Source organism: Scomber scombrus, chromosome 4, assembly GCF_963691925.1.
Source record: "Scomber scombrus chromosome 4, fScoSco1.1, whole genome shotgun sequence".
Classification (NCBI taxonomy): domain Eukaryota; kingdom Metazoa; phylum Chordata; class Actinopteri; order Scombriformes; family Scombridae; genus Scomber; species Scomber scombrus.
Window position 1 is genome coordinate 32035795 of NC_084973.1, and position 144179 is coordinate 32179973.

A 144179-nucleotide genomic window follows, 5' to 3' on the forward strand; every position below is an offset into this window, starting at 1 on the left:
AAAAAAGAAAAGAAAAGAAAAACTCCTGAACTCATTACAGAGTTAAAGTTTAGATATAAATAGGGATGTCCGATATTATCGGCCCTCCGATATTATCGGCCGATATTCACTTAAAGATGTAATATCGGGAAGTATCGGTATCAGGTTTTTATAACCGATATTTGTTCTGTAGGCTTCAGCATTTCTGAGCCTGCATGAACGCAGCATGGGACGTTTACCGGCGGTTGATGACGTTTAACAACAACACGCTAGACTCGTGGGTCTCTAACCGTGTCTAACCGTGGCTAACCGTAGCTAACCGTGGCTAACCGTGGCTAACAAGTTCATATCGTCCACCGCCATGTACACGAACACACAAACAGAAGGTTTACCTCCTTGTTTTCATTTTCTCTGTTATGCTTTCGGTGAGTCGCCTCTGTGACGTCACCGTCAGAGTCCAATGTGTCCTATCTGGGTCCTATCTGGGACCTATCTGGGTCCTATCTGGGTCCTATCTGGGACCTATCTGGGTCCTATCTGGGTCCTATCTGGGTCCTATCTGGATCCTATCTGGGTCCTATCTGGGTCCTACTCTGCAGAGTCCTGTGGGTCCTATCTGGGTCCTACTCTGCTGGAGACACAACAGCTAAGAGGAGCGAGTGAGAGGACGTTCCTATAAAAGGTCCCGCCTCCAGAAACGGGGCTTATGTCTGTGGTTTGGAACTATTTCCAAGTGTTCCCTACGGATAGTAAATGACTGCAAAGCAGCATAATAAATATGGCAGTGATATATTGGCACTTTGCTTCCATAACTTAAATTGAAGTTGTTCTCTTATTTTGCACAGACAGTGTTTACATTTAGAAAGCCATGTTGCATTTATGTTTGCATCCAGTGGGGCATCACAATAAAATTAGGCATAATGTGTTAATTCCACAGTAGGAGATATGTTATATTGTTACCTGATAGTTTTGGTGTAAAAAGCCTGCAGATATCGGTATCGGAAATTAAGAGTTGGGGAATATCGGAATATCGGATATCGGCAGAAAAGTCAATATCGAGCATCCCTAGATATAAATGTTAAATCAGGAGCAGCTGGATGATTTTAAACTATCTATAATAATAATGTCTGGACCAGAGAGAGGAAAGAAGGACCGCGTCTCTGTTTCCAGAGAACAAAGTGAAACCTGCGACTGCTGCTGTTAATCAAACATTTATAGTCAGCGATCTGTTTGGAGAAGAAGGACGAACGTCATCAGTAAGAAGAGCTCTCCTCCGTCAGTCAGCGCTCCGTCTATCTGTCCGTTTATCTATCTGTCCATCCGTTCATCTGTTCATCTATCTGTCTGAGCAGCGTTAACATTTCAGGTCAACTCTCTTTCTGTCTCTTTATGAGCAAACAGCAGCAGCTCATAGCTAAGTTTAACCAGTAAATGTGTATTAAAAGAAATTATTAAATATCCTCAAAAAATATCAGAAAAGATCAATTAATAAAACAACTTAAACAAAACATAAAAATAAATGATTTAATCCTCCTTCCCTTCTTTCTTTTCTTCCTGTTTCCTTCCTTCCTTCTTTCCTTCATTCTTTCCTTCCTTCCTTCTTTCATTCTTTCCAACCTTCCTTTCTTCTTTCCTTCCTTCATTCTTTCCCACCTTCCTTCCTTCTTTCCTTCATCCTTCCCACCTTCCTTCTTTCCAACCTTCCTTTCTTCTTTCTTTCCCACCTTCCTTTCTTCTTTCCTTCCTTCCTTCCTTTCTTCATTCTTTCCAACCTTCCTTCCTTCTTTCCTTCCTTCCAACCTTCCTTTCTTCTTTCCTTCCTTCCTTCCTCCATTCTTTCCAACCTTCCTTTCTTCTTTCCTTCCTTCCTTCTAACTTTCCTTTCTTCTTCCTTCCTTCATTCTTTCCTTCCTTCCTTCTTTCCAACCTTCCTTTCTTCTTTCCTTCCTTCCTTCCTCCATTCTTTCCAACCTTCCTTTCTTCTTTCCTTCCTTCCTTCCTTCCTTCCTTCTTTCCAACTTTCCTTTCTTCTTTCTTTCCTTCCTTCATTCTTTCCTTCCTTCCTTCTTTCCAACCTTCCTTTTCTTCTTTCCTTCCTTCTTTCTTTCCGACCTTCCTTTCTTCTTTCCTTCCTTCCTTCCTTTCTTCTCTCTTTCCCACCTTCCTTTCTTCTTTCTTTCCCACCTTCCTTTCTTCTTTCTTTCCTTCTCTCCCTCCCTACTTTCTTCCCTCCCTCCAGACTAACTCATGAGGTCTGTGACGGAGCCGAGTGTCGTCAGTCTCTGTTCCATCGAGACGATATTAAAAAGTATTAAAAAGATTATCAAATTCTGATTTTATGCCTGATCTCAGAGGAAATGTTTATTTCTTTATGTAAACTTATAAATAAAGTTTTATTTTAAAGACCAAATTACTCCCAAATATGATGATTCCTTGCAAGTGACCAGAGACAGGGTCATTTTTATGTATTTTAAAGCTACTGTGATCTTTAATCAGCATCATAAACTACTGATATTTGACTAAATTGTCCTCCAACATAAAGGCTTTTAATAGGACTCAAATGGTGTAAGCGGTGGTAAGATTATTACAGCAGCAAAGTGGACAGTAAAATAGAAAAGCATCAATAAGAAAAAGAATAAAGAACAATAAATAATAAGAACAACAAGAGTAAAAAATATATAATTATGACATTATTTACGAGCGTAATATTGGTACTGAGTGGTAATATACCGGAGATGATATTGTTATTGCACCGATTAAAGTGAAAGAAAATATATATGTGTGTTATATGTATATTGCACAGTTGAATTGAAATTAGTAGTATATTACATGTGACCAGCAGGAACATCCACTTTAACCTGAACAGTTCAGTTCAGTCATTAAACATTAACACGGTAATAGAGATAACAGCTCTGAAGTGTAAACAGTGAGCTGGGAGGAAATCTTAGGGGAGGAGGGGCGTAGATTTAACACATCCTCCTCTAGTGAGACTGTTTTTGCTTCAGAGGGGTTTAGCGACTACTCTCCAAAATAAAAGGCTGCTGAGAGAGTTGTGTGTGTTATATACAACAAGCTTTAGCTCAACACTCTCAAATGTTTTGTTTCTTGTACAAAAAGTTGTGCACATGACATTCAAATAGGTATTAAACCGTGTAAGAGTAGCTTATAGCAAGCTTTAGTTTGGGTTAATAACTCAACAGTGAAATACAAAATAAAACAGCCTCTTCTCTTTAGTGCAGGGGGGGTCAAAGTGGGCCTGGTAAGAGATACTGTTAAAAAATTGACTTGCATATTATTGAAAAACTGGAATTACTTTTCTGCCGTTTTCACACTTTCTAAAGTTATCCATTGGGCCAGATTGGACCCAGTAGTGGGCCGGTTCTGGCCCATGTGCCGTATGTTTGACACCCCTGATTTACAGGCTTTCTGGGTAACATTAACGCAGTAATATGTTGCTGTTATATCGAAACAAACTGGGTAAAAACCTCTTAAACCAGTGATTTTTTAGAGTGTGTCATGGCTTAAAAATGGTTAATGTAGCAGCTGTTATCTCTAAATAATCTGTGTGTGCATATTGTAATAACTAAAGTTTACACATCATGCACCAATTAAATTCAAATTAATCCAATTATTTTGAACTATTGCACAGCCCTACTCTGTTAATCTATCATGTGACAGCTTTACTAGCAGAAGAAGTCAGAAGCACTGACCAATGACAGGACATCAGACTGCAGCTCGATTAGAAATCTATTGGTTATTAATCAGTTGTTCTTTACTTGCATTTCCTGTCATCAGATATTTCAGAAACAACATTCAACACTCACTGTTATAAATAAACATAAATATATGAATATAATAAAACACAATATCTGTTCTTCCAGGTGCAGAAGAACCTGCAGAGGCTGCTGGAAGAAGCTACCTGACGATACTGGAAACCAGTATAGGAACTAAAAACCACTGTGTATATATATATATAAATATATACTGTACATAGATTATATAGTTTATTATGCTAGATGTTACAAACTGTTGAGTACTGTATTGAAAATACTTCACACAGCTCAGATACTGTTTAACAGTAGCTGCGACCAACACGTCCAACCTGTGATTAATGAGTTATTGGCAGATTTTGGTGCAGTTTTAAACACATTTGTATTAGTAGAGTATTATATGTGTAACGTACTGTACATTTTAGTATTTTCAGGGCTACAGCATGTAGTTGGGAGGCATTAACAGTACTTTTTCCTCTCTGTGAAACATTGTAACTTCCTGTTTACAGTATCTGAAGAGATCAGTGTTGTGTTCTCAGTCTTGGATTTTTTTCCTGATCACTGAGTTTTGATTGATCACATTGATCGGCTGAAACCATAGACAAGTATATAAAATGGACGTAACATCAGTGACGTCACCCATTGGTTTGTGGACTGCTGCTCGGAAGCCAATAGTATCGGATCTGAGCAGCGCCATCTTGAAAATTTCCAGTGCATGCCGGGTAAAACCCCCCCACAAATTCTACTTATATGGGCATCAGGAGGAGCATGAGTCGCCCTCCTGAACCTGTGAACCAATCAACCTGTCAATCACGACGTAGCCACGCCCTAATGCATACCCTGCTTTATCGTCAAATATAAAATCAGGGAGGCCAAAATGTCCCAAATGAACATCATACTGCATTGAAGAAGGCTTTAAACTAGCGATTGAGACCATAAACACATTTTGAAAACGTTTACTGAGGTTAGAAATCAAGTGAGAAGTTGGTGAATTCTCCATTGACTTGTATAGAGACGGAAGTCCTTTTGACACCAAAACGGTCGCCCCCTGGTGGCCTTTTGATAGAATGCAGTTTTAAGTTACTTCCGCGTTGGCCTCATTTCAGAGGACCGGAACTCCCCGCCTGGCTGAAACAGGAAACACTTTCCTGTCTACGTGATGACATTAAGCCTCAAACAACCAGCTCTGGACTTGATCCTGTTTTTGTAAATACTCCACAAACCCTGACAGACGTTTCCTCATGTTTACATACTGCTGAGTTTGATGAAGACTCAGCAGCATTGAAACATTGCTCCGTTCGCATTATTAAAGACGAAAGAAGAAGAAGAAGAAGAAGAAGAAGAAGAAGAAGAAGAAGAAGAAGAAGAAGAAGAAGAAGAAGAAGAAGAAGAAGAAGAAGAAGAAGAAGAAGAAGAAGAAGAAGAAGTTTAGCACTTTTCAAAACAATGTTAAAAAGGATCAAAAACATAAAAAGGATGAGGAATACAGTCAGTAAAACAAAATAAGTGAAAAGACGACACTGATGTTCATCGAACCCCAAAACCTAATTTCTCTTCATTGATATCTGCAGATAGTTTCATGTGTTTCAGTTGATTTACGTCTTTACTGCTGATTATTTCCCAGGATACAGATACTGTACAGCAGGTGTGACGTCGTGTTTACCAGGTTAGATTAAAATCAGATTAATTAATGAGGATTAAAACTGAAGTGTCAGCAGAATAAATTCCAGCTGAGATTCAAACCATCGACTGTTACAGACAAAAATTAATCACTGTGATTCTGTAAATATTAAAATGACGAACACAGATTTAAAAGATGTTTTAATGATTAAAAAGATCTATTTTGGAAATAAAGTTTTATTTTTGCTGTAATATTTCTGCGTTCTTGTCTCTTTTTTAATACTGTAGATGTGTTGATGTTCCTTGGATTAACTTTACTTATTTAGGGACCGTTCATTATTTATGGAATGGGCCACCGGAGGAAAATGTCATGTCATAATATTCTTTGTTGAGGGGGGGGGGGGGGTCACCCAAAAAGAAATTGTCAGAGAGGGGGGGTCATTCAACTTTTGAAGCTACGTCTGACCACCCCCCCACCACCACCAGCAGTCCAGACGTAAAGAAAATCGCCACACCTCCCTCCCCCCTCGATCCCTTAATCACAGGTGTATGATGTATGTACCTGCTTACCTGACCCAACTGTGTCTCTTGCTGATGTTGGACTGGTGGGCATCCACAATAGCCGCAGGCATTCCCCTGTGGAGGCAGGTCGTAGTCCTCGCACTCATGGCACTTCAGGCACCTACCCCTCTGCACGCCACGTTTATCCTTCATGTTTATCCGTTTAAATTGCAAGGATAAAATCTCAAAATTGACGCTCGTAGAACGAGAACGTTCAGCTTCGGCGATGAATGAGTAGCCTAGTTGACGTCTGCTAAAACAGTGATGATTTAAATGTATTACCCAGTGTGCTTTGTAAAATATTGTACTTTAACTTTAAAGTAGGCCTAATACAGGAAGTATGCATTTTAGAGTTTCCCCCAAAGATTTCCACAGAGATGTCCACTGTAGACGGGCTCTGGTTATGCTTATTGTGTCTCCATAATACATCTCCTGAAATGGCACCGTCTTGGTGGAGTGTGGTGTGTAAGGTCAAAATGCAGATGTTCTGGGGATCGTGGTATGGTTGTCGAAATAAATGTATTGTTGGGCTTCGCGGAACGTGATGAAAAAATCCTGTGATGATGCGGGGGGGGGGTCATGCAATTTTTGCGAAAGCAAAAGCTAGGTTATGTCAACATATATTTATTCCGGCAGGGGGTAATGTCAAAAATAATCAGAGTCCCTGAAATCCCTCCGGTGGCATAACGAACGGTCCTTTAGTGTTTAGTTTATGCTGCATTCAAATCACATGAGCTACCAGCTACCGTTACCATATTTTACAGTTTCTTACTTATAATTATTCGTGGTAACATCCAAGTACGGAGTCCAGGAGAGGTCAAAGGTTAAGCCTAAAGTTTCAAGACAGTGACAAAGAAGCCTTTTCCCTTTAGGGTGAGTTACTGATCCAGTTTCCACCAAATGAGACAATGGTGAGATCTGTGAAATCCCTTAAATCAGAGAGCACCTCTATAGCCCCTCCACAGCTCTTTCTTTCTCTGTAATCCTACCCCAACCCCCCCCCATCCCCTACCCATGATGCATTGGGAGGTTTCTAAGGCGACCCTTACAGTCAACAAACATGGCCGATGCTGCAGGGAGCTCTGACCAACATGAGTGAGTACTGCTGCAGGTTATTTCACTGAGGAATAAACTGTTATAATAAAAAAAATACTGTAAAATATGATCCATATGTGATTTATATTATATTTTATATGAAAAATACAAGAAAAACTAATTTAAATGGGTCAAAAGTGAGACATAAAAGGTACAAAATTATGATTGATTGTTTATTTTCTAAAGAACTTTTTCAGCTCATCAGATACCTTTTATTTTAGTAATAATTTATCAGTTCTTGGTTATTAATATGATGAACCAAACAGAGTCGCATATAACTCAACCCTTTAACTCAACCCACCAAACTCTGACTCACTCATTTATCTTTTGGGTGTTTCCAGATTTTATCTGTGAAAAAAAGTCATATAAAGTTTTCTGTGACTCCAGAAGCAGTGAGGGAAGAAGTCACAATACCCCAATGTAAAAATACTCTAGCAAAAGTACTGCATTTAAAATCTTACATGATTAAAAGTATGTATCATTAGGAACATTTAATTATCAAACGTAAAAGTACTCCTTAAACAGTAAAAGTATTATGAGTGATGTAGTATGCAGTATTACAGTAAAAGTACTGCAGTATTATGAGCGATGTAGTATGCAGTATTACAGTAAAAGTACTACAGTATTATGAGCGATGTAGTATGCAGTATTACAGTAAAAGTACTGCAGTATTATGAGCGATGTAGTATGCAGTATTACAGTAAAAGTACTACAGTATTATGAGCGATGTAGTATGCAGTATTACAGTAAAAGTACTGCAGTATTATGAGCGATGTAGTATGCAGTATTACAGTAAAAGTACTACAGTATTATGAGTGATGTAGTATGCAGTATTACAGTAAAAGTACTGCAGTATTATGAGCGATGTAGTATGCAGTATTACAGTAAAAGTACTGCAGTATTATGAGCGATGTAGTATGCAGTATTACAGTAAAAGTACTGCAGTATTATGAGCGATGTAGTATGCAGTATTACAGTAAAAGTACTGCAGTATTATAGTGATGTAGTATGCAGTATTACAGTAAAAGTACTGCAGTATTATGAGCGATGTAGTATGCAGTGTTACAGTAAAAGTAGTGGTTTGGTCCCTCTGACTGATATATTATTATATATGACTTTGATTTGATATTTTTTCATCAAATCGTTGCTTCTTAGTGAAATATTGGATCATTTTTATGTTGTTTAATCAAGTTTTTAGCTTGTTTTCTTTATTATTCATGCATGTCTGTGTTGATATTCTAGTTTTTCCCCTCGATTCTTAACTTATATGTTTTTATTTGAAGGACTTTAAATTAGTTCCACTGTATAAATTGTTCTATATGAATTCATTATGATTGATTTTTTCCCCAGGCGATCCCACTCCCACATCCCAACGTTCTCAGCCCGACATGCTATGATCCCCAAACTCTATGTGATGCCCTGGAAGCAGGACATGAAGAACCAGAAGCTCCTGATGAAGGTACAGAACCAAACAAACACACCTCATCTAAAACTGTTCCGTCTGTTCTGTCGTCCTCCATCCTGTTTGTGTGTCTTTGTTACAGAACGCAGCTCTGGCAAACATCCCTGTGGTTCCTCATGAGGAGTCTTTGTGTTTTTGTGGTCGGGAGCGTCTCTGCCACAGTCAGGACTCCAAACACAGCTCCTCCTCCTCCTCTTCCTCCTCCTCTTCCTCAGCCTTCACTCCTCTCAGCCAGACAGGACTGACAGCTCATCACTCCTCACACTTCTCCAGGTATCAGAGACCGATGCTGCGTTCAGGTTGAGGCAGAAAAAACAAGGTCTGCTTTCAGTAACCATTTCTGATGATTTGTTGACTCTTCTGAGACATTAAAACCAACCTTAAACAAAATAAAAGATTGATTTCTTACCAGAGAAGATGTTTAATGTGAAAACCATTTTCTTGTGTTTTCCTGCAGGTATAACAGCTCTGTGGTGACGACCAGGCGGCTTTACCAAACCTAAAGACTTCATTAAACTGAGCCTGCTTAAGCTCTACAAAATGACCCATAGTTTTTAACACAGCTGAGTGTTCAATTTTTTGTTTATTTACTTAAGCAGGTTTGTTTTCAGTTTTGGTTTTAAATCCACGTGGAGAGCTTCAAGGTGTAATACTTGGTCCACTCATTTTTTACTCATACATGCTCAAAACAACCAAATAATATAACAACAGTGTATATGTTTTAAACATTGGTGCTGTACAAATAAAGTCTACTACTATAATTACTACTATAGTTAATCATTATTTGGTTTATTTGGTTTATATTAGTTGATATTGACATGATCCAATATATGTCACTTTCACTTTTAAACATTTGCTCACCTGTATAAAAATCAATAACATAGATTTGATCAGTATATCACAGCTCAGTAAGGTGCTGTAGTTCTCATTTTCACCAAAAGGTGTCAGTGTTTACAGCTGTAACTGCTTACAGAGGTCTTCATCACTGGAGCTTCAGCATCTGTTTAAATATGTTACTGCAGATTCTGTTTTAACACAACATTTCTCCTTTATCGTCAAATATAAAATCAGGGAGGCCAAAATTTCACAAATGAACATCAGACTGCATTGAAGAAGGCTTTAAACTAGCGATTGAGACCATAAACACATTTTGAAAACGTTTACTGGGGTTAGAAATCAAGTGAGAAGTTGGTGAATTCTCCATTGACTTGTATAGAGAGGGAAGTCCTTTAGACACCAAAACGGTCGCCCCCTGGTGGCCTTTTGATAGAATGCAGTTTTAAATTACTTCCGCGTTGGCATCATTTCAGAGGACCGGAGCTCCCCGCCTGGTTTCATCTGCGTAGTATGCGATTTATGTTAGTATGTGAGAACTTCCCGGATGGTTTACTAGATTTGCCAGAAATGCAGAGTATGCATCAAGAGCTGACCACTCACACTCAAATTACCCAAGATGCAACGTCACTTCTGAAAAAAACCCAAAATACAAACGTCACAGATCACCACAGCGAGGGTATGTTCGCTTCCCGATTTCAAAATAAAAGCACCAATTCTATCGTTATGGTTTTCTTAATAATAAAAAGGTAACAGCTGTTTTATTTTGTGAAAATGACAGGAAGTGCGTTACACGCTACGGCTAACTTGAGTGGCTCCGAATTCGCAGGAACAAAACTTTAAACAGGTGTTATTTGGACAAATTAGCGTAACATTGTGTATCTAAAGGGCTACTTTCTCGCCTAAAAGGGTTAGAAATGTCAACAAAGTGGTATATTTATAAAGTTAAAGCTAAACTTAAATCAGCTTCAGCCTGCTGATTTCAGCTCAGGTGGAAACGAAATGCATTGTGGGTTATCGTGTAGTTTACTGTAAACGGTCTGCTTACTATCTGGTCGTTTACTGTGTAATGTGTAGGATGGAAGTATGTAATATGCGGTTTCAAAGCATTACCGCCACCTACCGGACTGAAATGTGGCTTATATGTTCAAAAACAGAAGATAAAAAAAATGCCCATGAAATAAAACTAAAATTCACAAGATTTCTGCTAGCAACATATAATGCTGAAACATAGTCACAAAATCAAGTACTTGGAAGACACGGGGCTATTAGAGAGAATTTGAGAACTCAGGTGGGTTTTTGCCTGCTAATCTGCTGTTGCACATTTCAGTCCGGTGGGTGGCGGTAATGCTCCTTTAATCTAGTTTACCAACCGATAAACAAACCAGAGGAAGAAGAAGACAAAGAAGAAGAAGGCTGTGTTTGAAACCGCATACTAAATGTAACAGGTTTGAATCAGGTGTGAATAATGATGAGTCAGGGGTTGTTTTCCTGCATTTATTTGCTCCTGCAGAAGACATAAAAAGACATGTACCAGTCTTCTGGGCTCTTTCTGTACTTTCTGCTCCCTCATCAATGCAAAACAGCACTGTCTGATTTAATTTATTTTCTTTATCAATGCATAAAAATGCATTCTTACACTTTACTAAATACAAGCTATTAAAACAGACAGGAAAACACTTTGTTTTTAACTAATACATTTCAAACCATAATAACCAATATGGGAACAGTGATACCTATTGGTCAAAACAAAACACTGTATATGTGGGGTAAACAGCGAAAATAATTACATTTAACAAAGGAAACATACCTGCAGAAGACATAAAAAGACATGTACCAGTTTTCTGGGCTCTTTCTGTACTTTCTGCTCCTGAATAAGTGAAACAACAATGAGAAAATGCATGCCAGAAGGCTCTGCAGCGCTGCCTGGTCCACACTGCGCAGCTGCCCGGCAGCACAAAAGGCGCGAAACCAAAAACATCCACAAAAAGTATACCAATGGCCAAAACAACACAAAACAGCTACCCGATGTTAGCGGCATTTACATCATACAATATGCGCCAAAAATGTAAACACAAAGAGATCGTTCTTCAAAGAAAACTGCCAAAAATCACAGCAGCAATTCCTACCTCAACTTAACCTCATCAATGCAAAACAGCACTGTGAGGAGCTGACGTGTGTCCTACGGAAACCCAGGAGGTACAGAAAGAGGTGACAGCCAAAAAGGTAGTTTCCTCAGGAAACGCAAATAACAATAAAATAAAACAACTAATTGAGATAAAAATCACAAATATTCAACAAAATGAATAAATGATAAATAAAATCCCCAAATATAATTTGAAAACAAAAAATAATAAAGTGCATTTTCCAACTCTGTTACATAAATACTTTTATACTACATACTTCCATCCTACACATTACACAGTAAACGACCAGATAGTAAGCAGACCGTTTACAGTAAACTGGCCAACCTGCTCAGTGAGGCGTCTATTTATATATGTCTATGGTCCCAGCCCCCTCCCACGACTGACAGATATAGATAGCAGCACATAGCGGCTCCTCACTTTCCGTAGTCAGTAGACAAGCACAAGTTCCCTTCCCTGACCTGTCTCTAACCCTCCCGCACAAAACAGGAAGTATCACAAACAATAATGTAAAAATACGAAAACACGTTGCATGATTCAAGACATCTGAATTACATTATAATCCTTACTTTTATAACATTTAGGCTATTTGTTGTTAGGTTGTATTTATTTCATTTCGCTCTCCTTAAACTGACAGCTGCGGCCAACACGCTTCAAAACGCCCAACTTTTACTTTGAAGGCTGTTTCCGGCACTCGACTTCCTTTTTCAATTTTCATTGTACAACTTGGATAGAGGAACAGGCGGACGCTTTGTGAGTTTTTCACAGAGCAGAACTACTACAAGAGCAGCATGGAGGAGAACCAGAACCCGGACTCACCCTCTGCTACCACCGATAAACAGGTCAGTTTCTCAGCCGTAAAAACTACTAAAAGGTTTCAGTGTTTCCTTCTATTTCGTACAAGCTTCGCTCTGTAGTGAAACTAGTGATACCAAACAAAGTTCAACGTTATCCCCCATAAAAACCATCTCCCTCCCGATTTACTATTCTTTCATTATTCATTATCCTGCAGTAAACCGACGATAATAAGACTGCTTTAAGTAAATATATTTAAACAGAAGCGGAGATGGCGAGTAGCTTTTGTAGCCTGAAGTCACGATTTCTGTGGGGGGTCGGAAAAGTCTACAAGTAACTCATTATTGAGCACCGCCTCCATTGTAATTAGCATGTGTTAGTGCCAGGAGAAAAAACCTTTAACTAGACCAGTTGAAACTTACGGTTCTCCACAACATGTATTTTCAATTAATAAAGAAAGAACAATGAGTCAAGCAGAGTTCAGTGGACTGTGCATCAAAAATGTGGTTCAAGCAAACAGAGAGCTGTTCATGCAACAAACACACTGAATGGCTGTTGGTGAATCTCATTGTTATAGTACATCTGTTTGAGCTTTACCTGGGGAGGAGCTCAGTTTTCTTTGTATCCTTCTCTTTCATGTGTTTGAGGATTTTACACAGTTATTTCCAAGCTTTCCTCTGTAACTTCAGGGACTTTTACTCCATTATCTCAAACTATTACTAAAGTTACAGTATATTGGCTTTGTTCCAGTGAGTAATGGTTTATTTTTATTTATACTAAAATAACAATGTGTCTCAAAGCCTTTATCAGCTTTAATGCATAATAAGTTTATATTCCAAGCTTTTCTTAAAATACATCTCTTCTTTCTTCTTACAAGTGTCCATTTCTTCATCACAGGTTTTTAAGCTTTTTATTAGATTAAATTAACTGGGTAATCATAAAGTCATGCAGTCTTTCTTTCCAGTTCATCAACATTTTCTAGCTCAATATCTGGATTTGCGTCAGTATCAGGCCATTACAGGATATTGTCCTGTAGCTGTGGCTAGCACACGTGACCAACATTAAGATTAACAGTATGGCTCCTATTGTCAGGCTTACTTTAGTTAAAATATATGTCAAAGACGTATAGGATTTTCCACAGGTCTGTAGAAGCCAATAACATAATAACCGCAGATAACGTAGTAAATTTGCCCATTTTTAATGTAATGAGATAATAATACAATAAAAGTCCTGAACCAATAATGTAATAACTTATGGCCAGTAATGTAATAAGTTATTACGTTACTGGCCTCTCTGTCTCTCTCACTCTCTCTTTGCAAATGTAATAACTGGTGCCGATAACATAATAATATACTAATATCACCTTGTTGAAGTTTCATTTATTGGATATAACTGTAATAATGAATACACTCTCTCTGTGTCTCTTTCTGTCTGACTGTCTGACTGTCTCTCACAGACAGACTCAAAGAGAGTGTGCATGCATTTTCACAGTTATATCCAGTAAATGAAACCTAAATACTAGGGATGTCCCGATCCGATATTTGGATCGGATCGGCCGCCGATATTAGCAAAAAATGCATATCAATATCGGATCGGCCTGCATGGGAAAATCCCGATCCGGACTCCCGATCCAGTTTGTTTTCAAAACTCCGGTCCGTGTTTTCCGGTCCAGCGCACCGCAGTAGGTAATCCATTCCAGTTTTTTCAGCTTTCCCCCCCAAATCCGGTCCGCGTTTTTCAGCACACCTAGCGACCTGTCCAGCATCCCACTATTTATTTTCTACTCAGCTTTTTTGTGTGTTTTGCTTTTTTAATACAGTTTACAATATTGTTTGCACTGATGGCTTTTTAAGCCTTGGTTTACACTCTTGTTGTTCAAGAGCAGAGCATTGATGCCAATTCAGTTTGTGTGGTTAATTGACTATTTATTATTTTGTCTATTTTGTGTTTATTTAACCCTGTTAAGAATAAACAGGTCAGCTTCTCATTACCAACCATTGTGGATTATTCAAATTAACCTAATTAAGTTGGCTAGTTGTTCTTAAGAGTAAAACCCTTTTCAACATGATTATAACAACAAAATAAGTAAATATCTTTAATCTTTAATACATGCCTGGATCGGCCGGTATCGGTATCGGCCTATGCTAAAAGCTACAATATCGGTATCGGATCGGAAGTGCAAAAAGCTGGATCGGGACATCCCTACTAAATACTGTGATATTAGTATATTATTACATTATTGGCTTCAGTTATTACATTAATAACATTACATTATTGGTTCAGGACTCTTTTTTTTAACGTTATTGGCTTATTACATTAAAAAATGAGTAAATGTATTATGTTATCTGTTGTTAAGTTATTGGCTTCTATAAGGTCAATGTTAAGATAATAAAAATAGTAATATCTATTGCAGTAGTTCAAACATTAAGACTGTTGTGTCCACAAACATTCATAACAACATTTTAAATGAGGTGATTTTTGTGGCACTGTCCTTAAAACTGTGGTGTGACCGTGATTTATCTTGAAATAAATACATTTCCTTATCATATTTAACATTTGTTGTACAAGTTTTCAGTAAAATAATCGTGATTATGATTTTTGCCATAATCGTCCAGCCCTTATTGAACATCGTCGATCGTCCATTTCCTGGACATCGGCCAACCCTAGTGAACATAGTTCAGTTAAAAACAAAACAATAATTTTTTTATTTTAACATTTAACATGTTGAATTTCACTTGACTTAAATAGTTAAATAATTCCTCTCTGATGATTTATTTAACAACTAGGGATGCACCGAAATGAAAATTCTTGGCCAAAACCGAAAATGAGGAAACCAAGGCCGAAAACCGAAACACAGAAAGATTATTAGTACCATTGCATTTATGGCTATGACTGTGTACTAACCTCACTAAAATCAAGGCTTTGAATTCAAAGAATAAATCAATTACAAAAGTATGAAAATATTTATTTAGCAATGACATTACAACAATGCACAATATAAAATTAAATTATGTTAAAAATAACACTTAATGTTACAATTGGTGGAGGGTTGCGATCGGTATCGGTCTAATAAGCAGCAACACAGAGCTATACGGACGCTTTACTCTCACACGCGCTGCATTTATAGTCACACAAACACACACACCTTCTACTGTGCTGTGCGCTTCTCCGTCTCTAAGCGGGTTCTCTGCATCCATCACGGCCCGGATCATTTCTCGTGCACGCTGCTTTAATCCCACCTGATCGAAGTAATGATCTTTATAACGCGGATCGAGTACAGTCGCAATGAAGTGCGGAGGATCCAAATAGATCTCAGTGAAACGTGTGCTGGCAGACTCTAAGAGTGTACTACACTTTAGTGCTGCAATTAAAGGAATAACGTCTGCTACAGATGCATCAGAGGAGCTGATCTCTTTAGTTAGCTGTTTCGGCCGTGTTGTTTCGGTGATAAAAGTATTTCAGCCGAAAACTGAAAATGCGCTTTTGGGCCATTTTCGGCCGAATATTTTGGGTGGCCGAATTTTCGGTGCATCCCTATTAACAACACATAACCGTCATGTCAACACAATACATCAGTGTTCTTCATTTCTGCTTTACCTAGTTTATCTTTACATAGATCTCTTTCTAAATCCCTCTTAAAATTACATTTTCTTTTTTACAGTATAAAACTGGTTCAAGACCAACTATTTATGTCTAGTGAAACTCTGCATGTTAAATGTTAAAATAAAAAATGATTGGTTTTCCAGTAATGCTGTTTTGTTTTTAACTGAACTATGTTCACTAATACATGAAAGTGAGATCTTTCCAGTAACATTTTGTCATTAACATACTGCTCAATCTATTATTAATAATCTAATGATGTCACTTATAATAATGTAGCAGTGAAAGGAAGCAAAAACCATTTTGTTAACACTGCACTTTCTACATGAACTTTTAATACTTATGATTTTTTTTGTACAGGAATTTTACTTTCAGTGTACTGCACATGAGTGGGAGGATGGAAAATTCTTCAAACTAAAAGTAAACATTTTCTAGCGTTGTTTGCAACAAAGTGAAACCTTGGTTATATACTGTTACCCCACCAAACACACAAACAAACTAACCACTAAATGTGAGTATCCTATTTTAGGTGTGCCACTTGACATTATCATTTACCGTGATATTTTTAACCAATCATAGTGGCACATCTCTGATTAGGACCTTAATCATCTTCAGATGTCTGGTTTTGTCTGAACAGTCCATATCAATTTCTCTACAGTTTTTTGATTGTCTTGTTTGTTGCTTTGGGTTTTTTTTATAAATGGTCTCATTTTATTTTATTAAATGGGGAAAAACTAATAATGGGTTCACACAAAGGTCAGAAGAGGTCTAGATGTCCTGAATTAGTCTGGTCAGGGTCAAGTTTAAGAAACCCTGGATCCTTGCAATGACCCCTTTAATTTGCTCCTCTTACTACTGCTGTGTTTTATCTGCAGAGGAAGGTTCCTGATTAGCAGACACACTGATCAGTAGGATGTGACACACCTTGGCCTTCTGAGCCCCATTTATGAAGCCAGAAAAGCTGCTGGTCCAGCTTCTGTCCTCTCCCCAACATTCTCCTACTTTGTTTTCTTGGTTCTTTTACTTTGTTTCACCATCCAACGCCACACACCACACATTCACCCAACCACTCCTTACATGACCGATTTTAAAGACTAACCCTACTTTTTCTTTTCTGTGTTTATTTTGACTATTTTATTTTAAATAAGATTCTTTTGCACTATATTGAATACCCATGTTACTCCCCTTTTCTGTCACAGTCTAGAGCCAGGCTGTGACAAATGGGCCTCAGGAGCCATTTTGACATTTCCCATACTGTAACTCTATGGTCTTAGATAATTTCCTCTTTTGTGTCACCTAACTTAATATCTCTTTCTTTCTTTCTTTGTATGTTTGTCTGTTTTCATAGAAACAAAGAAGAATAAAGATACTCAAAATGCACTGCTGTCAGCGCTGTGACAAAGCCTTCACAACATCCAGGTATTTACAGAGTCACCAGAAAACTCATACCGGAGAGAAGCTATACAGCTGTGAGCAATGTGGGAAAACTTTCAGTGTAGGCACAGATCTAAAAATCCACCAACGCATTCACACTGGAGAGAAGTCGTACAGCTGTGAGCAATGTGGGAAAACATTCAATCGAGTGGGTAATCTAAAAATCCACCAACGCATTCACACTGGAGAGAGGCCGTACAGCTGTGAGCAATGTGGGAAAACTTTTACTCAAGACAGTAATCTAAAAATCCACCAACGCATTCACACTGGAGAGAGGCCGTACAGCTGTGAGCAATGTGGGAAAACTTTCAGTCATGACAGTAGTCTAAAAATCCACCAACGCATTCACACTGGAGAGAAGCCATACAGCTGTGAGCAATGTGGGAAAACTTTCACTCGAGACAGTCATCTAAAAAGCCACCAACGCATTCACACTGGAGAAAAGCCATACAGCTGTGAGCAGTGTGGGAGAACTTTTACTCAAGACAGTCATCTAAAAAGCCACCAACGCATTCACACTGGAGAGAAGCCATACAGCTGTGAGCAATGTGGGAAAACTTTCACTCGAGACAGTCATCTAAAAAGCCACCAACGCATTCACACCGGAAAAAAGCCATACAGCTGTGAGCAGTGTGGGAAAACTTTTACTCAAGACAGTAGTCTAAAAATCCACCAAAGCATTCACACTGGAGAGAAACCGTACAGCTGTGAGCAATGTGGGAAAACTTTTAGTCAGGACAGTAATCTAAAAATCCACCAACGCATTCACACTGGAGAGAAGCCGTACAGCTGTGAGCAATGTGGGAAAACTTTTAGTCAGGACAGTAATCTAAAAATCCACCAACGCATTCACACTGGAGAGAAGCCGTACAGCTGTGAGCAATGTGGGAAAACTTTCAGTCGTGACAGTAGTCTAAAAAGCCACCAACGCATTCACACTGGAGAGAAGCCGTACAGCTGTGAGCAATGTGGGAAAACTTTCAGTGAAGGCAGTCATCTAAAAAGCCACCAACGCATTCACACTGGAGAGAAGTCGTACAGCTGTGAGCAATGTGGGAAAACTTTCAATCGAGTAGGTAGTCTAAAAATCCACCAACGCATTCACACTGGAGAGAGGCCGTACAGCTGTGAGCAATGTGGGAAAACTTTCACTCACGACTGTAATCTAAAAATCCACCAACGCATTCACAATGGAGAGAAGCCATACAGCTGTGAGCAATGTGTGAAAACTTTTAGTAGAGACAGTCATCTAAAAAATCACCAACGCATTCACACTGGAGAGAGGCCGTACAGCTGTGAGCAATGTGGGAAAACTTTTACTCAAGACAGTAGTTTAAAAACCCACCAACGCATTCACACTGGAGAGAAGCCGTACAGCTGTGAGCAATGTGGGAAAACTTTTAGTCAAGACAGTAATCTAAAAATCCACCAACGCATTCACACTGGAGAGAAGCCGTACAGCTGTGAGCAATGTGGGAAAACTTTCAGTCAAGACAGTAGTCTAAAAAGCCACCAACGCATTCACACTGGAGAGAAGCCATACAGCTGTGAGCAATGTGGGGAAACTTTTAGTCAAGACAGTCATCTAAAACAACATCAACGCATTCACACTTGAGAGAAGCCATACAGCTGTTAGCAATGTGGGGAAACTTTTAGTCAAGACAGTCATCTAAAAAAACATCAACGCATTCACCAGTTTTTCAGCAAACCTCTGTTTTAGCACTACATGCTTGCTCATGTAGGAATGTTGGGTCACTTTTAGCCGAATTTAAAGAGTATGGTCTAGACCTTCTCTATGTGTACAGTGTTTTGAGATGACTTTTGTTGTCATTTGGTACAATATAAATAAAGATTGATTGATTGATTCTGTTTTACTACTTTCTTGTCTAGAGGAAGTATTTGTTTGTAGAGAGTGCTGTTTATGTACAAATATGTGTCAGACTTTATTTCAGTCTTGTTTCATTTGGTATTTTTTAAGTTTATTGTATCTTGTGTTGTGCATTTAATTAGGTTGCATGTTTTAATGTTCTTGTTGGTTGTAATACAACGGTGAATGACTGCAAAGACCAGCAGATGGTCACTTGTCATTTGTAAATTATCTACTCACGACTTTCCCATCAGTAATGTAGGTAAATATATGCGTACAATACAAGAGGAACTTGTGAACTGCTAGTTTGAATGTACGTTATATGCAAACTGCAGTTTGTGTTTCAATTGTATTCAAACTATCTTAATATGCATAATTATAAAGAAGGTTGAATAAAGACATAAACCTGGGCTGTGTGTTTTATTTGAGCACCAAATGACACGTTACACTTAAAATTATAAAAAGATTCCAGTACCAGAGTGGCTTTAGAAAAAAATCCACAGCATGTTTATATCAAAGTAAGTAAAAAGCTTATGATTCCATACGGAGATGATCTTTTGATGAAAAATGAATAAGCTAGGCATAAGTGTAAGGATGTGTAACTGGATGAAAGATTTCCTTTGGAATACAACATTTGAAGTTAAAGTTGGATCAGAAATCTCAGGAAGCTTTGACATTATATATGGGATACCTCAAGGTAGCGCCATCAGCGTTATTCTATTTAATATCATGATTAATGACATCTTTGAAAGGACAGGAGCAGGTATGCAGTCATCATTGTAGCAAGAGCCATCTGGGAAAGGGGAAACATTACTCATGTTTTGAAATGTGTACAATGCATAAACCATCAGTGATAGTTTGATGATGAATATAGAAGTATATTAATGGCGCTTTTCCTCTACACAGTTCCAGCACGACTCGAGTTGACTCAGGTTATTTTGCGTTTCCATCAGGGATAGTACCTGGTACCTGGTACTTTTTTAGTACCTGCTCTGGTGAGGTTCCAAGCAGGCCGAGCCGATACTAAATCTGACGTCAACAGACTGCCGGCCACTGATTGGTCAGAAGAGTTGTCGCTGGAAGAGTCATGAGCCGTCCCACACAAGAATCAAACACGGCATTTTTAAATTCCGGCAACAGCGTTACAGCGATTCGTTTCTCTTCTCTTGCTTTGTGTGTGACAGAAAACCACATACAGCAGAGCAAGTACACTATCACCTCCATGTCCTCCATTGTTGATGTGTTTGTGTCGCGTATAAAACAAAGTCACAGCAGTTTCGCGGAGCCATGCTATGACGACCGCGCCCACGTTGAGTAGGTACTATAGTAATGGAAAAGGTTGTTCAAGGTACCAAACCGAGTCGAGTCGAGCCGAGTAGTGCTAGAACTGTATAGTGGAAAAGCGCCATTGAGCATTCACAAGGACAGCTATACTTTCTCTCAGTGAGTGGAACATCTGCATTTGCCATGACAGAGGCCCAACACTTACAAACAAAAGTGACCCGTTGACAGGAAAACCAGTTGATTTCTAACACCAGGTTTTCAGTGTTGTCACAGTGCTAGATAAAGCAGCCATTTATGTTACATTGCATCCTCCTTACTGTGGTTAATACATCAAGTTATAAGTAGTAAGCCTGCATCATTCATCAGAGCACCAACACTTACCTTTTAGTTTGTTTGAGTTAAAGAGGGCCATCACCAGGAAAAGATGGCATTTGTGTTGTATATTAGCTCATATGGAGGACAGTGCTTTCCTAGCAATGTTAAAATTGTTTAACAAAGTTTTGAGAACAGGTAAAAATTCCAGAAGCTGAAAACGATCAATTATTGTACCAATTTTGAAACTGGAGAATCTATCTAATTACAGAGCAATAGTACTTGCATCACAACTTGGTAAAACTATGAAGCAAATGGTAATGGAGATATTAACTTATTTTAATAGAAAGTAGATCAACCACTACTTGTAATGAAATAGGCAAATAAATAGTTACACAAATATCTTATACGTATAGGCCCTTTTCAAGAGGATGATAAGCAAGACAGGTTTGACTCAGTGAAAATACAAAGAATACATTTATTCTCCACAAGAAAAAAAACAACACAATTTACTTAACTTAAATTTGGCCCATAATAATAATAAAAATATACCAATCTGAATGTATCCCTTCTTCAGAGCTCTTTCAATATTTAAGAAATAAACAGATTGATAGATTAAATTAAATTGTCCAACCTTCAGATCTTTTATTAAAACCAGGGAAGTATCACATTCAGTTCAATACAACTATTTAGTCCTTCATTATTTCCCCCTCAGATGCAAATTGTTTATTTTCCTTGAAAGTTAAGTTGAGTTCAGTCAAGTCAGTGAGTTTATTTTTCCAATTCAACTATGTAGTTTCAGTTCAGTTAGTGGCTGCCTTTTTTCCTCTCATTTTGCTTAACTGTAATCCAAATGGAGATCCGGACGGACAGACGGTCCAGGTCTACGTCCAAGTCTTGGCTCTGATTCTCCCACACATGAAAGCAGTGGTCGCTGATATACGTCCTGCTTGCTTATTATTATAGAAAAACACAAAGACTCCTCATGAGGAACCACAGGGATGTTTGTCAGGGCAGCGTTCTGTAACAAAGACACACAAACAGGATGGAGGACGACAGAACAGACGGAAAAGTTTTAGATGAGGTGTGTTTGTTTGGTTCTGTACCTTCATCAGGAGCTTCTGGTTCTTCATATCCTGCTTCCAGGGCATCACATAGAGTTTGGGGATCATAGCATGTCGGGCTGAGAACGTTGGGATGTGCATGAATAATAAAGAAAACTGCAGTACTTTTACTGTAATACGACATCACTCATAATACTGCAGTACTTTTTCTGTAATCAAATGATAATTTGTAAATACAGAACATGAGTGATTTTGAAAAAACAAGAAAAGGAAAAAAGGTATCTTAGCTTTGTAGTGAATATTATTATTATTTTTTGGCTTCATGGGTACAAGGCCAGGTCCTCATCCTCATCCACATCCTCATCTTCATTCTCGTCCTTGTCCTCATCCCCCTCATCACCCTCCTCATCATCCTCCTCGCCCTCATCATCCTTGTCATCCCCTCCATCCTCATCATCCTTGTCATCCCCTTGATCCTCATCATCCTCGTCATCCCCTGCATCTTCGTAATCATCATCTGCACCACAGATTCTTCAGCTCGGCTGGTTCCAGTAGGGACATTACAGTAGGGCTGAAGTGGCGATCCAACCCTGAACCACTAGAAACGTTTGTTTTGTTTTGTTTCTTTTAATGATACTTGAGGGTTTTTTTACATTGCTATTGTTGTTATTATTTTGTTAGCATTTTATTTTGTTGAATTAGAAAGGGAAAATGGGGTTGAACGAACCACCTGTTAGGTAGAGACCAAAATAGAAATGAATAGTTTAATTATAGCTTAATTAGTAAAAAAGACTAAACAAAGACATTTTAATCATTTAAATTTAGCACTTAATCCTAAATTTTATTAATAATTAACAATAATTAGATAATCACCCGACAGGTGGATTCCAGATTTTATGTAAAGAAAAGAGGGAAAAGTCTGTTTATTTTTGTATTTATTTATTTTTATACATGTGGTAGAGTCATTGTTATGTCTGGTAAATGTTGTTATTTTGAGAAAAGAGAAAGAACTGATTATTGAAATTAAATAAATTGTATAATTACCTTTTAATCATAACAGTTTGTGTTTGGTGTCCAGTTGCTTTTCGATGCCCATTTCTCCTGAGCGAATTTAGACTTCTGAGACGCTGGTCCAAATTGTATGCGAGTCCTCTCTTGTGTTATAGAGAGGCTATCTAATTTTAAAGAAAGTCTACTTCTGGTTGTTACAAAAGCACTTTGTAACATTGTTTTGAAAAGTGCTATATAATAAACTTCTTCTTCTTCTTCTTCTTCTTATCATTATTATTATTATTATTATTATTATTATTATTATTATTATTGTTATTATTATTATTATTATTAATATTATTATTATTATTATTATTATTATTATTATTATTGTAGTTTCAGTTCAGTTAGTGGCTGCCTTTTTTTTCTCTCATTTTGCTTAACTGTAATTCAAGTGGAGATCCGGACGGACGGACGGTCCAGGTCTACGTCCAAGTCTTGGCTCTGACTCTCCCACACGTGAAAGCAGTGGTCGCTGATATACGTCCTGCTTGCTAAAGATCCTCTGTCTCCTCTCTCAGAAATCGACCATAATAAAATAACCTGCATATTGTACAAGTTATATACACCTATTGTCAAACGATTGTTTTAATTATGCAGATTGATATCAAGATATTACGATTATTCCCCTAAACCTTTATCAGTTTATTACTGGCTTAAATTTTCAAAAACAGAAGATAAAAAAACATGCCCATGAAATAAAACTAAAATTCACAAGATTTCTGCTAGCAACATATAATGCTGAAATATATTCACAAAATCAAGTACTTGGAAGAAACGGGGCTATTAGAGAGAATTTGAAAACTCAGGTGGGTTTTTGCCTGATAATCTGCTGTTCCACATTTCAGTCCGGTAGGTGGCAGTATTGCGCCTTTAATCTAGTTTGCCAACCGATAAACAAACCAGAGGAAGAAGAAGACAAAGAAGAAGAAGGCTGTGTTCGAAATCGCATACTAAATACTTTTACACTACATACTTCCATCCTACACACTACACACTAAACGACCAGATAGTAAGCAGACCGTTTACAGTAAACTACACGATAACCCACAATGCATTTCGTTCCCACCTGAGCTGAAATCAGCAGGCTGAAGCTGATTTAATTTTAGCTTTAACTCTGTAAATATACCACTTTGTTGACATTTCTAACCTTTTTATGTGAGAAAGTAGCCTTTTGTATACATAATATGCCGCTAATTTGTCCAAATAACACCTGTTTAAAGTTTTGTTCCTGCGAATTCGGAGCCACTCAAGTTAGCCGTAGCGTGTAACACACTTCCTGTCATTTTCACAAAATAAAACACCCGTTACCTTTTTATTATTAAGAAAACAATAACAATAGAATTGGTACTTTTATTTTGAAATCGGGAAGCGAACATACCCTCGCTGTGGTGATCTGTGACGTTTGTATTTTGGGGTTTTTTCAGAAGTGACGTTGCATCTTGGGTAATGTGAGTGTAAGCGGTCAGCTCTTGATGCATACTCTGCATTTCTGGCAAATCTAGTAAACCATCCGGAAACTTCTCGCATACTCTAAATCGCATACTACGCAGATGAAACCAGGCGGGGCGCTCCGGTCCTCTGAAATGATGCCAACGCGGAAGTAACTTAAAACTGCATTCTATCAAAAGGCCACCAGGGGGCGACCGTTTTGGTGTCAAAAGGACTTCCCTCTCTATACAAGTCAATGGAGAATTCACCAACTTCTCACTTGATTTCTAACCCCAGTAAACGTTTTCAAAATGTGTTTATGGTCTCAATCGCTAATTTAAAGCCTTCTTCAATGCAGTATGATGTTCATTTGGGACATTTTGCTCTCCCTGATTTCATATTTGACGATAAAGCAGAAATGTTGTGTTAAAACAGAATCTGCAGTAACATATTTAAACAGATGCTGAAGCTCCAGTGATGAAGACCTCTGTAAGCAGTTACAGCTGTAAACACTGACACCTTGTGGTGAACATGAGAACTACAGCACCTTACTGAGCTGTGATATACTGATCAAATCTATGTTATTGATTTTTATACAGGTGGGCAAATGTATAAAAGTGAAAGTGACATATATTGGCTCATGTCAATATCAACTAATATAAACCAAATAAACCAAATAATGATTAACTATAGTAGTAAGTATAGTAGTAAACTTTATTTGTACAGCACCAATGTTTAAAACATATACACTGTTGTTATCTATGTGCTTCTCTCTCTCTCCTATTCTTGCTCTCTCTCCCCCCTACCCCAACCGGTCGAGGCAGATGTTCTCCCACTTTGAGCCTGGTTCTGCCTGAGGTTTTTTTCCTTTTAAAAGGGAGTTTTTTCTTGCCATTGTCGCTAAGTGCTTGCTCATGTGGGAATGTTGGGTCTGTTTAAAATTAAAACCTGAAGAGTACGGTTTAGAACCTGCTCTATGTGTAAAATGCCTTGAGATAACTTTGTTGTGATTTGGCGCTATACAAATAAACATTGATTGATTGATTGATTGATTATATTATTTGGTTGTTTTGAGCATGTATGAGTAAAAAATGAGTGGACCAAGTATTAAACCTTGAAGCTTTCCACGTGGATTTAAAACCAAAACTTATAAATAAAAAAGAAGAAAAACCTGCTTGAATAAAAAAACAAAAAATTGAACACTCAGCTGTGTTAAAAACTACGGGTCATTTTGTAGAGCTTAAGCAGGCTCAGTTTAATGAAGTCTTTAGGTTTGGTAAAGCCGCCTGGTCGTCACCACAGAGTCCTGACTGTGGCAGAGACGCTCCCGACCACAAAAACACAAAGACTCCTCATGAGGAACCACAGGGATGTTTGCCAGGGCAGCGTTCTGTAACAAAGACACACAAACAGGATGGAGGACGACAGAACAGACGGAACAGTTTTAGATGAGGTGTGTTTGTTTGGTTCTGTACCTTCATCAGGAGCTTCTGGTTCTTCATATCCTGCTTCCAGGGCATCACATAGAGTTTGGGGATCATAGCATGTCAGGCTGAGAACGTTGGGATGTGGGAGTGGGATCGCCTGGGGAAAAAATCAATCATAATGAATTCATATAGAACAATTTATACAGTGGAACTAATTTAAAGTCCTTCAAATAAAAACATATAAGTTAAGAATCGAGGGGAAAAACTAGAATATCAACACAGACATGCATGAATGATAAAGAAAACAAGCTAAAAACTTGATTAAACAACTGAAAATTATCCAATATTTCACTAAGAAGCAACGATTTGAGGAAAATGAATCAAATTTGTGTATCAGAACTTAGTTTTTTATTCTTTCCTCTCCCATTAATCATCTCACCACCCCTCACATTTATCTGCTGACCCTTTGGAGGGGCCCCACCCCTAGGTTGGGAACCACTGGACTAAACTAGCTAACTGTATATAAAGTAGTGTAAACTAGCTCCACCTCCAGCAGCTACAACAGTAACATGCTGCTCTAACACTGATGCTTCACTATTAATAATATAATGATGTCATATATAATAATATATCAGTCAGAGGGACCAAACCACTACTTTATTGTAATACTGCATACTACATCACTATAATACTGCAGTACTTTTACTGTAATACTGCATACTACATCACTCATAATACTGCAGTACTTTTACTGTAATACTGCATACTACATCACTCATAATACTGCAGTACTTTTACTGTAATACTGCATACTACATCGCTCATAATACTGCAGTACTTTTACTGTAATACTGCATATTACATCACTCATAATACTGCAGTACTACAGAGAGAATTTGAGAACTTTGCATGCTAATCTGCTGTTCCACATTTCAGTCCGGTAGGTGGCGGTAATGCACCTTTAAACTAGTTTGCCAACAGATAAATAACCAGTGGAAGAAGAAGACAAAGAAGAAGAAGAAGAAAAGCGGACAACAAAGAGAAGTGACCTGCTAGTTTTTGACAAAGCAGAACTACTACTAGAGCAGCATGGAGGAGAACCAGAACCCGGACTCACCCTCTGCTACCACCGATAAACAGGTCAGTTTCTCAGCCGTAAAAACTACTAAAAGGTTTCAGTGTTTTCTTCTATTTCGTACAAGCTTCGCTCTGTAGTGAAACTAGTGATACCAAACAAAGTTCAACGTTATCCCCCATAAAAACAATCTCCCTCCCGATTTACTATTCTTTCATTATTCATTATCCAGCAGTAAACCGACGATAATAAGACTGCTTTAAGTAAATATATTTAAACAGAAGCGGAGATGGCGAGTAGCTTTTGTAGCCTGAAGTCACGATTTCTGTGGGGGGTCGGGAGAGTCTACAAGTAACTCATTATTGAGCACCGCCTCCATTGTAATTAGCATGTGTTAGTGCCAGGAGAAAAAACCTTTAACTAGACCAGTTGAAACTTACGGTTCTCCACAACATGTATTTTCAATTAATAAAGAAAGAACAATGAGTCAAGCAGAGTTCAGTTGACTGTGCATCAAAAATGTGATTCAACAAACAGAGAGCTGTTCATGCAACAAACACACTGAATGGCTGTTGGTGAATCTCATTGTTATAGTACATCTGTTTGAGCTTTACCTGGGGAGGAGCTCAGTTTTCTTTGTATCCTTCTCTTTCATGTGTTTGAGGATTTTACACAGTTATTTCCAAGCTTTCCTCTGTAAATTCAGGGACTTTTACTCCATTATCTCTAAGACTATTACTAAAGTTACAGTATATTGGCTTTGTTCCAGTGAGTATTGGTTTATTTTTATTTAAACTAAAATAACAATGTGTCTCAAAGCCTTTATCAGCTTTAATGCATAATAAGTTTATATTCCAAGCTTTTCTTAAAGTACATCTCTTCTTTCTTCTTACAAGTGTCCATTTCTTCATCACAGGTTTTTAAGCTTTTTATTAGATTATAATTGGTCTGTATTGTCTGTTTCATTTTGATAGTTAACTGGGTAATCATAAAGTCATGCAGTCTTTCTTTCCAGTTCATCAACATTTTCTAGCTCAATATCTGGATTTGCGTCAGTATCAGGCCATTACAGGATATTGTCCTGTAGCTGTGGCTAGCACACGCGACTAACATTAAGATTAACAGTATGGCTCCTATTGTCAGCCTTACTTTAGTTAAAATATGGGTCAAAGACGTATAGGATTTTCCACAGGTCTGTAGAAGCCAATAACATAATAACCGCAGATAACGTAGTAAATTTGCCCATTTTTAATGTAATGAGATAATAATACAATAAAAGTCCTGAACCAATAATGTAATAACTTATGGCCAGTAATGTAATAAGTTATTACGTTATTGGCCTCTCTGTCTCTTTCACTCTCTCTTTGCAAATGTAATGACTGGTGCCGATAACATAATAATATACTAATATCACCTTGTTGAAGTTTCATTTATTGAATATAACTGTGAAAATGCATTCTCTCTCTCTGTCTCTCTGTCTGTCTGACTGTCTGACTGTCTCTCACAGACAGACTCAAAGAGAGTGTGCATGCATTTTCACAGATATATCCAGTAAATGAAACCTAAATACTGTGATATTAGTATATTATTACATTATTGGCTTCAGTTATTATATTAATAACATTACATTATTGGTTCAGGACTCTTTTTACGTTATTGGCTTATTACATTAAAAAACGGGTAAATGTATTATGTTATCTTTATGTTATAAGACTGTTGTGTCCACAAACATTCATAACAACATTTTAAATGAGGTGATTTTTGTGGCACCGTCCTTAAAACTGTGGTGTGGCCGTGATTTATCTTGAAATAAATACATTTCCTTATCATATTTAACATTTGTTGTACAAGTTTTCAGTAAAATAATCGTGATTATGATTTTTGCCATAATCGTCCAGCCCTTATTGAACATCGTCGATCGTCCATTTCCTGGACATCGCCCAACCCTAGTGAACATAGTTCAGTCAAAAACAAAACAATAATTTTTTTTATTTTAACATTTAACATGTTGAGTTTCACTTGACTTAAATATTTAAATAATTCCTCTCTGATGATTTATTTAACAACTAAGGATGCACCGAAATGAAAATTCTTGGCCAAAACCGAAAATGAGGAAACCAAGGCCGAAAACCGAAACACAGAAAGATTATTAGTACCATTGCATTTATGGCTATGACTGTGTACTAACCTCACTAAAATCAATGCATTGAATTCAAAGAATAAATCAATTACAAAAGTATGAAAATATTTATTTAGCAATGACATTACAACAATGCACAATATAAAATTAAATTATGTTAAAAATAACACTTAATGTTACAATTGGTGGAGGGTTGCGATCGGTATCGATCCGGGGGGGGGGGGGGGGGGGTTGCGATAGGTATCGGTCTAATAAGCAGCAACACAGAGCTATACGGACGCTTTACTCTCACACGCGCTGCATTTATAGTCACACAAACACACACACCTTCTACTGTGCTGTGCGCTTCTCTGTCTCTAAGCGGGTTCTCTGCATCCATCACGGCCCGGATCATTTCTCGTGCACGCTGCTTTAATCCCACCTGATCGAAGTAATGATCTTTATAACGCGGATCAAGTACAGTCGCAATGAAGTGCAGAGGATCCAAATAGATCTCAGTGAAACGTGTGCTGGCAGACTCTAAGAGTGTACTACACTTTAGTGCTGCAATTAAAGGAATAACGTCTGCTACAGATGTATCAGAGGAGCTGATCTCTTTAGTTAGCTGTTTCGGCCGTGTTGTTTCGGTGATAAAAGTATTTCAGCCGAAAACCGAAAATGCGCTTTTGGCCCATTTGCGGCCGAATATTTTGGTTGGCCGAATTTTCGGTGCATCCCTATTAACAACACATAACCGTCATGTCAACACAATACATCAGTGTTCTTCATTTCTGCTTTACCTAGTTTATCTTTACATAGTTCTCTTTCTAAATCCCTCATAAAATTACATTTTCTTTTTCTACAGTATAAAACTGGTTCAAGACCAACTATTTATGTCCAGTAAAACTCACCATGTTAAATTTTAAAATAAAAAATGATTGGTTGTCCAGTAATGCTGTTTTGTTTTTGACTGAACTATGTTCACTAATACAAGAAAGTGAGATCTTTCCAGTAACATTTTGTCATTAACATACTGCTCAATCTATTATTAATAATCTAATGATGTCACTTATAATAATGTAGCAGTGAAAGGAAGCAAAAACCATTTTGTTAACACTGCACTTTCTCCATGAACTTTTAATACTTATGATTTTTTTTGTACAGGAATTTTACTTTCAGTGTACTGCACATGAGTGGGAGGATGGAAAATTCTTCAAACTAAAAGTAAACATTTTCTAGCTTTGTTTGCAACAAAGTGAAACCTTGTTTATATACTGTTACCCCACCAAACACACAAAAAAACTAACCACTAAATGTGAGTATCCTATTTTAGGTGTGCCACTTGACAGTATCATTTACCGTGATATTTTTAACCAATGATAATCATAGTGGCACATCTCTGATTAGGACCTTAATCATCTTCAGATGTCTGGTTTTGTCTGAACAGTCCATATCAATCTCTCTACAGTTTTTTGATTGTCTTGTTTGTTGCTTTGGTTTTTTTTGTAAATGGTCTCATTTTATTTTATTAAATGGGGAAAAACTAATAATGGGTTCACACAAAGGTCAGAAGAGGTCTAGATGTCCTGAATTAGTCTGGTCAGGGTCAAGTTTAAGAAACCCTGGATCCTTGCAATGACCCCTTTAATTTGCTCCTCTTGTTACTGCTGTGTTTTGTCTGCAGAGTCAGGTTCCTGATTAGCAGACACACTGATCAGTAGGATGTGACACACCTTGGCCTTCTGAGCCCAATTTATGAAGCCAGAAAAGCTGCTGGTCCAGTCTCTGTCCTCTCCCCAACATTCTCCTACGTTGTTTTCTTGGTTCTTTTACTTTGTTTCACCATCCAACGCCACACACCACACATTCACCCAACCACTCCTTACATGACCGATTTTAAAGACTAACCCTACTTTTTCTTTTCTGTGTTTATTTTGACTATTTTATTTTAAATAAGATTCTTTTGCACTATATTGAATACCCATGATACTCCCCTTTTCTGTCACAGTCTAGAGCCAGGCTGTGACAAATGGGCCTCAGGAGCCATTTTGACATTTCCCATACTGTAACTCTATGGTCTTAGATAATTTCCTCTTTTGTGTCACCTAACTTAATATCTCTCTCTTTCTTTCTTTCTTTCTTTCTTCCTCTGTATGTTTGTCTGTTATCATAGAAACAAAGAAGAAGAAAGATACTCAAAATGCACTGCTGTCAGCGCTGTGACAAAGCCTTCACAACATCCAGGTATTTACAGAGTCACCAGAAAACTCATACCGGAGAGAAGCTATACAGCTGTGAGCAATGTGGGAAAACTTTCAGTGTAGGCAGAGATCTAAAAATCCACCAACGCATTCACACTGGAGAGAAGTCGTACAGCTGTGAGCAATGTGGGAAAACATTCAATCGAGGGGGTAGTCTAAAAATCCACCAACGCATTCACACTGGAGAGAAGCCATACAGCTGTGAGCAATGTGGGAAAACTTTTAGTAGAGACAGTCATCTAAAAATCCACCAGCGCATTCACACTGGAGAGAGGCCGTACAGCTGTGAGCAATGTGGGAAAACTTTTACTCAAGACAATAGTCTAAAAATCCACCAACGCATTCACACTGGAGAGAAGCCGTACAGCTGTGAGCAATGTGGGAAAACTTTCAGTGGAAGCAGTAGTCTAAAAAGCCACCAACGCATTCACACTGGAGAGAAGTCGTACAGCTGTGAGCAATGTGGGAAAACATTCAATCGAGGGGGTAGTCTAAAAATCCACCAACGCATTCACACTGGAGAAAAGCCGTACAGCTGTGAGCAATGTGGGAAAACTTTTAGTAGAGAAAGTCTTCTAAAAATCCACCAGCGCATTCACACTGGAGAGAGGCCGTACAGCTGTGAGCAATGTGGGAAAACTTTTACTCAAGACAATAGTCTAAAAATCCACCAACGCATTCACACTGGAGAGAAGTCGTACAGCTGTGAGCAATGTGGGAAAACATTCAATCGAGGGGGTAGTCTAAAAATCCACCAACGCATTCACACTGGAGAGAAGCCATACAGCTGTGAGCAATGTGGGAAAACTTTTAGTAGAGACAGTCATCTAAAAATCCACCAGCGCACTCACACTGGAGAGAGGCCGTACAGCTGTGAGCAATGTGGGAAAACTTTTACTCAAGACAATAGTCTAAAAATCCACCAACGCATTCACACTGGAGAGAAGCCGTACAGCTGTGAGCAATGTGGGAAAACTTTCAGTCTAGACAGTAGTCTAAAAAGCCACCAACGCATTCACACTGGAGAGAAGCCGTACAGCTGTGAGCAATGTGGGAAAACTTTCAGTCAAGACAGTAGTCTAAAAAGCCACCAACGCATTCACACTGGAGAGAAGCCATACAGCTGTGAGCAATGTGGCAAAACTTTTAGACAAGACAGTCATCTAAAAACACATCAATGCATTCACCAGTTTTTCAGCAAACCTCTGTTTTAGCACTACATGCTTGCTCATGTAGGAATGTTGGGTCACTTTTAGCTGAATTTAAAGAGTATGGTCTAGACCTTCTCTATGTGTACAGTGTTTTGAGATTACTTTTGTTGTCATTTGGTACAATATAAATAAAGATTGATTGATTGATTGATTGATCCTGTTTTACTACTTTCTTGTCTAGAGGAAGTCTTTGTTTGTAGAGAGTGCTGTTCATGTACAAATATGTCTCAGACTTTATTTAAGTCTTGTTGCATTTGGTATTTGTTTAAAGTTTATTGTATCTTGTGTTTTGCATCTAATTATGTTGCATGTTTTAATGTTCTTGTTGGTTGTAATACAACGGTGAATGACTGCAAAGACCAGCAGATGGTCACTTGTCATTTGTAAATTATCTACACACGACTTTCCCATCAGTAATGTAGGTAAATATATGCGTAAAATACAAGAGGAACTTGTGAACTGCCCGTTTGAATGTACGTTATATGCAAACTGCAGTTTGTGTTTCAATTGTATTCAAACTATCTTAAGTTAAAGTTGGATCAGAAATCTCAGGAAGCTTTGACATTATATATGGGATACCTCAAGGTTGCGCCATCAGCGTTATTCTATTTAATATCATGATTAATGACATCTTTGAAAGGACAGGAGCAGGTATGCAGTCATCATTGTAGCAAGAGCCATCTGGGAAAGGGGAAACATTACTCATGTTTTGAAATGTGTACAATGCATAAACCATCAGTGATAGTTTGATGATGAATATAGAAGTATATTAATGGCGCTTTTCCTCTACACAGTTCCAGCACGACTCGAGTTGACTCAGGTTATTTTGCGTTTCCATCAGGGATAGTACCTGGTACCTGGTACTTTTTTAGTACCTGCTCTGGTGAGGTTCCAAGCAGGCCGAGCCGATACTAAATCTGACGTCAACAGACTGCCGGCCACTGATTGGTCAGAAGAGTTGTTGCTGGAAGAGTCATGAGCCGTCCCACACAAGAATCAAACACGGCATTTTTAAATTCCGGCAACAGCGTTACAGCGATTTGTTTCTCTTCTCTTGCTTTGTGTGTGACAGAAAACCACATACAGCAGAGCAAGTACACTATCACCTCCATGTCCTCCATTGTTGATGTGTTTGTGTCGCGTATAAAACAAAGTCACAGCAGTTTCGCGGAGCCATGCTATGACGACCGCGCCCACGTTGAGTAGGTACTATAGTAATGGAAAAGGTTGTTCAAGGTACCAAACCGAGTCGAGTCGAGCCGAGTAGTGCTAGAACTGTATAGTGGAAAAGCGCCATTGAGCATTCACAAGGACAGCTATACTTTCTCTCAGTGAGTGGAACATCTGCATTTGCCATGACAGAGGCCCAACACTTACAAACAAAAGTGACCCGTTGACAGGAAAACCAGTTGATTTCTAACACCAGGTTTTCAGTGTTTTCACTGTGCTAGATAAAGCTATGTTACATTGCATCCTCCTTACTGTGGTTAATACATCAAGTTATAAGTAGTAAGCCTGCATCATTCATCAGAGCACCAACACTTACCTTTTAGTTTGTTTGAGTTAAAGAGGGCCATCACCAGGAAAAGATGGCATTTGTGTTGTATATTAGCTCATATGGAGGACAGTGCTTTCCTAGCAATGTTAAAATTGTTTAACAAAGTTTTGAGAACAGGTAAAAATTCCAGAAGCTGAAAACGATCAATTATTGTACCAAATTTGAAACTGGAGAATCTATCTATCTAATTACAGAGCAACAGTACTTGCATCACAACTTGGTAAAACTATGAAGCAAATGGTAATGGAGATATTAACTTATTTTAATAAAAAGTAGATCAACCACTACTTGTAATGAAATAGGCAAATAAATAGTTACACAAATATATTATACGTATAGGCCCTTTTCAAGAGGATGATAAGCTAGACAGGTTTGACTCAGTGAAAATACAAAGAATACATTTATTCTCCACAAGAAAAAAAACAACACAATTTACTTAACTTAAATTTGGCCCATAATAATAATAAAAATATACCAATCTGAATGTATCCCTTCTTCAGAGCTCTTTCAATATTTAAGAAATAAACAGATTGATAGATTAAATTAAATTGTCCAACCTTCAGATCTTTTATTAAAACCAGGGAAGTATCACATTCAGTTCAATACAACTATTTAGTCCTTCATTATTTCCCCCTCAGATGCAAATTGTTTATTTTCCTTGAAAGTTTAGTTGAGTTCAGTCAAGTCAGTGAGTTTATTTTTCCAATTCAACTATGTAGTTTCAGTTCAGTTAGTGGCTGCCTTTTTTTTCTCTCATTTTGCTTAACTGTAATCCAAGTGGAGATCCGGATGGACGGATGGTCCAGGTCTACGTCCAAGTCTTGGCTCTGACTCTCCCACACATGAAAGCAGTGGTCGCTGATATACGTCCTGATTGCTGAAGATCCTCTGTCTCCTCTCTCAGAAATCGACCATAAAAAAATTACCTGCAAATTGTACAAGTTAAATACACCTAATGTCAAACGATTGTTTTAATTATGCAGATTGATATCAAGATATTACGATTATTCCCCTAAACCTTTATCAGTTTATTACTGGCTTATATATTCAAAAACAGAAGATTAAAAAAACATGCCCATGAAAGAAAACTAAAATTCACAAGATTTCTGCTAGCAACTTATAATGCTGAAATATAGTCACAAAATCAAGTACTTGGAAGAAACGGGGCTATTAGAGAGAATTTGAGAACTCAGGTGGGTTATTGCCTGCTAATATGCTGTTTCACATTTCAGTCCGGTAGGTGGCGGTAATGCGCCTTTAAACTAGTTTACCAACCGATAAACAAACCAGAGGAAGAAGAAGACAAAGAAGAAGAAGGCTGTGTTCGAAACCACATATTACATACTTTTATACTACATACTTCCATCCTACACACTACACACTAAACGACCAGATAGTAAGCAGACCGTTTACAGTAAACTACACGATAACCCACAATGCATTTCGTTTCCACCCGAGCTGAAATCAGCAGGCTGAAGCTGATTTCATTTTAGCTTTAACTTTATAAATATACCACTTTGTCGACATTTCTAACCTTTTTAGGCGAGAAAGTAGTCCTTTAGATACACAATATGACGCTAATTTGTCCAAATAACACCTGTTTAAAGTTTAATTCCTGCGAATTCGGAGCCACTCAAGTTAGCCGTAGCGTGTAACGCACTTCCTGTCATTTTCACAAAATAAAACACCCGTTACCTTTTTATTATTAAGAAAACCATAACTAAAGAATTGGTGATTTTATTTTGAAAACAGGAAGAGAACATACCCTCGCTGTAGCTAATTTGAAACCACCGAGGTGGTGATCTGTGACGTTTGTAATTTGGGTTTTTTTCAGAAATGACGTTGCATCTTGGGTAATTTGACTGTGAGTGGTCAGCTCTTGATGCATACTCTGCATTTCTGGCAAATCTAGTAAACCATCCGGAAACTTCTCGCTTACTCTAAATCGCATACTACGCAGATGAAACCAGGCGTGGAGCTCCGGTCCTCTGAAATGATGCCAACGCGGAAGTAACTTAAAACTGCATTCTATCAAAAGGCCACCAGGGGGCGACCGTTTTGGTGTCAAAAGGACTTCCCTCTCTATACAAGTCAATGGAGAATTCACCAACTTCTCACTTGATTTCTAACCCCAGTAAACGTTTTCAAAATGTGTTTATGGTCTCAATCGCTAGTTTAAAGCCTTCTTCAATGCAGTATGATGTTCATTTGGGACATTTTGGCCTCCCTGATTTCATATTTGACGATAAAGCAGAAATGTTGTGTTAAAACAGAATCTGCATTAACATATTTAAACAGATGCTGAAGTTCCAGTGATGAAGACCTCTGTAAGCAGTTACAGCTGTAAACACTGACACCTTGTGGTGAACATGAGAACTACAGCACCTTACTGAGCTGTGATATACTGATCAAATCTATGTTATTGATTTTTATACAGGTGGGCAAATGTATAAAAGTGAAAGTGACATTTATTGGCTCATGTCAATATCAACTAAAATAAACCAAATAAACCAAATAATGATGAACTATAGTAGTAAGTATAGTAGTAAACTTTATTTGTACAGCACCAATGTTTAAAACATATACACTGTTGTTATCTATGTGCTTCTCTCTCTCTCCTATTCTTGCTCTCTCTCCCCCCTACCCCAACCGGTCGAGGCAGATGGCCGCCCACTTTGAGCCTGGTTCTGCCTGAGGTTTTTTTCCTTTTAAAAGGGAGTTTTTTCTTGCCATTGTCGCTAAGTGCTTGCTCATGTGGGAATGTTGGGTCTGTTTAAAATTAAAACCTGAAGAGTACGGTTTAGAACCTGCTCTATGTGTAAAATGCCTTGAGATAACTTTGTTGTGATTTGGCGCTATACAAATAAAGATTGATTGATTGATTGATTGATTATATTATTTGGTTGTTTTGAGCATGTATGAGTAAAAAATTAGTGGACCAAGTATTAAACCTTGAAGCTTTCCACGTGGATTTAAAACCAAAACTTATAAAGAAAAAAAAAGAAAAACCCGCTTGAATAAAAAAACAAAAAATTGAACACTCAGCTGTGTTAAAAACTACGGGTCATTTTGTAGAGCTTAAGCTGGCTCAGTTTAATGAAGTCTTTAGGTTTGGTAAAGCCGCCTGGTCGTCACCACAGAGCTGTTATACCTGCAGGAAAACACAAGGAAATGGTTTTATTCACATTAAACATCTTCTCTGGTAAGAAATCAGTCTTTTATTTTGTTTAAGGTTGCTTTTAATGTCTCAGAAGAGTCAACAAATCATCAGAAATGGTTACTGAAAGCAGACCTTGTTTTTTCTGCCTCAACCTGAAACGCAGCATCGGTCTCTGATACCTGGAGAAGTGTGAGGAGTGATGAGCTGTCAGTCCTGTCTGGCTGAGAGGAGTGAAGGCTGAGGAAGAGGAGGAGGAAGAGGAGGAGGAGGAGCTGTGTTTGGAGTCCTGACTGTGGCAGAGACGCTCCCGACCACAAAAACACAAAGACTCCTCATGAGGAACCACGGGGATGTTTGCCAGAGCTGCGTTCTGTAACAAAGACACACAAACAGGATGGAGGACGACAGAACAGACGGAACAGTTTTAGATGAGGTGTGTTTGTTTGGTTCTGTACCTTCATCAGGAGCTTCTGGTTCTTCATATCCTGCTTCCAGGGCATCACATAGAGTTTGGGGATCATAGCATGTCGGGCTGAGAACGTTGGGATGTGGGAGTGGGATCGCCTGGGGAAAAAATCAATCATAATGAATTCATATAGAACAATTTATACAGTGGAACTAATTTAAAGTCCTTCAAATAAAAACATATAAGTTAAGAATCGAGGGGAAAAACTAGAATATCAACACAGACATGCATGAATAATAAAGAAAACAAGCTAAAAACTTGATTAAACAACTGAAAATTATCCAATATTTCACTAAGAAGCAACGATTTGAGGAAAATGAATCAAATTTGTGTATCAGAACTTAGTTTTTTATTCTTTCCTCTCCCATTAATCATCTCACCACCCCTCACATTTATCTGCTGACCCTTTGGAGGGGCCCCACCCCTAGGTTGGGAACCACTGGACTAAACTAGCTAACTGTATATAAAGTAGTGTAAACTAGCTCCACCTCCAGCAGCTACAACAGTAACATGCTGCTCTAACACTGATGCTTCACTATTAATAATCTAATGATGTCATAATAATAATATATCAGTCAGAGGACCAAACCACTACTTTACTGTAATACTGCATACTACATCACTATAATACTGCAGTACTTTTACTGTAATACTGCATACTACATCACTCATAATACTGCAGTACTTTTACTGTAATACTGCATACTACATCGCTCATAATACTGCAGTACTTTTACTGTAATACTGCATATTACATCACTCATAATACTGCAGTACTTTTACTGTACTACTGCATACTACATCGCTCATAATACTGCAGTACTACAGAGAGAATTTGAGAACTTTGCATGCTAATCTGCTGTTCCACATTTTAGTCCGGTAGGTGGCGGTAATGCGCCTTTAAACTAGTTTGCCAACAGATAAATAACCAGTGGAAGAAGAAGACAAAGAAGAAGAAGAAGAAGAAAAGCGGACAACAAAGAGAAGTGACCTGCTAGTTTTTGACAAAGCAGAACTACTACTAGAGCAGCATGGAGGAGAACCAGAACCCGGACTCACCCTCTGCTACCACCGATAAACAGGTCAGTTTCTCAGCCGTAAAAACTACTAAAAGGTTTCAGTGTTTCCTTCTATTTCGTACAAGCTTCGCTCTGTAGTGAAACTAGTGATACCAAACAAAGTTCAACGTTATCCCCCATAAAAACAATCTCCCTCCCGATTTACTATTTTTCATTATTCATTATCCTGCAGTAAACCGACGATAATAAGACTGCTTTAAGTAAATATATGTAAACAGAAGCGGAGATGGCGAGTAGCTTTTGTAGCCTGAAGTCACGATTTCTGTGGGGGGTCGGAAAAGTCTACAAGTAACTCATTATTGAGCACCGCCTCCATTTTAGTTAGCATTTGTTAGTGCCAGGAGAAAAAACCTTTAACTAGACCAGTTGAAACTTACGGTTCTCCACAACATGTATTTTCAGTTAATAAAGAAAGAACAATGAGTCAAGCAGAGTTCAGTTGACTGTGCATCAAAAATGTGATTCAACAAACAGAGAGCTGTTCATGCAACAAACACACTGAATGGCTGTTGGTGAATCTCATTGTTATAGTACATCTGTTTGAGCTTTACCTGGGGAGGAGCTCAGTTTTCTTTGTATCCTTCTCTTTCATGTGTTTGAGGATTTTACACAGTTATTTCCAAGCTTTCCTCTGTAACTTCAGGGACTTTTACTCCATTATCTCTAAAACTATTACTAATGTTACAGTATATTGGCTATGTTCCAGTGAGTATTGGTTTATTTTTATTTATACTAAAATAACAATGTGTCTCAAAGCCTTTATCAGCTTTAATGCATAATAAGTTTATATTCCAAGCTTTTCTTAAAGTACAGCTCTTCTTTCTTCTTACAAGTGTCCATTTCTTCATCCCAGGTTTTTAAGCTTTTTATTAGATTATAATTGGTCTGTATTGTCTGTTTCATTGTGATAATTAACTGGGTAATCATAAAGTCATGCAGTCTTTCTTTCCAGTTCATCAACATTTTCTAGCTCAATATCTGGATTTGCGTCAGTATCAGGCCATTACAGGATATTGTCCTGTAGCTGTGGCTAGCACACGTGACTAACATTAAGATTAACAGTATGGCTCCTATTGTCAGGCTTACTTTAGTTAAAATATGGGTCAAAGACGTATAGGATTTCCCACAGGTCTGTAGAAGCCAATAACATAATAACCGCAGATAACGTAGTAAATTTGCCCATTTTTAATGTAATGAGATAATAATACAATAAAAGTCCTGAACCAATAATGTAATAACTTATGGCCAGTAATGTAATAAGTTATTACGTTACTGGCCTCTCTGTCTCTCTCTCTCTCTCTCTTTGCAAATGTAATAACTGGTGCCGATAACATAATAATATACTAATATCACCTTGTCGAAGTTTCATTTATTGGATATAACTGTGAAAATGCATTCTCTCTCTCTGTCTGTCTCTCTCTCTGTCTCTCTGTCTGTCTGACTGTCTGACTGTCTCTCACAGACAGACTCAAAGAGAGTGTGCATGCATTTTCACAGTTATATCCAGTAAATGAAACCTAAATACTGTGATATTAGTATATTATTACATTATTGGCTTCAGTTATTACATTAATAACATTACATTATTTGTTCAGGACTTTTTTTACGTTATTGGCTTATTACATTAAAAAACGGGTAAATGTATTATGTTATCTGTTGTTAAGTTATTGGCTTCTATAAGGTCAATTTTAAGATAATAACAATAGTAATATCTATTTCAGTAGTTCAAACATTAAGACTGTTGTGTCCACAAACATTCATAACAACATTTTAAATGAGGTGATTTTTGTGGCACTGTCCTTAAAACTGTGGTGTGGCCGTGATTTATCTTGAAATGAATACATTTCCTTATCATATTTAACATTTGTTGTACAAGTTTTCAGTAAAATAATCGTGATTTTGATTTTTGCCATAATCGTCCAGCCCTTATTGAACATCGTCGATCGTCCATTTCCTGGACATCGCCCAACCCTAGTGAACATAGTTCAGTCAAAAACAAAACAATAATTTTTTTATTTTAACATTTAACATGTTGAGTTTCACTTGACTTAAATAGTTAAATAATTCCTCTCTGATGATTTATTTAACAACACATAACCGTCATGTCAACACAATACATCAGTGTTCTTCATTTCTGCTTTACCTAGTTTATCTTTACATAGTTCTCTTTCTAAATCCTTTTTCTACAGTATAAAACGGGTTCAAGACCAACCATTTATGTCTAGTGAAACTCACCATGTTAAATTTTAAAATAAAAAATGATGGTTGTCCAGTAATGCTGTTTAGTTTTTGACTGAACTATGTTCACTAATACATGAAAGAGAGATCTTTCCAGTAACATTTTGTCCTTAACATACTGCTCAATCTATTATTAATAATCTAATGATGTCACTTATAATAATGTAGCAGTGAAAGGAAGCAAAAACCATTTTGTTAACACTGCACTTTCTACATGAACTTTTAATACTTATGATTTTTTTTGTACAGGAATTTTACTTTCAGTGTACTGCACATGAGTGGGAGGATGGAAAATTCTTCAAACTAAAAGTAAACATTTTCTAGCTTTGTCTGCAACAAAGTGAAACCTTGGTTATATACTGTTACCCCACCAAACACACAAACAAACTAACCACTAAATGTGAGTATCCTATTTTAGGTGTGCCACTTGACAGTATCATTTACCGTGATATTTTTAACCAATCATAGTGGCACATCTCTGATTAGGACCTTAATCATCTTCAGATGTCTGGTTTTGTCTGAACAGTCCATATCAATCTCTCTACAGTTTTTTGATTGTCTTGTTTGTTGCTTTGGGTTTTTTTTTTAAATGGTCTCATTTTATTTTATTAAATGGGGAAAAACTAATAATGGGTTCACACAAAGGTCAGGAGAGGTCTAGATGTCCTGAATTAGTCTGGTCAGGGTCAAGTTTAAGAAACCCTGGATCCTTGCAATGACCCCTTTAATTTGCTCCTCTTACTACTGCTGTGTTTTGTCTGCAGAGGAAGGTTCCTGATTAGCAGACACATTGATCAGTAGGATGTGACACACCTTGGCCTTCTGAGCCCCATTTATGAAGCCAGAAAAGCTGCTGGTCCAGCCTCTGTCCTCTCCCCAACATGCTCCTAAGTTGTTTTCTTGGTTCTTTTACTTTATTTCACCATCCAACGCCACACACCACACATTCACCCAACCACTCCTTACATGACTGATTTTAAAGACTAACCCTACTTTTTCTTTTTTGTGTTCATTTTGACTATTTTATTTTAAATAAGATTCTTTTGCACTATATTGAATACCCATGTTACTCCCCTTTTCTGTCACAGTCTAGAGCCAGGCTGTGACAAATGGGCCTCAGGAGCCATTTTGACATTTCCCATACTGTAACTCTATGGTCTTAGATAATTTCCTCTTTTGTGTCACCTAACTTAATATCTCTCTCTTTCTTTCTCTGTATGTTTGTCTGTTCTCATAGAAACAAAGAAGAAGAAAGATACTCAAAATGCACTGCTGTCAGCGCTGTGACAAAGCCTTCACAACATCCAGGTATTTACAGAGTCACCAGAAAACTCATACCGGAGAGAAGCTATACAGCTGTGAGCAATGTGGGAAAACTTTCAGTGTAGGCACAGATCTAAAAATCCACCAACGCATTCACACTGGAGAGAAGTCGTACAGCTGTGAGCAATGTGGGAAAACATTCAATCGAGTGGATGGTCTAAAAATCCACCAACGCATTCACACTGGAGAGAGGCCGTACAGCTGTGAGCAATGTGGGAAAACTTTTACTCAAGACAGTAATCTAAAAATCCACCAACGCATTCACACTGGAGAGAGGCCGTACAGCTGTGAGCAATGTGGGAAAACTTTTACTCAAGACAATAGTCTAAAAATCCACCAACGCATTCACACTGGAGAGAAGCCGTACAGCTGTGAGCAATGTGGGAAAACTTTTAGTCAGGAAAGTAATCTAAAAATCCACCAACGCATTCACACCGGAGAGAAGCCGTACAGCTGTGAGCAATGTGGGAAAACTTTCAGTCATGACAGTAGTCTAAAAAGCCACCAACGCATTCACACTGGAGAGAAGCCGTACAGCTGTGAGCAATGTGGGAAAACTTTCAGTGAAGGCAGTCATCTAAAAAGCCACCAACGCATTCACACCGGAGAGAAGCCGTACAGCTGTGAGCAATGTGGGAAAACTTTCAGTCAATACAGTAGTCTAAAAATCCACCAACGCATTCACACTGGAGAGAGGCCGTACAGCTGTGAGCAATGTGGGAAAACTTTCACTCACGACTGTAATCTAAAAATCCACCAACGCATTCACAATGGAGAGAAGCCATACAGCTGTGAGCAATGTGTGAAAACTTTTATTAGAGACAGTCATCTAAAAAATCACCAACGCATTCACACTGGAGAGAGGCCGTACAGCTGTGAGCAATGTGGGAAAACTTTTACTCAAGACAGTAGTCTAAAAATCCACCAACGCATTCACACTGGAGAGAAGCCGTACAGCTGTGAGCAATGTGGGAAAACTTTTAGTCAAGACAGTAATCTAAAAATCCACCAACGCATTCACACTGGAGAGAAGCCGTACAGCTGTGAGCAATGTGGGAAAACTTTCAGTCAAGACAGTAGTCTAAAAAGCCACCAACGCATTCACCAGTTTTTCAGCAAACCTCTGTTTTAGCACTACATGCTTGCTCATGTAGGAATGTTGGGTCACTTTTAGCCGAATTTAAAGAGTATGGTCTAGACCTTCTCTATGTGTACAGTGTTTTGAGATGACTTTTGTTGTCATTTGGTACAATATAAATAAAGATTGATTGATCCTGTTTTACTACTTTCTTGTCTAGAGGAAGTCTTTGTTTGTAGAGAGTGCTGTTTATGTACAAATATGTCTCAGACTTTATTTCAGTCTTGTTGCATTTGGTATTTGTTTAAAGTTTATTGTATCTTGTGTTTTCAACGGTGAATGACTGCAAAGACCAGCAGATGGTCACTTGTCATTTGTAAATTATCTACTCACGACTTTCCCATCAGTAATGTAGGTAAATATATGCGTAAAATACAAGAGGAACTTGTGAACTGCCCGTTTGAATGTACGTCATATGCAAACTGCAGTTTGTGTTTCAATTGTATTCAAACTATCTTAATATGCATAATTATAAAGAAGGTTGAATAAAGACATAAACCTGGGCTGTGTGTTTTATTTGAGCACCAAATGACAAGTTACACTTAAAATTATAAAAAGATTCCAGTACCAGAGTGGCTTTAGAAAAAAATCCACAGCATGTTTATATCAAAGTAAGTAAAAAGCTTATGATTCCATATGGAGATGATCTTTTGATGAAAAATTAATAAGCTAGGCATAAGTGTAAGGATGTGTAACTGGATGAAAGATTTCCTTTGGAATACAACATTTGAAGTTAAAGTTGGATCAGAAATCTCAGGAAGCTTTGACATTATATATGGGATACCTCAAGGTAGCGCCATCAGCGTTATTCTATTTAATATCATGATTAATGACATCTTTGAAAGGACAGGAACAGGTATGCAGTCATCACTGTAGACCGAGCCATCTGGAAAAGGGGAAACATTACTCATGTTTTGAAATGTATACAAGAAGCAATGCACAAACCATCAGTGATAGTTTGATGATGAATATAGAAGTATATTAATGGCCCTTTTCCACTACACAGTTCCAGCACGACTCGACTCGGGTTTTTTTGCGTTTCCATCAGGGATAGTACCTGGTACATGGTACTTTTTTAGTACCTGCTCTGGTGAGGTTCCAAGCAGGCCAAGCCGATACTAAATCTGACGTCAACAGACTGCCGGCCACTGATTGGTCAGAAGAGTTGTCGCTGGAAGAGTCATGAGCCGTCCCACACAAGAATCAAACCCGGCTTTTTAAAATTCCGGCAACAGCATTACAGCGATTCGTTTCTCTTCTCTTGCTTTGTGTGTGACAGAAAACCACATACAACAGAGCAAGTACACCATCACCTCCATGTCCTCCATTGTTTATGTGTTTGTGTAGCGTATAAAAAGAAGTCACAGCAGTTTCGCGGAACCATGCTATGACGACCGTGCCCACGTTGAGGAGGAACTATAGTAATGGAAAAGGTTGTTCAAGGTACCAAACCGAGTCGAGTCGAACCGAGTAGTGCTAGAACTGTATAGTGGAAAAGCGCCATTAGGCATTCACAAGGACAACTATATTTTCTCTCAATGAGTGGAACACCTGCAGTTGCCATGACAGAAGCCCAACACTTACAAACAAAAGTGACCCGTTGACAGGAAAACCAGTTGATTTCTAACACCAGGTTTTCAGTGTTGTCACAGTGCTAGATAAAGCAGCCATTTATGTTACATTGCATCCTCCTTACTGTGGTTAATACATCAAGTTATAAGTAGTAAGCCTGCATCATTCATCAGAGCACCAACACTTACCTTTTAGTTTGTTTGAGTTAAAGAGGGCCATCACCAGAAAGAGATGGCATTTTTGTTGTATATTAGCTCATATGGAGGACAGTGCTTTCCTAGCAATGTTAAAATTGTTTAACAAAGTTTGGAGAACAGGGAAAAATTCCAGAAGTTGAAAACGATCAATTATTGTACCAATTTTGAAACTGGAGAATCTATCTATCTAATTACAGAGCAATAGTACTTACATCACAACTTGGTAAAACTATGAAGCAAATGGTAATGGAGATATTAACTTATTTTAATAGAAAGTAGATCAACCACTACTTGTAATGAAATAGGCAAATAAATAGTTACACAAATATCTTATACGTATAGGCCCTTTTCAAGAGGATGATAAGCAAGACAAGTTTGACTCAGTGAAAATACAAAGAATACATTTATTCTCCACAAGAAAAAAACAACACAATTTACTTAACTTAAATTTGGCCCATAATAATAATACAAATAGACCAATCTGAATGTATCCCTTCTTCAGAGCTCTTTCAATATTTAAAAAATAAACATTAAATTAAATTAAATTGTCCAACCTTCAGATCTTTTATTAAAACCAGGGAAGTATCACATTCAGTTCAATACAACTATTTAGTCCTACATTATTTCCCCCTCAGATGCAAATTGTTTATTTTCCTTGAAAGTTAAGTTGAGTTCAGTCAAGTCAGTGAGTTTCTTTTTCCAATTCAACTATGTAGTTTCAGTTCAGTTAGTGGCTGCCTTTTTTTCTCTCATTTTGCTTAACTGTAATCCAAGTGGAGATCCGGACGGACGGTCCAGGTCCACATCCAAGTCTTGGCTCTGACTCTCCCACACATGAAAGCAGTGGTCGCTGATATACGTCCTGCTTGCTGAAGATCCTCTGTCTCCTCTTTCAGAAATCGACCATAATAAAATAACCTGCATATTGTACAAGTTAAATACACCTAATGTCAAACGATTGTTTTAATTATGCAGATTGATATCAAGATATTATGATTATTCCCCTAAACCTTTATCAGTTTATTACTGGCTTATATATTCAAAAACAGAAGATTAAAAAAACATGCCCATGAAAGAAAACTAAAATTCACAAGATTTCTGCTAGCAACATATAAAGCTGAAATATAGTCACAAAATCAAGTACTTGGAAGAAACGGGGCTATTAGAGAGAATTTGAGAACTTTGCATGCTAATCTGCTGTTCCACATTTCAGTCCAGTAGGTGGCGGTAATACGCCTTTAAACTAGTTTGCCAACAGATGAACAAACCAGTGGAAGAAGAAGAAGAAAAGCGGACAACAAAGAGAAGAGACCTGCTAGTTTTTGACAAAGCAGAACTACTACAAGAGCAGCATGGAGGAGAACCAGAACCCGGACTCACCCTCTGCTACCACCGATAAACAGGTCAGTTTCTCAGCCGTAAAAAATACTAAACGGTTTCAGTGTTTTCTTCTATTTCGTACAAGCTTCGCTCTGTAGTGAAACTAGTGACACCAAACAAAGTTCAACGAAATCCCCCATAAAAACCATCTCCCTCCCGATTTACTATTCTTTCATTATTCATTATCCTGCAGTAAACCAACGATAATAAGACTGCTTTAAGTAAATATATTTAAACAGAAGCGGAGATGGCGAGTAGCTTTTGTAGCCTGAAGTCACGATTTCTGACTGCGGTCAAGTGAGCAGGTGTCATGCCAAGAAGTGATCGTCTGCCAGAATCTGATTTGTGGCCGCGGGAGCGCGCACAGCAGCCCGTTGAGCGGTAGCGCTATAAAACGTCTAATTTTCTTTTGATTAAACGGTCATAATATACATATACAAACAATTATCACACATTATCACAACTGTGGCCAAAAGAAGTGTAGTTTGTAGCGAAATAAGGCATGGCAATTACATGATAGACATGTCTCTACAGTATGTTTGATTTATGGGTGTGTTTTCAATAAAGAAATGATCACTTTTGCAATGATCCTCGTGACTTTGCATTGTTTTTTTATCTGATCTGGGCCCTACGTAGTATTTGCTTCCCATGTTTGGATGTGTTTTGTATATCTAATATTATTGTTTATGCCTACTATTAAAATAATAAACAGTTTTCACCTGCCAAAAATTGATTGGAGGCCAAATGCAGTTACTGAATGGTTATTTCTGCCTAAATATGACTTGATCTCATTCTTGAGCTTCATAATATAAACTCTAGAGCTCACAGGACAGTTTGGAACTCTTTTTAACTCAAACAAAATAAAAGGTAAGTGTTGGTGCTCTGATGAATGATGCAGGCTTACTACTTATAACTTGATGTATTAACCACAGTAAGGAGGATGCAATGTAACATAAATGGCTGCTTTATCTAGCACTGTGACAACACTGAAAACCTGGTGTTAGAAATCAACTGGTTTTCCTGTCAACGGGTCACTTTTGTTTGTAAGTGTTGGGCTTCTGTCATGGCAAATGCAGATGTTCCACTCACTAAGAGAAAATATAGTTGTCCTTGTGAATGCTCAATGGCGCTTTTCCACTATACAGTTTTAGCACTACTCGGCTCGACTGGACTTGGTTTGGTACCTTGAACAACCTTTTCCATTACTATAGTTCCTCCTCAATGTGGGCGGGGTCGTCATAGCACGGCTCCGCGAAACTGCCGTGACTTCTTTTTATATGCGACACAAACACATAAACAATGGAGGACATGGAGGTGATGGTGTACTTGCTGCTGTATGAGGTTTTCTGTGACACACAGAGCAAGAGAAGAGAAACGAATCGCTGTAACGCTGTTGCCGGAATTTAAAAATGCCGGGTTTGATTCTTGTGTGGGACGGCTCATGACTCTTCCAGCAACAACTCTTCTGACCAATCAGTGGCCGGCAGTCTGTTGACGTCACATTTAGTATCGGCTCGGCTCGCTTGGAACCTCACCAGAGCAGGTACTAAAAAAGTACCAGGTACCAGGTACTATCCCTGATGGAAACGCAAAATAACCTGAGTCAAGTCGAGTCGTGCTGGAACTGTGTAGAGGAAAAGCGCCATTAATATACTTCTATATTCATCATCAAACTATCACTGATGGTTTATGCATTGTACACATTTCAAAACATGAGTAATGTTTCCCCTTTCCCAGATGGCTCTTGCTACAATGATGACTGCATACCTGATCCTGTCCTTTCAAAGATGTCATTAATCATGATATTAAATAGAATAACGCTGATGGCGCTACCTTGAAGTATCCCATATATAATGTCAAAGCTTCCTGAGATTTCTGATCCAAATTTAACTTCAAATGTTGTATTCCAAAGGAAATCTTTCATTCAGTTACACATCCTTACACGTATGCCTAGCTTATTCATTTTTCATCAAAAGATAATCTCCATATGGAATCATAAGCATTTAACTTACTTTGATATAAACATGCTGTGGATTTTTTTCTAAAGCCACTCTGGTACTCATTCATCAAACTTATTTTCTCTAAAGAAATATGACAATTTGTAGTATGACAGTATCAAATTAAATTGGCTAACTTAGAATATTGGAAATCCTCAAAACGATCCCATATGAATCTTTTTATAATTTTAAGTGTAACGTGTCATCTGGTGCTCAAATAAAACACACAGCCCAGGTTTGTCTTTATTCAACCTTTTTATAATCCTGCATATTAAGATAGTTTGAATACAATTGACACATAAACTGCAGTTTGCATATAACGTACATTCAAACTAGCAGTTCACAAGTTCCTCTTGTATTTTACGCATATATTTACCTACATTACTGATGGGAAAGTCGTGAGTAGATAATTTAAGAATGACAAGTGACCATCTGCTGGTCTTTGCAGTCATTCACAGCTGTATTACAACCAACAAGGACATTAAAACATGCAACATAATTAGATGCAAAACACAAGATACAATAAACTTTAAACAAATACCAAATGCAACACGACTGAAATAAAGTCTGACACATATTTGTACATAAACAGCACTCTCTACAAACAAAGACTTTCTCTAGACAAGAAAGTAGTAAAACAGGATCAATCAATCAATCAATCTTTATTTATATTGTACCAAATGACAACAAAAGTCATCTCAAACACTGTACACATAGAGAGGGTCTAGACCATACTCTTTAAATTCAGCTAAAAGTGACCTAACATTCCTACATGAGCAAGCATGTAGTGCTAAAACAGAGGTTTGCTGAAAAACTGGTGAATGCGTTGATGTGTTTTTAAACTACTGTCTTGTCTAAAAGTTCACATCTGTACGGCTTCTCTCCAGTGTGAATACGTTGGTGCCTTTTTAGACTACTGCCTTCACTGAAAGTTTTCCCACATTGCTCACAGCTGTACGGCTTCTCTCCAGTGTGAATGCGTTGGTGGATTGCGTTGGTGGCTTTTTAGACTACTGTCTTGACTGAAAGTTTTCCCACATTGCTCACAGCTGTACGGATTATCTCCAGTGTGAATGCGTTGGTGGATTTTTAGACAATCATCTCGACGAAACCTTTTCCCACATTGCTCACAGCTGTACGGCTTCTCTCCAGTGTGAATGTGTTGGTGGATTTTTAGACTATTGGCTTGAGTAAAAGCTTTCCCACATTGCTCACAGCTGTAAGGCTTATCTCCAGTGTGAATGCGTTGATGTATTTTTAGACTACTGTCGTGAGTGAAAGTTTTCCCACATTGCTCACAGCTGTAAGGCTTCTCTCCAGTGTGAATGCGTTGATGTATTTTTAGACTACTGTCTTGAGTGAAAGTTTTCCCACATTGCTCACACCAATATGGCTTCTCTCCAGTGTGAATGCGTTGGTGGCTTTTTAGATGACTATTGTGAGTGAAAGTTTTCCCACATTGCTCACAGCTGTACGGCTTCTCTCTAGTGTGAATGTGTTGGTGGCTTTTTAGATGACTGTTTTGAGTGAAAGTTTTCCCACATTGCTCACAGCTGTACGGCTTCTCTCCAGTGTGAATACGTTGGTGGATTATTAGATTACTGCCTTGACTGAAAGTTTTCCCACATTGCAAACACCAATATGGCTTCACTCCAGTGTGAATGCGTTGGTGGCTTTTTAGACTACTGCCTTCACTGAAAGTTTTCCCACATTGCTCACAGCGGTACGGCTTCTCTGCAGTGTGAATGCGTTGGTGGCTTTTTAGATGACTATTGTGAGTGAAAGTTTTCCCACATTGCTCACAGCTGTACGGCTTCTCTCCAGTGTGAATGCGTTGGTGGCTTTTTAGATGACTATTGTGAGTGAAAGTTTTCCCACATTGCTCACAGCTGTACGGCTTCTCTCCAGTGTGAATACGTTGGTGGATTATTAGATTACTGCCTTGACTGAAAGTTTTCCCACATTGCTCACAGCTGTACGGGTTCTCTCCAGTGTGAATGCGTTGGTGGCTTTTTAGAGAACTGTCTCGAGTGAAAGTTTTCCCACATTGCTCACAGCTGTACGGCTTCTCTCCAGTGTGAATGCGTTGGTGGCTTTTTAGATCACTGTCTCGAGTGAAATTTTTCCCACATTGCTCACAGCTGTAGGGCTTCTCTCCAGTGTGAATGCGTTGGTGGATTTTTAGATTACTGCCTTCACTGAAAGTTTTCCCACATTGCTCACAGCTGTACGGCTTATCTCCAGTGTGAATGCGTTGGTGCCTTTTTAGACTACTGTCTTGACTGAAAGTTTTCCCACATTGCTCACAGCTGTACGGCTTCTCTCCAGTGTGAATGCGTTGGTGGCTTTTTAGATGACTGTCTAGACTGAAAGTTTTCCTACATTGCTCACAGCTGTACGGCTTCTCTCCAGTGTGAATGCGTTGGTGGATTTTTAGACTACTGCCTTCACTGAAAGTTTTCCCACATTGCTCACAGCTGTACGGCTTATCTCCAGTGTGAATGCGTTGGTGTTTTTTTAGACTACTGTCTTGACTGAAAGTTTTCCCACATTGCTCACAGCTGTACGGCTTCTCTCCAGTGTGAATGCGTTGGTGGCTTTTTAGATGACTGTCTAGACTGAAAGTTTTCCTACATTGCTCACAGCTGTACAGCTTCTCTCCAGTGTGAATGCGTTGGTGTCTTTTTAGAAGACTGTTTTGACTGAAAGTTTTCCCACATTGCTCACAGCTGTACGGCTTCTCTCCAGTGTGAATGCGTTGGTGGCTTTTTAGATGACTGTCTTGACTGAAAGTTTTCCTACATTGCTCACAGCGGTACGGCTTCTCTCCAGTGTGAATGCGTTGGTGTCTTTTTAGAAGACTGTTTTGACTGAACGTTTTCCCACATTGCTCACAGCTGTACGGCTTCTCTCCAGTGTGAATGCGTTGGTGGCTTTTTAGATGACTGTCTAGACTGAAAGTTTTCCTACATTGCTCACAGCTGTACGGCTTCTCTCCAGTGTGAATGTGTTGGTGGATTTTTAGACTATTGGCTTGAGTAAAAGTTTTCCCACATTGCTCACAGCTGTATGGCTTCTCTCCAGTGTGAATGCGTTGGTGGATTTTTAGACTATTGGCTTGAGTAAACGTTTTCTCACATTGCTCACAGCTGTATGGCTTCTCTCCAGTGTGAATGCGTTGGTGGATTTTTAGATTACCACCTTCACTGAACGTTTTCCCACATTGCTCACAGCTGTATGGCTTCTCTCCAGTGTGAATGCGTTGATGGATTTTTAGACTATTGGCTTGAGTAAACGTGTTCCCACATTGCTCACAGCTGTATGGCTTCTCTCCAGTGTGAATGTGTTGGTGGATTTTTAGACTATTGGCTTGAGTAAAAGTTTTCCCACATTGCTCACAGCTGTATGGCTTCTCTCCGGTATGAGTTTTCTGGTGACTCTGTAAATACCTGGATGTTGTGAAGGCTTTGTCACATCGCTGACAGCAGTGCGTTTTGAGTATCTTTCTTCTTCTTTGTTTCTATGAGAACAGACAAACATAAAGAGAAAGAAAGAAAGAAAGAAAGAGAGAGATATTAAGTTAGGTGACACAAAAGAGGAAATTATCTAAAACCATAGAGTTACAGTATGGGAAATGTCAAAATGGCTCCTGAGGCCCATTTGTCACAGCCTGGCTCTAGACTGTGACAGAAAAGAGGAGTAACATGGGTATTCAATATAGTGCAAAATAATCTTATTTAAAATAAAATAGTCAAAATAAACACAGAAAAGAAAAAGTAGGGTTAGTCTTTAAAATCAGTCATGTAAGGAGTGGTTGGGTGAATGTGTGGTGGGTGGCGTTGGATGGTGAAATAAAGTAAAAGAACCAAGAAAACAACGTAGGAGCATGTTGGGGAGAGGACAGAGGCTGGACCAGCAGCTTTTCTGGCTTCATAAATGGGGCTCAGAAGGCCAAGGTGTGTCACATCCTACTGATCAATGTGCCTGCTAATCAGGAACCTGACTCTGCAGACAAAACACAGCAGTAACAAGAGGAGCAAATTAAAGGGGTCATTGCAAGGATCCAGGGTTTCTTAAACTTGACCCTGACCAGACTAATTCAGGACATCTAGACCTCTTCTGACCTTTGTGTGAACCCATTATTAGTTTTTCCCCATTTAATAAAATAAAATGAGACCATTTACAAAAAACCCCAAAGCAACAAACAAGACAATCAAAAAACTGTAGAGAAATTGATATGGACTGTTCAGACAAAACCAGACATCTGAAGATGATTAAGGTCCTCATCAAAGATGTGCCACTATGATTATCATAGTTAAAAATATCACGGTATATGATACTGTGAAATGGCACACCTAAATTAGGACACTGATATTTAGTGGTTAGTTTTTTTGTGTGTTTGGTGGGGTAACAGTATATAAACAAGGTTTCACTTTGTTGCAAACAAAGTTAGAAAATGTTTACTTTTAATTTGAAGAATTTTCCATCCTCCCACTCAAAATCATAAGTATTAAAAGTTAATGTAGAAAGTGCAGTGTTAACAAAATGTAATCAAAGTATTAAGTGAAAGTAGTGTTTTTTGCGCAGTATGTTAATGACAAAATGTTACTGGAAAGATCTCACTTTCTTGTATTAGTGAACATAGTTCAGTCAAAAACTAAACAGCATTACTGGACAATCAATCATTTTTTATTTAAAAATGTAACATGTTGAGTTTCACTAGACATAAATAGTTGGTTTTGAACCAGTTTTATACTGTTGAAAAGTAACACAAATGCAGAAATGAAGAAGACAGAGGATCAATCAGAGAGGCAATCTGGAAGGAAACGAGATGCACCGTGTCGTAATTGGTTCTGTTTTACAGGTCACATATTTGTTACTGAGGTCCCCCATCCCTGGGACCCGTAAACATCACAGTAATCAATAAAGTTTCCTGAACCCCTTTTATTAGTGAAAATATATAGTTTAAACGATTGAAATTGCCAGTAACAATAATGTACAAATCATTAATATTAGAGAAAGTATTAGTGGAAATAAATGGGAGGTTGTCCTTAAGTATTGCTACTAGCCTTGTGTAACAACAAGAAGTACATTTGGACCAGCGTCTCAGAAGTCTAAATTCGCTCAGGAGAAATGGGCATCGAAAAGCAACTGGACACCAAACACAAACTGTTATGATTAAAAGGTAATTATACAATTTATTTAATTTCATAATTTCAGTTCTTTTTTCTCTTTCTCTTTTCTCAAAATAACAACATTTACCAGACATAACAATGGCTCTACCACATGTATAAAAATAAATAAATACAAAAATAAACAGACTTTTCCCTCTTTTCTTTACATACAATCTGGAATCCACCTGTCGGGTGAGTATCTAATTATTGTTAATTATTAATTTAATTAAGTATTAAGTGCTAAATTTAAATGATTAAAAAAATCTCTTTGTTTTGTTTTTTACTAATTAAGCTATAATTGAACTATTTATTTCTATTTTGGTCTCTACCAAACAGGTGGTTCGTTCAACCCTATTTTTCCCTTTCTAATTCAACAAAATAAAATGCTAACAAAATAATAACAACAATAACAATATCAAAAAAACTTAAGTATCAATAAAAGAAACAAAACAAAAACAAACGTTTCTACTGGTTCAGGGTTGGCTCGCCACTTAAACCCTACTGTAATGTCCCTAGTGGAACCAGCAGAGCTGAAGAATCTGTGGTGCAGATGATGATTACGAAGATGCAGGGGATGACAAGGATGATGAGGAGGATGATGACAAGGACCTGGCCTTGTACCCACAAAGCCAAAAAATAATAATAATCACTACACAGCTCAGATACTTCTTTTCTTTTCTTTTTTCCAAAATCACTCTTGTTCTATATTTACAAATTATCATTTGATTGAAATTTTAATAAACTAAACAAAATAAAACTTGCTTTCTTCCTCATCTTATCAAACAGGTTATATCAATTTAGCTTAAGATATATACAATTATAATAACAGTACAACTAATAAAACTTTAACATTGACTTATATACAAATGGATTTCTATAGACACACAACTCAAAATAGCTACTAATCAGTTATTAATTCACAATTGCTAACGTTAGCGTTGTTAGCACCAACGGCTATAAACGGCTACCAATGCTAGCAGTTGCTAACGCTAGGACCGTTAGCTATCAACAGCCACCAACTGTTATCAACATCAGTGGTGGCTAACCGCTGCTAACTGTTGCTAATGCTAGCGCGGCTAGCGCTAACGTTTTTTTTTGTTTCTTTTTCTTTTTAGTGAATATTGCTATATTTACAACGAATTGGTTCATATTAAAACTCACCGGGAATTTACTACGGCAGATGAGCAGCAGTAGGGTGACTGCTCCAGGTTTATCTCTCTTTGATCAATCACTCTGGGTTCTGCTGTATTTGTCTGGGTATCTGGATCAGCTGCTGCCTTGACAGCTGGGTGACACAGGCTTATATAGTCTCTGGTATAGCCGTTATTTATAACGGTTGTCTATTTAATACATTTAAACATTTATTTTTTTATTAATTAATATTATTATTAAAATCAATCCCACATAAATACACTTTTCTTCAATACATTTTCTAAGTTAAGTATGCATTCTCACAGTTATATCCAATATTTATAAAACTTCATAAATATAGAATTTATAGCAGAGCTGTTGTATTGGATTGCATTAGATTGCACAGGTGTACCTAATAAAGAGGCTAGTGAGTGTGTATACACACACACAGACACACACACACGCTGAGTATGGTCAGATAAATTCATACTAACAGAGGCTGAGGGAGGGACTTTCCAAAGAGAGAACAGCATAAAACCTCTCTGACAACGCTCCATGAGGAGCCTTTTCTATTGTAACTCTGTCGGTTTCATTGGTAAACGCTCCGCTTGTACAAGCTAAATAAATTAAACTTAAACTTTGCTATTTCGAATCCGGTCTTCTTTATTAAGGGTAAACCATTCAATTCTTATAACACTGGTAAACCAGCTAAACCAGTCTAAGACCAGCTAAGACCAGCTAAAACCAGCTACCATATGTCCAGCTTTATGGGGGTTTACAATATCATATGTACGCCACTTCCTCTTTAATTAGCCCACAGGAACCCTAAATCCTCCAGTGGAACAGCTTAGATGCATAAATTGTCCTGCTACCTGTCTCGTATTTTTTGTCTTTCTTCCACCTTGATATCAGCTGTCATGGCATTTAGTGCTTACTGAGAAGGGAACATATACTCTCACTCATGTCTTTTAGGGTTGAATTAAAGGTCTAAGACCTCACTTTGTAGTATATAGTGCCGCGCACTTATACTGTCATGATGATGTTAGTGATGTGCAGGCGGAGTAATACAATGTTTAATGTGTCTAGTTCCCGGTCTACCGGAGTGCATGTAATGCAGGCTACAAGTGTGTGTAATAAAGTAACACTCTTGGAGTTAAAGACAAGCCTATGGATGTCCGTTATGTCGAGTCACCCGGTCATGAAAAACTATAACACACTTCAAACCACAATAACCACTGTTGATGCTTTCAATGATTTTTATTGAAATTGAGCATCACAGAGAACTGTCTGCAGTACAGTCCAGAATTTCCCTGTCAAATTGAAGACCTCAGCTCATGCAGATGTAACAGATGGAATATCATCTTTGTAATTTGTTCACAGTTATGTATTTTGTTGTAATGTGTAATGATTTCACCAAAAATCCCCCATTTTTCTGTTCTTGGTATTGGGAGTATTGTATTAAGTTGTATTGTAGCGCCCTCTGCTGGCCATTAGCAGACATACATCAAGGCAGCGCGATCGTAAAGTGTGAATTTTAAGTTTTAATGTTGTTTAAGTGCACACAGCAGTGTATTCATGCTTAATATTGTTATTATAGATGAGCTGTGTAATTTTCTGTCGTTCTTTTTACCTGTAGAGATGAGTTTTTAAGGCTTAAAAAACTAGCTTAAACGCGTTTCGCCTGTAACGTTGTGTGGCTGGTTTTCATCATTTTGGCTTTTATGGGACACACACTTAAGCTTGGTTTTTTATGTTAGGTGTGTTGCAGTGATAAAAGAGCCTAAGAAATGACGTTTTGCTGTCTTTTGGACTCATTTTAACAGATATGTGTATGTTGAGATGTACTCCCATTATCAGTTCAGTTAAAGTATTTTTTCATTTTCAGTTTATTGTGTTAAGTGTGATTAGAGGATAGCTTTCAAGTGTTTCATTGTATGATATATATATGTGTGTTTAAATTGTTTTACATTCACATTATTATTATTTCACATTTTATGCTGTCAATATTTAAGCTAAATATGTTAATAATGTCATTTTGTCACATAATTCGTGGCATTTTGTTCACATTTTATTGTATTTTATGTCATTCACATGGTGAGTCTGCATTTATCCTGACTGAGCCTAAGAAATGACGAATTGCTGTCTTTTGGACTCATTTTAACAGCTGAACAGAACACAACGCAGACCGATCCAGTTACACAGAGAGAACCCTAAGATGAATGAGGCCAGGAAAATCCCCCACCTGTCATGCAGACTTCAGCTGTTGACATGACCATATAACCCTTAAAAGGAGTCATCATATACATTCTTCCAACGAAGGAAAAAAAACACTGATGCAGAGAGAGTAGTATCACATTACCATTTAAGGAGAGAAATACACTACACCACTCTGTCTGACTCTAAATGTTTTGATGAGATAAGCAAAAACGTATTGGTGTTACATTATGTCTGATTAAAATTGATTAACAAAAGGATACAAAACCTCACACATCTTAAGCTGGTTTAAGCTGTTTTTTTCAGCACGGTAGTTGTAGACTTTTCCGACCCCCCACAGAAATCGGGACTTCACCTCTCCACAATCTCCGCTTCTGTTTAAATATATTTACTTAAAGCAGTCTTATTATCGTCGGTTTACTGCAGGATAATGAATAATGAAAGAATAGTAAATCGGGAGGGAGATGGTTTTCTATGGGGGAATTCGTTGAACTTCACTGTCACTAGTTTCACTACAGGGCGAAGCTTGTACGAAATAGAAGGAAACACTGAAACCTTTTAGTAGTTTTTACGGCTGAGAAACTGACCTGTTTATCGGTGGTAGCAGAGGGTGAGTCCGGGTTCTGGTTCTCCTCCATGCTGCTCTTGTAGTAGTACTGCTCTGTGAAAAACTCACAAAGCGTCCGCCTGTTCCTCTATCCAAGTTGTACAATGCAAATTGAAAAAGGAAGTCGTGTGCCAGAAACAGCCTTCAAAGTAAAAGTTGGGCGTTTTGAAGCATGTTGGCCGCAGCTGTCAGTTTAAGGAGAACAAAATGAAATAAATACAACCTAACAACAAATAGCCTAAATAATTTAGATCATTCATAACTGTTATAAAGTGATATTTCCGCCAATTTCCCACAACTGAGAGAGATAATCACCGGGATTTTCAAAGTAAACACACCGTGTTTGAGACAGAGACTGAGCTGCTGCTGCTTATATAACTTATTGTTATACATTTAAATTACTATAGATCATACTTCTTGCACTTAAATTGAATTGTTTTTATAAACGTCTGATAACAACCTAAACGACGTGACACAAGGAATTCTTAAACAGGCCAACAGCCTCAATGACTACTGAAAATTAAAGACCTAGCCATGTTTTGTGTGCTGTGTTCAGAAGTCTTCCCTCAAACGGACACATTACAATTTAAATTGATGACCTATTCAGTTCCTTACAGGACAATTTCAAAAAGGTGACTGGGTTAATTCTGTGAAAATGTAAAATTCCAATAAAATATTCACCCATAATTCATAACACATACACATCCTACAACACACCATTTCCTTTAGTGGTATTTTATAACTCCCTCCACTTCTTTAAGACATTTTGCATTTTAATGGGCTTTTAACTATGGCAAGAGAGGATACAATACACCAGTAATAATAACTTTATTTCATGAATTATATTACTGACATAATTAGACCATGTGTATACCTTCATTGATGAATACAAAACCACAGTGATTTATAATGACTTCATTTTCTGGGACCAGTATGAGTTACTACATGTTTCATGTGGGTACTGTACAAAGATTAACCATCTCTTCTAATTAAAAGACAGTGTTTAAATACAACCCCAATTCCAAAAAAAAGTTGGGACACTGTGTTAAATGTAAATAAAAACAGAATGCAATGATTTGCAAATCTCATAAACCCCATATTATATTCACAATAGAACATAGAAAACATATCAAATGTTGAAAGTGAGAAATTGTACCATTTAAGAAAAAAATACGGCAATTTTGAATTTGATGGCAGCAACACGTCTCAAAAGAGTTGGGACAGGGCCATGTTTCCCACTGTGTAGCATCCCCTCTTCTTTTAACAACAGTCTGTGAACATCTGAGTGGGAACTGAGCAGACCAGCTGGAGTTTTTGGAGTGGAATGTAGTCCCATTCTTATCTGATATAGGATTCAAGCTGCTCAACAGTCCCCGGTCTCCTTTTGTTGTATTTTTCGTTTCATGATGCACCAAATGTTTTCAATTGGTGAAAGGTCTGGACTGCAGGCAGGTCAGCACCTGGTCTTTTCTTCCACAAAGCCATGCTGATGTAATAGATGCAGTATTCAGTTTAGCATTGTCTTGCTGCAATAAACAAGGCCTTCCCTGAAAAAGATGTCACCTGGATGGGAGCATATGTTGCTCTAAAATCTGTGTATACCTTTCAGCATTGATGGTGCCTTTCCAGATGTGCAAGCGGCCCATGCCATAGGCCAGGGGTGGCGAACCATGTGCCACGGAGAGCCGTGTGTATGCAGGTTTTCCTTCCAACCAAACACTTCAACAGGTGATTTCACTGATTAACACAGCTTCAGCCACAGAGGTGTGTTAATCAGTTAAATCACCTGTTGAAGTGTTTTCAACATCACAGGTATAGAAGATGGTCACACTCACCAGGACTCCTTTGACACATCCAAATTTGACACGTCCCCGTTTCACCTCACTCGCTGATGTTAGAGCTCCACCTGCTGGACACAACAGTGTAAAACACACAGAGAGGTTCAGTGGATCATAAAGGATCCCTTGTGACAGCCCTAGACCTTATCAGTAACTGTGTTGGTCTTCCTCTGCTTCACATTTTCCTGCCTTTGCTTCCCTCTTTCCAGACTTCCTGGATGGTCTGGCTCCTCCCACATCATTATGGGATTGCTGTCACCTGTTTGGAGCCTTTATAAACTGGGTGACTCCAGGATGGCTTCCTCTCTCTCCTTACTGGAAGGCTCTAATTTTGGGTTTGTTTGGGTTTCTGATTGTTTGGTGTAACCTTTGTTCTTGTTCTTTTTGACTTTTCACCTCCTTTGCTTAAGTTGTTTATCTTTAATAAATGATTTCCTTTATTCAAGCTGTTACTGTGTGGACCTTCCTTCTTTGTTTTGCTCTTAAACAAGCCGAGCATAACATCTTCCTACATTAAACCATCCATGGCCTGAAATGTGGTGTCTGATTATACAGCAAGTGGATGAAATAACATTAAAATGGATTCATATTTTGTAAAAAAATTGAATCATAAATTGGCAAATGTAATGATTTATTTTCTTTATGTTTTACTTTGAATTTATCATTTAAATGCAAATCAAAATCATTAAAACAAAAGTTGTATAAGTCTAATGGTATCAGAACTCAATATTTTAGGATTTCAGTATTAACTCAGAACTATGTCAGTCAAATCAGTGTAAACCAGTGACAACATGATGGTGATTTAACATAAATGAAGTTAAACTGGTTAAACTGGTTCCTGTCATTCTGCCCTTGTATTGTTTTATATGTATTGTCCAGTGTTTGGCTCGAGCATCAAGCACTCTGACAGAGAAAGTGGCCCGTTGTTCCCTATGCTAATGCTACTGCACACACACACACACACTCACACACACACACACACACACACACACACACACACACACACACACACACACACACACACACACACACACACACACACACACACACAAACACGCTCCTCCTTGCGTGTCCAGGCTTCTGTGTGAGTGTCTCAGTGTGTCACCAGCAGTGATGACAAATGTCTTTGTTTTAATGCTACCACACACACACACACACACACACACACACACACACACACACACACACACACACACACACACACACACACAATGTTAATTTTTTACTATAGATCTAAACTTCATGATGTAAAATCTTAGTTTCTATCTCATCTCAAATTTTCCTCTCTCGGCTGGACACGCGTGCCAAAGTTTGGTGCGTAGTGGACATCGATCCATCCTCTCCTCTTCTTCTTCTTCTTCTTCTTTTCCCTCTTCCTCTCTTCCTCCTCTCCTCCTCTCCTCCTCTCCTCCGCCGTGTTCCCGACATGCTGGGATGTCTCGAGGGTCCAGATAGAGGGGGAGAGAAAGAGAGAGGGCGATGACAATAACCCGTTTGACTTACCACGCTCGCCAACTCGTGGATGGATGGATGGAGTGACAGGAGGAGGATGGAGGGGGGGGGGGGGGGTTTGAGAGAGAAAGAGAGAGAGTGAGAGAGAGTGAATGAGAGAGAGAGAGAGAGAGAGAGAGAGAGAGAGAGAGAAAGCGAGAGAGAGAGAGACACACATACACACAGAGAGAGAGTGAGAGAGAGAGAGAGAGAGAGAGAGAGAGAAAGAGAGAGAGAGAGAGAGAGTGAATGAGAGAGAGAGAGAGAGAGAGAGAGAGAGAGAGAGAGAGAGAGAGAGAGAGAGAGAAAGAGAGAGAGAGAGAGAGAGAGAGTTGGTGTCCTTTAGATCTTAGCGTGCGTCCTGGCTCATGTATCAGAGGACAGCAGGAGGAGTAAATGACTGAGTGTAACTTTCACTTCAGATCGTTTTGATTTGGACTCTGTTTTTTTATATATTTTTTAATTCATCCCTCTGTTAGTTAGTGTGGTTGTTTGGTTCTGTGAGTCCTCTCTGACTGCTCGGTACTAAATGCTGGTCGTGGTTATCTCCCGGTAGCCGTTCATCTGTCGGTGCTTCCACTCTCAATCTCCTCGCTCTCTCTCTCTCCACCGGGCGGACAATGTCGGGACAGAAACCCTCCCTGAAGACCGGCGGCTCCGCTGAAAGCCGCTTCCAGGTGGATGTTGTGACAGAAGCATCATCCTCATCATCTTCACCTGCTTCAGCTGATGGATCCAAGCCGCCTGAAGACTCCAAAAGCCGGTTGAAGGTGGTCGGCTTCCTTGATCCAGGCGCACTGGGCAGCGCAATGGACATCGGACTCCCGCCGGACGTCTCCAAAGAGCCGGACACCACAAAAAGCGACTCCGTTAGTCTCCATTCAACAGGCACGGGACACACGCACATCTCAGACTCCCACTCCAACACCTACTACATGAGGACCTTTGGACACAACACCATAGACGCGGTGCCCAACATCGACTTCTACCGGCAGACCGCTGCGCCTTTTGGGGAGAAAATGACCAGACCGTCGCTGTCGGAGCTTCACGATGAGCTGGATAAAGTAAAAAAAATGTTAAATATAGTGTCAAATCAAACACTGAGAATAGTTTGAGTCTGAATAATGTAATAAAGAAACACATTCTAATGGGAATTAGATCTGGGCGATATAGATTAAAAACAAATATCGCGATATATTTGACGAAAGAATATCAATATCAATGACACAAAATATTTACACAATGACATTTTGATACATACTCGTCAGTAATTTGGATATAATGACAAAGTAGGTAACAGGCAAATAATACAACAGCTAGAACAGTCTGGTAAGATCAAGCATTACATCATTTAATTGTAATGCAGCGTTTAAAACCAGAAAAAGTCATATCGCGATATTACAATATCCAAATTATAAGACGATATCTAGTCTCATATCACGATATCGATATAATATATTGCCCAGCTCTAATGGGAATAATGTTGGATGTTATAGGAAGATTTAGAAAGTCATTAAAAACTCAACACAGGTTATCCATTAGTCAGTGCAATGAACAAATAGTTAAATAATTAGACTATTATTGATCTGTATACATGTAATAATGACATGTTTACACAGTTATGCAGCACAAACACAATATAAATATTTGTATTCTGGAGATATTAAAGTACCTTTTTATTATTATTCTCTGAGATAAAATAGATGATTTAATCCCCCAAATTCAAACATAAATCATTGATCAATAAATAAAACTTTTGTATGTTAAGTTAATGCATTTTAAGCTGATAATAAGACGGATCAAATGTTAAAAAGTTAAGAGATTTGAGATTAAAGCACAGAAGAAATAAAACAAGATGAAAATGTAATAATGAACTAATAAAAATAGATTAAAACCAGTAAAATAAACCAATAAAACATGAATATAAATGATTATATAAGGTAAAAAAACAAACAAACATAGCCATAACAACCAAAATTACTATCTCCTGTCTGCCTGAGTTCAGTGTTTAATTTTCTTCTTGAATGAATTTATTAGTATTTATTGGCTTATTTTAAATGTTTATTATTATAGGGACAAGTATTATAAAACTCAACCAGAAAACCACCCAAAACACGTGAGTTTATTTCACTAAAACAGACTTAAACAGAAGACATTCCCTTCACTCCCACCTGAGAGGCTGCAAGTGGGCTCAATGACATCACTGGAGGCATGACCCGAACACACACACACACACTCACACACACACACACACACACACACACACACACACACACACACACACACACACACTACAATGCTGTCTGTCATGACTCTGCAGGCAACCCCCAGCCGTGCTCCCCCACACTGTGGATACAATCAGGTGGCTTTATTGTACATTAACATGGATCGCTGACAGTATCCTGACAGCAGGAGGTTGCAGCCGTCTATTCTGATACTGATGAAGCACATAAAGAAAACATACAAGTGCTACATTAATACAAACGTGCTATATAAATAAAGTTTATAGGTAAAGTGCAGACGGTTCAAATCTGCAGGAATCTTAAGATGTTAGATACAGACTGGTGACAAATTCAAGTGTTTTTCCATCATGAGCAGCTTTAATGTTTCTTTGGCATCGTTTCCAAATATTCCTCTAAAATATATTTCCTTTTTTCGGTGTTTTGATGATGAGTTCTATCTAAAAACCTCACTCCAAAAACCTCACATTGGTGTTCATTTATTCAGGTTTTTCCTTTAATTTGTCTCCAATCTGTAGTTTCAAAGAGAAGTATAGTAACATGCATTTTACATCTTTTAAAATCGTCATAGTTACCATTTTAAGTTATTAGCGTATTATTACTTTGCATTAAATAGAAGCAGCTTAAATCTTTCTTGGGCATCAATTTTCAAAGTTCCCAAGCATTTCTTCTAAAATATATTTCCTTTTTTGGTATTTTGATGATGATTTCTTTCTAAAAATGTCGCTACAAAATCTCATAATGGTGTTTTGCGTTGGCTTGATCTGCATTTGTTATGTTTACTGCTCATTTATTCAGGTTTTTCCTTTAATATGTCACCACTCTGTAAGAAAAACATTATTTTACATTTTAAAAAATCATCATAGTCCCCATTTTTACGACATAATTCAAAAACAAAATATACTTCTAACATAATTACAAAACATAGGCTCAACTTGAATTTATTGAAGTAGTATTAGAGTATTATTACTAGTATTTTTGCATGAAAACTTCAAGACAATATAAGATTAGATATTCCTTTATTTGACCCACAGTGGGGAAATGTACATTATTGCAGCAGCAAAGTGGATAGTCAAAATAGAAAGAGCATCAATAGAAGAGAATAAAGAACAATAATAATAAGGTATCACACAAGCAATAAAAAGACAATAGTAGTAAAAAAAAATATAGTAAGAAAATAGTTACATTATGTACAAGAGTAATATTGGTATTGAACAAATATCTCCTGTTTATGAAGACCCAAACTGCTGAAAATTAGTGAGTTATGATGTAAGAGTGAATAAACCTCTTCTCACAATGTACTTGCATACATACAGAGGGGTGAGTAGACTGGACCATCAATACAATGACTAGAAGCACCCAATCTGGCATCTATGTGTTTGTATCTATGCCTGAAAACGATGGCTGGCCAATCAGAGCTCCAATATTTAAATCAACTAATTAACTATTTAAAAAAGTAAATGTTATTTGATGATTAACCTTCTTATCGTCCTCCTGGGTCAAATTGACCCTGTCTGTTTTGACTGTTCCTTCCTTCCTTCCTTCCTTCCTTCCTTCCTTCCTTCCTTCCTTCCTTCCTTCCTTCCTTCCTTCCTTCCTTCCTTCCTTCCTTCTTTCCTTCCTTTCCTTCCTCCCTTCCTGCTTTCCTCCCTCTCTCCTACCTTCCTTCATCCCTTCCTTCCTCTGTCTTTCCTTCCTTCCTTTCCTTCCTCCCTTCCTCCTTTCCTTCCTCTCTTCCTTCCTCCCTCCTTTGCTTCCTTCCTTCCTCCCTCCTTTCCTTCTTTCTTCCCTCCTCCCTTCCTTCCTTCCTTCTTCCTCCCTTACTTCCTTCCTCCCTCCTTTTCTTCCTTCCTTCCCTCCTTCCTTCCCTCCTTCCTTCCTCCTTCCTTTCCTTCCTCCTTTCCTTCCTTCTTTCTTCCTCCCTTCCTTTCTCCATTCCTCCCTCCTTTCCTTCCTTCTTCCTCCCTACCTCCCTCGACTCGAGGACAACAGGAGGGTTAAACTGAGATTATTTTTTTGTTTCCATCTTGGCTGTGATTGGTCATCAGGAGCCGTTTGAGGATGGTCTGGCCAATGGAGAGGAGCCCTCTGCGGCCGAGGAGGCGGCAGCGCTGGCGGCAAAGGAGGCGAAACGGGGAAGTGTCAAATTTGGATGGGTCAAAGGAGTCCTGGTTAGTGTGAACATCTTCTATTCCTGTGATGTTAAATTTCGCACTTCACAGCTTCTGATTATGATGCCATGACTAAAATAATCTCGTGATAATTAAATAATCTCATAAATGTGGTGAATTAAAGGAGAGAGGACTGCTTTTCCACTCTGGTTTTATATTGAGAATGAATCTAGAACTGAACTGTGTGTGTACCTGTTTTAGTGACATTTTGGGGACTTGAGATTCACGGTGACATCTGGGGACAAGAAGCGGGTCCCCATAATGTTAACTGTGTGTGTGTGTGTGTGTGTGTGTGTGTGTGTTGCAGGTCCGCTGTATGCTCAATATTTGGGGTGTGATGCTGTTCATCAGAATGTCTTGGATTGTTGGACAGGCAGGCATTGGTAGGTTCAAACAAACAGACAGATGGATCTTGTAAGTCTGATTTTGTGTGAACTTGGTCTCCATTAGAGGACTCAGGGGACTTCCTTTACTCCAGACCTCACACCTCTTTCAAGTTTTATATTTAGCCATATTAAGCCATTTAATTAAATTTAGCTGTTAAAACATTAAATAGTTGCCATAAGATTAGATAAAGGATAGTTTTGTGGTCATTTTTTTGCTTGAAGACAACTTGAGTTAACTAGTTTAACACTGATGACTAATAGGTGTAGTAGTTGCGTCATGTTCAACAATGGAGTTATGTCAACATTAGCTTGTTAGCTAACCCAAAATTATACAATCTGGATGAGATTCATGGCTGCTTGAAATACTTTGGGGGCTACATCTGTTTAACATGGTTGACTGTTGACTTGATGAGAGTTTTGAATCAAAGTCTTCTCATTAAACTTCTATGTAACTTCACTGATTTTGTGTGTGTGTGTGTGTGTGTGTGTGTGTGTGTGTGTGTGTGTGTGTGTGTGTGTGTGTGTGTGTGTGTGTGTGTGTGTGTGTGTGTGTGTGTGTGTGTAACAGGACTGACGATAGCGATCATTCTGATGGCCACTCTGGTCACCACCATCACTGGTCTGTCTACCTCGGCCATCGCGACCAACGGCTTCGTTCGAGGAGGTGAGACATCAGATGCCTTTAGAAAGAGTTTCTTTTGTTTATGACCCAGTTTTTTACTAAAATACAGAGCATAAGATCAACACACTAGAGGACATTCTGTTGTACATAAAGACATTTATTAACTTTTACAGTAAAGTTAAAACATACGCAACACAAGACAACACATTACAGTAACAGAATAAACAGAAAACACAAGGGTTATTGTTGAGGTGATGTTTCTTCTTTATATATAATCAAAACTGAGACGAAACTTCATAAAACTTCCCTTCATAATTAATAGTCCCTTAGATTAGAGACTCAAAAGTAGGAATGTCCACTATTGATTGTAACTATCCAATAAATCAGGCTTTGATTGACTCTTCCATTGTCTGATAACTCTTGCTTGGACTTTTTTGAGTAATTGCGGTTTTGGACCCTTCGTCATTATAATTATTATCTTTCTTCTTTCTATCTCGACAATTTAGTCCTGTTTTAAACTTTGTGTTGTCCTCCCGGGTCAAATTGACCCCATCTATTTTAACTGTTCCTTCTTTCCTCCATCCTCCCTCCTTTCCTTCCTTCCTCCTTCCTCCCTTCCTTTCCTCCCTTCCTTTCCTTCTTCCTACCTCCTTTCATTCCTTCTTCCTCCCTTCCTTCCTCCTTTCCTACCTTCTTACTCCCTTCCATTCTTCCTTCCTCCCTCCCTCCCTTCCTTCCTCCTTTCCTTCCTTCCATCCTTCCTTCCATCCTTCCTTCCATCCTTCCTTCCTTCCATCCTTCCTACCATCCTTCCTTCCTTGACTCGAGGACAAACAGGTTTTTTTTCTTGTTTTATTGATAAATGTAATTTTATCAATTATATTAATAATTATCAGTAATTTTTCGATTCAAGTCTGAGTTCTTACAAAGGTTTATATAACTACTGTCCAATACTTGACTCTAGAAAAATTAAAAAATCAAAACCATTGTGCCATGTTCAGATTTTCAGCTGAAACTTAAGTGTCACCCACATTTGTCTTTGTCTGGATGTAAATTTAAAAAAAGACTCTTCTCCGGTACATCATGCTTCATTTATCTCATCATAATCTAATCAGGGTCATCACCAGCCTGAAGAAAGTGATTACTTAACCTGCACACTTCAATATAAAGCCTCTGTGTTAGAAGCCATGCTTATCGATGCCCTGTGATGTAACTGTCATTAACACTGTGTGTCCCTGCTGCCCAGGAGGGGCGTATTACCTGATCTCCAGGAGCCTGGGGCCAGAGTTCGGAGGCTCGATCGGTCTCATCTTTGCCTTCGCCAACGCTGTGGCTGTGGCCATGTACGTCGTGGGCTTCGCCGAGACGGTCGTCGAGCTGCTCAATGTAAGAAATACTTATTCAAACGCCTGCCAGTCTGTATTTCCGTCGAGCACGGACCCTGATCCATGTCTTGATCTGGTCTGTGGTTCTAGGATGTCGATGCCCTGATGACCGATGAACTCAACGACATTCGTATTGTCGGGACTTTGACTGTCATCCTGCTGCTGGGAATCTCTGTAGCTGGGATGGAGTGGGAGGCCAAGGTAGGTCCTGATAATTTATATTCAAAATCCTCTGGTGACCCCTTAACCTTTGTGTCGTCCTCTCGGGTCAAATTGACCCCGTCTGTTTTGACTGTTCATTCTTTCCTCCCGTCCTCCTTCCCTCCTTCTCTCTTTCTTTCCTTCCTCTCTTTCCTCCCTTCCTTCTTTCCTTCCTCCATCCCCCTTTCTTCCTTGCTCCCTGCTTCCTTCCTTTCCTTCCTCCCTCCTTCTCTCTTTCTTTCCTCCCCCCTACCTTCCTCCCTTCCTTCTTTCCTCTGTCATTCCTCCCTTCCTTCTTTCCTTTCCTCCCTTCCTTCTTCCTTCCTTTTCCTTCCACCTACCTTTCTCCCTTCCTTCTTTCCCCTGTCATTCCTCCCTCCTTTCCTTGTTTCCTTCCTTCCTTCCTCCTTCTCTCTTTCTTTCCTCCCCCGTACCTTCCTCCCTTCCTTCTTTCCTTCCTTCCTCCCTCCTTCCTTCCTTCTTTCCTCTGTCCATCCTTCCCTTCTTCCTCCATTCCTTCCTTCCTCCCTCCTTTCCTTCTTTATTCCTCCCTTCCTTCCTTCCTCCATCCTTTCATTCATTTTTCCTCCCTTCCTTCCTCCTTTCCTTCCTCCCTTCCTTCCTTCTTCCTCCTTTCCTTCCTTCTTCCACCCTTCCTTCCTTGATTCGAGGACAACAGGAGGGTTAAAGACTGACACCGAACACTGACAGTATAGCTGTTGGGATTATCTTTAAACCATGTTGCTGTGGGATTATTTCAATGCTGCAGAACGTTTTTCTAGGAATTCGACAGAGGACATTTAATTGTAACGAATAAGCAAAGAAAACTACTTAGTGACACTTACTTTACTTTAGTGAAAAGGCCTGACTTTGGCATCATGTAGTTGTGGTAGACACTGTGTCAGACAGGAATGCATGTTTCTATTTCTACTAAAAAGTTAAAACTTGCTGCAATCGATCAATCAATAGATCTATATTTATATTGCGCCAAATCATAACAAAAGTCATCTCAAAGCACTTTACATCAGCAGCTCTAGATTGTACTCTTTAATTTAATTTAGAGACCCATCATTCCCCCATTGAGCAAGTGCAAGGTGACAGCAATGAGTAAAAACTCCCCTTTAACAGGAAGAAACCTCAGGCAGAACTGGACTCTAGGTGGGCGACCATCAATTACCTCCCGGGTCAAATTGATCCTGTCTGTTTTGACTGTTCCTTCTTTCCTCTCATCCTTCTTTCCTCTGTCCTTCTTTAATTCATTCTTCCCTTCCTCTTTTCCTTTCTCCCTCCCTCCCTCCCTCCCTCCCTCCCTCCCTCCCTCCCTCCCTCCCTCCCTCCTTCCTTCCTTCCTCCCTTCCTTCTTTCCTCCTCCCTTCTTTCCTCCCCCCTCCTACCTTCCCTCCTTCCTTCCTCCCTTCTTTCCTTCCTTTTTCCTTCCTTCCTCCCTCCCTCCTTTCCTTCCTTCTTCCTCCCTTCCTTCCTTCCTCCCTTCCTTCTTCCTTCCTCCCTTCCTCCTTTCCTTCCTTCTTCCTCTCTTCCTTCCTTCCTTCCTCCCTTCCTTCCTTCCTTCCTTCATTCCTTCCTCCCTCCCTCCCTCCCTCCCTTCTGTCCTCCCTTCCTTCTGTCCTTCCTTCCTTCCTTCCTTCCTTCCTGCCTTCCTTCCTTCCTCCCTCCCTTCTGTCCTTCCTTCCTTCTGTCCTTCCTTCCTTCCTACCTTCCTTCCTTCCTTCCTTCCTTCCCTGACTCGAGGACAACTGGAGGGTTAAACAAGGTCTATTGTCCACAATGTCAAAAAAATATGTGTAAAATCTGTGGTAATAAGTTGGATTGAAGTTGGCTACTAATGTCCAACACATAATTGAGTGATAATTTAAATACCTTATGCTTTATAAACAGTCAAACCACCATTTTGCACGGTTAACAGCAAGACAGCAGGGACGTTAAATATAATATAACATAACATAACATCACCTTTTCATTGACCCCCAGGCTCAGATTGTCCTCCTGGTCATTCTGCTGGCAGCCATCGTCAACTACTTCATAGGAAGCTTCATGCCAATAGAAGACAAGGAGCCCAAAGGATTCTTCGGCTATCACCGTCAGTTACATCTTCATTATCCCCACCCAACACTAATTGTCTCAGTTTTATCTAAAATGTTGGTTTGTTCCATGACCTAAGGAGTTTAGAATATACTCTCCTTGCACTGCAAAAAACTGTTGTTAAAAATCCAGCCTACATTTTCCTCTGTTTCGGCTCACTCCTTTCAACAGCGGCCATTTTTGTGGAGAACCTGGGTCCAGACTTTAGAGAAGGGGAGTCGTTTTTCTCCGTGTTTGCCATCTTCTTCCCTGCAGCCACTGGGATTCTGGCTGGAGCTAACATCTCTGGAGATCTCGCTGTAGGTTTACCTCTTCTTTTACAAGTTCAATTTATATCTTATCTAGAGTGACTACCTCAACACCAGCAGAAAGTCGTTGTTTTTGCAGACTTCCAGTGGTTCAATTCTTAACTGTTAATGAACAATACTAAACTAAATCTCCTCTTGTCTCCACCTTTAGGACCCTCAGTCAGCAATCCCTAAAGGAACCCTGCTGGCCATTCTTGTCACAGGAATCACCTACGTGGTTATCGCCATCTCTGCAGGTTAATATTCTGCTTTTCATCGGAGTGTTACCCATCAAAACTTATTGTGTGTGTCATTGAGGTCTAACCATAGACTGTATATAAAATGGACATAACATCCGTGACGTCACCCATTGGTTTCTGGGCTGCTACTTGGAAGCGAATAGTTTTGGATCTTAAAAACTTCAGGTGCATGCCGGGTAAAAAAAAAACAGGGATTCTACTTATATGGGCATCAGGAGGAGCATGAGGTGCCCTCCTGAACCTGTGAACCAATCAACCTGTTAATCACGACGTAGCCACGCCCTAATGCATACCCTGCTTTATCGTCACATATAAAATCAGGGAGGCCAAAATGTCCCAAATGAACATCATACTGCATTGAAGAAGGCTTTAAACTAGCGATTGAGACCATAAACACATTTTGAAAACGTTTACTGAGGTTAGAAATCAAGTGAGAAGTTGGTGAATTCTCCATTGACTTGTATAGAGACGGAAGTCCTTTTGACACCAAAACAGTCGCCCCCTGGTGGCCTTTTGATAGAATGCAGTTTCAAGTTACTTCCGCGTTGGCCTCATTTCAGAGGACCGGAACTCCCCGCCTGGGTCTAACACAAGTAATAAAACATTTGCAAGGTGCTGCATTGTTTACATTCATCTTTACTAGCAGTGGTTTTTAGCGTATTTTCAGCCACCTGTAGATTGTTGGAATAGTGTGAAACCAATGGCAGGACTGTGTAATGCAAACAAAGGTTTAAAATAGAAAATCAATTACAAATCAAGGTAAAAAAAAAATATATATATATATATATATAAATTGAGATGTGTTTACGTATCATTTATGTCATCTGCATTCCAGGAAAAAATAGAAAAAATAGCAAACAAACCAAATATATAACCAACGAAATGAGAAGAGTAGAAGCTCGGGTGAGTTTTGTCACAGTAATGTCAGAGGGTGCGTTTCTTTTCTGCACCTTCAGGCTCCTGCCTTGTGAGAGACGCCACCGGCGACCACAACGACACGGTGAGCGACACGGTGAACTGCACCGACGCCGCCTGCACGCTGGGATACGACTTCTCCATCTGCAAGGAGGGCGGCTGTCAGTTCGGCCTGATGAACGACTTCCAGGTAAGCAGAGGTGGGAAGTAGCGAAGTATTGTTACTTGGGTTTTGTTGCCCCAGTTTTTACTTATCATTTAAATCTTTGATATTTGCACCTATTCATCTGTATTAACTTTTTATTGTGTTTTTGAGCATTTTGCTGTATGGAACATTTTGGGATTCTATAGTGTATGAAAGGTGTTATATTAGGGCTGGGCAATATATTTATAGAAATTATATTGATATCGTGATATGAGACAAGATATCGTCTTAGAGTTTGATATCGTAATATCGCGATAAGTCATCAGAGTTGTCTTTTCATGGTTTTAAAGCTGCGTTACAGTAAAATATGTAATTTTCTGAACTTACCAAACTGTTCTAGCTGTTCTGTTAAGTACTTTTTACCCATTTTATCATTATATCCACATTACTGATGATTATTTATCAAAGATTTCATAGTGTAAATATTTTGTGAAAGCATCGACAGTCATCTCTATAATATTGTTGTAATATCGATATCGAGGTATTTGGTCTAAAATATCGTGATATTTGATTTTGTCCATATCGCCCAGCCCTATGTTATATAAATAAACTGAGCTGAGTTGAGCCGTCAGGACTAGTAGTCATGGGGACCAAAGCTAAGTCCTAATGGGGCAAAATGTCATGTCTGAGGTCCTGGTTAAGGTTAGGATTAGGGTTCGGGTTAAGCTGTCTACAATGAATGGAAGTCAATGCAATGTATGCAAAGGGTAGCGTGTGTGTGTGTGTGTGAGTGAGTGAGTGTGTGTGTGTGTGTGTGTGTGTGTGTGTGTGTGTGTGTGTGTGTGTGTGTGTAGGTGGACGTCATCAATGCTCTCATTCAGCTCTGGCTCCAACCAGCGAGAAACCTTGTGACTGAAAACAACAGTCACTATTATCTCTGCTGCACTTTGTTTGAGAACAGCTCTGTGTCTCACACACACACACACACACACACACACACACACACACACACACACACAGCTCAATGACACTGATATTCCTGACACGGTGCACAATCATGTCCTTTTGCTACAGACAGAAACCCTCACTCTTGTTTTATTTTATTTTATTTTATTCTGCCTCTTTATTTTTTAATTCTCACAAAAATCTAACAGACTGACAGATGATGTGAGTAAAACTAACATATGTGTGTGTGTGTGTGTGTGTGTTTGCTTCTCCTCCTCTTACATTCTGCTGAAGCTTGGATGAGGTTTCTGCCCCACATGACTAACAACTAACAGTCATCACATAACGTCGGTACGTATCGGTGTTTGAGAACAGAGCTGATGCTGTTTTCTGTGCTTTAGTTCAGTCAGTGCAAATATTTAGTTATGAACACATTTTAATATTAAGCTCTTCTATTCAGGAGAAAATGAGAATTAGTGTTTGCTGATTTCTAAAAGAATAACAGTTCATCTTTCATCTTGGTTGTACAGATATTAACCCTCCTGTTGTCCTCCCGGGTCAAATTGACCCCATCTCTTTTGACTGTTCCTTCTTTCCTTCTTTCCTCCCTCTTTCTTTAATTTTTCCTTCGATCTTCCCCTTCTTCCATACTTCTTTCCTCACTTCCTTCCTTCCTTCCTTCCTTCCTCCCTTCCTTCTCTCCTTCCTCCCTTCCTTTTCTCCTTACTTCCTCCCTCCCTCCCTCCCTCGTTACTCCTTTCCTTCCTTCCTACCTTCCTTCCTCTTTTCCTCCCTCCCTCCCTCCCTCCTTTCTTTCCTTCCTTCCTTCCTCATTTCCTTCCTCCCTCCCTCCGTACTCCCTTCCTTCCTTCCTTCCTTCCTTCCTTCCTTCCTTCCTTCCTTCCTTCCTTCCTTCCGTCCTTCCTCTTTACTCTTTTCCTTCCTTTCCTTCCTCCCTCCCTCCTTACTCATTTCCTTCCTTCCTTCCTTCTTTCCTTCCTTCCTTCTTTCCTTCCTTCCTTACTCCCTCCCTCCCTCCTTACTCCTTACACTCTGGATGGTTTTGATCTTCTTTGGGGGTTTACCATATTGTGTGTGTGTGTGTGTGTGTGTGTGTGTGTGTGTGTGTGTGTGTGTGTGTGTGTGTGTGTGTGTGTGTGTGTGTGTGTGTGTGTTGCAGTCAATGAGTCTTGTATCAGGCTTCGGTCCTCTGATCACTGCTGGGATTTTTTCTGCCACTCTGTCGTCGGCTCTCGCTTCGCTGGTCAGCGCACCCAAAGTCTTCCAGGTCAGAAACTACCTGTCTTTGCCACGTTTTTACTGTTTTTTAACTATTATTATTATTATCATTATTATTATTATTATTATTATTATTATGAAAGTAGTTATCTACTAAATTAAATGTTATATTTACTAGAAAACAACAACAATTACTGAACACATCAGGCACCAAATACTAATTTTCCTCCCTTTTTTAAACCGTTGTTTCTCTCATTATATTTTGTGTGTATATTGAAATGAATGACTGAATAAAAAAGCGGCTGTGATTGTAGGCTCTGTGTAAAGACAACATCTATCCGGGGCTAGGCGTGTTTGCAAAGGGTTATGGGAAAAACAACGAGCCTCTCCGTGGTTACGTCCTGACCTTCTTCATCGGCCTCGCCTTCATCCTCATTGGTAGGCTGCTGTTTGCATCACTGCTGCTCCACGCACATCTAAATATTTACAGCAAGATTTTGAATGATAAAACTGGTATGGCATATTGAAGCTGTTTGTTTTCTGCCTCTTAGCGGAGTTGAACATCATCGCTCCCATCATCTCCAACTTCTTCTTGGCTTCTTACGCTCTCATCAACTTCTCCGTCTTCCACTCCTCCCTCGCCAACTCTCCAGGTAAGCTCAGAGCCCAGGAGCAGGGAGACGAGTCTCATGAATTGAACTCTTGCAGAAGTCACAGTTTCATGTTTTTATTGGCATTTTTAATTGGTGTGTTTAAAAAATCTGAGAAGAAACACCAAAAAATAGATTTTACGTTTGGCTCAGGAGGAAAAGTTGCATGAAAGGATTGATGGGTTGGCAGATAGATCATTGGATAGATAGATAGATAGATAGATAGATAGATAGATAGATAGATAGATAGATAGATAGATAGATAGATAGATAGATAGATAGATAGATAGATAGATAGATAGATAGATAGATAGATAGATAGATAGATAGATAGATAGATAGATAGATAGGTAGATACATAGGTAGGTAGGTAGGTAGGTAGGTAGGTAGGTAGGTAGGTAGGTAGGTAGGTAGGTAGGTAGATACATAGATAGGTAGGTAGGTAGGTAGGTAGGTAGATACATAGATAGATAGGTAGATTTGACAATAATAAAAGGAAATACAAGTGTGTATAAAGAAGTAAAAATGTGACTTAAATGCTGCTCAAGCTTCAGCTGAAGACATGAAAACATCCGGTTGACCGTTGTCCTTCTAGCATGGTTCTCTTTAAAGAATTAATTCTCATCTCTCACCACAGGGTGGCGCCCCAGCTTCAAGTACTACAACATGTGGGTGTCTCTTGCGGGGGCGATCCTGTGCTGCGTGGTGATGTTTGTCATCAACTGGTGGGCAGCTCTGGTCACCCTGCTCATCGTCCTCGCTCTCTACATCTACGTCGGCTACAAGAAACCCGGTGAGAACTGACGGCGGTGGCGTCACATGACAGCGTTCATGTGTTCAACAGGAATTCACAGGAACTCAGAATATATGAGATTTATTTTGTCGTTATATTTCACACAGTGTAATAGGAAGGGAGATTCTGCCTCCACCTCCATTGACTTTGCTCTGCTCTACCCTTTTCTACTCTACTGTACTAGACTCTACTATTACTATTCTTTACTGTTAGACTGTCTTTTCTGATCTACTCTACTCGTCCCTACTCAACTTGACTCTTCTCTACTTAACTCTCCTGTTTTCTACTGACCTCAACTCCACTCTGTAGTACTCTACTTGACTGTACTATTACTATTCTCTACTCTACATAGATTTAGTCCAATCTGCTCTGCCTTACTCTTAATGTCTCCACTAGATTCAACTCTACTCTACTCTAATATAGTGTAGCATACTCTACTATTCCCAACTCAACTCTACCCTTTTCAACTTCACACTGTTTCACTCTTTTCTTTTGGACTCAACTGTTCTCTACTATTCTGACAGGTGATGAGTTGGGTCAGGTGTGTTTAGCCAATCGAAAGCAGCAAATTAGATAAAAAAAACCCCTTCTCTAATAACAATAACAACATACATAATCAATAATGTGAGTCCACAAGAGGAGAGTCATCTACCAAACCTTACAGTGCTGCGATCTACTCTACACTTTACCTCCTTAACCCTTCTTTAATCTGCTCTTAATCTCAGTATTTTATCAGCAATGCTCTAATCAGTTTGTGTAATTACTTCCTGTAGATGTCAACTGGGGCTCGTCCACTCAGGCTCTGATCTACAACCAGGCTCTGACTCACTGTCTGAACCTCACCGGAGTCGAGGACCACGTCAAGAACTTCAGGTGAGCTTGACGGTTTGAGTTGGTATTTGATTCTGTGTTTAGACGTAAGACTTTTAAGGCTTTTTATTTCACTCTCATCTATTGCTTGGATCTACATCCATTGGTGTGTCTTTATATAAATGCATCCAGCAGAAAAAGGAGAATGATATAGAAGAAAAAGATAAATAACGGAGCTCCCGTGGCTCTATGAAAATACAATAATCTTTGGATTCCTCCGTAATTTCTTAATAAACCTCATGTTTTCTAGTGTTTGAATCAAAAACTTCCATAAATTTGGTGTCTAAGAGAATATAATCTCTAAAGTTTCAACAATTATTCAATTAGTTTATGGACAGAAAATTACTCTATTATGATAATCAATAAATCATTATAATAATTTTCTAACTAAAAATGCTAAACATCTGCTAGTCTCAGCCTCTAAAAAAAATGTTAACTTATTTTTGATCTTTTATAGACAGAGCAATTAATAAAATAGTGTAAGGAATAATTGGATAATGAGAATTTGATGCTTTTCTTTGTCATACATAATAGTAAACTTATATCTTTGAGTTTGGGACTGAAGTTCAAATAAAGACATTACTTTGGGACATTAAAATGGACATTTTTCACAAATGTCTGACCTTTTATAGACAAAGCAATGAATGGATAAACAATTGGAAGTTTAATTGATAATGTAAATGATCGTTAGTTGCAGCCTAATATATAATCACTCATCTTTATTCCATGTTTGCAGGCCGCAGTGTTTGGTGCTGTGCGGTTATCAAACGCTCGTCCCGCTTTGCTTCAGCTGGTTCACTCTTTCACCAAGAACGTCGGTCTCATGGTCTGCGGTCACGTCAGGACTGTACGTAAAAGAAACATCCAGACAATTAAATATTAAGAGAAGACAAAGATCTTCCTCTTCCATCACCTGTATACCTCTCTTCTGTTCAGGTGTCTCGTCGGCCGAACTTTAAGGAGCTGCATCAGGATCACGCCCGCTGTCAACGCTGGCTCACTAAAAAACGTATCAAAGCCTTTTATGCTCACGTCTTCTCTGAAACCTGAGGCACGGGACGCAGTTCCTCCTGCAGGTAACAACATCTGCTGAAAATTTTACTCCTAAAAAATAGCTTTCTCTAGCATCGTGCCATCAGGTCTATGACAGAAGTACTTTTTCACTTACTTTTCAAACATTATATTCAAATCACTCCAATTTATCCTTTTATTCCTCAATAATTTGGATTATTTCTTTGGAGGGGGCTTCATTGTTGTTTGGCAAAAGTCAAAAGTAACTTCAAGTTTTTCCGTTTTAACATCTGGTGGCTTGTGTGGCTTGTTGTTTCTTTAGTCCGTCGGTCTCGGCCGCCTGAAGCCGAACACATTGGTCATGGGGCTTCAAGAACAACTGGAGTGACGGAGACATGAGAGACGTGGAGATTTACATCAACACCATACAGTAAGGATTCATGATGACTTAAAAGGTGCAGTGTGAAGAATTGAAAGGTATCTAGTGGAACAGACTTGGCAGAAATGAAATATAATGTAGAATGAGCCCTTTGTATCTACATAGGGAGCAGGTCCTCTTCCATTGAGCCATCATGTTGCACGGCCTTGTTTCAACAGTAGGCCAGAATGGACAAACCAAACACTGGCTCTAGAGAGGGGCCTTTAAGGTTTTTGGCAATTTTCATGACCACCATAGGTCCTACATGCCTGGAAGGAAAAGGTGGGAGTATTAAGTTGGTTGCAATCTGTAATGTCACCACTAGATGTCACTAAATCCTTCACACTGGTCTTTTACAAATCTAATAACATTTTACAAAGGTACTTTTGTTTGCCCCAAACGTTGTTGACGTTTTAGGAATAGTGTTTACTGTAATTCATATGCAACCAGAAAGGATGTTCAACCCTGGTGGGATTAATAATACACAGATACATCAGAGAATAAACCTGCCTAACTTTCAATTTTGAAAACAAAGTTAACCTACATTTTAATTTGCATTTTAATTTGCCAAACTTATCGTCATGTAAGAACTTCAGCTCTCTGTTTCCTAAAAAACAGTGAAAGTATTACATTTATTTATTACGACATGAAAGATACAACATTTTATCCACATGTTGCTCTGTTATATACTTTAAGTTTTTCAAATGGAGCATATTCAGAGCAGTTTATATGAACTTTGTATTATTTCAGACTTTTCTTAATAATAGAAAAAATCATTTAACACCAATATTACTATTAGTACAGGGGGTCAAAAAAGCGGCCCGTGGGCCAGAAACGGCCCCGCCGAGGGGTTCAATCAGGCCCACTTTCCTTTCTGTCTTTTTTCCTTCCTTCCTTCCATCTTTCCTTCCTTTGTTCGTTCGTTCCTTCCTTCCTTCCTTCCATCTGTCCTTCCTTCCTTCTTTTCTTTCCTTCCTTCTTTTCTTTCCTTCCTTCCTTCCTTCTTTTCTTTCTTTCTTTCCTTCCTTCCTTCCTTCTTTTCTTTCTTTCTTTCCTTCCTTCCATTTGTCCTTTCACCCTTCCTTCCTTCCTTCCTTCCTTCCTTCTTGCCTTCTCCTCCTTCTTGTCCTTCCTTCCTTATTTTCTTTCCTTCCTGCTTTTCTTTCCTTCCTTCCTTCCTTCCTTGCTTCCTTCCTTCCTTCCTTCCTTATTTTCTTTCCTTCCTCCTTTTCTTTCATTCCATTTGTCATTTCACTTTTCCTTCCTTCATTCATTCCTTCCTTCCTTCCTTCCTGCCTTCTCCTCCTTATTGTCCTTCCTTCCGTGGGATTAATAAAGGAATATCTTATTTTTCACTGCAGGTGCCAGTGTCAGTATTTGGATCACAAAGAACACTTAATATATTTGTCAAGTTAACACAAACTCTTAAATAATCTTATGGACATTAGTTTATGCACTGTTAGGATACACAGTAAAAGTTGCATGATGATAAAACTGGTGACAGTTACTTTTAGAGAGAATGAGTTATATCTGAATGATTTCTTAGTTTAATGTAACTCTGCAGCTGGAATTCTTTAATGTTTGTATTCTAGTTTGAGTCAAGTTCACTTTTGCTGTCTTTTCTTTTATAATAGTGGACAGAAAAAAAAAATAAATGAAAGAGATGTTTTTCGTATTACTCTTTATACATGTTCCATTTGATCTATAAACCATATTTCCTCTGCACCACAGAAGTCTTGAGTTTCATTATGTGTTGTTTTATATTCCAGTGATGCCTTTGACCTGCAGTTTGGAGTGGCGATCCTCCGCCTGCAGGACGGACTGGACATCTCTCACATCCAAGGGACAAGGTACATCAGTCTGTCTGTGTGTCTGTCAGTCTGTCTGTATATCTACTATATGTCCTCTATCCGTCTCTCCACTCCCTCTCTCTCTCTCTCTTTCTCTCTCTCTCTCTCTCTCTCTCTCTCTCTCTCTCTCTCTCTCTCTCTCTCTCTCTCTCTCTCTCTCTCTCTCTCTCTCTCTCTCTCTCTCTCTCTCTCTCTCTCTCTGTGTCCCTGTAGATGAACTGCTGACGGCCCAGGAGAAGCCACCGATGGGCAGTAAGGACGTGGTGATTTCTGTCAGTCTGGCTAAAGACTCGGACACTGACTCCTGTCCTTCCAAAACCACCAGCAGCCAGAGCAGCCCGCTCATCATAAGAGGTAAAAGACGAATCCAGTAAAATCAGATGGAGAATGAACACTCACCTTCTTCTTAGCCTTAAAATCTTATATTATTTTCATTAACTGCACTGTTGTTTTTTATTTGTAGTGGATTTTTAAACTGGAAGCAGACAAAAACTGATAAACAAGCTCTACTAAATATAACAAATGTAAATCAGACAACTTTGGAGGCATTCAATAGCCAATTTTCTCTCTTTTGATGACACTAGGCTAGTAGTTTATCTCTGCTTCAACTCTTTTTGCTAATCTAGGCTTAATAAATCCTGAACCTTTCTCTATACTCAACATTCAGGCCAGTTTAGTCTGGTTGAATGGGACTCTGGTTGTTTTCCTCCTCGGTACGATTGGTTTGGGCAGATCTGAACGCAGGATTCCGTCCAAAGCTTGTTTCTAAAGATAATAAAATAATTAATTTCATTAGATAATGGCATTAACCCTTTGTAGGTCTGCTCAGCCGTTTGGTAGAGGTCACTTTGCGTCATGATATCTGCTCAAAAACTAAATCTATTGAACCCATTAACTTTTTGGTCAATCTTTAGCACTTGTTAGGGGTATGTAATGCACAGACAGACCATCAGATTGTGTTATGGTTGCTATAGATACAGGTTGTCCTATGGTTGCTATAGATACAGGTTGTTCTATGGTTGCTATAGATACAGGTTGTTCTATGGTTGCTATATATACAGGTTGTGTTATGGTTGCTATAGATACAGGTTGTTCTATGGTTACTATAGATACAGGTTGTTCTATGGTTGCTATAGATACAGGTTGTTCTGTGGTTGCTATAGATACAGGTTGTTCTATGGTTGCTATAGATACAGGTTGTGCTTTAGTGTATAAACGAAGAATAACACAAATCACTGCTGACATCAGAGATCCTGCTGGAGACATTTTGAAGTTGAGTTTCATTTTTTCATCTTGTACATGAACAGAATGAGTCTCTAACATGTTTTTAAAACTAGTTTAGAACAAATGAGGTGTGAATGAGTCTGTAGAGGTCTGTAAAACATCACATTTAGGGCTAATGAGAAAAGAAATCCATGTTTAAATTGTCATGGCCTCAAAGAGAAAGGAAAAGCTTGATTTTCTTTTTTGAAATAGCACTTTCTTGGTGTGACCTACAAAGGGCGCACAGAAATCAGTGTTTTTCTGGCCTCCATGTTTAACATTTCATGCTTGTTCCTGGGTGTGTATCTGATCTTCATTATAAACCACTGGAGGGCAGCAAAGACAAGATTTTCAATGAGAGTGTTAACTTTTATTAAGTCTTATATAATTTACCTCACCTTCTGTCCTGTCATGTTATTTGTTGTCACCTTCTGCAGACACCAAGTCTCCTCTGAGTCTGACTGACCAGCGACTGTTGGAGAGCAGCCAGCAGTTTAAGAAGAAACAAGGAAAAGGAACCATAGATGTCTGGTGGCTGTTTGATGATGGAGGTCAGTTTCATCCTGTCTGATATCTATGATGAAGAAACTCAGCTTCAGACTAACTTAAAACCTCTTGACATTTATTGTATTATATTCTGCCTGAATTATTTATGCTGTATGTTTTATTCTGTTTTTGGAGGATGTATTGTATGTCTGAGTTTTGAATGCTGAACCACGTCTAGGAGGATTTTCTGTCGGGACACATTGTTAGTTTAGCCTGATGAAACATACATAAAACATGTTGCTTGTTCTTGCAGAAAAATAAGTTTTAAGTTTGTCTGCAACCATGTTTTGATGAGTGGAAAACCTCTTTCCTTTTCCTTTTCCTATCGACTTCAATCAGTAATTTAACAGAAAAAAATTAAGTTAAGTTACATGAATATGAGGCCCTCAAATGTCATATTTTCATCATATGATTTCTTTCATTTGAGGTTTGACTCTTAAACTTTTTATCAGTAAAGTAAAGGTTTGTGTTTGTGTCTGCAGGCTTGACGCTGCTGATTCCCTACCTGCTGACCAACAGGAGCAAATGGGGCGACTGCAGGATCCGCGTCTTCATCGGCGGGAAAATCAACCGCATCGACCACGACCGCCGAGTGTGAGTCAGCAGAAACAATCCAAATCTTCTCTACTTCTTTCTGATTTAACCACTTCAGAAGAGTACAAATGAGGCCTCTTTTCACTTTCCACATTGTAATTTGATGTTGTTATCTGTGTCTTCAGGATGGCCACGCTGCTCAGCAGGTTCAGGATCGACTACTCTGATATCAACGTCCTCGGAGACATTAACACCAAACCCAAGAAACACAAGTACGACCACTGACTTACTAAAGTTCACTTAAAACAGCATTACTGATCAAGATCGAGGCGAATGTAGGGTCTCCTCAAATTAAATTAAAGAGTACAGTCTAGACCTACTCTATGTGGAAGGTGCCTTAAGATAACTTTTCTTGAGTATTGAACGATGGTTTAGGTTACATGATGATGTAAAAAACTGAATTGCACCCATTTACAGCCTTTGGAATAATTACAAAATAATTTAAAACACAAAGTTCAGCAAATCATCGGGAGACTGAGAGACCTGGTTCATAAAACTTAACTGATGGATGATTATTTGTCTAATCTTTTAACAAATCCTGTGTATGAATGTTGAGCTTTGCATTAAAAAAGTACTTGCATAAGATTTTAGCAAAATTCAGACATATTCAAAGAAAGCAGGCCAAAAAAAAGTGTAAGGAAAACATTAAAAATACATATATTTAATATTTATATTATTCAATTATTATTATAATATTTTATATTACTTTCAGTAGGAAAAATGACAAAATTATAAAAATGAGATAAAACTTTTTTTTAAAATAAGGATGATTCTTTCAGTAGGAAATACATACAGGGGCTTAAAAATGAAAAAGAAATAAGCTCAATTTAAAACACTTCCTGCTTTCAGCCTCTTAAATGTGAGAATTTGATGCTTTTATATGTAAATATCTATCTGCCTTTGTCTGTCTGTCTTTGAGTTTGGGACTGTTGCTCAAATAAAACAAGACATCTAAAGACATCATGTTGTATTTCAATTAATCAATTAATCGAGAAAATAAATGAAGGTTTATCAACAATGTAAATAATGGTCAGTTAGTCCTAAATATTAGTTTAAACAGGTTTAAATTAGTTTTTTTATAATACATGACATCAGGATTTGAACATGCAGAGTAGCAGGGTGCTGCAGAGTGATTGATACCAACATGATAAACAGATGTGTGAATCTCCGTCTTCTCTTTCAGTAAGTTGACTTTTAAGGAGCTGATCGAGCCGTACAGGCTGAAGGAGGACGACATGGAGCAGGAGGCTGCAGAGAGGCTGAAGGCTCTGGAGCCATGGAGGATCACCGACAACGAACTGGAGCTTTACAGGACCAAGGTCCGCCTAAATACCGCTGACATCACCAACTCTGACCAATCACAACGCTGCGCTTACGTTAGCTGCTACTTTAAAACTGTTAAAACTACCGGATGTTAATATTTATGTGATATTTGTGATGTTTTTTTCAGACCAACCGTCACATCCGGCTGAATGAGCTGATGAAGGAACACTCGCTCAACGCCAAACTCATCGTCATGTAAGAACTTGCCTAGAAAAGCAACATTACAGTTATTTATTACGACATGAAAGATAAAACTGTTTATCCACATGTTGTTCTGTTATATACTTTAAGTTTTTCAAATGGAGCATATTCAGAGCAGTTAATATGAACTTTGTATTATTTCAGACTTTTCTTAATAATAGAAAAAATCATTTAACACCAATATTACTCCAGTACATGGGGGTCAAAAAAGCGGCCCGTGGGCCAGAAACGGCCCGCCGAGGGGTTCAATCGGGCCCACTTTCCTTTCTGTCTTTTTTTCCTTCCTTCCTTCCATCTTTCCTTCCTTTGTTCGTTCCTTCCTTCCTTCCTTCCTTCCTTCCATCTGTCCTTCCTTCCTTCTTTTCTTTCCTTCCTTCCTTCCTTCTTTTCTTTCTTTCCTTACTTCCATTCGTCCTTTCACCCTTCCTTCCTTCCTTCCTTCCTTCTTGCCTTCTCCTCCTTCTTGTCCTTCCTTCCTTATTTTCTTTCCTTCCTGCTTTTCTTTCCTTCCTTCGTTCGTTCGTTCCTTCCTTCCTTCCTTCCTTCCTTCCTTCCTTCCTTCCTTCCTGTGTTCTCCTCTTTCTTGTCCTTCCTTCCTTCCTTCCTTATTTTCTTTCTTTCCTTCCTTCCTTCCTTCCTTCCTTCCTTCCTTCCTTCCTTCCTTCTTTCCTGCCTTCTCGCCCTTCTTGTCCTTCCTTCCTTCTTTTCTTTCCTTCCTTCCTTCCATTTGTCCTTCCTTCCTTCTTTCCTTCCTTCCTACCTTCCTTCCTTCCTTCCTACCTTCTGTGGGATTAATAAAGGAATATCTTATTTTTCACTGCAATACCTCAAAGTGACCACTGGGGTAGATATTGGCGCCCTATCAGCTCTTATAACACATCCATCACTGATATCACTCACTCACTCTCTCTCTCTCTCTCTTCATCTCTCTCTCTCTCTCTCTGTGTATAGGAGTATGCCTTTGGCCAGGAAAGGCACAGTCTCTAGCGCCCTCTACATGTGCTGGATGGAAACGCTGTCCAAAGACCTCCCTCCTATGCTGCTGGTCCGAGGAAACCACCAGAGCGTCCTCACCTTCTACTCCTAAAAACCAAATCCAAGCAAAGGCCCTCCCAATTCAAACAAACATCACTGTGCTTTAAGTTTCGTGTCCCGGATTTGAAACTCTCTGCTGTGAAAGTGTTAAAGTCTAATTATTTTATCTTTAGTCTTAATTTTTAATACATTTTTCTGTCACTTTAACAAATTAATCGATCAAATCAACATTTAAATTTGCTGTTTTTCTGTCTTTTTCGGTAACAGGCTGTATATTAGCTCTTATGAATGAAAAGTGTTAAATTAAATGTATTATTATTATTATTATTATTTATTATGCTCATCATCATCATCATCATCATCTTCTTCTTCTTTGTCTTCTGTACTGAGTAACTACAGTATAAATTAACTTATTCTGTCCAGGTTTAATCTTTATTGATAGTGAGAGAACGTGTGCTGGTATTCAGGTGATCTGTGATTATGAAATGGTATTTTTTGATTGTATCTCTGGTAACATTATTTTATACATTATTTTATTAAAATATTAACTGAAAGATGTGTTTCTTGTTTTGAAACAGCTTTTCATATAATTATTTATAAATGACTTCTGTAGAAATAATATGGTCCTTGTTTCTGATTAAATAAACAAAAATAAACACATGATAATAAGTCCAGGAGGAAACAGTAACTGTCATAAAAGAAAAGATTATTACACAATATAAAATAACATATACATGGAAACTTTACTGTACTTTTACTTAAGTAACCCTTTTCAACTACTGTTAAGATACAATAATAAACATAAAATAGTCAGGAAGGTGCAATAAGTAGAAGAAAAAAAAAACAGCACATGAAAAATATCTTGTTATATATCAGCAAATCCTTTTCTTTTATTATCGTGGCGGCGACACTCTAAAATACACATTCTTTCAGGAGCACTTGAAAGCCGCACAGTTGCGTTCAGTGTCAGTGCTCCTGAACGCAGCACTGCACCTTCCACCGACTCACCTGCAGAAACTGCTTCACTGACAGAAGAGTAAACACACCAGGGAGGTACAGACAAGGTGAGACTCTAATAATCACCCTGAAACTGTGGATTTAATCTCATGTTTTAATCGCAGTTATGAATACGAGGCTGTAGTTAGCTTTAAAGGCTAACGCAGATACGTGCTGTCATTCATAAAAACAGCGACAGCGGTCTTTAAGAAACTACTTTAACTCATCAAATCTCTGCAGTTTACTGTCAGCAGGTGTTTTAATGTGAGCTTTACTTCCTGCTGTGGCTGAAGCTAGTTGAATGCAACAGTCAGGATACTTTACCAGCATTTACAGTCGTTTTAGTTAACAATATAAACACATTAAACTGAATAAATCATCATTACTCACTATTAAAAGCTTTAGGATTCTGCATATAACCATATAAATGTGACTTTTCTGTATCACACGTGTTATTCAAGGTGTTTTATAAAAGGTTACTTAACAGGCAGATCCTGTGATTGATTGACAGCTGTTTGCACCAATGAGAGCAAAGGAGGAGAGTCTTATTTAATGTTTTACTTTAAGGCAAGACAGCTTTATTTATTTATTACTCAATGTGCTTTACATAAAAACAAAACATTCAACAGTAAGAATTGGAAACAAAGAACATAAAAAACATACAATTGAAACAAAACCCCAATAATAGTAAAAATTGGAAACATTAAAAAATACAATTTAAAAACAAGAACATAGTATTGTTTTTAAGGAGTTCCTCAAGATTAAAAATGTTTTCTGGTTTGTTTACATTTTTTATCTTCAGTCTGCAGGTAAAGCTGAGTACAAACTTTCACTTTTTTTAATTAAAAAATCATGATTATATTAAATCTACTCAAATAAATCTGCAGTTCTTTCATATGACCACCAGATGGCGCCAAAGACAAGTTTTTTTATCATTACAAATTAGTCTGCAGGTTGTTTTTTTTTGCTCTATAAAATGTCAGAAAATTATGAAAAATGATCATTAAAGTTTCCTGAAGTCTTTAAATGCATTTTCTTTGTCATAATGACAGAAGAAAAGCCAAATATATTCATTTTATAAAGACATAAAACAAAGAAAAGCAGAAATCTTTGGTATTTTTGACACACCTAGACTTATCTTATTAATAGATTATCCAAATACTTGCTGATGAATATAAAATAAATGAAGATAATACATAAAAAACATTTAATTTAACCACTTTTATCTCATTAAATGCTTCCTCCCATGATATCCACTCATTAACCTGATGTCCTGTCCTGTTCTCCTCCTCCAGCCGTGATGACGAGCTTCCAGATGAGTGCGAAGGAGGAGATGTTGGAGAAGTTCCTGGATGCTGCGTCCAGAGGAGACCTGAGCCAGATGTCCACTCTGCTGTCCAGCGTCCCGTCGCTCCTCAACCAGACGGGACACAACGGCTGGACGGCTCTCATGTTCGCCGCCCGCAACGGACACTATCATGTAGCAGAGACGTTGCTGTCACACGGGTACAAACTCCTCTACAAACTATATGGATCAATACAAACTTATAAATCTAACTTTAAAGCCTGTTAACCACTAAAAGGACAGAAAACATCCAAAACTATGAGATAAACGAGGCTATACATCTACAATTGATCATAATTCTTATAAACAGTCTCTAATACAGGGGAGTCAAACATGCGGCCCACGGGCCAGAACCGGCCCACTTTCCATCCTGTGTTCTTTTCCTTCCTTCCATCTGTCCTTCCTACATTCCTTTTTTCCTTTCTTCGTTCCTTCCTTTCTTCCTTCTGTCCTTCCTTCATTCTGTCCTTCCTCCCTTTCTTCCTTCTGTTCTTCCTTCCTCCCTTCCTTCCTCCCTACCTTCCTTTTTTCGTTCGTTCGTTCCTTCCATCTGTCCTTCCTTCCTTCTGTCTTTCCTTCCATCTGTCCTTCCTCCCTTTCTTCCTTCTGTTCTTCCTTCCTTCCTTTCCTTCCTCCCTACCATCCTTTTTTCGTTCTTCCTTCCTTCCATTTGTTCTTCCTTCCTTTCTTCCTTCTGTCCTTCCTTCCATCTGTCCTTCCTCCCTTCTTTCTTCCTTCCTTCCTTCCTTCCTTCCTTCCTTCCTTCCTTCCTCCCTACCTTCTGTCTGTCCTTCCTTCTTTCCTTCCTTCCGTCTGTCTGTCCGTCCTACCTTTCTTCCCTCCTTCCTTTTGCCTGTCTTTCCTTCCTTCCTTACCTTCTTATTTCCTTCCTTCCTTCCTTCCTTCCTTCCTTCCTTCCTTCCTTCCTTCCTTCCTTTCTTCCTTCCTTCCTTCCTTCCTTCCTTCCTTCCATCTTTTTAATGATCCGGCCCACATGAGATCCAATTGGTCTGTATGTGGCCCTTGAATGAAAATGAGTTTGATTCCTCTGCTCTAATATATATAACACATAGTCATTTGTTCAGTTTTATTGTAAATAACTAAACCTGCAGCTATTGACAGATGAACTCTTTGCTTCATCATAAATCTCTAAATTATTTTCCCTCTTCCTCCTTCCAGCTGCGACAAGTTCTCAGTGAACGGCTCGTCTCAGACAGCCTACGATATCGCCAAGTTCTGGGGTCACAGACACATCTCAAACCTGCTGAGTGGGACGGACGACGGCTGCCGGCGCATCCTGCCGACCTCTGACCTCAACCAGCAGGAGAACTTCTTCAGCAGAGAGACGTTGGACCGGCTGAGCGGGAAGAGGACGGACGCTGGCTGGCTGGAGGCCAAACAGAGCGACAGGGACACTGTTTACCTTCTGTTCTCCAACCTGAATCCCATGATCAGCTGCTCACAGGAGGAGGAGACTGAAGGGGTAAGTGAGATGGATGGATGGATGGATGGATGGATGGATGGATGGATAGATAGATAGATAGATAGATAGATAGATAGATAGATAGATAGATAGATAGATAGATATATGGATGGATGGATGGATGGATGGATGGATGGATGGATGGATGGATGGATGGATGGATGGATGGATGGATAGATAGATAGATAGATAGATAGATAGATAGATAGATAGATAGATATATGGATGGATGGATGGATGGATATATATGTATGGATGGATGATAGATAGATAGATAGATAGATAGATAGATAGATAGATAGATAGATAGATAGATAGATAGATAGATAGATAGATAGATAGATAGATAGATAGATAGATAGACTTGATTTAATTAGTTATTCATATGTTTATTTTCACATTTTAACCCTTTAAATTTAAACTAAACCACATGGACACAAAGAAACATCATTGACTCATAAACTAATAGTTGATTTGCATGATGACTTTGCTTAAATATATTGCTATTTATCTTTTTTTTTTAAGTAAGCAGTTAAAGTTTTTATCTCTTGTGATTCTAACAGGGAGCGACCAGACTGTGTCGCTTCAGATACGACGATGTTAAAGATCTCCTCCAGAAAGAAGCCACCGTGCTCATCTTCATCGGGGTAGAGAAGAAGAAAAAGCCCTCCTCCTCTTCCTCCTCACAGACGGAGGGCTCTATCTGGGATCCTCCCGCTTGGTTCGCCGTCGGCACGGACGAAGACGCAGCCAAACTTCTGAAACGCTGCAGAGAAAAGAGCTGCTCCTTCCCGAAGACGCCCAACAGAGACCTGCTGAAGCTCAGCGAGGAAGAAGCAGGTGAGGAAGATGCAGACAAGTTTACAATTATGAGACAAAGCATGGTGAAGGCCTGAAGCAAAAGAAGGAAAGAAGGAAGGAGAGAGGGAGGGATAAAGGAAAAGAGGAAGGGAGGAAGGAAGGAAAGAAGGACAGAGGAAAGAAGGAAGGGGGAAGGTAGGAGGGAGGAAAGAAAGAGAGAAGGAGGGAGGGAGGAAAGGAAGGAAGGGGGATGGAGGAAGGAAAGAAAGAGAGGAGGAGGGAGGGAGGAAGGACAGAAGGAAGGAAGGGAGGAAGGAAGGAGGAAAGAAGGAACAGTCAAAACAGACGGGGTCAATTTGACCCGGGAGGACGACAGGAAGGATAAACCGCTGCAGCAGTTAGTAAAACATCTGTAATGAAGCTTTATAGATGAATAAAAACGAATCCTTTTCCCCTCCGGTCCATCAGGAGTGGTGGCTCAGGCTCGCTCGGTGTTGGCCTGGCACAGCCGCTACAGCTTCTGTCCAACATGCGGCAGCAGCACCAAACTGGAGGAAGGAGGATATAAGAGGAGCTGCCTGAATGCTGACTGCAGGAGTCTGAAGGGAGTCCACAACACCTGCTACCCACGAGTCGGTACGAAGCTCAGGGAGCATGTCATTTTTTCTTTTCTTTTTTTTTACAGTAGTTTTAAAAATGTTATATTTTATTTTATTTTATTTTATTTTGGGGTTTTTTGGATTTTTTTTATTGTAGTTTTTTTAATTTAATATTTAATTTAATTTAATTTTGTAGTTTTTTTTATTTCATTGTAGTTTTTATTTTTATTATATATATTTTTTATTTTTTGGAGTAGTTTTTATTTTATATTTAATTTAATTTATTTATTTTACTATCTATTTTATTTTATATTTTCTTTATTTTCTTTATTAATTTTATATTTTATATTTAAAACATTTTTTTATATTTAAAACATTTTTTTTATATTTAAAACATTTTTTGTAAAAGCAGCTTTTTTTCTTCCTGCTCTGTGTTTTTAGATCCAGTGGTCATCATGCTGGTGATTCATCCTGATGGAAACCAGTGTTTACTGGGAAGGAAGAAAGTTTTCCCACCAGGAATGTTCTCCTGTCTGGCTGGATTCATAGAGCCTGGTAACACACACACACACACACACTAACACAGAAACACACACACACACACACACGCACACAAACACGCACACACACACAGAGAGACACAGACACACACACACACACACACACACACACACACACACACATACACATACACACACACACACACACACACACACACACAGAAACACACACACACACACACATACACATACACACACACACACACACACAGACACACACACACACACACACACAGACACAGATGCACACACACGCAGAGACAAAGACACACACTCACACACCCAAACACACTCACACACACACACACTCTCTCAGACACACACAGAGACACAAACACACACACACACATACACACAGAAACAGACAGACAAACACACACAGACAGATACACACACACACACACACACACACACAGATACACACACACACACAAACACACACACACACACACACACACAAACACTCAGATGTGTGTCCCCCCCCTCCCTCCAGGAGAGACGATGGAGGAGGCGGTGAGGAGAGAGTCGGAGGAGGAGAGCGGTGTGAAAGTCGGACCGGTTCAGTACGTTTCCTGTCAGCCCTGGCCGATGCCATCCAGCCTCATGATTGGCTGCATGGCCGTCGCCATGTCGACCGACATCAAGGTGGACGAGAACGAGATCGAGGAGGCTCGCTGGTTCCCACGGCAACAGGTAAAAACAACATACAACTACCACTGATAATAATGACAGTTATTATTTTCTACTATAAGTTTTACTATTATTGTTTTTATTACTTATTTATTATTATTTATTTATTTTAATTATTTCTATTGATGCTCCTTTTTTTTTTACTGTCCACTTTGCTGCTGTAATAATGTAAATTATTAGGAATATCTTATATTATTAGTACTGATGATGACAACAACCTCAATAATTATATTATAATAAATAAAATAGATTATATTAGGTCCTGACCGGAGCTTTCAGCTACATTTTATGGCCTCCAGCAATTTAAGTTTGTACAGTTGTCAAGAAGATGGTTGTTGTTGTTTTTCAAAGTAATAATAATACTTTAATTCAAATTTTATTATTTTATATTTTATATTTTACTCGATTTTAATTTATTTTTATATTTTTATTTTATATCATGACAACAACTAAAATATTAATATTTTAATAAATAAAATAGATTATATAAGGTCGAGTTACCGGAGCTTTCAGCTACATTTTATGGCCTTCATCAGTAAATGAAGTAAGTATTAAGTATTAAATTATACTTAAATCCAACATTTAATGTAAATATACTTCCTTCCTACTACTGATTACATTTAAAGGATCTTAAACCATTACATCTACTACCAGTAATAATTATAATTCATGTAATATTATATAGTAAATTAATAATACTAAAATACTAAATTATAATACTTCTAAATAATAAACATAAGAAGAAATAATTTGATGATTATCTGACATTATTAACTTATTAAACGTTCTCTCTCTCGTGTGTCAGGTGATCGACTCTCTGTTCAGAGGCTCCAGTCCGAACTTCAGCGTTCCTCCCAGACAAACCATCGCTCACCAGCTGATCAGACACTGGATCGGCATGAACTCTAACCTTTGACCTTTTAACACCCGAACCTCCCTGCAGGCTGATGTCAGCGGTCTGAACCAGCAGGTTGTTCTGGTTTCATTTACTCTCAGTCACATAAAAAAGGAATAACTCCACTTTTAGGAGACAGACTGTATACAAATGGGAAATATGAGAAACACTGGACTGGTTTCATACTTTGGGAATTATGGATAAGGAAGAAATAAGTGAAAATGTGCACTGTGGATGAACTCAGAAAGCTTTTATCAGTCAGAAGGAGCAGAAACATTTTTACATTTTCACTGAGACAATAAATCAAGTAAACAGCACCGACATTCACTTTATAACAAAAGCAACAATTTAATTTTAAAGAGTTGAAAACACGTCAAAAGTAATATTAAAAAGTAGTAAAGTAAGTTTAAAAAACAAAGGGAATCTTTATTTTATGTCATCTTAACAACTTAAAAACAAAAAAAGTGACTTATTACATGTGAAGTGCTGTTTCACATGTGATGCATTCAGGGACACGTGGTTTTCAGATGTGTCACATATGAAGCATTCAGGGACCCATGTTACCCAAACTCACTTGTACCCCTGAATGCATCACATCTGGAAACAGCAATTGACATGTGATGCATTCAGGGGCACATTTTGTTTTCGGGCATTTCACATGTGATGCATTCAAGGACACGTTACCCAAAACTCAAATGTACCCCTGAATGCATCACATGTGTAAATAGCAATTCCCGAAGTTTAACATGTGATACATTCAGGGGCAAATGCGGTTTTCGGGCATTTCACATGTGATGCATTCAGGAGCATGTTACCTAAAAACCACATGTGCCCCTGAATGCATCACATGTGGAAACAGCAATTCACATGTGATGCATTCAGGGGTACATTTGAGTTTTGGGTAATGTTTCATGTGTCAAAGATTAAGGGGCAAATGCGGTTTTTCGGGGCATTTCACATGTGATGCATTCAGGGGCACATGTTACCAAAAAAAAAACACATCTGCTCCTGAATGTTTCACATGTTATAAGTTACATGTAGTTTCAGAGTTTTCAGATGTTTCACACGCCATGCATTCAGGGGCAAATGTCACCCAAAAACCACATGCGTCCCTGAATGCATCACATGTGAAACAACACTTCATATGTGATGAGTCACGTGTTTTTAAAAAAATTTTTTTTAATGTAAAACAACAACATGTAAACATGTACAGCGATATCAAACTACTTTCTAATCTTGGCGTAATATTACAGCGTAAGAATCCATCAATATCATACATATTATACACATTGTTTTTCCCTTTATCAATTAATTATTTTCTGGATTAATCAAATAGTTGTTTGGTCTGTAAAAATCATTGTTTTCCAAATGTTGCTCAAATGTCTTTTTTATATCCACAACCCAAAATATAATCAGTTTCCTGTCACAGAGGAGCAGAGCTGGGAAGTATTTGTACTACGTTACTGTACTTAAGTAGACTTTCCATGTATCTGTACTTTACTTGAGTATACTGCAGTACTTTTACTGTAATACTGCAGTACTTTTACTGTAATACTGCATACTACATCGCTCATAATACTGCAGTACTTTTACTGTAATACTGCATACTACATCACTCATAATACTGCAGTACTTTTACTGTAATACTGCATACTACATCACTCATAATACTGCAGTACTTTTACTGTAATACTGCATACTACATCGCTCATAATACTGCAGTACTTTTACTGTAATACTGCATACTACATCACTCATAACACTGCAGTACTTTACTGTAATACTGCATACTACATCACTCATAATACTGCAGTTCTTTTACTTGTAATGAAGTATTTGTTGATGTGAATGCTTCTTCTCTGTTCATCACATGTTTTTAATTTTGAATTCTGAACCTTTGACTTTAAGTTTCAGGTTAAATCCATCATGTTACATTCTGTGCTGTTTCACATTTTTCCTCTCTACATGTGAACACACATATCTGTACTTTCTACTCCTTACATTGTCAAAACAGGCTCTTTACTTGTTTCAAAAAAAGAAGACATGACGTGCAAATAAACGATAGAAAACGCATCTTTTTTTTTTCTCATATCAAACTCACTACTGGAAGAAAAGTCCAACAGTGTGCAGACAGAGCAGGAATATGACTCCTGATATATGAACACATGCTGAGCTCTGTGCACAGTTTACACAGATCCATTATAACAGCAACATGTGACTGAGAGATTAACGCCATTAAACATATGATATATATTCTGTCTGATATTCAGCTTGCAGCAGAACTAAACTGTTGAGTGTTTTTATTCAGTGCAGGTTGTTAAAAAAAGAGGAAAACTATCATATTTGGTGAAGTTATGAGGAGAGGTATTGTTTATCATTGACGGTAAACACACACACGTACACACACACAGACACACACACACTGACACACACATTGACACACTCACATTGACACACACACACATTGACACAGACACACACGTACACAGACACACGTACACAGACACACACGTACACTCTCACACAAACACACACACACACACACATTGACACACACACTCACACATACACACACATTGACACAGACACACACACACACACTCTCACACTCACACACGTACATTGACACAGACACACACACACACACACTCACACACAAACACACACACACACATTGACACACACACTCACACATACACACACATTGACACAGACACACACACATTGACACACACACTCTCACACGCACACACACACACACACACACACACTCACACTCTCACACACACACACACACACACACACACTCTCTCTCACACACACACATTCATTTTCATTTTCTACTTTTGTACTTCATTACATTTCAGAGCTTTTACTTTCTTACTTTTACTTGAGTAATTAGAGTCGTTATATTAGTAGCATCTGAACTTCTACTTAAGTTCATATAGTTAATACTTTAACTACTTCTGCAGAAAACAGAAAATATTCACATTTAAAAACCTGGAAAAAGAGAATTTGGGCCTTTTTCCTTCTTAAAAACTGACTCAAAACTAAGTCTAACCTGTAGTTCAATCAGTTAATGTAGTTACAGCTGTAGACCAAAACCTAACAAATGATAAATAAAGTAATATATAATGAGCTGAATCCTGCTGCAGTCAGATCAAATAAACAGAATCAATCTTAAATGAGGTGTAAATGTTGAGTTTTTTGGCAGTGAGCTAGCGTGCAGCACACTGACGGTTGGAGTCTGTCTTCATCTGCGGTTTATTTTTGGAGATGTGTGTGTTCTCAAACATCAGGTAGGAGTCCACTCTCCGTTTCGACATCATCAGCAGCAGCCTTCCCCAGAAAGGAACAGTTAACCACATACTCGTCCTCGCAGGTCATCTGATAAAAACAACTGTCTGCATTAGCTCTCATGAGTTCATGAAAGTGAGCGTTGACAGCAGTTCCCTCCGGATGTGACACGTGACAAACCGGCCTGCTCTCTTCCTCTTTCTGTGGAAAGCAGCCGTTGACTCGTCGCGTCTGCCGGTCGACCTCTCCGCTCTGCTCGGGCGTGGACGAGGCGTCGGGGTCGCGGCAGTTCACGGCGTAGTCGGGATGGAGGGACAGCAGAGAGACCGGAGGAGGAGGAGGCTGCAGCGGAGGAGGCTCTGTGTTTGTGACGTAGTTCAGGTCCAGCTCGATGATCAGGTGACTGAGAGACAGACCGGGTTTGTCTTCGTCGTAGTCTTCTTCTTCTTCTGTGGTGGATGAAGACTTCGGGCCGATGATGATGAGACTTTTCTCTCCAAGCACGTCTTTCACCTGGAAGTCCTCGATGTCCAGAATATTCCTGTCAGCTGTTCTCTGGAGGAGGAAATACATCAATAACACACTGTAACTGTCTGTGTGTCAGTGGTGAAAGTAACTAAGTACATTTACTCACGTTTAATTTGAGGTACTTGTACTTTACTGTAGTACAGTTTGAGGTACTTGTACTGTACTGTAGTACAGTTTGAGGTACTTGTACTTTACTGTAGTACAGTTTGAGGTACTTGTACTTTACTGTAATAGGTTTTGAGGTACTTGTACTGTACTGTAGTACAGTTTGAGGTACTTGTACTTTACTGTAGTACAGTTTGAGGTACTTGTACTTTACTGTAATAGGTTTTGAGGTACTTGTACTTTACTGTAGTACAGTTTGAGGTACTTGTACTTTACTGTAATAGGTTTTGAGGTACTTGTACTGTACTGCAGTACAGTTTGAAGTACTTGTACTTTACTGTAGTACAGTTTGAAGTACTTGTACTTTACTGTAGTACAGTTTGAAGTACTTGTACTTTACTGTAGTACAGTTTGAGGTACTTGTACTTTACTATAGTACAGTTTGAGGTACTTTACTGTAGTACAGTTTGAGGTACTTGTACTTTACCGTAGTACAGTTTGAGGTACTTGTACTTTACCGTAGTACAGTTTGAGGTACTTGTACTTTACCGTAGTACAGTTTGAGGTACTTGTACTTTACCGTAGTACAGTTTGAGGTACTTCTCACATGCTTTCATTTCAATAAATGTTCAAATGATCCAATATTTCATCACAAATCAAAGATTAGAGAAACAGTCCAAACACTGAAAACACATTTGTGTATCAGAACTTAGTTTTTTCTTCTTTCCTCTCCCATTAATCATCTCACCACCCCTCACATTTATCTGCTGACCCTTTGGAGGGGCCCCACCCCTAGGTTGGGAACCACTGGACTAAACTAGCTAACTGTATATAAAGTAGTGTAAACTAGCTCCACCTCCAGCAGCTACAACAGTAACATGCTGCTCTAACACTGATGCTTCACTATTAATAATCTAATGATGTCATAATAATAATATATCAGTCAGAGGGACCAAACCACTACTTTACTGTAATACTGCATACTACATCACTCATAATACTGCAGTACTTTTACTGTAATACTGCATACTACATCACTCATAATACTGCAGTACTTTTACTGTAATACTGCATACTACATCACTCATAATACTGCAGTACTTTTACTGCAATACTGCATACTACATCACTCATAATACTACAGTACTTTTACTGTAATACTACATACTACATCACTCATAATACTGCAGTACTTTTACTGTAATACTGCATACTACATCACTCATAATACTGCAGTACTTTTACTGTAATACTGCATACTACATCACTCATAATACTGCAGTACTTTAACTGTAATACTGCATACTACATCACTCATAATACTGCAGTACTTTTACTGTAATACTGCATACTACATCACTCATAATACTGCAGTACTTTTATTGTAATACTGCATACTACATCACTCATAATACTGCAGTACTTTTACTGTAATACTGCATACTACATCGCTCATAATACTGCAGTACTTTTACTGTAATACTGCATACTACATCACTCATAATACTGCAGTACTTTTACATAATACTGCATACTACATCACTCATAATACTGCAGTACTTTACTGTAATACTGCATACTACATCACTCATAATACTGCAGTACTTTTACTGTAATACTACATACTACATCACTCATAATACTGCAGTACTTTTACTTGTTATGAAGTATCCACATGTTGCAGGATTTTAATCTTGTTACATTCTGAGCTGTTTCACATTTAGTTGAAGTATGCAGCAATAATTAAAAAAATTACATAAAAGTTCTTTTTTTTCCTTTTCTTTGTATTACAGAAGAGGATCTAAGACAGAAAACAGAAGTTTAAAGGGGAAGTCCAACAATTTTACGGACTTTTTTAAATGAAAAAAAAAATCTGGGAGTGTGCAGTTAGAAAGAAGTGAAAAGGTTAAAAGGTTATTTTTTTAACCGTCCACTGTGAACTATTTAAAGAGTCTGATTACAGGGATGAACTGAACAATAAATGATCCAAAATCTGACTTCTCATTTACTGGAGACGATAAAATCACAAGATATTTAATCTATCTGCCAATTAGATGAGAGTATTTCTACTTTTATTAAATATAAATCAACATATCAACAGTGTTCAGTCTGATTCTCTCTTATTTTAGCCCTCCTGTTGTCCTCGATTCAAGGGAGGAAAGGAAAGGAGGAAGGAAGGGAGGAAAGGAAAGAAGGAAGGGAGGGAGGAAGGAAAGGAAAGAAGGAAGGAAGGAGGGAGGGAGGGAGAAAGGAAAAAAGGAAAGAAGGACAGAGGAAAGAAGGAAGTTAGGAATGAAGGAAGGAAGGAGGGAGGGAGAAAGGAAGGGAGGAAGGAAGGAAAGAGGAAAGAAGGAAGGAAAGGAAGAGAGAAGGAGGGAGGGAGGAAGGAAAGAGAGGAGGGAAGGAAAGAAGGAGGGAGGGAGGGAGGAAGGACAGAAGCAAGGAAGAAAGGGGGATGGAGGAAGGAAAGAAGGAAGGGAGGAAGGAAGGAAGGAAGGAAGGAGGGAGAAAGGGAAAGAGGAAGGAAGGAAAGAAGGACAGAGGAAGGAAGGAGGGAGGGAGGGAGGGAGGGAGGGAGAGAGAAAGGAAGGAAAGAAGGACAGAGGAAAGAAGGAAGGAAAGGAAGGTAGGGGGAGGAAAGAAAGAGAGAAGGAGTCAGGGAGGAAGGAAAAGAAGGAGGGAAGGAAAGAAGGAGGGAGGGAGGACGGAAGGACAGAAGCAAGGAAGAAAGGGGGATGGAGGAAGGAAAGAAGGAAGGGCGGAAAGATAGAGGAAGGAAAGAAAGAGAGAAGGAGGGAGGAAGGAAGAACAGATGGAAGGAAGGAAGGGAGGAAAGAAGGAACAGTCAAAACAGACGGGGTCATTTTGACCCAGGAGGACGACAGGAATTGAAAAGCTGAATTGTTTATGTGACACATTTAGACGGAGGTGTGATTGTTTGCAACAGTCAGCAGCTTAAACTTTACTCTAAACGACAGTAAGGACTCAGGTTGGAAGATGGTTTAACGTTTCCTATAAAAAGCAGATTACCTGGAGATGTGGGTCCATCAGCCACTGGCCGGTCGTACTGCCCCGAGGACTGGAGATGGGCGGGAAGAAGTACGACTTGTACCTGCAGAGTGACAGAGAAGTTGACAGCTGATGAAACAGCATATTCATCATCATTTTATCTGATTAAAAAGAGCAAATGTTGAGCTCTATATTTATAAGATTTCAGGAAGCTTCTACGTAAACAGTAAGCAGGATTTCACTTCTTATTTTCCTTCTTTACTCCAAATGTTCAATTTCTCAAATCACATCCATACATATATTTCAGGCATTTCTACAAATGTTCACCTCTAGTTTTGGAACGTTGACCATGTTTATTATCCAACATCAGCTTAACCTTTGTGTCGTCCTCCCGGGTCAAATTGACCCTGTCTGTTTTGACTGTTCTTTCTTTCCTCCCTTCCTTCCTTCCATCTGTCCTTCCTCCCTCCCTCCCTCCTTCTCTCTTTCTTTCCTTCCTCTCACTTTCCTTTCTTCCTTCCTCCCTTCCATCTTTCCTCCCTTCCTCCTTCTCTCTTTCTTTCCTCCCCATTACCTTCCTTCTTTCCTCTGTCCTTCCTTCCTTCCTTCCCTTCCTTCCTCTTTCCTCCCTTCCTTCCTTCCTCCCTCCCTCCCTCCTTTCCTTCTTTCTTCCTCCCTCCTTTCCTTCCTTTCTTCCTCCCTTCCTCCCTCCTTTCCTTCCTTTCTTCCTCCCTCCTTTCCTTCCTTTCTTCCTCCCTTCCTTACTTGACTCGAGGACAACAGGAGGGTTAATATGTTCCCTTTAACTACAGTATAAAATGATGCACGCTGCAGTAAGCAGGTTTGGATTTGTTGCTGTCTTTGCTGCACAGTGCATTAGAAAAACTGTCTTTTGTCTCCTTTTTCCTCTTTATTTGTGGCTTGTAGTCTAAATTATAAATGACATCTGCAAGAAATACTGCAGCTTGTATATTCTTCCTGTCGTCCTCCTGGGTCAAATTGACCCCGTCTGTTTTGACTGTTCCTTCTTTCCTCCCTTCCTTACTTCCGTCTGTCCTTCCTCCCTCCCTGCTTCTCTCCATCCCCCTCTCTTCCTTCCTTCCTCCCTCCCTCCCTCCCTCATCCTTTCCTTCCTACCTTCCTTCTTTCCTCCCTCCCCCTCTCTCTTTCTTTCCTCCCCCCTACCTTTCTCCATTCCTTCTTTCCTCTGTCCTTCCTCCCTTCCTTCTTTCCTCCCTCCCTCCCTTCTCTCTTTCTTTCCTCCCCCGACCTTTCTCCATTCCTTCTTTCCTCTGTCCTTCTTTCCTTCCTCCCTTCCTATTTTCCGTCCTTCCTGCCTCCCTCCTTTCCTTCCTTCCTCCTTCCCTCCCTTCCTTCCTCCTTCCTCCCTTCCATTCTTCCTTCTTCCCTTCCATTCTTCCTTCCTCCCTTCCTTTCTTCCTTCCTCCCTTGACTCGAAGACAAAAGGAGGGATATTAAACATCACTTTTATGACTTTTCATCTTTAAGTTACACCAATAATAAGCAAAAAAAAGATGTTAAATTGAACTAAACAGACCAGTCTGATGCTGGTGAGTGTATTTCAGTGCCTGCTCCTTTAATCTCCCATTAGATTATTGTTTATACTACACATTAAATAACAGAGACAGTAATATGAAGAACAAACAGTGAAAGCAGGACTCACACAGTCCTGGACAGGATGGAGATGATGAACGCAGCGACAGCCAGCAGCAGCAGAGGAGTAACCGTAGCAACCACCGGGACTTCATCTGGAAAAAGGGAAAACAAACACACACACATATATATAATGCTCGATTAATTTCTGTAAAACACATTAAACAAAAGAAGAGAAACACTTTTTAATCAGATGAAGTACTGAAGGGATGATTCTGGTTTGTCATTTTATGTTGTCTGAGTATTTTGTTTGTTTTGTGTGTAATGACCTTTAACCCTCCTGTTGTCCTCGAGTCAAGGAAGGAAGGGAGGAAGAAGGAAGGGAAGGAGGGAGAAAGGAAGGATGGAAGGGAGGAAGAAGGAAGGAAAGGAGGAAGGGAGGAAGGAAGGGAGGAAGAAGGAAGGAAAGGAGGGAGCAAGGAATGAGGGAAGATAGGAGGGAAGGGAGGGAGGAAAGGAAAGAAGGAAGGGAGGAAGGAAAGGAAGGAAGGAAGGACGGAGGAAAGGAAAGAAGGAAGGTAGGAGGGAGGGAGAAAGGACAGAGGAAAGAAGGAAGGGAGGAAGGTAGGGGGGAGGAAAGAGGGGAGGAAGGAAGAACAGAAGGAAGGAAGAAAGGGGGATGGAAGGAAGGAAAGAAGGTAGGGAGGAAAGAGAGAAGGAACAGTCAAAACAGACGGGGTCAATTTGACCCGGGAGGACGACAGGAAGGTTAGGGGTAACTGTGGGAACATGAAAACGAAAGCAAAAATGGTCATAGTGAAAACAACCATTACACATAACAGTAAGTATGATGCACGATTATCAACGAATTCCTCACAAGTTATTGTAGTGTTTGTTTTTGTTCTAACGATGAACCAACACAACGGTCAGGATGTGAAGTTAAGAAATAAAAATGACTACCTTATTTTTAAAGGAGGGTTCACTTTGAAAACAACAGTCATGAGAACAAAGTGTTAACATTACATTACATTAACATGAAGTGTGTTTATCCTCCTGATCATACTGACCATTACAAGATCCTTCATCATGGTTACTATGGAAGGGATGGAGGAATAAAGGAGGAGGAGGAAGGAAAGAAAGAAAGAAAGAAAGAAAGAAAGAACAAGAAGAAGGAAGAAGATTAGGAAAGAAAGAAGGAAAGAAAGAAAGAAAGAAAGAAAGAACAAGAAGAAGGAAGAGGATTAGGAAAGAAGAAAGAAAGAAAGAAAGAAAGAAAGAAAGAAAGAAAGAAAGAAAGAGAAACAAGAAAGTAAGAAAAAAGAAGAAGAGGAAGAAAGAACAAGACGAAGGAGGAGGAAGATGAGTAAAGAAAGAAAGAAAGAAAGAAAGAAAGAAAGAACAAGAAGAAGGAAGAGGATTAGGAAAGAAAGAAAGAATGAAAGAAAGAAAGGAAGAAAAACAAGAAAGTAAGAAAAAAGAAGAAGAGGAAGAAAGAACAAGACGAAGGAGGAGGAAGATGAGGAAAGAAAGAAAGAAAGAAAGAGGAGGAGGAAGAAGAGGCAATAAAGAACAAGAAGAAGGAGGAAAGAAAGAAAAAGAGGAAAAAAGAAAGAAAGAAAAAGATGGAGGAAGTAAAGAAATAAAGAAAAGGAGAGTAAGAAAGAGAAAGATGGAGGAAATAAAGAGAAAGAAAAACAAAAGAAAAAGCAAGACAGAAAAAGGAGGAGGGAGAAAGAAAGAACAAGACAGAGGAAGGAAAGAAAAAGAACAAGAAGGAGGAAGGAAAGAAAGAACAAGAAGGAGGAAGGAAAGAAAGAACAAGAAGGAGGAAGGAAAGAAAGAACAAGACAGAGGAAGGAAAGAAAGAACAAGACAGAGGAAGGAAAGAAAAAGAACAAGAAGGAGGAAGGAAAGAAAGAACAAGAAGGAGGAAGGAAAGAAAGAACAAGAAGGAGGAAGGAAAGAAAGAACAAGACAGAGGAAGGAAAGAAAGAACAAGACAGAGGAAGGAAAGAAAGAACAAGGAGGAAGGAAAGAAAGAACAAGAAGGAGGAAGGAAAGAAAGAACAAGAAGGAGGAAGGAAAGAAAGAACAAGACAGAGGAAGGAAAGAAAGAACCAGAAGGAGGAAGGAAAGAAAGAACAAGACAGAGGAAGGAAAGAAAGAATGAAAGAAAAAGAAAGAAAGAGAAGGAACAACGAAAGCAAGGAAGAAAGGAAGAAAACTCCAACGATCTGAAGCTTCACAGAAACATCCCGAGACGATAACTCGTGAGAAACTCACTGAAGTTGGTCCTGAAGTGGATGATGTCTCTGGAAACGTCATCAGAGGAAAGCTGGAGGGAATATTCAGTGTTTGGCTCCAGCTGGAGGAAAGTGTGCTGAGACCTGTCTGCAGATATCAACAGGGCTGGAAAGCAGAGGAACAATTCATGTATCTGAACCATAGACTTGTATATAAGACATGGACGTAACATCCGTGATGTCACCCATTGGTTTGTGGACTGCTGCTCGGAGGCCAATAGTATCGGATCTGAGCAGCGCCATCTTGAACATTTCAGGTGCATGGAAGGAAAGGAGGGAAGAAGGAAGGAAGGAAAGGAGGGAGGAAGGAAGGAGGGAAGGAAGGAAGAAGGAAGGAAGGAAGGAAGAAGGAAGGAAAGGAGGGAAGAAGGAAGGAAGGAAAGGAGGGAGGAAGGAAGGAAGGAAGGAAGGAAGGAAGGAAGAAGGAAGGAAGGAAAGGAGGGAGGAAGGAAGAAGGGAAGGAAGGAAGGGAGGAAGCAAAGAAGGAAAGGAGGGAGGGAGGAAGGAGGGAAGGAAGGAAGGAAGGAGGGAAGGAGGGAAGGAAAGAAGGAAGGAAGGAAGGAGGGAGGAAGGAAGGAAAGGAAAGAAGGGAGGAAGGAAGGAAAGGAAAGAAGGAAGGAAGGACAGAGGAAAGAAGGAAGGGAAGAAGGTAGGGGGAGGAAAGAAAGAGAGAAGGAGGGAGGGAGGAAGGAAAGGATGGAAGGAGGGAAGGAAGGAAAGGAGGGAGGGAAGGAGGGAAGGAGGGAAGGAAAGAAGGAAGGAAGGAAAGGAGGGAGGAAGGAAGGAAAGGAAAGAAGGGAGGAAGGAAGGAAAGGAAAGAAGGAAGGAAGGACAGAGGAAAGAAGGAAGGGAAGAAGGTAGGGGAGGAAAGAAAGAGAGAAGGAGGGAGGGAGGAAGGAAAAGAAGGAAGGAGGGAAGGAAAGAAGGAAGGGAGGAAAGAAAGAAAGAGAGTAGGAGGGAGGGTGCAGTATCGGATCTGAGCAGCGCCATCTTGAAAATTTCAGGTGCATGCTGGGAAAAATAAAAACAGGGATTCTACTTATATGGGCATCAGGAGGAGCATGAGGCGCCCTCCTGAACCTGTGAACCAATCAACCTGTCAATCACGACGTAGCCACGCCCTAATGCATACCCTGCTTTATCGTCACATATAAAATCAGGGAGGCCAAAATGTCCCAAATGAACATCATACTGCATTGAAGAAGGCTTTAAACTAGCGATTGAGACCATAAACACATTTTGAAAACATTTACTGAGGTTAGAAATCAAGTGAGAAGTTGGTGAATTCTCCATTGACTTGTATAGAGACGGAAGTCCTTTTGACACCAAAACGGTCGCCCCCTGGTGGCCTTTTGATAGAATACAGTTTTAAGTTACTTCCGCGTTGGCTTCATTTCAGAGGACTGGAACTCCCCGCCTGGTCTGAACATAGAAAGTTGGAACAAAATAAGTTAAATCTTATCAAGATAAAGATGATTATGAAGATGCTCGTACTTTGTGTTTCTGCGTCTCTCTTCAGCGTCAGAGTGTATCTGTTCACTCTGATTCGTCCGTTCTTTCTCTTCCTCTGCCACGCCCATCCAGCCGTCACCGTCGTCTTGGTGACGTCCATCACTTCCAGTCGGACGGCTTCCATCAGAGCTGAAAGAAACACATTTAAAAACAATACATCCTGTCACTGTGGAGGGTTTAAGCAAGTATAGTCCTCCCTTCCTTCCGTCTGTCCTTCCTCCCTCCTTCTCTTTCCTTCCCCTCTTTCCTCCCTTCCTTCTTTCCTTCCTCCATACCCCTTTCTTCCTTCCTTCTGTCCTTCTTTCCTTCCTCCATCCCCCTTCCTTCTTTCCTCTGTCCTTCTTTCCTTCCTCCCTTCCTCTTTTCCTTTCTCCCTCCCTTCCTTCTTTCCTCCCTCCCGCCTACCTTCCTTCTTTCCTCCGTCACCATAGTAACAAAAAGACTTTGCTACTAAAACACTGTAACGTTCAAACATAGAAGATGAAGATTTCACTCTTTACTCTCCTTGTTCTTCCTCTTCCTTCTTGTTCTTTCTTCCTCTTTTCCTCCTCCCTTTCTCTCTTTCCTTCTTTCTTTCTGTCTTCCTTTCTTTCTTTCTTTCTTTCTTTCTTTCCTTCCTCCTCCTCATGTATTCCTCCATCCCTTCCATAGTAACCATGATGAAGGATCTTCTAATGGTCAGTATGATCAGGAGGATAAACACACCTCATGTTAATGTAATGTGATGTTAACACTTTGTTCTCATGACTGTTGTTTTCAAAGTGAACCCTCCTTTAAAAATAAGGTAGTCATTTTTATTTCTTAACTTCACATCCTGACCGTTGTGTTGGTTCATCGTTAGAACAAAAACAAACACGACAATAACTTGTGAGGAATTACGTTACAATCTAAAGTGTTACCAAACATCTTCTAATATTCATGTAATAAAACTGGTTTGTTGTGTTTTTCATCCTTCATAACAATGTATTAGTATTAGAAATGTGCTTATTGTATGATGGTATGAATTAGTAATTTAATTATTTGCATTAGTATAGGAAATTATTATTATATAGATTATAAGATCATATTTTATAAGTGTTGACTTCGTCTCACTCCTTTTTCTGATGTGGTTGATAATCTTGCATCATACTTTCTGTTATGTGTAATGGTTGTTTTCATTATGACCATTTTTGCTTTCTTTTTCATGTTTGTTTTCTCTTTCACACATTCGAAGTATCAATTTGTCACCAGTGTAAAATACATTGTGTGTGTCTGTAATCATGCAAGAAAACCTGAATTATTCCTCCAGTACTTCATTTGATAAGACAACACATGTTTTGTCATTTTACTTTTTGGCAAGAAAAATCCTGTTTTTCATCTTTCATAACTGTGAAGTTGGGTTAAATTGTGGATTTATTCCTCCATCATCTACATTATAAATGCATTATGAACAGGATTACAGCAAGAAACACACACATATGGTCTGATGTACTAAAGGTCTGTGTGTGTAAAAACGTGCAAACTTGACATCACCTGCAAAAAAAAAAGTGCAAGCTGATCTACTAACGCAGCCCACTGAGGTTTGCATCTTTCAAATGTGCAAAAAGAAGATAATACATGCTGTCCATTTAGTACGTTTACCATAATGAATGTAATATGAGGCGTTTTAACCCCAGTGTGCAAAATACAGGGAGGAGAAAATGCAAATATGTTATTTATCACACGCATTGTGATTTACCAAACCTGAAGGTATTATTTCTGACGCTAACTGCGTCTATAAATAATAAGTTTGAAGGACAGGTATTAACTGGCTGTTACTATGGAGACGAGGAGAAGGCGGCACAATGACAGATTTTGCTATATCTCAATATATTTGTTAACCTCTTCCACTAGAACCTCTACTTCCAAGGGATCAGGTTTCATTTTGCTCTTGCAGCTTTCTACTCGTCCAAACTCTCCATTAACCCTTTACATACTGTTCATATTCTAACTCTTCACAAATTTGACCCAGTTTAAGTATTCCCTTTATAATTAGTCCCTATACCAACATTTTAACAACTGCATTAGTCTATAGAGAAAATAGTCTGAGTGAAGGGTGTAAGCAACAAAATGTGAATATTTGAATGGTAGGGTTCATTATAACCATTAAAACCAACCAACCAATCAACACTCACTCAGCTATACAATAAATAAATAACTGTGAGGCATATTCTGGGTCACTTTAGAAAAAGTCATGAACATTTTCATTGCAAACACAATAAACTGTTTTGCAGGTGATCTACTAATAATAACTGTGCTAATAACAACAGGTGCAGACAGTATTTAAAGGATGTTTTTATGTGCGTTAACCCCTTACATACTGTTCCAAATTTGACCCATTTTGACCTTAAAAAGCAATGAAAACATCCTAGAGTGACGTTCTTTAATCCTGCAAATTCATAATTTTTTCTAAACGTCCCATATTACATTCATTATGGTAAACCAATAAATAGACAGCATGTATTATCTTCTTTTTGCACATTTGAAAGATGCAAACCTCAGTGCGCTGCGTTAGTAGATCAGCTTGCACTTTTTGTTTTGCAGGTGATGTCAAGTTTGCACGTTTTTACACACACAGACCTTTAGTACATCAGACCATATGTGTGTTTTTCTTGCTGTAATCCTGTTCATAATGCATTTATAATGTAGGTGATGGAGGACTAAATCCACAATTTAACAAAACTTCACAGTTATGAAAGATGAAAAAACAGGATTTTTCTGGCCAAAAAGTAAAATAACAAAACGGTTTTATTACATGAATATTAGAAGATGTTTGGTAACACTTTAGATTGTAACGTAATTCCTCACAAGTTATTGTAGTGTTTGTTTTTGTTCTAACGATGAACCAACACAACGGTCAGGATGTGAAGTTAAGAAATAAAAATGACTACCTTATTTTTAAAGGAGGGTTCACTTTGAAAACAACAGTCATGAGAACAAAGTGTTAACATTACATTACATTCTTTTTTTTAAGAGTGTTTTTGAAAACATGCAATCTGTTGGACTGCACATGCCATTTACTTTTCTTTATTAGGCCCTTAATGTTCATTTAGGCTCCTGACTGTTGCTTTAAGTCACACTTGAAAGACTGTGAACCCTGCTGTTAAAGACCGTGTAAAGTGAATTCAGATATTTTCTTCTAAACACATTAAATAGGTCATAAATGTATTTCTAAGAAAGGTGTAGAAAGCATTTCAACCATTTAGATTTGAATTGTGGAGCTAGGCTTCACAAACTGTGTTTCAAGATTTCTGTGTCTGGATTTAATGGGCGGGTCTGAAAATCACCTGCGGGTTACGTAAACCGGCGGTGTTTAGCATAAACCCGACCCTGCTGCTGTAGAGTTATAAATACCTTTAGTGCACACTACTACTACTACAGTCTACAGTTAGCAAGTTAGCTGAGTTAGCCGTCGAGTTAGCAGCTGAGTTAGCAGCAGAAAGCTCTCAGACCTAGCGTCCATGTTTCTGGTCGAGGTGGTGACTTTGATTGACAGGTGACACTTGGTAGGGGGCGGGGCTTCAGCAGACTCGGCGTGCACTCCCACAGCGTTTGGGAGAAGAGAAATAGGCATAGACTGTATATAAGACATGGACGTAACATCCGTGACGTCACCCATTGGTTTGTGGACTGCTGCTCGGAGGCCAATAGTATCGGGTCTGAGCAGCGCCATCTTGAAAATTTCAGGTGCATGCTGGGAAAAATAAAAACACGGATTCTACTTATATGGGCATCAGGAGGAGCATGAGGCGCCCTCCTGAACCTGTGAACCAATCAACCTGTCAATCACGACGTAGCCACGCCCTAATGCATACCCTGCTTTATCGTCACATATAAAATCAGGGAGGCCAAAATGTCCCAAATGAACATCATACTGCATTGAAGAAGGCTTTAAACTAGCGATTGAGACCATAAACACATTTTGAAAACGTTTACTGAGGTTAGAAATCAAGTGAGAAGTTGGTGAATTCTCCATTGACTTGTATAGAGACGGAAGTCCTTTTGACACCAAAACGGTCGCCCCCTGGTGGCCTTTTGATAGAATGCAGTTTTAAGGCCTCATTGCAGAGGACTGGAACTCCCCGCCTGGGTTGATTTTAACACAACTTTGAAGCCTAATTTCATATATTTGGCGATTTTTTTAATCATTCACATTTGGCAGGGTGGTTAACAACACACTTTTCTGAGGTAGGTCAAACTCAGAACACATATTTATTCTTACTTTACAGACTTTAAATAGTTCAAATAGATCTTTTACCTCCCTGCTGCAGACTGGCAGGCAGAGACTGAGGAGCTCCACACTGCTGCTCGTAGACTGGGAACACGCTGATCATGTAGGACTCATCAGGGTCGACATCTGCAAACACACACACACACAGAGACCCAGAGAGAGAGAGACACAGACACACACATAGACACACACACACACACACAGAGAGAGAGAGACACAGACACACACACACACACATAGACACACACACACACACATTAACACACACAGAGACAGAGAGACACACACACACACAGCATACACACACACACAGCATGCACACACACACACACAGCATGCACACACACATACACACACAGCATCCACACACACACACACACACACACACACACACACACACACACAGAGACACAGACACACACACACACACATTAACACACACAGAGACAGAGAGATACACACACACACACACATAGACACACACACACATTAACACACACAGAGACAGAGAGACACACACACACACACACACACACACATACAGACACACACACAGCATACACACACACACACACACAGCATCCACACACACACACACACAGCATGCACACACACAGAGACACACAGAGAGAGAGACACAGACACACACACACACACACATTAACACACACAGAGACAGAGAGATACACACACACATTAACACACACACACACACACACACACACATTAACACACACAGACAGAAAGACACACACACACACATACACAGACACACACACACACACACACACAGAGACACACACACACATATACATCTTCAGTTCTTTCTATATGAACTCGTGCATATGAACCTTTTCCTGCAGCACTTAAACAAACATATACATGACTACAGACATCGAGTTGATTGTGAGAAAATAAGATTAATGATGATAGTTATAGCGAGCGCTGAGAGGGAGAGGAAAGAAAGGCTAACCGCCATGAGACAGATCAGAGAGTAGATGGTGTCAGATAAGAAGAGGAGCTCACACTAATAAATATATCACATGCAAAAAAAAAAACTAACTCTCAGTTTCGAGAGGTGTGTGAATAAGTTTCCCTCCCAAAGTTCAGCTGCTGTCAGTTTACTTACTTTCCATTATTAGAAATGTTCATTATATCTGCTTATAAGTACATTATAGTGTTATGAAGCATTTATTACCTGTTGGGAGGAAGGATGGATGGGAGGAAGAAGGAAGGAAAGGAGGGAGCAAGGAAGGAGGGAAGGAAAGAAGGAAGGGACGAAGGAAAGGAAGGAAGGACGGAGAAAAGAAGGAAGGACGGAGGAAAGAAGGAAGGAAGGAAGGTAGGAGGGAGGGAGGAAAGAAGGAAGGAGGGAGGGAGGGAGGAAGGAAAGGAAGGAAGGATGGAAGGAAAGAAAGAGAGAAGGAAGGAAGAAAGGGGGATGGAGGAAGGAAGGAAGGGAGTAAAGAGAGAGGAAGGAAAGAAAGAGAGAAGGAGGGAGGGAGGGAGGACAGCTGGAAGGAAGGAAGGAAGGAAGGAAGGAAGGAAGGAAAGAAGGAGAGAAGGAAGGAAGAAAGGGGGATGGAGGAAGGAAGGAAGGAAGGGAGTAAAGAGAGAGGAAGGAAAGAAAGAGAGAAGGAGGGAGGGAGGGAGGACAGCTGGAAGGAAGGAAGGAAGGAAGGAAGGAAGGAAGGAAGGAAAGAAGGGAGGGAGCAAGAAAGGAGGGAAGGAAAGAAGTAAGGGAGGAAGGAAAGAAAAGAAAGAAGAACGGAGGAAAGAAAGAAGGAAGGAAGGTAGGAGGGAGGGAGGAAATAAGGAAGGAGGGAGGGAGGGAGAAAGGAAAATAGGAAGGGAGGAAGTAAGGGAGGAAGGACAGAGGAAAGAAGGAGGGAAGGAAAGAAGGAGAGAAGGAAGGAAGAAAGGGGGATGGAGGAAGGAAACCACTTTTTTACTACATTATCATTCGTTATCTGCTGACGCCTCCATTATAATGTGTGATAAACAGTTTTTAACATTATGCACATACTGCTTATTAATACTAAACAGGGAGACTTCAGGTCAAGTGTCAATGAAGATGAATCAGGAGTATTTTTAGACGCTGCTGTACCTTTAATGACAGTGGAGGTGTTGGAGGCACTCACTCTGCTCCAGCGGCGGTTAGACGGACGCGTCTCCGGAAACCACTGGACAGTAAAATGACTGACGGGGCGTTCAGGGACCTCCCACTGGACCCGGAGGTCTTTGACAGCCGGGAAAGAAGTAAAGACCCACAAGTTTCTGACGGAGGGTACGGCTGCAAGAAACCAACAGAACAACAGCAGGATTATTAGTGTCATAATAATAATAATAATAATAATAATAATAATATGATGATGATGATGATCATGGTTGGTATTGTTTAAAGAAAAAAAAAGAAGGAACATGATCTGCAGATTCATCAACAAACACCAACGTCATATAATCAGCTGTCAATATTCACATCTCTGATTTCAGACCTGCCTGCAAGCCCCTGAATGCACCATATTATCAATGACATCATGCATCCTGAGTGTCTTTTTTTAAATACTTTTAATGGTGGGCGCCAAAAATATGAAAATTATTCCTTCCGTCTGTCCTTCCTCCCTCCCTCCTTCTCTCTTTCTTTCCTCCCTTCCTTCCTTCCATCTGTCCTTCCTCCCTCCCTACTTCTCTCCTTCTTCCCTTCCTCCACCCCCCTTTCTTCTTTCCTTCTGTCCTTCCTCCCTCCCTCCTTCTTTACGTCCCTCCTTCCTTCTGTCCTTCCTCCCTCCCTCCTTCTTTACGTCCCTCCTTCCTTCCTTCCTTCCTTCCTCCCTCCTTCTGTCTTTCTTTCCTCCCCATTACCTTCTTTCTTTCCTCTGTCCTTCTTTCCTTCCCTCCTTTCTCCTTCCCTATCTCCTCCCTTCCTTCCTTCCTTTCCTTCTTCCCTCCTTTCCTTCCTTCCTTCTTACTCCCTTCCTTCCTTGACTCGAGGACAACAGGAGGGTTAATTTTAAATAAGTTTTCATACTTTATCCAGTTTAGTTAAGGGTACGCTGTAAGATATCTGATATTCTTAATCAGCTAAATAACATTTGGTTGCATTAAGTTCACTTTTATACTAATTCAGCTTCAAGAGGACAGGTTGCCTTTTGGACTTGTTTTCATCTTTATATGTTATAAGTTTTATTTAATATTATTTATCATGTTTTATTTGTACAAGCAGACAAAGTGAAGGACCTTTTTCAGTCAGTAAAATGTTTAATCAACATGTTTAATTCCCACAGATAGAAACATATTAAGTGTTAAATATCACAGATTTAAATCAGTAATTATTTGCCCCACAGTTCATCTACATCTAACCCTCAGTAGTTTCTCTCCTGCTCAGTTAAACACATGAAACAAGCTAATTAAGTGCAAACTTTAAAAAAAAGGACCTCCTGCCTGCAGAAGTGCTGCAATGCATTAAGTTTTATCTTCAGATCATATCTCTGCTGCTGCTTCCTTCTCTGATAACAACACACATACATATAAACTCACATACGTACAGGAAGTTGCTTAAATGTGCACTTTTTAAAACTCTGATAATGTTTATGTAATAAAGCTGAACACTGATAATCATGACTGGCAACAGCACAGAGTAGCGTGTGCACGATGATGTGCACACATTTCTCCCTTTCTTTCCTCCCCCTACCTTCCTCCCTTCCTTCTTTCCTCTGTCCTTCTTTCCTACCTTCCTTCTTTCCTCCGTCCTTCCTTCCTTCTTTCCTCTGTCCTTCTTTCCTACCTTCCTCCTTTCCTCTGTCCTTCTTTCCTTCCTTCCTCTTTTCCTTTCTCCCTCCCTCCTCCTTCCTTCTTTCCTCCCTCCCTCCTTCTCTCTTTCTTTCCTCCCCCTACTTTCCTCCCTTCCTTCTTTCCTCCGTCCTTCCTTCCTTCCTTTTTTCCTCTGTCCTTCCTTCCTTCCTTCTTCCTCCCTTCCTTCCTCCCTCCTTTCCTTCCTTCTTCTTCCTTTCTTTCCTTGACTCAATGACAACAGGAGGGTTAAATAAATGAAGAGTTCATGTTTAATAACTCACTTCTCTGTCTGCGTGTGTCGATGCTGAGATGTGCAGCAGGTCCGTATCCGGCCTCGTTGAAGGCCGTTACCGTGACGCTGTAGTTCCCATCGTCCACCACTAGGGGCGCCGTCACCCCTGTGATGTTTTGAATCCGTCTGTTCTGAACAGGCGGCGTCTTCACCTGCTCGTAGCTCACCTGGTATCCTAGGATACGACCTCCGGCTTCATGGTGGTCAAGATCCTGAAAGTCGATATGTTGCACAAATTTTATATGATATTTGTTTCGTATGACAGCGCAGTGAAAACGTGTCATTGTAACGAGAAAGTATCACATGATAAGAAAAAGATTTTGTCATCCAATAGTTTAATATATAATATAATAATAATGTTTTTCTCATAACAAGATAAACAACTTTATATGAGATACTTACTCATGTTAAAATGAGCAGTTTCTTGTTATACTGGGTATTAAATATAAATATGGTTATTATGAGCATGTAAACTCATTATGAGCGAGAAAACTATTAGAGGTATATTTTACTAAGGGTGGCTGCTGTAGCTTTGAGACTTTAAAAATAAAAATCTTAAAGTCTGTGTAAAGTAAAAATAAATATGTGTTCTGAGTTTGACATACCACAGAAAAGTGTGTTGTTAACCACCCTGCCAAATTTGAATGATTAAAAAAATAGCCAAATATATGAAATTAGGCTTCAAAGTTGTGTAAAAGTCTGCCTATTTCTCTGCTCCCAAACGCTGTGGGAGTGGCCGCCAAGTTCACTGAAGCCCCGCCCCCTACCAAGTGTCACCTGTCAATCAAAGTCACCACCTCTACCAGAAACATCGTCTGAGAGCGTTCTGCTGCTAACTCAGCTGCTAGCTCGGCGGCTAACTCAGCTGATAACTAGGCGGCTAACTCAGCTGCTAGCTCGGCGGCTAACTCAGCTAACTGGCTAACTGTAGACTGTGGTAGTAGTAGTATTAATTTCATTAAATCCAGACACAGAAATGTTGAAACACAGTTTGTGAAGCCTAGCTCCACAATTCAAATCTAAATGGTTGAAATGCTTTTTACACCTTTCTTAGAAATACATTTATGACCTATTTAATGTGTTTAGAAGAAAATGTCTGAATTCACTTTACACAGTCTTTAACATATTAAAATAATTAAAACTAAATATTATATTTGGTTGTTTGATGTAATTTTTTAGCCACTGAGTCGGATTTGGAGGGAAATTTGATTACAGCATAAAACAGGTAGGGGGCGCCTTTCTCCCTTAAACACAGATGAAGCATTAAAAGAAGAACGATTTTATAAAACGTACCTTCCACATGAGATGCAGGAGAGTAGCTTTACCAGAGTCTGTTTTCTCCACTCTGTAACAAACCTCTGGAGGTCTGGAGGGAGCTGACAAAAGAAACATAAACAAAGTTCATGATCATCTGTCCTTTCAGGTCTCAGTTAACCATATGTTATAAAAAAAAGACTGATATCAGGTTTCTCGGTGTGATTGTAAACCTCTTTCCAGCGTCCTCGCAGTGACGTCAGAGCTCCAGTCGCTCCAGATGCCGAACTCCATCCTGCAGGCCACAGAGAACGTGTAGACGGTAAACGGCTGGAGGTCTTTGATCGTGTGGACCAGCATCTGTTGTCGAAGTGCAGGGATCGAATCTGAAGCCTGGAAACAGAGGATGACACAAAAAAAGAGTCAATCAAGAGCATTTTTTGAACAAATTTCCCAAATGATGCAAAAATAACACATGAAAAACAACAAAAAAGTGTATTTCCATCAATAAAATACAATTTTAAAGATACATCTTTGTCTTGTTTTCAACCTTCCAACCTTCTGATTTGCTCTGTAAAGTTATTTTTTTGCCCTTTTCCTTCCCTCTAAACATCTATAAAATCAATACAGCTGGTTTTTAAAGTCCACGCGAACACTGAATGTAAGAAATGTAGAAACAGAGGCTGTAAAGCAACATTAATCTGGACGCAAACGGCTGTTAAACACATAAAGACAGTAACAGATGTGCTGCCACTACATTATTATTGTCAATATTTATTTGTGGTTGAAATATTATATTTTTTGCAACGGCTACAAGGTCCAAATGACGCCTCTGAAACCAGAAGAAGCCAAATTGTGGATTTTGTCCCCCATCACTTAGGGCCAGTTGTTCCGTACCGTGCTGAAGCACGAATGTCCCCCACTGGCCCGCACTCACATTACCTGAAACCATAGACTGTATATAATAAATGGACGTAACATCCGTGACGTCACCCATTGGATGGTGGACTGCTGCTCGGAGGCCAATAGTTTCGGATCTGAGCAGCACCATCTTGAAAATTTCCGGTGCATGCTGGGAAAAATAAAAACAGGGATTCTACTTATATGGGCATCAGGAGGAGCATTAGGCGGAGCGGGGGAGTTTGCGAGGGCTGGATCTAGCACAGTCTACACCGGCAACCTGGTGATGCTAACCAAATTAGCTGTTACGACTATAACCACAAAACTCCGGAGAAAACTGTTGTTGTAAAACAAGTTCACGGATATTTCCTGCAGTCTATCTGTCCGCACTCCTGAACCTGTGAATCAATCAACCTGTCAATCACGACGTAGCCACGCCCTAATGCATACCCTGCTTTATCGTCAAATATAAAATCAGGGAGGCCAAAATTTCCCAAATGAACATCATACTGCATTGAAGAAGGCTTTAAACTAGCGATTGAGACCATAAACACATTTTGAAAACGTTTACTGAGGTTAGAAATCCGGTCCTCATGTTCCTCCTGATGCCCATATAAGTAGAATCTGTGTTTTTATTTTTCCCGGCATGCACCTGAAATTTTCAAGATGGCGCTGCTCAGATCCGATACTATTGGCCTCCGAGCAGCAGACCACAAACCAATGGGTGACGTCACGGATGTTATGTCCATTTTTTTTTACATACAGTCTATGATTGTATCGGACTGTACTGTATCATATCGTATCATAGTGTATGGTATCATATCTTACTGTACTGCACCGTATCGTATCGTACAACACAGGTGGGTATGTGTCCCTAACCTGAGTCCACGTGTGATTGTCGACTCTGTAACGAAGCCGACAGCTGCCGTCACTTCTTGTGGTCCAAGACACGCTGACGGAGTCCTCAGTGGAGCCACGTACAGTTAGAACAAGCTGCCGGGGTTTGGCTGAGGAGAGGAAGCAAAGAGACGAGAGGATTACAGTAACGTCAGGTCAGTGTAGCGATCACGAGTCAAACAGACACTAACCTATATCAGACAGAAAACCAGAATGAGGGTGGGACCAGATCTCTCTCCCCATCAGGTAGTTTTTCATCCTGACTGTCACATTGAGGAAGGCTGACACGCTGAAGATGCCCCAACAGGAGATGATTTCATCCTTCCTGAAGGTGCAAAAGAGAGAGAAGGAAGGAAACTATTGTGATTATTCTGCAGATATAGAGTCTCAAACATAGATTGTATATAAGAAATGGACGTAACATCCGTGACGTCACCATGGCCCTAGCTACCATTGAGGACACCGAGGTCATGTCCTCTGTATTTTTTTCTTGAAGTTTTGTTTGATTGTGAAGTGAAAATAGCCGACGAGACAATTATCCTTGCATCAACGGACCGTCATGTGACACATACTTGAAGATTCTGCTGCCATGTCAAAACGAAAGTATCCGGCTATAGCCAGCGGTGGAGTGAAGCCTTGAAATCGCCAGAAATATGTTGTCTACATTTGTGAATTGGACTTGACCAATTTTTGCAAACTGTTCATTCATTGGATGAGCCCTTTTCTCCCTTTCCCAGCAGGCCGTGCTCCATTCCACATTTTAAGAACAAACAAAGAAAATAATATATTGCAGTTATAATTTTTTAAATATACAACCATGGAAGTTGTAGAATACTGAAATAGGAGTTGATTTAAGTTGCTATATTGGAAAGGATAAGAAAGAACTGGACCACAAGAATGACCATGACTGAGAAATGCACAGCAATAAAGCGTTATAAATACATCATGGATAAAGCCAAACAGTCATATAAATTGTGGTCTTATTTTTGACCACGGTATTTGAAAAATCCTGGCTACGGCCTTGGACGTCACCCATTGGTTTGTGGACTGCTGCTCGGAGGCCAATAGTATCAGATCTGAGCAGCGCCATCTTGAACATTTCCGGTGCATGCCGGGAAAAATAAAAACACGGATTCTACTTATATGGGCATCAGGAGGGGCATGAGGCGCCCTCCTGAACCTGTGAACCAATCAACCTGTCAATCACCACGTAGCCACGCCCTAATGCATACCCTGCTTTATCGTCAAATATAAAATCAGGGAGGCCAAAATGTCCCAAATGAACATCATACTGCATTGAAGAAGGCTTTAAACTAGCGATTGAGACCATAAACACATTTTGAAAACGTTTACTGAGGTTAGAAATCAAGTGAGAAGTTGGTGAATTCTCCATTGACTTGTATAGAGACGGAAGTCCTTTTGACACCAAAACGGTCGCCCCCTGGTGGCCTTTTGATAGAATGCAGTTTTAAGTTACTTCCGCGTTGGCATCATTTCAGAGGACCGGAACTCCCCGCCTGGTCTCAACAAGACATGAGGACATTCGCTCAAAAATAACACATCCTGCATGGCCTAACATGTAATTCATCAGATGTACAGATTACATAACATACATACATTATATCTGAATTACAGTGTTGAGTGTTTACTTGAAGATCAGAGAGGCGTCAGACTCAGTGAGGCTGTCAGACTGACTCCACTCACATGTCATGGACCTGGGTGGTTCTTGTTGGTAGTAACAAGACATGTTCAGGGTCTCTGCAAGGAAACAACATGACAGGAGGATCTGTTTAAAACAAGCCAGCAACAGTGTCATAATTAGTCAAATACAGTACTGTGTATATGTTTTAGGCACTTTAGATTGTCTGGATTTATTCTGCAGCATGACTACGAGCCCAATCATCCATCCAGACTCATAAAGAAGTATCCTTATCAACAAGAAGAACAAAGAGTCCTGCAGCAGACGGTTCTGATCTCAACATCATGGAGTCAGTCTGGGATTAACATGAAGAGACAGAAGGAGAAGAAGAAGAAGAACTGTAGCGACCTTTCCAAGATGGAGGAACAACAACCGACCTGCCGACTTCCTGAAACACTGTGTGCATGGCCGTAGCTACCATTGAGGACACCGAGGTCACGTCCTCTGTATTTTTTTCTTGAAGTTTCGTTTCATTGTGAAAATAGCCGACGAGACAATTATCCTTGCATCAACGGACCGTCACGTGACACGTACTTGCAGATACCGCTGCCATGTCAAAACGAAAGTAGTCAGCGGTGGAGTGAGGTCTTGCAATCCACCGGTGTCCCACCTGGTTTCCAATTTAACTGGTTTCCTTACCGAACAGCTCCAGCTGTGTTGCGCTTCCATCAGCAGATTCGTCACAAATTCACAAATATACAGCCAACATATTACTGGAGATTTTTAAGTCACAGTTATATAGTGCTCACTTCCAGAAAAATATTTGCTGCAGTAGATGTGAACTGCGACTTGAAAATCGCCAGAAATATGTTGTCATTGGATGAGCCCTTTTCTCCCTTTCCCAGTAGGCCGTGCTCCGTTCCACATTTTAAGAACAAACAAAGAAAAATAATATATTGCATTTATAATTTTTAAATATACAACCATGGAAGTTGTAGAATAATGAAATAGGAGTTGATTTAAGTTGCAAAATTGGAAGTGATGAGAAAGAACTGGACCACAAGAATGACCATGACTGAGAAATGCACAGCAAGAAAGCGTTATAAATACATCATGGATTACATTAAACTAATATATATGCCGTGGTGTTCTTTTGGATGGCTACGGCCTTGACTGTGTGCAGGTGTATCAAGGAGAACTGCTGTTGTTTTAAAGACAAAGTCATCACAGCTAATACTGATTTAATTTAGGTTTCTGCTCTTTGCTCGACTTTGGATCAAGTTAACTGATAATTAAAAAGGTATTCATGGCATTATTTTTGAAAACCGCCTCACTTTACTTTTGGTGCCTAAAACAGTGTCCGTCATGGTTAGACACGTGTGTTTGAGAAAACAAATTCTTAGAGATGTAACTACAGTAGAATGATACATATTACATATTTTATCACCTACAGTGTATTTAAGTGGACTTATACTAATAATGACTTCATTTAAAACATGTAAATGTTTCCTGATCTCCATGGTTACCAGAGTAAATGTAATATTTATAACAATTGTATTCCATTACCTTTATTTAATATAAAGTTATAATGTAAGATCATGCCAAACTAGTTGATATGGTGTTTTATTGACAATTTACTGTTTTTAAGCAAGTTGAATTATTTGGTACAAAGTTTTTATGGTTACACCACTTAGACATTTTTGCCATAATCCTCTAATATATTCTCTCAAAATGGATTAAAAGCAGAAATTTGATGCTGGGTCCACAAAAAAAGAATGTGTGCAAGTTATTCACACGTTTATTTTCATATTTTAACCCTTTAAATTGACTAAACCACATGGACACAAAAATAAACATCATTGACCCTTATGGAGAAAGTGTACTTTAGTGAATCATAAGTTTCAGGTTATAATGTGATAAATTCATGATCTTATGAATAAACAAAGCTGATCTAATTATAAAGCTCTATAACTAAATGAGTGAGTTCCCCAACAAGTCATTCTTTATGTCAAACTGAGGTCAAGTTTCTTTTATCTTGGGAACAAACTGTGAGAGGAGCCGCTGCAAAAAAAAGCTAAAACCAACAATGATAAGAACATCCGACCACCACCATACCATAAGTCTGTGTGTGTGTGTGTGTGTGTGTGTGTGTGTGTGTGTGTACTCACCCAGTATGGATGTGCTTGGTCGAGGCCCACAGTCTCTGAGGTCAGTGACACACACTTTGTCATCATTCTCACAATGCTTCAAATCAGAGTACCTCACTGTCACTTCTGAGAAAAACACACAGAAAAACCAAAGTTAGGATTCACATCGAAACTACACCTGAGGATTCAGCTCGTCAGCCTCTGAACGTTTTATTTTAAGATGTTTGACCAGCTTCCTGAACAAGATATGAACTAAAACAGACATCTGGACAATGCACCGGTCAATCATTTACTACTATATTACATCTTGAATGTGGATTAATTAAATGCTACCCAGCCTTAAAGGGCAAGAGACAGACTTTTTTTATGATGCTGCATTGTGTTTTAGATTCAGGCCAATCAGACCAAAGAAAAATCGAATCAGTTGATACATTTTTCCAATTAAACCTTCAACAAGTTGCTTCATTTTACAGGAACACAAGCTGCCATGAGATGCTGGGAACTGGGTTAAGTAATGTGGACTCCTGGACTTGAGCGTGTACATAAAAAGCCTTAACCTCAGGACTCTGCTTATGAATTTAAAGATGATTTGTGCAGAATTGACTGTTTAAAGAACCGAATGAAAGACCACAGGTTAAACTCTGCTCAGAAAACAATAACAGACAGCAATAATCTGAATTAAATTCTCTGTTTACAAGCTTAATTTAAAGCCATCTTCTTACTGAAAAGCAGGTACATCATGGCAAAGCTCAATCTAGATCTATCACATTACATATTAGAGCAAAAAGCTACTTGTTCTAGAGTAAAACAGCTTAATCCCTGCAATGCAAAAGAATACAGCCTCTTCTAATGAAAGGGTTTGTGGACAACTCACTATGAGAAGAGACACAGAGGAGGCTCATAACTGTCCAAGTAGAAAGCTGCAGTCTAAGAGACCAAAGGTCCATCTTCACAGGTTAAAAAAACAACAAAAAAACCCCAAAAGTCAGCTCTTTCCTGTCATCCAAAAACATCTGTCTATTTTCTGCAGCCACCTATTCTCCTCCTCATCAAAAAATGAACTAAAGACAGTTTTGGAATCCAGAAACAAGAGAGTGTGTGATCTGCATCTCTGATGGGTTTCGATCTGAGAGGAGGATGAGGAAGCTGCAGATAAACTCTGAGCAGCAGCGGGGGTGGGGGGTGGGGTGAGTCTGCTGTCAGGAAATTGCTTCATGCCTGTGAGTGACACCCATCAAATATGTATATTAATAAATATGCTAGCAGCAGTCCACCCGCCTCCTGTGAAACGGAGCTTGCACAGTTAAAGGTGGCGCGCTTTCATTTTTGGTCTACTTCTAGCCACACAGCGGATCTGGGATGACAAAACACTGTAATGTGCAACTCGGTGGACCGCAGTGTATGTTGCAACCAGTTTTGCCAAATAAGAGAAAAAGTTGGCCAGTCAAAGGCTAAGAGCCCCAATAATCATGAACAGTAGCCTCATTTTTTTACCTATTTTAACTATTGATCCTCAGGTGATCACCTCAGGTCGTCTTTATAATAGAAATGGTCAAATGTATAGATTTTAGATCATGTTACATTCAACATTAAAGGTTTTTATCACAGATATCTGACAGAATAATAACACGAACAGGAAGAAAGCTTCAGTTTGGATTAGACAGATATCAGTTGTCTTTGCATGTCGAGCTGATTATGCATTCATTTAAAGGGCAGCTTCAAAGTGTTTCAAGTGTGTCTTAAAACAACAGTCAGGAGCCCAAATAAGCATTAGGTGTGTTTATCTGTCTGTAATGATTCCTCCTGTTCATACTGACCATTAGAAGATCCTTCATCATGGTTACAATGGAAGTGATGGTCCTCCTTCTGTGGAAACATGGATTTAAAAGTTGATCTGAAGCTAATATGAAGCTTCAGCCGTCCAAATGAGTCAAATCTTCATCTTCTATGTTTCAACGTTACAGTGTTTTTAGTACCAAAGTCTTTTTGTTACTATACTTCCACCACATAATAGAGACAGGAGTTGATTCCAGGTGTTGAATCCAGAGGTGGTTAAATTAAAGAGTACGGTTTAGACCTGCTACATGTGTAAAGTGCCTTGAGATGACTTTTGTTGTGATTTGGCGCTATATGTATAAAGATTGATTGATTGATGGTTAAAGTTCTCACATTCTGTACTTAAGTAGAAGTTCAGATACTTGTGTAAAAAAAGATTATAAAGTCGCTAATAAAAGAAAAAAATGTGGTTATTGCCCAACATTATAATTTCGCACATTTCCGAAAAAAAGTGGAATATTATCCGACATTATAAAGTCGCAAATTTACAAAAAAAAGTCAGATATTCTCCGACAGTATGAAGTCGCAAACTTACGGGATGAAAAGTTGGATATTTTCCGACATTATAAAGTCGCAAATTTAAGAACTTTTTTGGGGATATTCTCCGACATTATAAAGTCACAAATTTGCGGAAAAAACTCGGAAAAAAAGGTTTTATTCTGCCAGCAGTCACATCGCCTCACTTTGCATCACTGCAGAGACGTCGGTTGTCGTGCATTATGCTGCCGTGGAAGAACTGATCTAAAAGTACTTTTCAGTCGGGTTTAGCAATAAGGAGATACTTGTGTAACTGAACGTTATAGACACGCATACTTACATAGGCTATAAAATAAAAACATGGAGGCTCAGCTGCTTGAACAGGAAGACCACACATTTATTACTCTTCACTTTTCTGATTACACGTCAATCGTTTTCTCTGAAACTGACCCAGTTTCTTGCAATGTCTGTTCAACATCCGGATGCTGAGGATGATGATATGGTGATTCTGGACGAAGATAACAAGGGTATTTTTTTTTTGTGTTGATAGTGTGAGTTACTTCTAAACAGCTGGCTTTGAGTCAATATACGTTTCTTCCAGTTTAAGCATTTACACAGTGAAGATGTGGTGGTTTTATTTTGTTTGCAAATCCTAATATTTCTATACAACAGTTTATATTCAACCTTTTTTTAATTAAAGCTGAAAGTCTCCACTTCAACTGCATCTTGACTGTTTCATTTAAAATCCATCATACAGAGTCAAAATTATAAAAACGGTGTCATTGTCCAAATATTTCCAACCCTGGCTGAATAAGTTGGTTTAATTAGCCGGCATTGGTTTTTTTAAGGCACTTCTGTTTTATTAGTTTCCAGGTCGGATATAACGAAGCTTTCAGTAAATGTACAAGTTAGAATCTCATAATTACAATATGACATGAACGCAGCATTAACTCCCTGAACTCAGCGAGGCGTCAAAGTAATTATATTAAAAAGATAAAACGGGTCGATTCATTTGAGAACTGAGTCAATATCCCTAGAATGTCAAAACCCAAGAATTAAGTCATCACTTAAAAAAACAATGTTTGACTAAACTATAATGAAAGTTTTATATTTAAGAATGAGCACAGCCTTTTTTTTAAATATCTTTTAATATGTTTAAATCCCAGTTTTAGTTTTTGATGACAGAGTTGATCTTCCTGAGGAAAGATAATACCAGATGATTGTTTTCAGCTCTTTGTTGATCCATCTTCCTCTTTTAAAAACACTCTAAATGTGATCTATTGGGTTCAGGTCAGCGGTTAAAAAAGTTGGATATTCTCCGACATTATAAAGTCGCAAATTTCCAATAAAAAAGTTGGATATTCTCCAACATTATAAAGTCGCAAATTTACGAAAAAAAGTCAGATATTCTCCGACATTATAAAGTCGCAAATTTACGAAAAAAAGTTTGATATTCTCTGACGATATAAAATCGCAAATTTAAGAGAAAAATAAATCGGATATTCTCTGACAGTATAAAGTCGCAAATGTATGAAAAAAAAGTCAGATATTCTCCGACATTATAAAGTCACAAATTTACAAAAGAAAGTTGGATTTTCTCCAACATCATAAAGTCGCAAATTTACACAAAAAAAGTTGGATATTTTCCGACATTATAAAGTCGCAAATTTACGGAAAAAAGTCAGATATTCTCCGACATTATAAAGTCTCACATTTACGGAAAAAAAGTCAGATATTGTCCGACATTATAAAGTCGCAAATTTACAAAAAAAAAGTTGGATATTCTCCGACATTATAAAGTCGCAAATTTACGAAAGAAAGTCAGATATTCTCCGACATTATAAAGTCGCAAATTTACGAAAAAAAGTTGGATATTCTCTGACGATATAAAATCGCAAATTTAAGAGAAAAATAAATTGGATAATCTCTGACAGTATAAAGTCGCAAATGTATGAAAAAAAAGTCAGATATTCTCCGACATTATAAAGTCGCAAATTTACGAAAAAAAGTTGAATTTTTTCTGACATTATAAAGTCGCAAATTTATGAAAAAAGTCAGATTTTCTCCAACATCATAAAGTCGCAAATTTACACAAAAAAAGTTGGATATTTTCCGACATTATAAAGTCGCAAATTTACGGAAAAAAGTCAGATATTCTCCGACATTATAAAGTCTCACATTTACGGAAAAAAAGTCAGATATTGTCCGACATTATAAAGTCGCAAATTTACAAAAAAAAAGTTGGATATTCTCCGACATTATAAAGTCGCAAATTTACGAAAGAAAGTCAGATATTCTCCGACATTATAAAGTCGCAAATTTACGAAAAAAAGTTGGATATTCTCTGACGATATAAAATCGCAAATTTAAGAGAAAAATAAATTGGATAATCTCTGACAGTATAAAGTCGCAAATGTATGAAAAAAAAGTCAGATATTCTCCGACATTATAAAGTCGCAAATTTACGAAAAAAAGTTGGATTTTTTCTGACATTATAAAGTCGCAAATTTATGAAAAAAGTCAGATTTTCTCCAACATCATAAAGTCGCAAATTTACACAAAAAAAGTTGGATATTTTCCGACATTATAAAGTCGCAAATTTACGGAAAAAAGTCAGATATTCTCCGACATTATAAAGTCTCACATTTACGGAAAAAAAGTCAGATATTGTCCGACATTATAAAGTCGCAAATTTACAAAAAAAAAGTTGGATATTCTCTGACGATATAAAATCGCAAATTTAAGAGAAAAATAAATTGGATAATCTCTGACAGTATAAAGTCGCAAATGTATGAAAAAAAAGTCAGATATTCTCCGACATTATAAAGTCGCAAATTTACGAAAAAAAGTTGGATTTTTTCTGACATTATAAAGTCGCAAATTTATGAAAAAAGTCAGATTTTCTCCAACATCATAAAGTCGCAAATTTACACAAAAAAAGTTGGATATTTTCCGACATTATAAAGTCACAAATTTACGATAAAATAGTTGGATATTCTCCGACATTATAAAGTCTCACATTTACGGAAAAAAAGTCAGATATTGTCCGACATTATAAAGTCGCAAATTTACGAAAAAAAGTCACATATTCCCCGACATTATAAAGTCGCAAATTTACCAAAAAAAAGTTGGATATTCTCCGACATTATAAAGTCGCAATTTTACGAAAAAAAGTTGGATATTCTCTGACGATATAAAATCGCAAATTTAAGAGAAAAATAAATTGGATAATCTCTGACAGTATAAAGTCGCAAATGTATGAAAAAAAAGTCAGATATTCTCCGACATTATAAAGTCGCAAATTTACGAAAAAAAGTCAGATATTCTCCGACATTATAAAGTCGCAAATTTATGAAAAAAAGTCAGATATTTTCCGACATTATAAAGTCACAAATTTACGATAAAAAAGTTGGATATTCTCCGACATTATAAAGTCGCAAATTTACGAAAAAAAGTCAGATATTCTCCGACATTATAAAGTCGCAAATTTACGAAAAAAAAGTCAAATATTCTCCGACATTATAAAGTCGCAAATTTACAAAAAAAAGTCAGATATTCTCCGACATTATAATGTCGCAAATTTACGAAAAAAAAGTCTGATATTCTCCGACATTATAAAGTCATAGTTTTCATTTTTTCTTTCTAGGATTTGTGCAGTGTGTTTGGGATCATTGTCATATTGGAAAACTGAGACGAGGAGTCATCTGTTCATTCAGTGTTCAGGTTAACAATCTTGCAGTCATTGAACCATTTATAGACGTCGTCTCTTCTTCACCTTCCTCACTCATACAGCTCCTCATCAGCACTTACGCTAACCCGTCTGATCCAAACTCTTTTACTTTGGTTTCATCTGATGAATAAATGTGCTTCCAGTTTTCATCAGGCTTCTTTTCATGTTCCAATCAATCAGTTTTATTTCATCCTTTCATCTTTCATCTGAGCTGCCAATCTAAGAACAAGAGGACGAGGAAGAAAGTGTGGAGCAACTATAGATTGTATATAAGAAATGGACGTAACATCCGTGACGTCACTCATTGGTTTGTGGACTGCTGCTCGGAGGCCAATAGTTTCGGATCTGTGCAGCGCCATCTTTAAAATTTCAGGTGCATGCCGGGAAAAATAAAAACACGGATTCTACTTATATGGGCATCAGGAGGAGCATTAGGCGCCCTCCTGAACATGTGAACCAATCAACCTGTCAATCACGACGTAGCCACGCCCTAATGCATACCCTCACAAATGAACATCATACTGAATTGAAGAAGGCTTTAAACTAGCGATTGAGACCATAAACACATTTTGAAAACGTTTACTGAGGTTAGAAATCAAGTGAGAAGTTGGTGAATTCTCCATTGACTTGTATAGAGACAGAAGTCCTTTTGACACCAAAACGGTCGCCCCCTGGTGGCCTTTTGATAGAATGCAGTTTTAAGTTACTTCCGCGTTGGCCTCATTTCAGAGGACCGGAACTCCCCGCCTGGGAACAACCAATAATATTCATAAAATTATTTTATCCCGAGTGCAATTCATATATTAAACACTTGCAAATGATCAATACGCACACAGGAACTGATATGCATGTGTATTTCTATACTTTAGATATTTTAAGAATGATGTAATTTCTGTCTACTGTATGTCTGTTATTGGTGAGTCAAAGTTTTATTCTATATATGAGCCTGTAGACGTTGACTTGATGTCGTTCTTACTGTCTGAGCAGTGACTGAAACACAGATAACAGATCATTCTTGTGTCGAGTCAGAAGCTCTCACCTGTTTGCCAGGTTGAGTAAACTGTGAATTGAGTGTAACATCGTTCTTCTAGCACCTTGTTATCTTTACGATGGGAATTTGCGACTTTATAATGTCGGAGAATATCCAACTTTTTTTCGTAAATTTGCGTCTTTATGATGTCGGAGAATATCCAACTTTTTTTTAATCGTAAATTTGCAACTTTATAAAGTCGGAAAATATCCACCTTTTTTCTCGTTAAATTGCAACTTTATAATCACTTAATAAATTAAAAGTACCAATCCAAGTATGTTTAAAGTGATATTGATACTGAGTACATTAGATACACATCATGTGAATAGAAACATTAAACTCCTCCACATCTAAATAATTTGATTTTTACACAATTGTATTTTGAAAGTTTTTAAATTATTATTTACTAATCGAAGAACGCTTGCATTGATTGGCTGTGATCAATCAAGTCCATTCAAATAGTCATAACTTGTAGCTCTGCATATAAGGATCGATTGCAGGTATCGTTTGACGGGAGACGTTTCGATACTACTTGGTATCCATTTATATCGGTTGAGACCTTAAAAGGTATAGAGGACTGATACCCAGTCTGAACCTTCCTGTGCCTCCTCACCTCTGCTGCAGCTGTGTTTGAGCTTCTGTTCAGCGGCCTACTGATGGTCTTTTACCCTCATCAATCTTCATAAAGTCTCACAATATTCACAGGACAAAACAGAGACTTCGTTTATAACAGCTGAACTCTCTTTTCTTGCACTGAGGTTGTACTTTAAGGCCTGTATTTTAAATGTAGTCGATCTAAACTGTTTGTTTTTCATTACATATAAGATCAAAATATATGATAAAACATTTTAGTGATATGTATGTTTGTTATCTACTGTGGCTGAATTTTCCATCTGTGGTACAAAAAAAGGAAAGCCAAATATTCAGACCACCACCCATAAAACCACCCAATGTGGCAACACACTATACAGCCCGGCTTGCGTTACTTCCTGCCTGCCCTGCCTTCGGCCGCATCATGCCAGTCAATTCGGCCAGGCGGATTTCAGCCTGACTGAAGCTTTAAAAACACAGTATGACCCTTTACATCGCTGCCTCGGTACTTTAAAACTTTAATAATAATAGTAAAAATCTAAAAATAGCAAAGTTGTTCAACCTTCTAACATCCACTCAAATGATCTATGTGGAGTTTTTGGTGTGTGTGGCTATTTTAACAATAATACATTTAATTTATGGACCACTTTTTAAAGTAAAAGTGCTTTATATGGCAAGTTAAAGAGATCCTAAGTAACTAAAAAAAACACTTATTTACAAGGTAGCACAGGTCGTTCTGTTAGTCTTGAGTCAGGTGTGAAAGTTTCTTCTTTTTAAGTGTAATTTATACATACATTTCACTATTTCTCTATCTGACTGTGACAGTTATCTACATATAAGTGTGGAAGTAGATGCACAAGGCCCTGAGGGAAGAGAGAAACATGAAGAGTAAAAAAAAAACAGGTTAAATAAAGTGAAATATTCTCTAATTTGACAGCAACAGTTGTAGTCTTTCTATTCATGTTACTCAAAAATCATCACATCAGTTCATTTTGTTCTATTATAAAATTATTTCCCTTAAATATGGCGTTCAACCCACCATGACTGCCACACACACACACACTGAGTGGAGAAATACCAGACAGGAAGTTGCCAAATGTTCCTCGTGTTTGTTTAATTTTTTTTTTTTCTTCAAAAGCAAAATTTCAGCTCATCTTTTTTTTTTCTTATAGAAAAATGGAAACAAAACAAACAAACAAACAAAAAAAATCGCCCTTGTACAAACATTTAAAAATGACTAACAGCCAAAAAAAAAAATAAAGAAATATTTAAAAAATAAGAAAAACAAAAGAGAAATGCTGTACAGATTAGTAAAGAAAAGAAAAGGGGGATTTAACTCCTCTGTGTGTCTGCTTCAGTGCTGCTTGGACACTGAGCAGCGAAATACAGCAGTAAAGAAGCTTTTAACACACACACACACTCTCCATTTACACACACACAGACACACACACTCTTCATTTACACACACACACACACACACACACACACACGGCAGAGGAGTGCATTACTGCTGCTGTAGACAAACAAAAAACTATTTCTCTTGAAATTAAGTTCAGTTCATCGATGTGTTTTTTCTCTTTTTAGTTCTTTTTTTTTTGAGGGGAGTTTCGTGACTTTCGTGTCGATGAAACCTGTTAAAAATGTCAAGTTAATGGATGTCAGACGCACACACGCACACACACACACACAAAACAAAAAACCCCAAAAACAAACAAAACACTTCCCCCTTTTAGTCCTGAAAAAACAAAAAAACAAAAAAACTGATTTCCTCGCAGTGGTTTTTTCTTTTTCTCTTTTAAACAAACAGAGATGCACCGAGAGAGAATTATTTAGCCTTTCAAAGACTTGGATGTGTTTCTGTTGCAGCTCTGCTTTTCAGCTTATGTACAAAAAAACCTCCAAAAAAGACACAAAAATAATAACTATACACATGTTTCCACCTCTGCTGGCCCTCTCCGATCAAACCCTGGTCACATGATTTCAGGAACAGCATGACGACGCTTCAATCTCCAAAAAAAAAGAAGAAAGAAGCTCACATCCAAAAAAAACCCACTGCTACTATTATTGTTGGATTTAAAGTATAAAAAGCTGCAGCAGAAGTAGTAGTAGTAGTAGAAGTCATATCATCATAGTGTGAGTCAAATCATTAACATATAAAAAGAGATTATGACGCACCTCCATCATGTGTAATGCAAATATGACCGCTACAAAAAAAACAACCCAAAATCCTGCGTCTGAACTCAAGACGGATGTTTCTAAGAAAAAGCCAAGTTCCTGTTGAACATCTGCAGACAGGAAGTTAATGATTTCATCTGAGACGTCGTAATGAAGTTTACATTTGGCTTTTAATTCATTTATCCAAAAAAACAACGGAGTAATAATAATAAAAAGTCATCGACGGAACGGCTTGAAAACACTCGATCGTCTTGTTTTTAGAGGAGAAAGTCAGACGCTGTATATTTTACATGTTGTATCGTGGCTTCAAATGAACGTTTAAAAAAATGTCTTAATATCAAGAACTCGGTTTAATAAGTCATTCATAGATTTGATGGTTTGATTAATGAGCGGACCACTTCTATCTTCTTCAGATGTACGAGGGATTCCTGTGAGCTCGTCGTTTAGTCTACATTTAATAAACCAGTCAGCTGGACATTTTATTTTCTAAACTCATATTAAGTGCTCTAACGTGTGAATGCTTTCATGGCTTCAAATCAGCAGCAAACTTTCTTTTTTCAACCGTTTACTTTATCAAACGTCGCCGTCTTCCATCCTAGATGTCGATCAGAATTTAATTCCTCATCTTTCTTCCTTTGCTGTTAATTTCAGCCTCTTTTGTGCCATATTTAAATACGCTACACTCAGAAAACGCCTATCAGGAAGATTCATGTGAGACCACATTGATCGTCTCCTGCCTGTAAAAAACAACCCTGTTTGAGTCTTCCATCGCTCTTCATTTGCTTCACTTCACACGTGCAGGACTGTTTCTTCTTCTTCTTCTTAACGTCTAAAGGCATCACTTTGGTACGAGCATATTGCTTCTATACATCCATCATCACTTCTGTTTGTCTCTAACGAGCCTCTCAGCGCTGCTCTGTCTGTTCATTACGATTCACACCGGGGCGTTTTGGCAGTTTAACAGGAACCAAACCTGTCACCTTTCTATAGCACCGTCTCTCTGAAGGGAATCATTTAAGCTTCATGATTAGGAGGGCAGGAGAGAGAGAGAGAGAGAGGTGCAGAGAGAGGTCAGGAAAAGAAACATAAAACAACACATTTAGTAAGAAAACAAAAAGACAAACTGTTCAAACCAAAGTCGTGATTAGAAAAAAAAGAAAAGAAGCACCCACATCTCTCCCTACGGTGACGGCAGCACTGACAAAGTCCCAGCGCTTCAAAATCTGTGTCGTGGCTTTTTTTAAAAAAAGTTCTCCAGGAAGAAAAAAACCAACCAGGAGTCATTTTTCCAGGTTTGAGCCAGGAGAGAGTTCCAAGCTTCCCAAACGTGATGAGAGCAGTCAGTATTTACCCCGAGCCGGGACGAAGTTTCACAATGAGTCCGAGTGTGTTTGTGAGTCCGTGTGTCTCTGTGTTTGTGTGTGTGTGTGTGTGTGTGTGGCAGTTTGTGTGTGTGTTATTTGTTGCGCAGCAGCTCCAGCTGATCCTGGTATTCAGTGAAAAGTCTCTGGAATCGCAGGTTTTCACCGATGACGGGTAAAACCTCCCGCAGTAACTCTCGCTTACGTAGACCCTGAAAACAGAAAGTAGTGAAGAGAAAGTTAGAAGGGTTTGTGTAAGAAGTACTGAGATACTTTACTGAAGTAAAAGTACACAGAGAGCAAAGTAAAAATACTCCATAACAAGTAAAAGTACTGCAGTATTATGAGCGATGTAGTATGCAGTATCACAGTAAAGTACTGCAGTATTATGAGCGATGTAGTATGCAGTATTACAGTAAAAGTACTGCAGTATTATGAGTGATGTAGTATGCAGTATTACAGTAAAAGTACATAAGTATTATGAGTGATGTAGTATGCAGTATTACAGTAAAAGTACTGCAGTATTATGAGTGATGTAGTATGCAGTATTACAGTAAAAGTACTGCAGTATTATGAGCGATGTAGTATGCAGTATTACAGTAAAAGTACTGCAGTATTATGAGCGATGTAGTATGCAGTATTACAGTAAAAGTACTGCAGTATTATGAGTGATGTAGTATGCAGTATTACAGTAAAAGTACTGCAGTATTATGAGTGATGTAGTATGCAGTATTACAGTAAAAGTACTGCAGTATTATGAGCGATGTAGTATGCAGTATTACAGTAAAAGTACTGCAGTATTATGAGTGATGTAGTATGCAGTATTACAGTAAAAGTACTGCAGTATTATGAGTGATGTAGTATGCAGTATTACAGTAAAAGTACTGCAGTATTATGAGCGATGTAGTATGCAGTATTACAGTAAAAGTACTGCAGTATTATGACTGATGTAGTATGCAGTATTACAGTAAAAGTACTGCAGTATTATGAGCGATGTAGTATGCAGTATTACAGTAAAAGTACATAAGTATTATGAGTGATGTAGTATGCAGTATTACAGTAAAAGTACTGCAGTATTATGAGTGATGTAGTATGCAGTATTACAGTAAAAGTACTGCAGTATTATGAGTGATGTAGTATGCAGTATTACAGTAAAGTACTGCAGTATTATGAGTGATGTAGTATGCGGTATTACAGTAAAAGTACTGCAGTATTATGAGTGATGTAGTATGCAGTATTACAGTAAAAGTACTGCAGTATTATGAGTGATGTAGTATGCAGTATTACAGTAAAAGTACTGCAGTATTATGAGCGATGTAGTATGCAGTATTACAGTAAAGTAGTGGTTTGGTCCTCTGACTGATATATTATTATTATGACATCATTAGATTATTAATAGTGAAGCATCAGTGTTAGAGCAGCATGTTACTGTTGTTGCTGCTGGAGGTGGAGCTAGTTTACACTACTTTATATACAGTTAGCTAGTTTAGTCCAGTGGTTCCCAACCTAGGGGTGGGGCCCCTCCAAAGGGTCAGCAGATAAATGTGAGGGGTGGTGAGATGATTAATGGGAGAGGAAAGAAGAAAAAACTAAGTTCTGATACACAAATGTGTTTTCAATTTTTGGACTTTTTTTTCTTTTCTTTTCTTCTTCTTTTTTTTTGCTGAAATATTGGATCATTTGAACATTTATTCTCTGAGATGTAGAAAGTAGCATCACATGGAAATACTGCAGTAACCCAAGTACTTGATTTAAATACTTTGATTTATACTCTGATATTATATTATCCACATTCATCAGTGTAGTCGTACCAGAGTGGTGGGGTCCCAGGCTGTAGCAGCTGATTTATGAACAGGACCGAGCAGCTCCTTACACAATTCTCTGAGACGATACTCTGAGCCTGAAGAGAGAACACACACACACACATTGTTAGATCTCTCAAACAGGATATGAAACATGTATCTCTGCAGCCTGTCTGTGGCGTTTCGTACCTTCGTTGACGAGGAATCGGGCGTAGATGAGCATCCAGTAGCGATACTCCTGTGCTGACTGCAGGGTGAGAGCAGACGCCAGCTGGTTCTCCAGGAAGGCCAGTGTCATGCTCTGCTGCAGGTGGTGAGGGGTGGAGGAGAGCCGCGACGCCAGCCGCCCAGCGCTGCACACACACACACACGCAGAGACACACACACACACACACACACACACACGCGCAGAGACACACAGAGAGACAGAGAGACACACACACACACACAGGTTTTATTTTACTCTGTTACATTTAATCTGGTAAGAAGTGAAACATTTAACATCAAACATGAACTCTCTTACTTGAGGTTGCGCCCCTGCATGACGGCCAGTGGCCCTGAGGACACAGGTGCATCCTGGGTAGGAAGGCAGCTCCTGAAGTCAGCACACTGGACCAGAGAGTCTCCTTTATCTGCTATCAGAGTCCTGAGAGACAGACGGAGAAACATGTTTAAAATGCTTCACTCAGACGAAGTTCTGCAGCTTCAATACAAATACATTTCATCTGATGTTAAATTAATAGTTGTTTATAAGAATCCTTTAAATATTTTGAGTTAAAATGTTCCTCGGCCGTCTCCACAGAGTCGGGTTCAGAGTCTCACCACGTCTCCAGTGAGGAGCTGAAGCAGTACGACTTCCCGTTGGACAGACCGATGACGGGGACGCCCTGCTGAGTCAGCATGGAGTGAGACACTGTGATGTCAGCACCTAGACACACGAATACACACACACACAAACAAACACACACAAAAAAAGGGATACCAACATGAATTCTGCATCGTCCAGAATAACACATTTTTAAAGCAGCTCTACTGTTGTTTGCAGACACTTGTTTTTAATTAAATGCACATTAATTATAAATAAAACTTCTCAAAGTAAAACACATTTATTTACTTTCTTTCTGAGAGTAAGATGGACGTCAGGCTGATGTCTTTATGTTACACATGAGAGCTGAGGAGCCTGGATGTGGTTAGCTTAGCTTAGCATAAAGACTGTAAGTAGATGGAAACAGCTAGCCTGGTTCTGTCCACTGTTGGAAAATACACCTACACACTCGTCTAAAGCTGCCTGATTAACATGTTGAAGCATGTTTAATTCTCCCAAACATGAACAGTAATAAGACAATAAGTAGATAATCGTGTCCTGACTGCAGCTTCATGTCTAACACACTGAGAGACATGTTATCTTCCTCCAGGAAAGAAAGAAATGAAGTGTTGAACGTGCTCCTCACCAGTTAAAATGGTTTGCAGAGACTCGTTCTTCACCAGAGCTTTCTGCTTCTGAACGTCCCTGCACACACAAACACACACACACACACACACAAACACACAATGATGTTATTAAACCACCAACCGACATCAGAAGACAATGAAAGAAGAAAAACAAAGAACAAATTAAACAGAAAATACTGAGACCAATGCACGCAAGAGAAAATAACAATGATAACAATGTCATGTAAAAAATGTAATAAGAAAAATAAGAGAAGAAGAGAAAAAGTTTATTAAAAGTTACAGTTAAAAAAAACTCAGTTAAAACAGATTAAAGAGACAAAACAAGAGTAAAAATGAAATAAAAGAGATAAAGTTGAATAAAAACTAAGTTAAAAATAAGTATATGAGAATAAGTATTATTCTAATTCTTAATTAAATTGATGCAAACTGGACAGTTTTTTACTTTTGTTCTCTTTTATGACGCAATTATTTTATGATTTGTGTATTTTTTTGCTGCCTTGTAAATTTGGAGTTTGATGAGTGCTCTATAAATAAACTTTACTGTTATATTAACGTTTATTATTATTATTGACTGATGGATGAATTAACCAATGAAAACATGACTTGTACATTGACAATAAAGTCTACTAAAATACTTCTTGATACCCAAGGAAACAGGATAACTGACTTTTTAGGGTCATACTTTGGCACACTTCCTATAGAAACATGATGAGAATCAGCTGATATGTTTTCACTGACCAGACGAACAGCGTGGCTCCGGCCGTCAGCGCCATGACGAAGTGGAGGGAGCAGTGCAGCGCTGAGGCCGGCGTGGCCAGCTGGATGGCAGGAAGGAGCCGCCGGCCGCAGGAAGAGAAGACCGACAACATCCTGTCCTGACAGGCGACGGCGATGACGTCACTGAGGAAGAGGAGGAGGAGGAAGAGGAAGTGTTCAGATATCTGTGACTCTTATTACACATTCATTCATACGGCTTACGGAGTATTTTCAGGGTGTGATGATTCTGAAACCACAAACATCTACAACCTGAAAACACATATAACTATTGTTACTGTTTAAAGCAGTCATTTTTTATATTTAACACTATTTTACATGAAATATTAGAGTTCTTGATACTCGAGGAAACAGATGCAACGTTTTTTTAAAGATAACTGACTTTTTAGGGTCATATCTTTTGTTTCAATTCCTGTAAAAACATAATTAGAATCAGCTGAGAGATAAAAGAAATAATAAAACAGTTTTCTTTATAATTACATCCATAGGCATCATCACAGTGACTGAATGTATGATATAATCTGATCATGGGTTTGATAAACCTTCTGTAATAAATGTGGTCTAATGTGTTTCAGTTTATGGGTCCCTGATGTGAGAGATAACTAGAAGGCTCTGGTGAAATGTGGTGATTACCGTAATTACTGGTAAAGCAGCAACACAAAATTCAAAAAGCAAACAGAAGCAGATCAGAAAAGGAGGCTTCATACTAAAATATAGTAGAAGAAGAAGATATAAAGGCCTCTCTCTAATATAAGCCTGGTACTCTGCAGTGAAGGTAAATAAAGCCCCAGACCACTATTAGAGGAAATACGGTGAATCTTGTGAATTTGGTTAATATATAAACTGATTTTAAAATAAGTGATTATGTATTCCAACCATGAAGGTGAGATGCAGTTTGTGTATGAAATGTATGTGTGTGTATATGTGTGTGTGTGTGTGTGTGTGTATGTGTGTGTGTGTGTTACCTGCTCCCTGCAGCAGTGACCACTGAGCTTGGCAGCAGTGTGTTCCAGTCTCTTCCGTCTCTGGAGCATCTCAGCTGGCTGAGCTTTGAACCCGCGACCACCGACACCTCGTTCTCCACCTCCACGAACACCGAGGGCTCCATGCTCACCTACACACACACATTTTACATTAAGAGTTTAATATAAAAACATTTGAATTCTTACATTTTTTATCCTATCTTATGGAGTTATGACAGCGTTTCCTCACTTCCTGTTTTTATTGAGTCATAAAAAGTGCGATACAAATACAATCTGATGAACTGATTGATTGATGTGCTCCTAAAATATAATAAAGTCTAACTGATGGATCATAAACTCCAGTATAAACTAACACTGTGATTGTTACCTGCAGGCTGAAGGACTTCTTGATGCTCGGCGTTGGAAGTTTGAGAGTAGCGACGGGAGGCGGAGGAGCTGCCACCCTGCTGGGCTCCCGCTCTGCTGGAGGAGTAATCTGAGAGGGAGGAAGAGGAAGAGGAGGAAGAGGAGGGTTATCTTCAGCATCTGTCTCCAAACATCTGCTCTAACATTTCAAGGAGCTTTAACTGAACTTTTTTTTAGCTTGGATTAAAAAAAGCCCCAAAAATTCTGGATTAAAACACTTAATTCTGCCTCTACTACTACTACTACTACTACTACTACTACTACTACTGCCATGTATTTCAAACCATGTTTTCCCTCCTTACTTCCTAAAATGATTCTTACTCTCTGCTTTGTTAATATTTTAATGACTAAAACAAAGAATAAGAGTTGAGCTGATCTCTCTACCTGAGTGAAGGGCTGGGCGACCGTAGTGGCCATCTTGTCTTTCCTGGGCCGTCCCTTTTTCCTCTTCTCCACCACCTCTCCTCCGTCCATCAGCATGTCGGTTTTCCTCTTGGTGAACGACAGATTCTTGTTGATGGCGGCCATCTTGTCCTCGCTGTCGCTGCTGGTGTCTTCTTTGGACTTGATGTCTTTCAGGGCGGAGATGCCGTCTTTTGTCCTGAGAAACAGACAGAAAGGAACATTTGCTTTTAGTATTTCCTTCATGATTTGCACCGTATTTATTGCACAGTTTCACTCATATTGCAGCAATCACCTGTCCAGAGGAGACAGTCCTGTGGTGGAGGTGATGGCAGCAGTGACGCCCGGCGTGGCCTTTGACCTCTCTGTGAAGCGGGAGTCCAGAGCTTTCATCGGCTCTATCTTGGAGGCAGAAGTGAGCAGCAGAGTGGACTTCACACTGGAAGATAAAGAAACCAGAAATATAAATAGAAGAAGAGAGAAATCAAAGATAGATAACAGGAGGAGGGACATTAAACTGGGCTGTGTACCCGTCCTTGTTGTCCTCCAGACCCTTGCTGGTGCTGTTGGGTGGAGGTAAGTTGAGCATGGAGTCGTGGCCGGGCCGCAGCCCCAGAGAGGAGGCCTGACCTGGGCTGGAGTCAGAGCTGAGCTGAGAGGTCAGCTGGTTGGACATCGACGATCCAGACGGCAGGATGGGAGCGCTGTTAAACAGAGCTGGAGAGAAATCCCTGAGAGGAAAGAAAGGAAGAAAGAAAGAGAGAAAGAAAGAGAGACAGACGGTCAACTACTGCAGTTTGTACTACTACCACTATGACTAGAACCATTAATACTACTGCCTCTACTACTACTACTACTACTACTACTGCTGCTATTACTACCACTACTACCTCCTCTACTACCACTACTAGTTCTACAACAACCTCTACTGTTACTGCTGCTGTTGAGAGGAACCTGGGCTGGGGGTCATTTTTTATTGAGGTTTTTATAGGTTTGCTGGGCTCCTAGTAACTGAGACCTGACCCAGGACCTGAGTGGGACTGGGTCCAAACTGTATTCAGCCTAACTGAGTTAATAAGAGTCTTCTTCTTTAGCTGCAGGTGTCCAGGAGGACTGTGTATCAGCTCTGATCGCTCTATCAGCCTCAGAAAGTCAGTATCAGTCGGGCTACACTACTGATCACAGTTAATGATCTTAAATGATGTGAATCTCTTCATGTTTTCTTACCCTGTGTCCAGCTGAGCGATGCACAGCGGTGTGATTCGTCTTCTGCCGTCGGCCGTTCTCGTCTCCACCTGCTTCTTCAGGAGGTTCTGCAACACCACAAAAACATTAGTAACAAAAGGTAAACTAAATATTTTCCTCTCAGCAGAAACAGAAAGCATGGAAACGTTTTCATATAAATTACCTGATTTTATATTAATTCATATAGTGTATAAAATTATGATTAAAAAGAAAGCTAAAAACTTTAACTTTAGTCTTTAACCAGCTGTTCTATCAGTCATCTTTAACCTGATGCACTTATTTAATAAAGTTGTATTTGACTTGATTGTATATATTGTATTTATTCTATGTTTGAGCTACTTTATTTAACACTACTGTTTCCTCCTTCCTGTTCCCACCTTCCTGATGTCCTCCAGAGACTCTCCGTTCATCACGCTGTTCAGTTTGGGGGTGGAGGCTTCAGGTCCGACACCAGCTGGTCCTGAATGTGTCTGAGCAGTGGTCTGCCTCTCCTGCTGGTATTTGAGCATCTCTGGGTTCTCGATGATGGTGGTGGAGAGCTGAGCCTCGGTGCTGGTGATGGCCAGACTCTTACCGTAGATGTTCTGATGGATGGTGTTCTGCATGACAGGGAGAGAAAGAGAAAGAGAGATTTAATGATGGAGGGAACAAAATAACATGACATCACAACTAGTTTGGAGTAAAACGTGATCCAGCATGAAACTTAAACAAGTGTGATTTGGGAACTTAAAGGTGCAGTGCAGGAGTTTTGTCTCCCCCTTCTGGCAGTGAGAGTAATTACAAAAACACTGTTGACATGTGCTTACATCACAGAGCTTTTAATTAATCTGTTGTTTATCTTGTTTTTTAGACTTTTTTATTTAGTTTCCTTTAAAAAAAACAAAAAACAGTCTGACTTTATCTTCTTTGTTTTCATGTTTTTTAATCTATGTTGTTGAATTTAACTTTCTGCACCTGTTTTCTTGTTCTATTGTTTCAAATGTAAAACACTTTGAGCTGCATTTCATTAGGAAAGGTGCAATAAATGAAGTTATTGTCATTATTATTATTATTGTAGGCTCTAATGCAGCCTACTGTATCACTACTGCTGTCCCTGTTAAAAGGTGGATCAAATGTTTCACCACCTGATTTTGATCCATTTGGTCTGATAACATTTGTAAAGTCTAGAAAAGTCGCACATTTAAATGATTTCATCCTCCTTTAATTTAGCAGAGAGCTAGCCGTAAGTTAGCCGCCTTGGCCAGCAGAAGTCTGCTTTCATGCATTTATTTATAAATGCAGTAATATCAAACCCAACACCAGATGAAACACTCTAATAAAACTTTACAGTGAAGGAGGAGACATCTGTGGTCCAGTAATTTAAAGTTGTGAAATTAACAATATTATATTTTTTAACTGCTGCTGCTTTCACATGATGTGTGTCTCACCTTCTCCTCCTCACTCAGCGGGTCTCCCAGTTCATCCAATGAGAAGTCCAGGTAGGCCACGGTACCGTCCATCGAACACACCAACATCCCCAGACCTGTCAGAGTCCTGAGACACACACACACACACACACACATTTTTTGATGAATCATTGGACTGAATGTGTGATATCAGGAACATAATACAATAATAATATTATAATAGCTGACTTGTAAGGCCTGTTTAAAACTCACCAGGATATGTCCATAATTGATTTATCAAACAGATCATGGATGACCACCAGGGGGCGCTTCAGAGAGGTCAGCTGGACAGAACAGAGAGATTAAGTTAGTATCACAATTACGACAGTTTTACTTACTAGAAATGAACCGAAATGGGTTTTTTTTAAAACACAATTCAACTAAAATGGACGAATGAATTTGCTGAAACCAGAAATACCCAAATTTAACAGCTCAGTCTGATGTTTGCTTTCTTCACACTCAACAACAACAACAACTCAATGAGCTAAAGGGGAAATCAGGGAGTTGTATTTAGTTAGTTTTTATTATCTCTGAGGAAGCTGAAAAGGAACAAATATCAAAAAAATACCTTCTTTCTCACCCACAACACTTCCTACTCTTCACCATCTAACTGTCTGATGTCTGTCTGTTATTGTTCATCTCTGCTCGGTCACTGTGTCTCTATGTCAGTCGATGTTTGTCACATTATTTCACCAATAAAGTCAAAGAATAAAATAAACCACATCTGTGACATTAAGATAAAAAATAAAATAAAATACCTTCTTCTTAAGAACAGACATTATATGTGTAATCATTTCCTTCACTACTGATGAAACTTTAGTGTGAACTGACCCAGACGGAGAGCGATCGGTCTTTGCTGCCGACGGCGCAGCAGCAGTACGGACAGCTGGGCTTCGGAGAGCTGCCGTTCTTCTGCTTCTTCTTAAAAATCTTTGGGTTGAATTTCTACACAAACAGAAAGCAGAACCAGAACATGCATTAAAAAAATTACATTAAAAAAGCAATGTGTGTGTTTTTTAAATCTCTAAAGTTAAAGAGCGCTCACCACTACGGTCACGGCTTTACGGTGGCCCACAAAGTCCATGTTGGTCTTCCAGCCGTCTCTCTCTACGATCTGAGCGGTGGGGCCGGAGTTGTTCATGGCGTGAGCCGACACCAGGTACTGACCGTCCGGAGACCAGGACAGACGCAGGACATGAGTCGTCCCTCCACACTGAGACAGAGAACAAACATTACTCACACTCTTCCTTTAAGTAGCCACCAATATCTACTTATATTAATATAACCAGAACAATATGTGCTCTGTTCCTATAGCAACAGCCTCTGGGAGCGACCGTACCTCATTGAAGGGTTTGGTGATGTTGGCCTCCATCTGCCAGTCCACCGTCCTCCACACTTTGAGGCTGTGGTCGTCGGCCTGGGAGGCGATGTACTTCCCTACAGGGTCCCACGTCAGACCTTTAACCAGCCCAGTGTGTCCCCGAAGACACGTCACCATCTCTGAAGAGACAAGAAAACACACAGAGAGGTCAGACATCTCTGCTCTACTGACCCGCTGGACTGGATAATGATTTAGTGATGATCGTTAGTTTTTAGAAGGAGAAAACAGGATTTCACCACGTTAAATACAAAACCTTTCTATTAGAAAGATATGAATTCATTTTCAATTCTATCATATTTTGGTCTGATTGTAACAATAATTCCTTCAATTTAAATGTATGCAATACATTGTAAACACAGGGTTTTAAACAGAATAGTAACTTTTTTTGGAAGTTGTGATGACTTTTTTATACATTGCATAACAGGTTGGGTTTTTTTAATATGTAATGTAATTGAATGGTTACAGATTGGGCTCAGCAGCAGAGCATCATGTTTAAGATCCATCACTCAGAAAATGTCTGCAGCTTCTCCACAATTTCAGTTGAATTACTTTTTAAAAATGTATCTGACTTAAAACTTTTCTTCCCACAAATATGATGACTTGTGGTCAAATAGAAAAGTGTGAGCGTTCTTTCTTTTTCTTTTATGTGACAAAAAATGATTTAAAATTTAGTTTTTTTTCCTCTTCTTGTTGAATTAATGCTACACTGATGACAGGATGAGCTCTCTCTGTCTCTCTTTCTTTCTCTCTGTCTCTCTCTGTGAGTCTCTCTGTCTCTCTCCGTCTCTCTCTTTCTCTCTGTGAGTCTCTCCGTCTCTCTCTCTCTTTCTCTCCATGTGTCTTTCTCTCTGTGTCTCTTACCTGGGAATTTGCGAGCGTTCCAGATGACGATGGTGTTGTCGACGCTGCAGGAAGCCAGCCAAACGTCGTGCGGAGACCAAGCCACGTCCATCACGTCTACACACACACACACACACACACACAAACACACACACGTATATAAATACATCTGAGTCCACAGACAGTGTGCATTCTTTGTAGACATAATAAATGTAAAAGTGTGTTTTATACCTCCAGTGTGGTTCCTCAGGATGGTCACACACCTCCACTGCTCCACGTTGGCCAGCTTACTGCTCGACCCGAACACTGTGCTGGGACCGATGAATCTGCAGAGGAAACACACACACACACACACACACACTCTATCAAACATCAACAACCACCAGCTCTGACTGTTCACATCAAAACGTTTCTACAATTCATTTAAAACTGCACAAACTCTGAAAAAAACGTCCTTTTATTCCAAATCCTTAAGACTCAAGCTGATTATTATATAATTATCAGCTGATATCAACCTATCACAGCTATATCGGTATTGCTGTATATGTTGTCTGATATGTGCTGATTTTTTTTAAAAAGGTATAAAAGCAGCAATTCAAGTGAATTATATGCATTTTTTTAATGCGTAAAGGTAATTATAATCATTAAATTCACAGTGAAGTTTACTGTGTCAGATCATTATACATATATATATATATATATATATATATATATATATATATATATATATATATATATATATATATATATATATATATATATATCATAAGTGTTTGATAACCACATTGAGGGATCACTTCACCGCATCACCCGATAAATCCAATATCAGTTGGGCTCCCATTGTGTGTGTGTGTGTGTACTTACGCAGCTCTCTTCCACACCATGACCAGCTTGTCGTCTCCTCCTGACGCCAGGTACAGCCCGTTGTTTGACCAGCGCACACAGTTCACACACGCTGCGGAGACACAACACACACACACACTTCTGCTTACTGAGGTTCTAAAAACGTGACTCCTGCTGACTTTCTGCTGAGTCGGCAGTTATGAAGGATGTTAATAGTAACAGCAGCAGCGTGAGCTTCTCATATTGTTGAATCTGTTGTCTTCCTCTCATTCTGCAGCAGATTGAGTTTTTTTTATCAATGATGAACAAATGAATATGTTTTCATATTCACATCTCTACCATCATCTGCTGCTACTTTTATTACGATTTTAACTTTTTATTTAATATCCTTCAGGGCGGGATGTAATGTCTGTGAGATTCTATTGTATGCTACACTGCACTGCTCACTTTATCTTTTTTATCTCTCTATTATTTACTTACCTTATTGACTTATTATGCTTACTGTGTAGAGGTTCATTATTTTATCACATATATATTTTTTGTTCCTGATCCTTAACAAACATTAACAGCAGCACTAGGAGACATGCTGCGTTCAGGAGCAGCTGTCAGCACAGGAAACAGTTTATCTTCACACGTTTTTACCTTCTGATTCTTTCATTTATCTCTAAACTCTTTGCTGCTGATGAGTCAATGCTGTTACTATGGTTACAACAGTACCAACAATACATTTAAATGTAGGATAGAAGTCACAGAAGCAGCCTTACTGATAGAAGACTAAATGAATAAAAGCAGGAGGTTTGGTGCTGATTGAAGAGCAGAATGTGTTTTTACAGCAGGAGTTAAACATGTGGAGAGAAGAGCTGTTTACAGGCTGTAAAGAGGTCAACAGTTATTTATAAATCATAATGAGTAATTAAATACAGCACAACTCAGCCTGGTACTGGCAGGAATGACTGTGGGAGAAATAATACAGCACGTAAATTAAATTATTTGGCTTTTATATATTAAAAAATGTCTGTTTTATTAAATCAGAATATCAATGAGACACTAAAGAAGAGCTGAAGGAAGATGCTGGATCCCACACCTGACTGTCGATCATTATTAAAGAAATGATTTATAAGACATTTACTGATTTTAACTAATCATAAATAAAAAAAATCCTCCACTGCTTGTGTTCACAGTAAACTTTACTCATAGAGTCTGTGTCAGAAGAGATTTAAACAGAGAGCTAAAGGACTGGATATAGTCCAATAACAGAAGTGATTGGTGCTGTCATCAATTTTGGATCCTCAAAAAACAGAAGTGTGACACTCGCAGTTATTTAAGCTAAAGGTCCGTCCACACTGAGAATGATAACTTATAAATATATGGTTTTAAATGTCGTTCTCATTGGAGTGGATGGAGGAGTTCACACCACAACTACAATGATAACGATAGAGGAGAATGATATGGTTGGAATCACTTTCAGAGCGATTTGATGAACGATAAAAACACTGACTGTCAATCAAAATGAAATACTTCTGATCAACACACTGAATCAGCACCCAGCTCTGAACTCTGCTGCTTTTCTTTTTATTCCTGCGTACAAAGTAGAGCAGCAGTGACAGCTCATCAATAATAAGCTGCAGACACAGCTGGAGCAGTCAGTGTGTACTGGACACAGCTGTTTACAGGATGTTATCCTTCTCAGTGTGGATGCTCACATCGTTGTCATTATAGTTAAAGTTATAGGTATAGTAATCGTTCTCAGTGTGGACGGCCCTTACAGCTGATTAACAGAGTCAGTCTTTTTTAACTGTTCTCTCACAGATGGTGTTACACACACACCTAAACTATGAAGGTAAACATAAGTAAGTCTGTATGAGAAAAATCTTAATTAACTTAGATTTTTCACTTAAAGATGTTTCTGCAACCGAGACTGATCTAAAACACCAGCTGTTCATGTGGACTTTTACTTTTTCAGTGTGAAGGACAACATGTCATCCAGTCTTATTCCTACAGATTAAACTGGTTTGGTTATCTGTAGATTTAGTCGCAGCAGACGTGATTCCAGTGTTCACAGCAGTCAACTGACTTCTATATTTGTGTTAAT

At 38.9% G+C, this 144179-nt stretch overlaps 7 protein-coding genes and 1 pseudogene across 8 annotated transcripts in view; 5 read left to right on the plus strand and 3 right to left on the minus strand.

Moving 5' to 3' along the window:
* LOC133978541 (GRAM domain-containing protein 2B) overlaps positions 1-5621 on the plus strand; it is a 19607-nt gene extending 13986 nt beyond the window's left edge. Inside the window, 1 exon segment of the mRNA XM_062416804.1 lies at positions 3861-5621. Coding sequence (XP_062272788.1) covers positions 3861-3902 — 42 coding nt within the window. The 3' untranslated portion in view covers positions 3903-5621.
* Positions 1-18909, plus strand: part of LOC133978510 (zinc finger protein 208-like) — a 355630-nt pseudogene extending 336721 nt beyond the window's left edge.
* A 19685-nt stretch (positions 18910-38594) lies between these two features.
* Positions 38595-43351, plus strand: LOC133979430 (zinc finger protein 271-like). The gene is made up of 2 exons (XM_062417941.1): positions 38595-38661; positions 42134-43351. Exons 1-2 carry the CDS (start codon positions 38611-38613, stop codon positions 43349-43351), a joined length of 1269 nt encoding a protein of 422 aa, XP_062273925.1. The 5' UTR covers positions 38595-38610.
* Positions 43352-49340: 5989 nt separating this feature from the next.
* Positions 49341-57660, minus strand: LOC133979432 (zinc finger protein 850-like). The gene is made up of 3 exons (XM_062417942.1): positions 57610-57660; positions 49527-52023; positions 49341-49423 (listed from the first exon to the last, which is right to left on the minus strand). Exons 1-3 carry the CDS (start codon positions 57658-57660, stop codon positions 49341-49343), a joined length of 2631 nt encoding a protein of 876 aa, XP_062273926.1.
* A 3853-nt stretch (positions 57661-61513) lies between these two features.
* LOC133978557 (solute carrier family 12 member 2-like) lies at positions 61514-84912 on the plus strand. The gene is given in 29 exon segments (XM_062416821.1): positions 61514-62022; positions 65247-65369; positions 65677-65752; positions 66324-66419; positions 67624-67763; positions 67853-67963; positions 69953-70061; positions 70235-70362; positions 70523-70607; positions 71567-71715; positions 73796-73903; positions 74169-74292; positions 74406-74507; positions 75142-75297; positions 76071-76170; positions 76904-76929; positions 76932-77014; positions 77104-77206; positions 77209-77243; positions 77501-77542; positions 77544-77608; positions 79366-79454; positions 79660-79800; positions 81147-81260; positions 81738-81849; positions 81975-82061; positions 83033-83168; positions 83300-83367; positions 84325-84912. Coding segments are annotated over 29 exon segments (3288 nt in total). The 5' UTR covers positions 61514-61578; the 3' UTR covers positions 84461-84912.
* Positions 84913-85361: 449 nt separating this feature from the next.
* nudt12 (nudix (nucleoside diphosphate linked moiety X)-type motif 12) lies at positions 85362-92937 on the plus strand. The gene is made up of 8 exons (XM_062416803.1): positions 85362-85472; positions 86700-86910; positions 87929-88232; positions 88796-89072; positions 89502-89669; positions 90074-90187; positions 90686-90885; positions 91688-92937. The coding sequence occupies exons 2-8, from the start codon at positions 86705-86707 to the stop codon at positions 91796-91798; spliced, it is 1380 nt and encodes a 459-aa protein (XP_062272787.1). The 5' UTR covers positions 85362-85472; positions 86700-86704; the 3' UTR covers positions 91799-92937.
* Positions 92938-94683: 1746 nt separating this feature from the next.
* Positions 94684-120423, minus strand: LOC133978516 (interleukin-6 receptor subunit beta). Of its 2 annotated transcripts, XM_062416774.1 has the most exons (15): positions 120190-120423; positions 119337-119441; positions 117179-117287; positions 115721-115854; positions 115512-115639; positions 113966-114125; positions 113772-113854; positions 112468-112690; positions 110502-110687; positions 108422-108520; positions 104128-104274; positions 102614-102739; positions 100401-100485; positions 98738-98819; positions 94684-95629 (listed from the first exon to the last, which is right to left on the minus strand). In XM_062416774.1, the coding sequence occupies exons 1-15, from the start codon at positions 120260-120262 to the stop codon at positions 95066-95068; spliced, it is 2304 nt and encodes a 767-aa protein (XP_062272758.1). In that variant the 5' UTR covers positions 120263-120423; the 3' UTR covers positions 94684-95065. The 2 variants fall into 2 exon arrangements, with proteins under 2 accessions (XP_062272758.1, XP_062272760.1); XM_062416776.1 differs by lacking the exons at positions 117179-117287; positions 119337-119441; positions 120190-120423 and adding an exon at positions 115966-116379.
* An 8562-nt stretch (positions 120424-128985) lies between these two features.
* LOC133979433 (protein HIRA) overlaps positions 128986-144179 on the minus strand; it is an 18034-nt gene continuing 2840 nt past the window's right edge. The window contains exons 4-25 of the mRNA XM_062417943.1: positions 142109-142199; positions 141476-141570; positions 141266-141361; positions 140363-140523; positions 140069-140236; positions 139855-139968; positions 139237-139307; positions 139006-139111; positions 137956-138177; positions 137561-137646; positions 136864-137064; positions 136629-136772; positions 136316-136532; positions 135894-136001; positions 135509-135657; positions 134508-134669; positions 133769-133827; positions 133140-133245; positions 132841-132963; positions 132507-132670; positions 132327-132415; positions 128986-130727 (exon numbers count right to left, since the gene is read on the minus strand). Coding sequence (XP_062273927.1) covers positions 130611-130727; positions 132327-132415; positions 132507-132670; positions 132841-132963; positions 133140-133245; positions 133769-133827; positions 134508-134669; positions 135509-135657; positions 135894-136001; positions 136316-136532; positions 136629-136772; positions 136864-137064; positions 137561-137646; positions 137956-138177; positions 139006-139111; positions 139237-139307; positions 139855-139968; positions 140069-140236; positions 140363-140523; positions 141266-141361; positions 141476-141570; positions 142109-142199 — 2849 coding nt within the window. The 3' untranslated portion in view covers positions 128986-130610. The remainder of the gene's footprint in view (positions 130728-132326; positions 132416-132506; positions 132671-132840; positions 132964-133139; positions 133246-133768; positions 133828-134507; positions 134670-135508; positions 135658-135893; positions 136002-136315; positions 136533-136628; positions 136773-136863; positions 137065-137560; positions 137647-137955; positions 138178-139005; positions 139112-139236; positions 139308-139854; positions 139969-140068; positions 140237-140362; positions 140524-141265; positions 141362-141475; positions 141571-142108; positions 142200-144179) is intronic.

What these genes read in the sequence shown, in the direction of transcription:
- LOC133979430 (XM_062417941.1), top strand. Translation starts at nt 38,611, where the DNA reads ATGGAGGAGAACCAGAACCCGGACTCACCCTCTGCTACCACCGATAAA. An exon ending in CTGCTACCACCGATAAACAG is followed by an intron (nt 38,662 to 42,133) that starts GTCAGTTTCTCA and finishes CTGTTCTCATAG; the next exon opens with AAACAAAGAAGAAGAAAGAT.
- LOC133979432 (XM_062417942.1), bottom strand. Translation starts at nt 57,660, where the DNA reads ATGGAGGAGAACCAGAACCCGGACTCACCCTCTGCTACCACCGATAAA. An exon ending in CTGCTACCACCGATAAACAG is followed by an intron (nt 52,024 to 57,609) that starts GTCAGTTTCTCA and finishes CTGTTCTCATAG; the next exon opens with AAACAAAGAAGAAGAAAGAT. An exon ending in GCAATGTGGGAAAACTTTCA is followed by an intron (nt 49,424 to 49,526) that starts GTCAAGACAGTA and finishes CTTTCAGTGAAG; the next exon opens with GCAGTAGTCTAAAAAGGCAC.
- nudt12 (XM_062416803.1), top strand. Translation starts at nt 86,705, where the DNA reads ATGACGAGCTTCCAGATGAGTGCGAAGGAGGAGATGTTGGAGAAGTTC. An exon ending in GAGACGTTGCTGTCACACGG is followed by an intron (nt 86,911 to 87,928) that starts GTACAAACTCCT and finishes TCCTCCTTCCAG; the next exon opens with CTGCGACAAGTTCTCAGTGA. An exon ending in AGGAGGAGGAGACTGAAGGG is followed by an intron (nt 88,233 to 88,795) that starts GTAAGTGAGATG and finishes TGATTCTAACAG; the next exon opens with GGAGCGACCAGACTGTGTCG.
- LOC133978516 (XM_062416774.1), bottom strand. Translation starts at nt 120,262, where the DNA reads ATGGACCTTTGGTCTCTTAGACTGCAGCTTTCTACTTGGACAGTTATG. An exon ending in CCTCTGTGTCTCTTCTCATA is followed by an intron (nt 119,442 to 120,189) that starts GTGAGTTGTCCA and finishes TGTTTTTCTCAG; the next exon opens with AAGTGACAGTGAGGTACTCT. An exon ending in TCCATCCTGTCCAGGACTGT is followed by an intron (nt 98,820 to 100,400) that starts GTGAGTCCTGCT and finishes GTCACTCTGCAG; the next exon opens with GTACAAGTCGTACTTCTTCC.